Source organism: Ambystoma mexicanum, chromosome 1q, assembly GCF_040938575.1.
Source record: "Ambystoma mexicanum isolate Mex_15411 chromosome 1q, UKY_AmexF1_1, whole genome shotgun sequence".
Taxonomy (NCBI): Eukaryota; Metazoa; Chordata; class Amphibia; order Caudata; family Ambystomatidae; genus Ambystoma; species Ambystoma mexicanum.
The window spans coordinates 1,111,208,294-1,111,352,472 of NC_090922.1; the positions used below are offsets into that span (position 1 = coordinate 1,111,208,294).

Sequence of the window (144,179 nt, forward strand, 5' to 3'; positions counted from 1 at the left end):
CCCCTACCCCCCACACCAAAAGCAGGGGGGGCATCTCATTCAGCCCTCCCTGGGGGCAGATAAGAGGGGGGCATCTCATGTAGCCCTCCCTGGAGTCAGATGCCGCTTCCTAGGAGCAGATATCTGCCCCCAGAGAGGGCTACAAGGGGTGCCCCCATTTTCCCTTGGGGTGAGGGGGAGAGGGCCACCCCCCTTTTCTGTAAGATATATCCCTGGTGGCTAGTGGCCCCCTCACTCCCACCCAAAATTCGCTTTTGTTTTTTTTCATTTTGCCCCCTTCCCTGGGGGCAGATGATCAGCCATCTGCCCCCAGGGGGGCCCCTAACCTGCAGGCCCCATCCTTTGGGGGGCCTGCACACTTATTCCTGGTGGCCCTCCCCTCCACCCCCCCCCAATTGGATGGGGGGCCACCTCATGTACTCCTGCCTGGGGGCATACATCTGCCCCCGGGGAGGGCTACAAGGGTTGGCCCCACTTTCCACTTGGTGTGGGAGGGGGAGGGCCACCACCATTTCAGGGGGCAAGAAAATCCCAGGCCCCCCCGCCCCCACCCCCACCCCCACCCCCACCCCCGTCCCTTTCTGTTTTTTTATTTTTATTTTTGCCCCCTTCCCTGGGGGCAGATGATCAGTCATCTGCCCCCAGGGCTGTACACATATGTGCCCCCATGCTTTGGGGGCCGGGGGGGCGAGGGCTGCTTGCTGTAAGCAGCCCCCACACCTCCCCCCACATTCAAAGACATCCTTGGTGTCTAGTGGGCATTGCTGCCCGCGCATCGAGCGTCCTGCACCCGATCCACGGACAGCAATGCTGTCACAAAGGGTTTCATTGGAAAGGGGAGAATCTCCCCTTTCCAATGACACCATTTCCGAAACAATCCTTGGTGGCAAGGGCCCCCAAACCCTCTCCCCCCTTCCCATCACGTATTTTTATTTTGTCATTTTTATTTTTTATGCCCCCACCCCTGGGGGCAGATGGTCACCTGTCTGCCCCCAGGGGTCTTTATATATGTGCCCCATGCTTTGGGGCTGGGGGAGGGCTGCTTACTGTAAGCAGACCCCCTCCCCACCACGTCACAAACGTTTCCCTGGTGTCTAGTGGGCATTGCTGCCCACGCATCGAGCGCCCTGCACCCGATCCGTGGGCAGCAATGCTGTCACACAGGGTGTCGTTGGAAAGCGGAGAATCTCCCCTTTCCAACGACACCTCCCTCGATTTCCGGCTTGAAATACAGCCGGAGATCAAGGGGGAGAAAGGTGAACACTTACCTTTTATTTTCACCGCAGCAGCCCGAAATGGCTGCTGCGGTGAAAATTACTTTCACTTTCATGTCGGCGTGCTTTACGAACACGGACGTGAAACTGAAGGTAATCCAGTCCCCTAGCAGTGAGGGGGGACATCCCCCTCACATAGCCCGGGGGTTGGATTACTGTTTTCAATGATCCCTGCTTTGCAGGGATCGCTCAAAACAAGGTGCCAAAAAGGACGAGCTATCTCGTCCTTGGCACTATGGAGGTAATGTAAAGGACGAGATATCCCGTCCTTGGCACTTAAGGGGTTAATGTTGTTTCGTACTGAACTGTTGTGGACATATCAGCCAAACTGGACATACTATAGTTGAGATCTTTGTCTAGTTCGTTGGTCAATTGTGTTGATGCTTCAGTCTCTGTCATTTCAACATCTGTTACTTGATTGTGAATAGGAGAAAACATCAATGTCGACTGCTTTTTGGTTGGCACTTTTTTGACGGGCGTCGATTGTGTCAAGTGGTCTGCAACTAATTCAAAAGTATCTTCAATACATTCAGTTTCTTCTTCATCTGGTGGAGCAGTCGTATTGTAGCAATGGTCCAAAAACAATTTGCTGGATTTGCCGGTCACATTAAATTCATTTTCTGGCCATTGGACAAAGGCATCTCGAGTCTGAACACGCTGCACCTCAATTAATAGTTCCTCCATGGTGAAAACAGTTTGGCAAGCAGCATCTCTCATTTGTGTCGCGGTCTGTGTCTGCATAGTCCATACACCATCGAGCAACTACAGGACAGATTGGAAAAAGGATGTTCAATGTAAATCCACCATACATTATCAGACAATTTACATTAAAAAAGCATATTATAAAGGCCTCAGCACAAAACAATTGCTAAAAATAGAAACTGTTTATTAATAACCTTATCTTTCTTTCTTTTTGTTGAAACCTTCTTTACTCTAACATCACCAACAGCGAGCTGGTGCACCGACTCGGATCCACGTGCCTCCCGTTCAATATACGGATCTTGTATACATCCCTAGAAAAGAGTATCCATTTAAAATAAGTCATTTGTATTACAAATAAAATTAGACCGACTCTCTTTCATTAAAGGGTACTGTCAGTACGCATACTTCTGGCTCCGGATCGACTACAAGGGATGATGTAATTGTAGAGGACGTTCCAGCAACTCCCTGAAACATAGTACTTGCATTAGTATGGATGAAAATATTGGAAATTGAACACACACTTTGGGATGACGACAAAGGTACATATAAATAGCAAACCACGAATGAAACATTGTGTAAACGAATGACACGATATGTAAATGTGATCAGATTATCTCATTCGATGGAACTGTCAGTACCCATACATCTGGATCAACTACAAGGGATATTGTAATTTTAGAGGACGCTCCAGCATCTCCCTAAAACACAGTGCTTGCATTAGTATGGATGAAAATATTGGAAATTGAACACACACTTTGGGATGACGACAAAGGTACATATAAATAGCAAACCACGAATTAAACATTGTGTAAAAGAATGACACGATATGTAAATATGATCAGATTATCGCATTCAACGGAACTGTCAGTACGCATACCTCTGGCTCTGGATCAACTACAAGGGATGATGTAATTGTAGTGGACGCTTCAGCATCTCCCTGAAACACAGTACTTGCACTAATAAGGATGAAAATATTGGAAATTGAACACACACATTGGGACGCGGACAAAGGTACATATCAATAGCAAACCATGAATGAACCATTGTGTAAAGGAATGACACGATACGTAAATATGATCACATTATCTCAAATTCCATGTATAAAACAAGTCTGGAACAGAATAGCTAAGTAAGATTACCTGATACGCACTCGAAGTGGATGATGACTCCAGGCAAGACATGGATGTTGAATCTTGTTTCTTCATATTTGGTGCATAGTCATGGAGTTGTAAAGGGAAAGTATTATTTGATTTAGAAATGCTAATATTAAAAATTGGCATGTAAGGAGACTGAATACGAGAACATTATCCTTATTTAAATGCATAATATAGCATAGTTATCTGTGCCCATAAATCAATTTTCTATGAGGGTTGGACTGATGTTTAGCAAAATGGTCATTATTTAAAAAGCTATACAATCATATAAATATTGAATGTATTATAAGTGACATTTACACCTAAAATACCAATCAATCCATTTGGTTACCTGCTCACTACCCAAAGGCCTAAAGCTAAATCCGGAACCGTGACTCACCTGTGGCGGCATGTGAACGAATAGAGTCGGAATAGCGTTTGGGAGCAATTTGCGAGTCGTTCTCAGTTGATTCTTCTTTGTGTACAAGGATGTGTCGTACATATTCGGGGTAAAGTGCAGTCTGCAGATGCGGTATCGATCACCCCTCTTGTCCTCCAAGACTTTTTTGACTCTACTTTCAAGCTCTGCCGGTGCATATCCGCAATATCTGACCCATTCTCTAATCCGATCTACAGTCTTTGGGAATACATGCATTGTAGTGCCTTCAGATTTCTCATGGGTCTTAGAAGGGCAACCGAAAATCGAACATGCAGGCATTGTTGTAAATTATGCACAAAAAAGGTCAACATTATTCAAAAAATACTTTGCATAAAAACATGAGAAGGAAGGAATTATACCATACATTCTTCAATGCAAGCTTTGTTTTGGTCACCACAGCAAAACCAGTGCAGCGTGGGCGGCTGTATCATACGATAACTTTCATAAACAGTTCTTTGATGTGACGAAAAACATTTCTTGTTACTCGTCCCTTGAATGTGCTATCATGCATCAAAACGAAATATGCTTATATTATAGACACGGTCCACTAAGGCTGCAATTCGACGCCAATTGACACGAATGAAAATTGATATATCGATAACATAACAAATGAAACTCAAATCAATGGCAATGAGACGAATGAACATAACACTACTGAGTACTTTAGTTCGAAATAGATAGAAATTTACAGATGAAGAAGATATGATTAGGATACATGCCCTTACCTTGACCAACAAACAGTTGGATTCAGCAAGCAGAGTAGTTAGTGGCAGGAGAAAAGGGAGATGTTCACAGGGAACAAAGTGACGAGCTGACTCGCAGCGGTCACAGAAGTTCACAGATAGCACAACGACGAGCAGATTAGCATTGGCCACCGGGGTTCTCATTTAGCACGTTCACGAGTTGACTTGCAGTGCTCAAAGATGTTCTCATGATAAATATCAAGTGGTTTATAAAGAATTACAAAAAGGGGTGTGTAGGTGAATGAATGACGTGTATATGTCGTGGTATTATGTGGATTTCAGGGACGCGGCCTGCTTCAAGGGGTGTCTGCCTGGAGACACAGGGTCTGAGGAGGGCATGTGAACAATGACCCCTGCGCGTAAGATATCTTTGAAGTGTACATGGTGTTTGGCACCTTGGCTGTTCGCGTCCCTGACAGCACCCCTTGGCAGCGAACATCCACTGGTGCCAACTGCCTTTGATAATGGAGGGGGGATGGATGGGCCTGGGGCGTGCAGACAAGGCACCAGAACACTGCTGAATGGAGACACACTTATGTGGATTGCAGGGGCACGGCCCGCTTCAAGGGGAGCCTGCCTGGAGACACAGGGTCTGAGGAGGACATGTGAACAATGACCCCTGCGCGTAAGATACCTTTGAAGTGTACATGGTGTTTGGCACCTTGGCCGTTCGCGCCCCGGACAGCACTCCTTGGCAGCGCACATCCACTGGTGCCAACTGCCTTTGATAATGGAGGGGGGATGGATGGCCTGGGGCGTGCAGACAAGGCACCGGAACACTGCTGAATGGAGAAACACTTGATTCAATGAAAAACTGAAACAACCATTGATAAAAAATATGTTGTGTTTTATTTTGTTTCTTAATTTGATGGCACAAAACTACTACACATTGTAAAGTTCCAGTAGCAGCACAGTGAGGGGAAAATCCCCTCTACTGACCGCTGTCACTGGGGAAAGTTTCTCTAATGGCACCAACGACACAGGAGAGTATTACTCGTCGAACGCGGTGTCCAAGCCTCCCATGAAGCCACCATGTAAAAGAACGATAGGCCACCAGCCTGTACCACCTGTGAAAGAGAAAGATACAAACTGTTTTTAAATGACCAAGATAAGTGTATTAAACCTTAGTTGTCAATGACAATTCTTGTATCCAATGGCATTTTTTCCAGGACAAATGCTTCCTAGACACAGCACAATATTGAACGACTTTTACACGACTATTACTAGAGAATTGCAAGACTAAATTGGTATGACAATGATATATTGAAGTTACGATAATATAGGAGACACTCATGAAATAGTAGTGGCCTAACTGACATCACAACCAGAGTATCCTTACTCGTTACTCGGATTGCGAAGGGGAACTGTTGCGCGAAGTTCGTACATAAGCACCATCAAAATCCTCAACACGGACCATGTGAGTCAGGCTGCCCTGAAGTCTGGCAGCTCGGTAACGCATTGCGGCCGTGGCTCACCTTGCGATATGTAGGACAAGCATCCAGAGTTTTCTCGGCAGCCGCAGTTCTCCACCTTGGTTGGCATTAACGTGCACCGATTGCTGGTACACCACGTGGAGATGCCGTCCATGCGACTAGGCTCAGGCTCTTGATCTGTTGAATCGCCCTCCCAACTGTCGTCCGAGGCCCCATCGTTTCCGCATCTTTCTCTTTCCAGTAATTCCGCCTCGGAATCCTCAGGCTGGTATTGGTAGGGCATTATTGTTGCCATTGTGTGGTAAACAAACGAAAATAATTTATAGCAATGGTACTGGTATCTGTTTGCACGGGCTACAAGCAACGAAGGTAGCTGACCAGAGCACAGAAACGAGTCACAGAATACTCAAAGGAATACAGTGAGAGGAATGGAATAGAAAATCTGATGTTGTGTGTTGTGAAATGGTCTGTTTATACTTATTGAGGAAAGAGGCGTCCTGCCATTTCCATGGCGACACGTCATTAGCTGAAGAGCAGAGAATGTTGACACGAGACATGCTTTGGTGTTGTGAAATGGGCGGTACGCGTCTAGTGATGTCAGGCTCAGGGGCGGGGGATATGATTTAGTGCCGCAAAGGCAGTTCACCCAGGGAGATGCGTCAACTGATAAGATTATCACAAGATGGCCACGCCCTGCTGCCTGATTTTGCTTGTGTACAAAAGATGAAAACTCCAGTAAGGTGCATAGGAAATGTTTGTACGATCGATCAACATATGGTTAAAAACACATGGCCGAACCATAGGGACAATAATATTTCTGACCGCACCATTTCTTTAAAAACTTTCCAGAATTCCCTGCGGGGGTCCCCCTCTTCTACCCAGGGGCGCTGAGTACGCGGGGGCTCTGGGGCCCAGGCACCCGCCGGCAGAATGAAGTCTTGGCTGACCCCCCCCCCGGGCTGCAGAAAAGAGAAGCAGTATGGATGGCCCTTTGTTCCATCCATTCTGTGTCTCCCTCTGGCGGCCCGGGTGAAAGCTGGGTAAAAAATGATGTTTAAAAATTGAAGGACGGGTGCAAAGCAAGAGGCTTTTGTTTTGCATCTGTCCCTCAATTTCTAAAAATCGTTTTATTTATTTATTTATTTATTTATTTATTTATTTGTAATGTGCCGGTAACTCACAAGTTTCGGGGCGCAGAAACATGGACACGAAGACCAACAGAGATGGGACAAGACAGTTCCTAGAAATCAAAGGTTAGTGGGTCAAGGGTGGCGAGGTCAAATAAAGAGATATGTTTTCACTAACTTACGAAAGCGTATGTAGTTGGGTTCTTTTCTTATGTGGGCTGACAGATTGTTCCAGATACCTGCTGTAATGACTGGGAAAGATTTTCCCAGTCCAGACTTAGGTTTATGAGGCATTACTGCGATCCTACTTTGATCCGAGGATCTTAAGGCGCGGCTTGGGGCATAAGGACGTACTTTCGATTTTAGATAGCCTGGTGCCTTCCCGTGGATGCATCTGTGGGCTATTGTAAGAGCCTTCAAGTGGGTTCTGCTCTCAACTTTGAGCCAGTGTAATTCCTTTCTGGATGTACTGATGTGGTCTGATTTAGATTTGCCTTTGATTATCCTGACTGCGATGGGTTGGTTTGGGTATACTTCTACATCTGTGAACTCGGGTGCATGGATGTAGAGGTACACCCAACCCAAAGCAATTTTTAGAAATGGAGACACAGATGCAAAGCAAGTTTGTCCCTCAATTTCTAGAATTTTTTTTTGGGTTGGATGCATTTGTACATCTGAAAACCCTCTTGGCAACAGGGCTTCTATAACTGTAATACTATGCTTTTGTTGAGGCAATGCTAGTTCATCTTAGTGGGGCTGTTATGCTTTTGTTGAGGCAATGCAAGTTCATCTTAGTGGGGCTGCTATACTTTTGATGGGACAACATCAGCACTTCTCAGTTGAGCTGCTACACTCTTATTGACAAGGCCGCAGCAATTCTCAGCAGATTTATTTGAATTTTAATTGGTTATTTATAATGCACGTAATACCCAGAGGTTTCTACGCGTGTACCGAGGGATCGAACCTGTGTTGCGTGGACCGAGGGATCGAACCTGTGTTGCTCCATGTCGTCTTGCTTCCAAGGCGAGCATGTTGCCCCTGAGCTATCCTCCAGAGACTGAAGAGCTGAAGTACATTTAATGATAAAGAACCAGAACTATTGAGCAAGTCTGATATCATCTTCATCATCAGAATAACTCAACACTGTCGTGGTTATACAAGAGTTAATATATTTAAAGGGATGGAATTACTCAGAATGTAGCAGCACCCAAAGTGCTTAAGCATAGTTAATGTGAAAATACTACACTTCTCACTGTTGGGACAGTACTGGCACTTCTCACAGAAGTTTCTACACCTTTTATGGGGCAGCACTGATCCAGCCTACTGGATAGCTTCACTTTTAATGGCACTTCTCAATAGGACTGCTATGCTTCAATAGGAAATGACCAACACTACCTCGCAGGGAATTGCATACTCTTGCCACCGAAGCAGCACTTCCACCCACCACAGTTGCTTTATTTTTAATGGCACAGTGCGTGTACTTCTCAGCCAATCTGCTTTACATTTAAACAGACCAAATTGTCATTTGTCAGCAGGACTGCAACACTATACCATTGTGGTCTGTATGTTAAGTGCTTCTTCACCACCAATGTAGGTTCATGGCACTCTCCCAGTGTCTAAATAGTAGATATACATAGATCTGGCTACATTCAATTGGCACACAGGCAGGTCCCGAGCTGCCTGCTGTACATAAGCTGCCCTCAGAATGTTGAAAGCCGTGATGGGGCAAGGGATAGAAGGCTCGAGCCTGTAGGATAGCAGAATCAGCAGGGTCTTAAAACCTGCTCACTCATTCTGGAGTGAGGGGCCATGGGGCAAAATGAGCCTGATCCCACATACAGGGGGTTGTTACCCCTTTATCTCTCCTGAATGAAAGAATGAGCTCTCTCAGGCACAAGTTATCACCCCTGCACACACAATGAATGAATATGGTATGGATCGATAGATCGGGAAAACTGGAGTGAGAATTCAGAGTGTTTTTACAGAAATATAATTGTCATCCCAGATGGGAGACTGACTCCATTAATATACATGGGGTCACTGAGATGACCAAGAGTGAAACTGTACGTTCAGTTGTGAGATTACCAGCAACGGGTATACTATGCTCCAAGGAGTAAGGTGCCCACTCAATATATCACACTGTTTAAAGGTGTGAGACCCATCCTGAATGCTTGCCCAAAGAGCCTTGGCCAGAGTTTCACACTGAAGAAGTGAGCATGTGATCTGGGGTCTGCAGCCCACACACACACGCATGGGATTCCCATGCACCCACTTGCGAGATTTGCACCACATTAGTGAGATTGTGCTCCAGGGTAGGAGGCACACGCACAATCTTTGCTCTGAGGTTTGACACACTCACAGGATGGGATGGAATTTCGTTCTCCCATCCTAGTTGTGTTGCTCTGCCTTTTGAGGGCTACTACAACCTGGATGATTATAGAGGGATAGAGTAGGGGCAGTGTTGGCCTACTGGAATGCAACTGGAAGGTTTAAACCTCCTTCTTACTTGACTTTAGTATATGCAGTACATGCTAGCCAATGTTTCCCCCCTGCAGCGTCCCCCCTCCACCCCCCTCGCACCAAGTTGGCGACTACGTGCAAATGCGGTCAAATAACTGCTGGTGATGTCACTTCCTATATTTGGGCACCCCCAGCCGGAAATTCATAAGTCGGCTCCCCTGCTTCCACCCTACCCCCTTCGTTCACTGCACCCCTTTTTACAGCCTCACAGCTTCACCTTTCCAGCAAAATTACTGCTCTGGCCCCTTATTTGATTTGACAGAATTTGCCCCGTCGGAGAAGTGGTAGGTGAACCCGGTGCACAAAAACTTCAGGAGACCCGAATATTGTCTGACATTCCCATCAATCAAAGCATGCAGAACATTCTGGCTTCCTGATTGGGCCATATTCTTGTGCATCGCTCGGAGTGTATTTGGGCATGCGGATGGTCAGCACTTCCGTAGAATGATGGGCGGAAACGGAAGAGCGTGAAATCTGCCTCCCTTTTCATAAAAGTGACGACGGAAGGACGAAGGAAATGGAGGAGGCACCCCAATAACCTGTGTGAGGTCCTCCTCCTCCCTCCCCCACCCTCTCCCTGGGTAAGGGGGAGGGTGCGCGGCAAAACAGGCAAAAGCCCGTGAAGGGCAAACAAAGGAAAGGGGCGGAGGATGCCCCATATAACGGGCGGGCGCCCGGCAGCAGGCAGTTTCCAGCCCCTGCCAATGGACGCCCGCCGGAGACAAAGGAAGGATTTCGTTTTCGTTTGCAGCTGAAGGACGCCGACCTGCCCCTCATCACGGAAGAGTTTCCTGCTCCTGAGTCGGGTTGCTGAGCCCAGGCGCGGAAGTGCCAGGTTCCAGTTGAGGTCGTCCTCACTTTGGCCAGGCGAGGAGTTTCCAGTTCTCGTGGCATTTCGTAGGAGGTTTGCGGTCCCATGTGGAAGGTGCGTCGGGTCGCGGAAAGGGAGTGAGAAGGTATGGCTAGAGGGAAAGTAACTAATCCGGCATTGGTGGGACTGGGGAGTGGTGTCACAGGGCGCTGGGCCTTGTTTAAGTTCAGGAGTCCAGGGTCTCAGGCGGGGCTCGCGCTGGCGGTCAATGCAGGACAATATAATAAAGTTGCGCTGCAGGAGAAGAATCAAGCCTTGAAGGGAGTATAAGGTGCAACACCGGCTAGTTGTGATTGCAAACAGGAAGCGGGCCAAGGGCCCCTAGGCTGGCAGCAGGTCAGGCACATGTCCGTTATCTGCTGGCTGGACCATCCCGCCCCAGAAATGTTGGAAATCATGTGGCCAAGGTTCTTCGGCAACAGGGGTAATTTACATGTGTTTCCCAGATGTGTTGGAACGGGAGTGAAAACGTTGCACATTGGTTGCTGTGCTTTCAAGCAAGTCAACAGCGGCGCTGCTTTGTCTTAAAGCTAGAAATGCCAATCGGCAAGTGAGATAGCTCAGCACGTTATTGTGCCTGCAGGATAGCGTCAGCGTTTTGGGCAAAAGCGCCACGGCCCATGAGAACATGACCCAGGTTAAAAGGAATTATTGAATGTAGCAGTTGCCCTCTGTTGGATAGATTGGTGTTGTGGAAGAAAGGAAGGGTTTATCGGGCGCATGTAACTTCCACCCTCAGCACTGGTTTTAAGATTGTGTCGGGCACCGGGGTTGTCTGGTTGGTACGGATGGCACACAAGTGTTGGCAGGGGTTGCTCTTCAAGGAGGATTATGCATTGGGAGGCATGTATGCCATAGTTATGTTTTTATTGGTACTAGCACAATGAGTGGAATTAACATTATGCGTATTGTTGGTTTTGCGGAATGTTGGATGACAGATTTAAAGAGGAACGAAGGTAGGGGTGAAAGTATGGACCCCGGCACCCGCGAATCCTTGCATTGGGAGTAGGCCTCTGCTAGGGAGTGTAATAGTGGTCTAACGTTGGGGGTAAATGCACGTGGAAGGACAGTCAACGATGGGGGCAGGCCTGGCACTGGGAAGAGTGTTTTGCGATAATAAATTTTAATGTGCGTTCCACAAAGTTAATATGCGCCGAGCCGGTGGTATTTCTTTACTGGTGACCGGCGGGCCGGAAGGGAGTGCGCATGCTTTTCTCAGGGCTGCTTTAACCCGGGAGTGCAAACCGGTGTGACTTGCGCAGAATATGGTAATTGTCGAGCCATATTGCATAGGGTTTACGGAATGAAAAGCACTGTTTTCAAAATATTTTTGCACATGAGGAAGATTAATGTGGCAGTTCACGCGGCGGAGATGCTTGGTTTTGAACTGTATTGGATGGTGAATTTAGTGGAAACTTTAGCTTGGCGGGCTGCTCTTCATTACGGCACAATGTGGCTAGCAGGCAGGAGGTGTGTGTGCCAGAAATGCACGACGGAGATGCCTGTGGGAATTGGCTGTTGAGATACGGGCCCGGGGATAGTAGAGACACACTAGCGCATAGCTCTCAACCATTTGTGTCGCAAAGGCAGGTGAATACACCCGATTTTAATTTTGGCGGGTGAGAGGCCCATTGAAACAAATGGGCGTGCAGGAGGCTTGGTGGGTGAGTCAGCTTGTTATGAGGCAGGTGACACCTGCCAAAAACGTGTGACTTGAGAGCTATGCTAGCGGAATTACGGGAGGGGAAGTTAACAAAGTTAGTCCATGTTCCATCCCACGGACTTCAAACACCATAATGCAGTGGGAAAAACGGATCCAACCTATTGGACTGACAATAACAGTGGATTCATGGTCATTCACTGGTAGATGGGGGTGCAACACGAGCATAAATAAATGGTTGGAACTTTAAAGGGATAAGAGTATTGGCGGATTGTATGCATCATGGTAGGAATAATCAAGCAGCCTTGTGTCCAGGTAAACTGCACTAGAGCAAGAACAGGGGTAATAGCCGCTTCGGATAAATGCAACCTGGGATGATGCAGACATGCAGCACACAGCGTGCTGTGGCGGATTAGCAATGCAACACACAGTCAGACTAAAACCAAAGCAGTGTGGGCATCGGGGGCAAAGCGGCCTACACGGAAGGAAGTTCTATCGAACGGGGAGTGTTGGGAACCAGTTTTGGAATAGTGACAAGGGGTGAGTTGTTGGGATAATGTGATACGAATTGTGGCCAAGGTGAAGCTGGGGAGAGGAGTTGGAGGGCAGCCTCCAGCACTACTTGGTGTGGGGGGAAAGCGAGTTGCCCAGGCTTGCAAAGGGCTAGTCATTTCACTCTTGTGAACCCGTGAATATTAATGAAGGGAGAGTTTTGCATATAACGGGACGCAAATTGTGGTTTAGGTGAGGCAGGGGTGAGAAGTTGGAGGGCAGCTCCCTGCACTATGGGATGTAGGGACAAGGAAAGTTGGCCAGGTGTGGTACAGTCATCAGGGAGCAGGCTACTGACGATTTCAATGGAGATGTAACTTGCAGATTTATTGCCGGGCATCCATTTGCACCTTTAGGCTCTTGGGGCGTGCCTGCATATGGGCACATATGGTGCCCAGCTTCCTTCATCGCAAATCTGAGTGGGGCCATGGGAGCCTTTATATTCCCTCCCAGTTTAACCCAGGTGAAGACAGGAGTCACAAACGTGTGCAGGATCTCCCCCCCCTGGGGGGCACGAATGACACTGGCGGGCTGCATTACAAACTCTCATCCCATACACCCACCTGCCAGTATGCAGGTCAGGGGGTTAGCGGTACAGCACTCTCTCAAGCTACCGTTCTTAATCGCCTAATTCACAAGAGTGTAAGTTCCCCAAAGTGATGGTGGTGAATGATGGCAGGGCTTGCGATGCCCGGGGCGATAAGCTTTCTGCATTACAATTGCAGTGCAGGGTCGGGTGCTTTCACGGGATGCCGGTACCTATATAGAACTGCAGTACAGGAGTGAGCGCTCGCTTTGACACCTGTGCAGAACCAGTTGACACAGGTTCGGATCCCGGCAGGGCCAAACTCAGCCGTTCAGTAATAATAAGCAGCGCTCAGATACCTGATGGTTAGTAGCACTATACAAGTGCTGAATTACATCTCGCCTGGTGTGCAAGACGACACGAAGCAGACCAGGGTCGAGCATCGGGTCCGCTCAGAGAAACTGCAGGGTATTAAACATGTTATAAATAACTCATCATTTTATATACCAAGGGTATTTATTTAATGGGGGCAGTGTGTCGGCTTTCAGGGACCCCCCCTGGGTTTATCTGATTTGGCCGCGGGGTAAAGGTTCATGAGGTGCCCAGGTCAGTTACTGATCTGTCGAGGTGGATCTGCAAGAGGGGATCCCCCACAAGGCAGTTTGGCCAGGTTTGAGACATGGTGGGGTACCGCATCACTGCAAGGTCTGGTAGTTGTAAGGGCCTTGAAGCAGGGGAGCTGCAGAAGGGAACAGGAAGGATATGAATACATGCTCAACTTGTTAGAGATTGGGCACTGGGGCCGATCAGTTACAAACCCCAGGGGCGCCAGGCGTATTAACATAGCGCATGGGTACAAATGAGAGGGAGGAGATGTTTAGAGATGTATGGGGGCTTGGGCTGGAGCAGCTTAGCAGGAAAGAAAGGAAAGACGGAGCTAGAAAGGCACAGAAGCTCGCAATATGCTGGGAAAAGTGGTCTGCAAGGTGGCCATCTGGTGATGTCACAGGTTAGCGACATCATCCACTGGGTGTTGGTCATTACCCGGCGGCCTCCAACCCTGTGTATTTATTACAGAAGAGGTGCGGAAGCTAAAAGGATAGGATGGAAGGACTCTACCAGTTTGAAGAGGACCAATGTTTTTTGAGCAGAGGACTGCACCTAGTGCACTGGGGTGAATTATCGAAGGTGTTCACGGTTTGTAGGCATAAATACTGGCCGGAACGGCTATTCGGAAGCAGAGATATACACAGTGGTAAGCGCATTCTGCATGGGTTGCTAGGCCCGGGGGGAAAAAACCTTACCGCATTACAATTGCAGTACTGGGTTACAGGTTTTCGCAGGATGCTGGTTTCCATGTAGAACTGCTTAATTGGAGTGAGCGCTCGCTTTTGACATCTGTGCAGAACCTGCACACAGGTTCACATCCTAGCAGGGCCAAACGCAGCCTTTCGAGAATAATGAGCAATACCCAGAGGCAGGAGGGTTCCTCTGGGTATTAAGCAGGTGATAAGTAACCCAGCACATCATATACCAGGGTAGTCAATTACCCTGCAGTAGATTCGGGTAGGGAGAGGGGCCGTACATGATAAGTAAACTGGAAAGGGGGAGCCTCTCTTTTTAAAATCCAGAAGGTGGTGCTTACATGACAAGTAAAAATTCAGCGGACAAGGGGGCAATTATGCAGAGGTAAAATGCGAACAAAGGACCAAAAAACCGGCTTCGCCCGTCAAGAACAGCGCTCCCCCAGTCGGTAACTCCTGCAAGGGCAGGCAGAGCAAGGTTAAGTTGGTGGGGGAGCATTACTCGAATGAATGGGAGAAGAATTTCTATGGGTGGAGTATGTCGGGAAAAGTTACCACAGAGGGGGTAAACTAGGAGCCGGTGGTTTGAGTTCATGCAAGGAAAAGTGGTAGGGGCTGAAGGTTCCCCAGGCCAGGTACAACGTTGTCGTAAGTGAAGCACCTGGTTGAATATGCAAAAGAGCAGGTGCATTGTTGTGCACTAAGCTCCTGGAGAGGTGGTTCGCAGAGCATACAGGGGCTAAGGTAGGGGCTGAAGGTTCCCCAGAAGAGGCACAACATGGTCAAAGTGAAGCCCTTGGTTGAAGTTACAAAAGAGTGAATGCACCGGCCAACAGGGGGCATGGTAAAGTTTACAAAAATGGGGCACAAAGTGCACTAAGCTCCTGGAGAGTTGTTTCACAGAGCGGGCTTAGACTGATTAACACAAATTCCCCAGAGTACGAACATGGGGAAGGCAGACAGTTGTCAGCAAAGGGTTTGGAGCTCCTTGGTTGGAAGTCAGTACAAAACTCTTGGAAAGGTAAAATGAGGAAAGGGGGGAGCCACGGTGGACGGTAATCCACCTGTGGCGTGGCGGTGTTTGGGCGACCAAGCACAAGAGACAGACTCCGAATGAGCCAGGAGAAAGCCGGAAGGGTCCTCGCTCTTTTCGGACCAGCGCCTCTTGGGAGCCTAAACGGCAGGGGCATCTGGTGGTAACAATAAGGGCTCAGCTTCCCCCAATGAAATGGCGCTCTCCCCACCCAAGAACACCTGCAAGAGCAGGCTTAGGCACAGACACGAAGGGTTGGGAGAGTTGTGCCTACAGAGGACATTTTGGAAAGAAAGGGGGAAGCAGGTTGTTGAACACGGAGCAGTCGCCGCATCTTCAGAACTATTTTCACTAATGTGTACAGTGTTTTTTATGATGATGTGAAAATAAATCTGCGGTCTTTTTATGCCAAAAAAAAGACAAGTCTCATCCTGCACATTTCTTGGGGGATAAAGAATGGGCATGTACAATGTTATTGGTGCAAAATGGACAGATACACGGGTTATTTCCAGCGCAGACATTTCACTATCTCAAATACCGGAGTAAACAGTAGCAGGACACAAGTATGGCAGACTGCAAAGGCCTTGAATGAGGGTGACAAGTGTATGTTGCCTCCATCATTGAGCGTCATTCTCTTGGGTTGAAAGAGCTATCCATACTTTAGCAGAAACAGACACTTTTCTCGAGAAACAAAAGCATGGCTTTGAGCTAATTTGTATACCTCCAAAGCATTTGAACTGGAGGTGAGCTTCCAGGGATGGCCACTGGGTGGCGCAGTGGCACGACTGACTTCCATTATCCAAGACATCAGAAATACTATTTTTCTTTTCAATTCACGGGCGTCTAATTAGATTCTCACATTCAACTGACAAATGATATACCAGAATTCCCTAAAAACACATTTTGAAAAACAAACTATACAGAAAATGCCACGTAATTAATATGGAGAGTATCGCTTGAGGTTTTTGACAGCGCTTTCAGGCGGAGCAGTTGTCCTAACATATTGCCCTTTGTTCGGAACAAAACGGCTCGTCCTCTGAGAGGAGAAAGTGCTTAGCGGGGCTGACAGATATGTGTGGGCTTGAAATATCTTTGCCAGTATCTGCTGCTGGTGTTCTGCCAGACCGCCTGTAAATTAAAAAGAAGAGGCCGGAGCGTCGTGGAGGTCAACCGCCTCCTTCATTAGTTTAATTGCTTTCTGGCCGCTCCTGTTTGCATTGGGCTTGACCTTCGAAGTGAAATGTGTGAAGAGATCAGTCGTTAGTAAGTACGCTTCACTCTTCACTCCCTGACAGACACGCCTGGACGCATCAACGTGTTTTTTTTTGTTTTAAAACACACTACAGTAAATGTACTACTCAATACAAATGATGAAAGAACCAGGAACAGCCGTTGCTACAGAGCACACATTTCACCAGGCTCGCCTTTCTCTTCCTTTCTTGGCAAAGAATATTTTTTTCTAATTTGTAACTGCACAAATGACGTTAGTTTGCATGTTTCCTAGTTCTACATGCCACCATTTTAGAGGGCCCAGGAGGGGGATTTAGTGATGAAAAGTGGGAGAATTGAAGGGATATTTTGGGCGACAGCATGCAATCGGACATGTTTCTGCCAGTTGTATGGAAAAGGCTACTAACATTTGACTATCTACTCACATCCCACTTTCCAACGCCACAGCCAGGCTGAAATCCATTTCCCAACTCAGTTCCATCCAAAGTCCATAGCTCCACCCCTTTTTATTCTTGAGGTTACTCTGTCCATCCAAACAGAACTATCCAATCTCTGCCTAACTTTATCTCGACATATTTCCTAAAACCAAAACTGCTTTGAGCCCCATGGACCCAATCCTTGCACCGTCCAGCCCCTTAACTCCCGATCTCTCTCCAGCTTTGGCGCCATTGCCTAAGAGATGAACACCGGTCTTACCTGTCCACCAGCGACAAACATTTCAATCATCTTTTTTGTTTTTTTGTTTTTAAAGAAAGCAATACCATTAACAGTGACAGTGTGTGGATTGAGGACAGACTGTTGATTATTCGGGACTCTGTCTGGGGCTGGGCTGATTAATGCAACCCCACCCTAATCCCCCCCGCCCCTGTCCCTCTGTGCCAGTCCTGCTCTTTGTCCTATTCTGCCCTGAGAGGGTTGGAGCTGCTGAATTGGTAACACCATTATCTTCGTTTCTGTGGCCCCCTTTTGGCTTTCTGTATGTTCATGAAACTGCTGCACTGCCAGCAAGACTTCAGTTTGATTCGTTCATTCCCAAGCCATGAGTGCCCCTTTGATCCCATCTGCATTATTGGGGTGCAGTCCCTCTAGGAATGCAGGCACAACATCTTGTTGTGTTGCTTGATTTGCATGCATTATCCCAGAGTACTGATCAAAGCAGGGCATGAACCTATCGTAGTATTCCACTGGATTTGTGCTCTTTTACTGCTTGCAGGCATTGATCATCGTCCTGTCAGTTTGCTTTCCTGGGGCTTAGATCTATAACTGGGCAGAGAAGTCTGCCAGTAAACTCTTTCAAGTTTCCTTCTGGAGGTTCTTGTGAGGGGCAGTTGCATTTTGGCAGTCAGTTAACAGTGTCTAGGGGACTAGTAGCTGGAAGCAACAGGTGTACTTCTGAACAGATTATTTTATAAGTCTGATATCACCTGGAGTTATTCTTTGAACTTGACTTGATCATCTCACATTTTAGGAAAACCATTGGACAATGTGAAACAGATCTGTGAAGCTCAGTGTGTTTAGGATCTCCCCAGGTGATTCACAGTGTTCTCTTCTTATTCCCTTCCAGACTTGGTAATCTTCTCCTATAACCCTCCTGCTCTCAGGTTTTCAGGATTCCTGAATTGTCTTGCCTATATTCTGGGTTGCTCGATTCTCACAAGTGCCCGTAATAGAACGTGTGATTCTCATTACGCCCAATGGGTCCTTCCTAGATTTTGGGTTCTCTCCGGATTCACAAGAAGTCATGGCTAGTCCTTGGCTTCTCTGAGGATTCACAGCAGGTCTCACCTAGACCTTGTTTTCTCTCAGGAGTTACACTGGTCCCTCCTGGACTTTGGGTTCCCTCAGGATTCCCAGAGCAGCCATCTTGGAGCGTGGATTCTCTCTGTGTTCACAGCAGGTCCCTCCTTGATCCTGGGTTCTCACACGAATCCCAAATGGTTGCTGGTGGAAAGCCTTAGTGCATGGCTTACCAATTCCCCCCAAGGTTTTGGGAGGCGTTTGGTTATACCTCTGGCAAGCCTGTTATTTCTGGGATTCCAGTGACTTGCATTCCTCTAAACCTCTAGGGTTTGGGGTGCCCTATTCCAGACACTGGTATTTTTGAGGTTTCTCCACAACTCTGCTTTTAAGTAGACAATTGCCTTTTCTGTCTTCGTCTATTCCATATTCTCTCCCTTTATCATGGGTGCTGCATCCAGCATGTCAGCTCTTTCTGGGTTCTTCCTCTCTCTGACTGATTTATCTTAACCACAGTTTTACATCCTTGGTTTATGATGTTGCTCTAAGCTTTCATTGATCAGTTATTCCTCTTTTTTTAAAAATTCTGTTTGGTGAGTGATGGTAATCCCTTGAAGATTCCTAATTCCATTAATTATGTGATTATTAGCCAATTCCTGGTGTTGGTTACCTAAATGAAGGTACATCTGATAGATGACATGGGGCTGCCGTGTTTAAAAAGTGTCTGCAGTGTTTAGGGGCATCTTCAATTCACTTCTACCGTAGGGAATGGTTCCTGGGAACAGCTCCACAGCCTCTCCCATCCATGGTCTGCAGAATGGATGCATGTGCAAATGCGCATGGGTTTTTGGACCATTCTTTGGTGCCACTCTCTTCGCATGCATCTGGCCTGAGGCATCCAGGAAGGCGGAGACAGTAAAGAAGAACAACTACATTGTAATCAACACAATGCGGAGACCGTTTGCGTAGTATCATGCCAGATCGAGGGCTACAAAGTGGCATCTACAGGAGACAAATCTTATCACTAAGCAGCAGTGAAAGTGCAGAGGGGCGAGAACAGCTCAGACAGCACGACCCACACCAAGGATGCAAGGATTAAACACGGGTGGCACCGGAAATAAACAAAAAACAGGGAAGCCTGTTGGAAGGACACAACGCGGGAGGAGTGGACAGCAGCTGCAGGCACAATGCGCTGGCACTAACAAAGTGAAGGAATAAGCAGCGCCCACGGGACACCCAAAGCGGGGAACCGGCAGCAGAGGCAGGACAGAGAATGACAGACTGCAACAGGAGCCCACTGCACTATCAACCCCGCAGCCATAGGAACAAAGCCATTAGCTCCAACCCCCTGGAACTTTAAACTACAGCAGCTAGGTGAACTAAGCAGTGCCTGACCGCACCACGGTACGGATACAAGGTGGATGGGCGAGTCCACATGAAGGAGCTAGGGAAGCTGATATTGACCCACTGAGGAGCCGCGCCTGCATGTGACACCCAAGGCAAAGTGAGACCATGCTACAAAAGCGACAGAGACAAAGGCGTGATTGAAGTAAACAGACAGAGCTGAGGTACGCAGGGAACCACACTGAGGAGTGGAACGTGGAGCCAAACAAAAGGTGGTGCGGCCCAGTCTGGATCACAAGAACCAGCCTCTAACCAAAACTCCCGAGTGGAATCACGGCGACGGGAAGATTGCCGTCGGCACAGAAGGGAGGACACAAAAGGGGATGCAAAGATAGGACCCCGCACAAGGACAGTGCAAAATAATGCCCCCCCCCACAGGGCACGGCAGAAGTGCATGTGCCGCACCGGATGCCAGGCACACTAATGAACCTGAGGGGCAGGACATTAACAATGTCAGCTAAAGCGAACAAAGAGAAAGCAAAGCAGGCATCATTGGACACGTTCACCAGACCTACGCAGGCGATGGAGGGAGCAAAGGCACAACCACAAGAGCCGTCAGACAGAGCCACACCAAACAGAATGGACAAACAAATATTGGTGGCCATAGCAGAATTGAAAACATCCTTGGAATCTAAAATAGATGCCATGCAGATGGACATGAACCTACTGCGGCAAGACGTCAGAGCATTGTCAGAGCGCACAGGGGCGCTGGAAAAAGAGGTGCAGGCCAACACCAGCAGCTGCAAGGACAACGATACAGAGATCTCATGCCTGAAGCAACAAGTTCAGAACCTGGAAAACAGGGTGGAGGAGGCAGAAGGCCGGGCCAGGCGTAACAACGTTTGGATCATCGGGCTAGCAGAAAGCGAAGAGGGACTGGACCCGACCAATCGTATAGAGGACATGCTACTACAAGAAATTGGAGTAGACACGCTCTCCAAAGGATTCACGGTGGAGAGAGCGCACAGGGCACTGATGCGTCGACCACAACCAGGTGCCCCGCCGAGACCTATAATAGCCAAAATACTAAATTATAGGGACAGGGAGAAGGTACTGGAACATTTCTGGAAAGGCAGCACTATAAACAGAGCAATCGGCGTCCATCACAGCTTATCCTTACTACACCTTTCTAGTACAAAAGCAAAGGATGGACTACAGGGTGGTGAAAAGAAGATTGCGCGCGGCCCAACTTAAGTTCATGCTCTTGTATCCCGCCAAGATGAAGGTGCGGTACAAAGACCAAGCCTGGTTTTTTGAGACCCCGGAAGAGCTGGCTGGATTCCCAGAATATGCCGTCAGAGAAGCGAGATCGTGATGGCGAGGAAAGTGATAAATGATGTGCAGAGGGGACACTTGATGTATAACAATGGAGGGAGGGGGAGGTGTTGCATAAGCTAGTGACAGAGACACTTGGACTATAAATAAGCTAAGCCACAAGGCCTATGACTAATAACAAATATGCAGGAGTTACCCGGGAATCGCTCTTACCCCCAGTAGGTTAGTTAGTTGGGATACTGGTAGCACAGTATCCATCTGTCGCGCTCCAAGTAGCGGCCTAGGGCCGGGAAAGGAGGGAGAAACAGGGATGTCTGAGATTCAGTTTTGGGGCTCGGCAATTGTTGGGGTTGAGTGGGCTGGGCGGGGTGGGGAGAGGAGTTGGGGAAGTTGGGGACATTGCAAGGGGGAAAGCCTACAGACTGGCATCAGGAAGAGAAGGAAGAGATGCGGGTGGAGTGACGGGAGAGCTGCATAATGGATAATACGGGGGAGCTAAAAATAATTACCTGGAACGTGCGCTGGCTGAACAACTATATTAAATGAAACAGGGCTATAATGTATCTGACAAGGCAGAAAATAGATATAGCATGCCACAAGAGACCCACTTGATTAAAGATAAACAAGATGTAATGATAATAAAATGTAAAAGGACAACCCTAGGGGCTACTTACTCAGCGTAAACCAGAGGGGTCATAACATGGATAGCACCTCATGTCCCGTTCAGGATGTTACAGTCCACCGTTGACAAAGAGGGGAGGATGGTATTGTTAAGGGGGATGGTGGAGAACAAAGAAATGAGCATAATAAATGTTTATGCCCCAAAGCAGGACACCGCGGCATACTTCAGGACCCTGTATACAATGGTCAGCCCGTATATTGATGGAATGGTGATCTGGGGGGGGACTTTAACTGCACCCTAAACCCATTAACAGACAGGTCAGATGAAAAGGTACTGCACCTGGCCCCTGCAGCCAAGGCCCTCAATACCCTCTTGCAAGCTTTCGAATTGGTAGACGCATGGAGGGAATAGCACCCAAACGACAGGGAGTACTCACGCTACTCTGCACCACAAAACCTTTACACAAGGCTGGACTACATTTTCATCAGTGCAGCGGTGGCCTGGGAAGTGTCGACAGCAGAATATAAAGCAATGGTCCAGTCAGACCATGCACCGTTGGTGTTGACATGGCGGATCAGGCCATCCAGAGCCAAGATCCCTACATGGAGACTCAGGGCTGAATCATTGGAAGACAGTGTTTATGGAAGATCTAAGGGGGAGGTAGAGGAGTACTTTAACCATAGTACGGGGAGCGTGGGCTCGGCAGGGACAGTATGGGAGGCATTTAAGGTGGCAATCAGGGGAGCAGCAATGGCTAAATCTAAAGGGTTTAAATTAATGGGTAATCCCTATTTTCTGTTGACGGGGGGTCAAAACAGAGGGAAGGGACCATCTGTAAAGGAATATTTATGAAAGACTGATTGACTACCCCTCTCTTTTAGTCGTGTATGGAAGCTCAGGTATGGGTAAAGGGCAACCTATATTTATAATTAGTTAGGTTATCGCCTCGTTGAGAAAAGTAGCGCTGACACTGCTGCTTATTACAAAATATCTATCTCTTTAATGATTATAAAAAAATATCTTAAAAAACATTTCAAACTTGATTTTCAATCATAACATTCATCATTTATCTCATCTAACAGGGGAGTTCTAAAACTGGAAAAAAACTCTTAGTGCATAACATTTCATCATACGTAACTGAATTCAGTGTATTAGCCATTTTATGTATAACCTTTTCTTGCATTTGTTTTCTTGCCAAATCGTATAACGTGGCTGTGAGCTTTTATTAACTCTCGCGTGTTCTACAATTGTTAACGTCTAGGCCTAATTACTTCTGGGATACCGAAACGTGTGCGCAGCCTGGCGTTTTTTTTGGCAGGAGCATTTAACCTTTTACAAAATGCAACGGCTGTTTCGTGCTTTTGCATCTTAGAGTCTTATCTGTATGCCGGCCCGAATTTGGCAAGAAAACAAATGCAAGAAAAGGTTATACATAACATGGCTAATACACTGAATTCAGCTACGTATGACTAGGTGTCTTAGACCGAGAATGTATACATCTAAACGTTTTTTCTGCTTTGTTATCTTAGGAAACAAATCGTTTTTCGAACACCTGCCCAAATAACCTTCTGAAAGGAACCAGGCCATATTCAACGTGAAACCATACATACAACAGCTGTTATCATGCACCAAGTTGATATCAATAGAGTTACCATATTTAAGTAGTGACGTTTCAATTATTTGTAGGCATGCACACCAGGGAGTTTCATTGATTCTACTCTCTTGAATACGATCAAGTACAATAATAAAGAGCCAGCTACAGCTCAATCAAGATGGAATTCTAGAAACACAAATAAAAGACGTGAATAAGTAAGTTCCTTCTTGGCATTTCTAATCAATTGCGGAAATCAGTACAAATATAAAATTAATTCGGTTGTAATTCTTTTTTGATCAATACAAAAATATCAGACAAGGGTTTTCTAAGAAATTCAAAGATACCTTCAAGTCCGATTATTCTCAATAGTCTAAATTACAGTTTATGGACCAGGAGTGTTAAGTGGGGGTCTAGTACTATACATAAAACACTAGCCATCGCTCTTAAAATTAGTTGAGTTGAAATATACAATCTCTTAGTCTCTCTTTTTTCTTAAACTAATGTTTTCACACTATTTTAATATATGTTTACTTATGTATTTCTTGTAGATGTGTTTGTGTACTAATGGGGAACAAGATTGATCTACCATAAAGTAATTGTTGTCCTGAAGATGGCCATGCATTGATTTCTGTGTCCACCGCTGACAACAGTGGTACACGATATTGGGCCGAAACATATGTCAACCGTTCAAAGGAAAATCTAACGTTTTTTTCCTTGTCATGAATGCATATTTGATGAAATGTTATGCAGTAAGTGTTTTTTCCAGTTTTAGAACTCCCCTGTTAGATGAGATAAATGATGAATGTTATGATTGAAAATCAAGTTTGAAATGTTTTTTAAGATATATTTTTTATAATCATTAAAGAGATAGATATTTTGTAATAAGCAGCAGTGTCAGCGCTATTTTTCTCAACAAGGCGATAACCTAACTAATTATAAGTATAGGTTGCCCTTTACCCTTACCTGAGCTTCCATACACGACTAAAAGAGAGGGGTAGTCAATCAGTCTTTCATAAATATTCCTAAATCTAAAGGGTTACAAAATGTAATAACACAAGAACTACAAAATGCTGAACGGAAACTGGAAGGGATGATGAGGAGGGCACTAGAGCCCCAGAAGAAGCTGAGATTATGTCCCAATTACAGCAGGAATGCAAAAATCACTGGGAGAGACTGGGCAATTTAAGTTACAAGAAATAGGTGGAGAAACAGCATGCAGAAGGGGATAAACCAGGCAGGTTGTTAGCCTGGCTGTACAAGAGCGAGAACCCTAAGCAAGCAATTAGAGCTGTACAAGGACTAGATGGGCAGTTACGACAGACCCAAGAAGGAGTCAATTAATGTTTAGTTGAATATTACAAGCGACTTTATGCAGACTCCAGTGTAGAGGAAGAGATAGATATGCAGGAAGCGTTGACAGAGATCATACTCCCCAAACTAGAGGAGGCAGAGAGAGAAAGCCTAGAAATCCAAGTAATGGCGGAAGAGATAGAGCAAGTCGTCAAGCTACTGCCCTCTATCAAAGGCCCCAGGGGCAGACGGACTCTGTGCCGAATTTTACAAAACGTATAAATTGGCATTTCTCCCCCCGCTGCTAGAGATGTTTAACGAGGCGCTCAGCAAAGCCAAGTTGCCCGAGACCCTACGAGAGGCGATTATTGTCCCGCTACTGAAAACCAAAAAACTAGACCTCTCTCTTTACTCAATCAAGATAGTAAGATCCTGACAGCAGTGATGGCCAACAGGTTAAAACCAATCATAGGTAAACTGATACACCCAGACTAGACAGGATATGTCCCACATAGGAATATAACGAATAACTTGCGGAGACTCCACCACATTATAGATCACAACACAGGGAACATAAATGAAGCAGCAATAGCCTCACTTTACGCTGTAAAAGCATTTAACTTGGTGAAATGGCCTTAGTTGATGGCGGTTCTAGAGCAATATGGGATAGGGCCCATGTATATGAGATGGGTGAGATTATTATATAGAGAACCATTAGCACGAGTCAAAACGGGCTCTAATATATCATAACAATGGCAACTAAGTAAAGGCACTAGGCAGGGATGCCCCTGGTCCCCGATGCTATTCATTCTAGCGTTAGAACTCCTAGCAGCGTACCTGAGCCAAGAATATGGGGAGGTAGGACTCAGCACAGGGAGTGGGAAGCATTTAATATCACTATACGCAAATGATATGCTACTGTACCTGCCCGACCCAGAAGAAAACCTACAATGCATGTTAGAGGTAATGGAACAATACGCAAGACTGTCTGGCATAATGGTCAACCCCCTAAAGTCCAGTATGTCCCCCCTAGGGAGATCTGAGAGCAAGCCTATACAGGAGCTGCCAGTACTACAGATTGCTTGGGCAACTGTCAAGTTCCGATACCTGGGTATAGAGATGTACCACAATCCTGCTGAAGAACATAAACATAACACTGAAAAGGTAGTGATTAATATAGAAACGAGCATGGCATTTTGGGTCAAATTACCATTGGCCGTGGTAGGGAGAGCGGCTCTACTGAAGATGGTGGTGCTGCCCAGGCTGTTACACTTTTTTGCAAACATTCCATACGCAATACTCAAACGATTTTTCTAGAAATTACAGAGCATATGTAGAGGGTTCCTCTGGCATAATTCTAGGAATAGAATAGCGTTGTGGAAGCTGAAAAACACATACAAGCAGGGAGGCATCAGAGTACCAAATTCCGAGGTGTACTACCTAGCTAGCCAACTGCAATACGTAGCAAGATGGTTATCGGAAGAAAGAACATCAGAATCTGAACTGTTGGGTGTTGAATGTACTCCTTATTTTTTTAATGAAAGGATGTGGTTGCCGAAACAACGAAGGGTAGGCGAAGGCAGGCTGCTAGATCTAGGAAGTGAGATGTGGAGGAGAGCGTGTAAACTCATAGGACATCCAACATCGTTCTCCCCGCGGGTACCACTAGTGGTGCTGGAAGGTGTACACGAACAACTCAGACTGAACATGAGAAGTAAGTGGGAACCAGTCGGCGTAGCTTGGGTGGGAGATGTATGTACAGAAGAGAAACCCACGGAGTTTGAGGAATTGGTGGAGGACACAGGGTTGCACCGGGGGCAGCACATCACGTATCTGAGGCTGGCCAGCATAATGAAGAAGTGGAAGGATGAAGGCCTAGCGAGACAACCAGAGCCAGCGATAGAAACTTTCTATGATGTGTCGGAAGGAGGCCACAAAGTCTCACGCATATATGAGTTGCTGATTTCTAGGATCGGGAAAGAAAGTGTGAGAACGAGGGCATACTGGGAGGAGGAGGTGGGCGATGCAATGGATGATGTGCTATGCACTAGAGCGCAGGGATACCATAAAAAGGTATCGAGAAACGCTCAACTACAACAGATCCAGCTATATATAACACACAGAGCGTACATGACTCTGAAAGAAATAGCGAAGTTCACACACAACCATACAGACAGGCCCAAAATGTGGGGAAATAGAAGCAGGAATGGTACATGTGTATTGCCCCAAAATTGGGAGATCCTGGAGGGAGGTGGCCCGACTCCTGATAGATGTAGACATTAACTTGGATGTGAGTACCCCCTGGGCATGCCTACTAGGGGGGTCCCCTAAACCGCACAGAGATAAACACATAAGTACATTGAAATACCTGGCATACATTTTAGCTACGCGCAGAATTGCAATGATCTGTAAAGCGCGTGCAAGACCGTCGGCCTTCGCCTGGTGGCAAGACTTAAAGAAATGGGCGAATGCAGCGACAACGGTGTGGCAAGAGGCGTTGAAAAGGGATGGGGGAGGAGGTGCAGTGACATTAGCTGCTTGGAGTCAATTAGTAGGGGCACTATACATGCCACATCCGGACGACCTGGAAGGCAATAGGCCGGCGAGGAGGATTAATGGCGCAGAACGGGGGTGAGAGCGATGCGGGAAGTAGGCTGGGGGCGAGGGGTTGAGTGGGAAGTTGGGGGGAAGAAACAGTAAATGAACGTTTGACTGTAAGAGCAACACAAACTGTGTGAGAATGTAAAAATGATGCAATGTCAAACAAATAAAAATGTTTATTAAAAAAAAAAGTCTATTTATGTATAACTTTGCGGGTAAGACAGCACAGCGAGTAGAGCGCTCGCTTTGACATCTGTGCAGATCCTGCTGATGCAGGTCCGAATCCCGGCGGGGCCAAACCCAGCCTTTCATGCTTCCGAGGTCGATAAATGAGAACCACACACCAGCGCTCAAGGGCTCGTAGCGCTATACAAGTGCAAAATTATTATTAAAATAAGCTTTCTAGTACTGTGGATTTGACCACACCATTTAGCCAGTGTCGACGGTTATGGTTCTGCCCATTTTATGACTAGATTTACTTCAGCTATCAAAACGGCGCACTTCTTAGGTTCTTTTGTAGCTGAACCTTCCATAAATCCTGCGCTTTTGTTTTACATCAAGTGTAAGTGCGTGAAGGATCATGTGTGAATGTGACGTTACAGTCGGGGCCGTCTTGGTATAGCCTGATACGCCATTTCCTATCCATATTGCCTGATATATTGTTCTCTCAATGGTCTGGGCTGATGGGACTTGTGCAAACTACGCAGAGCAAACCTGGGCCTCCTTGCAGCCGGTCATTTGTGCTTCGCTGTCCCTGGGTAAGGGTTAATGTCTTGTCTAGCAGCCGCCGGAGATCCCGGGAGTAAACTCTGCTTGGCACACACTTGAAACGGCAAGGAGCCACGCTGCCCAGGAGCTCTTTGCCGGCAGTGTGGTGCCATCTAAATGTGAACATATGACAGAGTAGCCCGTTAAGCACCCACAGCACGGGTATGTATAGTCTTGCGTAGTAAGAGGGCCTTTCTTCTGGCTGACATAAAGCTCATAAGGTAGTCCATTGCACGAGGCCCATGCTGCAGAGAACTCTACTTATCCTCCAATCACATTTTTCATTTGCAGGTAGGACCTACTCCAGCTGCTCCTCTGAAGTTGATAAATTGAGTGATATTGCATAACAATTCGGCAAGAAGTGCTGCACAAAAATGTTGTATCATTATGACATGATGGCTACTCATCGCTTTGTTTTTGTGTATGACGTGTGGCCAGTCTTTTTACATAGCTACGGAAAAGCATGCATTAAATCAGACTTGGGAGCGGGAGAGTCTGTCTTCTAAACTGAGATGCAATCCGCCCGTAGACCTTCAAGGCACACATTGCCCGGCTGCAGCGCTGCATGCATATTTCATGACATGCTGCAGATACGGGACAGCTGCGATTTCTCTCCTGGCCTTGTCTTAATCGCGGAGTTAAAGCCGAGTACGTCCTTAATTAGTAGCACAGTGCTTGATCAGGCGGGAGGCTGCTGGTGCAGTTATCCGCTCCGAAGGTTTGTGTACTGGTGCCTCATCCCAGTCCCTCAGAAAGGTCAGGTTCACGTGTCGCGTTGGCAGCATGGCTGCAGTGACGTGAACGTCTCGGCCTGGCTACCCACTACATCTGAAAATGAATGTGTGCTCCAGACGGACCACTGCCTACAAACCGTCGTCACTTGCCTTTCCCTCGCCCGTAGTCGCCCTGGACATCTTGAGCACGTGACTGGAATATCCAGCGATGAAAGAATGCAGCATTTCCTTTTTGATCCCAGATTGGCGCATGGGCAGTGATGATAAATGACAGCTGCATTGATACTGAGATTTTTGCATATGTGTACAGACGTTTCTGAACTGCTAAAGCTGGACTATTGCGTGGGTAGATGGTTAATCTGCAGAGGATTGGTTGACTAACCCGGCCTTTGCACGCAGAAAATAGGCCTACTTGTTCAGCACTCTTTGGGCCTGGTTTACAAAGAGTTTTTTAATGGGATTCTCCATTGTAAAACGCTTTAGACCCTTTGTTTCTAGAGCCAGAGATGTTACCAAGAGCCTAGCACTGTAACATTACTATATATTTCCGAGAGATCTCTTGTACCCGTTGCAATGTCAGGCAAGTGTCGGGTGTTGGAACGCAAGCAATGTGCATGTTCCAAAACTTCATAAATAAATATGTTGTGCCGTGCGCATTATAACATTGCGCTTCATTTGCTTGATTCTTCTACCCTGCTCCGCCTCCATACTCTCCAGCCTACTTCTGCAGGAGTCTGTCCTAATTCATTCTGATTTCACCATCACAGTCCTGTGGCCAATGCTGGATTTGACTTGACTGACGGTGTGTCAACCCTTTTTCTCATGGTGGCCCTGAATCATGCTGTTCCCATCTTCATCTTGTATCCTGGCTTGCAACATTATGTGTTACTACTGACTTCTGAAATTGTATTCGCTCTCTCCTCTTGCTTCTCCACTCTTTTTGAGCGCTAACTCTCTGTTCTCTCCTCCTCTCCCTTTCTCCCTTTTCCTATCTCCTCCCCTCACTTTCTTCTATGCACTTACTATGAATTGTCCCTGGACCTAGTATGATAGCAACCTAGTCTGTCTCCTCCCCCCACCCCTTACTTTCCCCCTGCGCCCCCCCCAGGGCACAATCTGTAATGTCGCCAGGCCTAGTACAATAGTTGTTTGTTTTGTTCCTCCCCTCCCTTTCTTCACCCCTCTCCCTCACCTTTTGTTTTCTCTGGCTCTACCGGAAATGTCAGGCCTAGTACAGAAGTCGCCTGTCTGTTTCCATTTCCTTCCCACTCTCCCCCTCCCTTCCATATCTATGTCTTAAGCTCTTGCACTATCTGAAATGTCGTCAGGCTGATTACGATAGTTAATTTCACATCCATACTGTTCATGGCCTGTAAGAATGTCATTGTATTTTCCCTTGTTCCCTCCCTTGCCTTCAAGCACTTTGAAACACATTGTGTATAGGCGCTATATAAATAAACTATCATATCTTATCATGTGTCTTTAGTATAAAAAGGAACTTTGAAGTAAAGCAGTGAAACTCATGTGCCTGAAGAGAGCAAAACCAAAGCTGATTTTCAATTACTTGCAGCAGCTGAACCACACACAGGAAAGCAGACAAATTACACGGCAAATTAAGTGAGTAAAGTTGATCAACAGAATGGCATATATGTTGAAATCCTCTTTCGTCCCGATCCTGTGCATGTTGATATTTTTGGTTGGAAAGATTACTGTTATTTCCCTCCCTGCCCACACCACCTTCTCGTGCTCACTTTATTCAAACCTTACCATCAAACGTTGCCCTCAAGTGCCTGTCAGTGTTTTTTCAAAGCAGCCGCAAACCCGCTACTGGTGTAATAAAAATTATGTAACCCCTGCCTTCAACCACTCGATTTATAAGCACTATGTGTGTCATTCACTGAAGTCCTGTTAAAAACAAGCATTGGCAAAGCCAACAGTTTAAAGGCATGGTCTAGTAAAAAATGTCATTTAAAAAATAGGCAACATAAAAAAAAATACTAGCATTCTCTTTTTTAAAACTTCCTATGTAAAATTTTGAGCGATTCAAGCTCAAAATTCGCAAAAGCAAGCACATGGGCGCATCCATTTTGTGAAATGTATGCCCTCCTGTGCTGGCTTTTGCTTTTGCGGCACTAATGAAGGAAAAGCCAACCAGCTGTAGTAAACAAAAGCTACCGCTGGGTGGCTTTCCCTTTATTAGTGCTGTACGTGGAGGACGGGGACCGGAGACCAGAGCAGGAAAGCTGCAGCTGAATCTCGGTAAGTGCTATTTATTTTAAAAAAAAATAAGCACTAGCTGCGTTTTTTTTTCTAAGTTTTCTGGGCTGGAGGAGCCCGGAAAACTAAGAAATAAAACCGCAGCTTTAAAAACGTATTTATGTTTGCGGTCGCTTTTGAAGCGACCGCAAACATAAATACAACGTTATTGTGTTGGAAAACGCTGCGGTTTTTCTTTCCAAGTTTCTCAGGCTCCTCCGAGCCGGAGGAGCCTGAGAAACTTGGAAAGAAAAACTGCAGCGTTTTCCAACCAACGTGGTTGTGTTTACATGTCGCGTAGTGTTTCTGCCTACAGCTGATTTCCCATTTGGGGCTCTCGGGCTCCCCGTTGGGAGCCTGAGAGCCCCAAATGGGAAATGCTAAATGCTGCGTTGTTTCTGCCTAAATCTGCTTTCCCTTTTGGGGCTCTCGGGCTCTCCGCGGGGAGCCCGAGAGCCCCAAATGGGAAAGCAGATTCAGGCAGAAACAACGCAGTTGTTTTCCGCAATGCTGCGTTATTTCTGCCTGAATCTGCTTTACCATTTGGGACTCTCGGGCTCTCCGCGGGGAGCCCGAGAGCCCCAAATGGGAAAGCAGATTCAGGCAGAAACAACGCGGTTGTTTTCCGCAATGCTGCGTTGTTTCTGCCTGAATCTGCTTTCCCATTTGAGACTCTCGGGCTCTCTGCGGGGAGCCCGAGAGCCCCAAATGGGAAAGCAGATTCAGGCAGAAACACAACGCGGTTGTGTTGGAAAACGCTGCGGTTTTTCTTTCCGAGTTTCTCAGGCTCCTCAGGAGCCTGAGAAACTCGGAAAGAAAAACCGCAGCGTTTTCCAACACAACCGTGTTGTGTTTCTGCCTGCTGTGGCTATCACTTTGGGTCTCCGGTGCTCCCCGAGAGCCCCAAATGGGAAAGCAGATTCAGGCAGAAACACAACGCGGTTGTGTTGGAAAACGCTGCAGTTTTTCTTTCCGAGTTTCTCAGGCTCCTCCAAGCCGGAGGAGCCTGAGAAACTTGGAAAGAAAAACGCAGCGTTTTCCAACACAATAATGTTGTATTTATGTTTGCAGTCGCTTCAAAAGCGACCGCAAACATAAATACAACGTTTTTAAAGCTGCGGTTTTATTTCTAAGTTTTCCGGGCTTCTCCAGCCTGGAAAACTTAGAAAAAAACCCCTAGCTAGTGCTTATTTTTTTAAAAAAATAAATAGCACTTACCGAGATTCAGCTGCAGCTTTCCTGCTCTGGTCTCCGGTCCCCGTCCTCCGCGTACAGCACTAATGAAGGGAAAGCCACCCAGCGGTAGCTTTTGTTTACTACAGCTGGCTGGCTTTTCCTTCATTAGTGCCACAAAAGCCAGCACAGGAGGGCATCCATTTCACAAAATGGATGCGCCCATGTGCTTGCTTTTGCGAATTTTGAGCTTGAATAGCTCAAAATTTTACATAGGAAGTTTTAAGAAAGAGAATGCTAGTATTTTCTTTTTGTTGCCTATCTATTTTTTAAATACAATTTTTTACTAGACCATGCCTTTAAGCTTGTGTATCATTATTAGACATTCACCAAGCAGTGCTATTATATGCCCATAATGCCCAGGTACTCTTTCAACTTACAGCTGCCAGCTGCTACAATCCAGTTAATACCACTATGGCAGCGCCTGGAAAATACCTTTCCCATGCGTACACAAAAGCCAAAGCTGTTGGCATTGCCAATGCCCATTTAAGAAAGCCTTTTATCTGTGTGCCCTGCTGCCCTTCCCTCAAACAAGTGGTCATATTGGATAGGTACACTGTTCACAACAAATACTTTTAATAAATGTTAACATTGAAGCTATTCTGGAAACATTTGAAGAAATCGCAGCTTCCAAGAATAATGGTGACGTGCCTGCTCATGCCTGTGGCCTATTGAAACAATTTCAAGAGGGAGTAACTTTCTTATGTCTGCAGATTGTTCTCCAAGTCATGCAGCTCCTTGAATGCTTGAATATTGCCATTTCAGAATTGGCAGACCTCTTTCGACGGATGCTTCCAAGACAAAAGAGCTTTCTTTGCACAGGCGGAGAAGCTACTCCGGATTCTCCTAACTGTCCCAGTATCTTCCTGTGAGGCTGAGAGAAGCTTAAGTGCTTTGCAGTGACTGAATGTGTGGCTGCATGAATGCGTGAAGCATTAGCACTTTAAACAAGTAACTGATATATTTGAATCAATATTGTTTAGACTTATGATATCGGAGGTTCCACACTCTGCTGTACCATTCCTGGCGCATGAGAGATAGATCTGCTTGGTAGCCGCACATAAAACTATAATCCCCTTTTGTGTAAGGCTTTGAGAAAATAAAATAAATTAAAAGGCTGACATTCTCTGAAAAGGTTCGTCACATGACACTAGAATCGCTAACATTGCTGCTGCTCTGCTTTTATTCTTCCTCTCTATCACTTTGGATGGGATTTTCATGTTTAATCAATTTTATTTTAAAAATCACTGCACTAGCACTTTGTAATTGTAATGTAGACAACAACTACCAGAATTCAACTGGTGCTCCACATTGCCACGACAGGTTATTCTCTTTCAGTGGAACTCCATCATGTGGTGAAACAGGGGTACTACATATATTTGAGTAGCCTCTGCATGACGAGTATTTAAGTGATAACATGAAACTGGAACTGCTTGTGAGGCTTTCTAAAGCGCTCGATTTTCCTTCCTGTGGAAAGCTGCGCTTAATGGTACACGACTATTTGCAGTTTGGTACCGTTGAGCATAATGAATTTGGCGCACTGGCACATTTACAAACACGTTAATGAAATACAACCAGTTATTGTTATTTGTAAAAAGGTAAACCATTTAAGGTAAACTCAACCCTCATCATGATTAAACAAATGCTTTATGCATGGGGTGATTTGAGCAGTATTAGAGAAGAGGGATTTGCCCTTCTAATCATATGGCAGTATGTCATTCCAATATGGAGGCACTTTTCCTAGAGCAGGAATTCACTGCATTACCTTATGATCACATGATCATTGATCATGTGGATGGGAGGAGGAGTCTACCACGTTTGGTGTTTCCTTTGGCTTTAAATATGGGTGTTTGGTAGCAAAATGTGAATCATTAAGCCTGACTAAGCTCGAAACGAGAGCGGAACGCGTGGCGAAGTTCACCCTGGAGGGTGAGTGACTTTTTTACTTGTCTGTCATGTAGAGAAGCGCACAATGTTGTGCTTTTCCTTAATATGTGTGTTGCATTAAGATGCTAAAATAAAGACATTTTCTTTTTTAGCAGTAAAGTCTTGTGTGCTTGGGTGATTTTTTTGCACATATCTGTGGGGTTTTTGGAGTGTCACAACCCGCAACAGTGCGTGTTTTTGTTACTATTTTACTATTTAAGGAAACAGGCCAGTTTTCCTACCCTTAAGCACCATTTACGAGATTGCCGTGCACTTACTGGCTATCCATGTTGTTTTGAGATATATATATATATATATATAAGTTCTTACCTGTTGGGAAATTGACCAGTGTAAGTTGATTTGCTGTTGATTTTGTATGATGATTTCCACGTTGCATGCATTTACTCAGTAAAGTGGTACACATTGTGAAGGGACCCCTGAGGGACCCTCGGATGTGGAAACAAGGCACAATCACCACACACGAATGGATACGCCAGACACAAGGTTCTGTTTCCAAAATCTAGGGTTTATTGCAATACAAAATAGTCCCAGTTGGCCAAATGGTCCCATGCACCGCGATGTGTGTCTAACAGACCTCGGGGGACGCAAGAGAGTGAGAGACCTACATCAGTTACATATATACAAAAGGAGCATCTTACAATCAGCAATGACACAGTATGACACATTCAATGCCGCCCCCAATTCATTTCCCTTTGAATTAGAGGTGATGATTGACCATTGTGACAAATATGACACCTTAGACCACCATATTTAGTAACGGTTTGCAATCTCCAATTTTACAGACACCATTCTTTATTTGCGAGAACAGAGCGTTTCTGTTTTCATGGGCAAGCTGCGCGTAAGAGACTGGCACATACCAGGCCTCACTATCTCTTAGTTTCGATTCTCGCTCTAGAGGTCAGCCTGCTTTCCAGGGCCTCTCTGTGCTCAGAAAGGGGGGCCGTAAAGAAGAACATAATTCAACTCTTTAAATGCTAGTTTCATACATTGCTATTCTTTCAGGAGACTCGCTGGCATTCGTGTACTGATTAAAATGCCTTGCTCCCTGCCTTCAAGGATATGTGAGGGAGGGAATCGGGCATTTCTGTCTGGCTTTCCAGTGTAATGTTTCAACATGTTTCTTAGCCTTAGATCATTGAAGCGAAATAATATCTACAGCAAAGCAGTTTTACATGAGGCAAAGTGGCAACGTTAGAGAGAGCAAAGAGAAAACAAAATGGCGATTCTGGTCATCTTAAAATGACCTCACTTTAGTTGAACTGATAGCTACGTAATACCTAATGAGTATATTTTCTTAACACTGTAAATGAGGCGATTGGTCCTCAGCCAACCAATTAATCATGCATTTCCTTTCGCCCAAGGGGTGTTTAGTATTTCTGGACTGACAAACCCTCCTCTTGGCCATATGCCAAATGCCTCATCCATACATTGCATCCTCCTCCGACCAAGTATTCGGATCAGATTCGGAATCTGATTCAAATTCTGACTCATATACACAATTGTCTCCTCCTTATTATTATCAATGTCGATTGCCATGAATTCTTTAATGGTTTCAGATTCATTACTATTGTGAGTGCTTGATTTAGTAATGTTTTTTCGTTCCATCATTTATACACATTCTTCACTAATTTCAGTACATACTATAGGGAGACAATGTATGCAACAACAACATGTCACGAATATTACTAGGATTGCTACTAGGATTGCAAATAGCTTCCATCCCCAGGATCGTAACACTTCCCAAAACCAGGAGCTTATGTTCAATTCCCAGCCTCCTTCAGGGGGGTGGAGATCCGAGCTTAATACACGCAATTTTCTTATCGCCTCAAAAATCGTGGGGGAGGAGTCACTTACAAATACGCAACACGCTGATCCCACGATTTTGCAAACACCGCCACGATCAACTAAGATTATATCAAGGGCCGTTCTATTTTGCAGTGACATCAATCTAATTCCTTTCTCTTCAAGAGTCATATTATATAATATATCAGTGGTTCCATTTATTGTTTCTTCCAATATCCTAGACAGTCGTCTTATGTTATAAGGGTTCATTGCCTGGCCCCAAAATGGTATGAATGATTTTGCTATGTCCCCTACAATCAACCCGTCTTCAATTTTCCGGCGAGGTCGTGACCTGGTCAATATGGTTTTAAAAGAAACACCCAAGGAAATAGAAATCCCAAATAACACGTGCCTCCCCAGTTCCTTGGTAACCAAGGATATGCTTTTTCTCCAAGTATGAAATACACAGGATCTCCCACATATATTGGTTAAACTTCTTTATCAAGGAATGATATGTTCCTGCATCTGGTAAATGTTCCTACCTGGAAAGAACCCTTTTTCTTTAAACAGAATGGGACAGAATGAGGGTTATAATTCACTCTGTGGGTTCATGTGGAACGTGATCACAGAAGTTTTATAAGGTACAGACAATCTATCCTGTGGCATTATTGCTGGTGTAATTAATCGTCTTTTATGGAATATGGAGCAACCCACCGGTTTCATAATCACTTCCTCAAATTCATTCATGTTTGTTTTATCTAGTTGACCAGTTTCACTTTCAGTTTCACTTTCGTTCCATTTCCCATAGTATAAGGCACTTAGAGAAGCATAACATGCAGAAGTTGAGGGCAGGGACTATACATACCATCCTATTCCCTGACCACCATGCTGCGGCAGGTGGGCACAAACCCAACAATTGTTTTTTCTTAGGATTGAGTAGGATTGAGTAGGTCATATTCATTATTAATAGCAATGTGTTGTTCCCATATCCTTCCCTATGTCTCTCTTCCATTGGGGACAAGGTATAGGAAATCACACGGACTGGGCTTTCCGTGGTGGAAACGTTCACAATAGGCAAAAGTACTTCAAGAGGGTGCATTTCTTCTAGGTACTATAATACTGATATGGTCAATATTGGGGCTTATATACTCATTATACACATTATTATGGTTAGACCCAACATACAATTCTTTCGACCATGTCCTTTTTTCACCTTACTATGTACTGCGTTTAACTCGCTATCAGCATTGGTGCAGGAGGGGTCATTTGCTGGTTCCGACATTCTTCTCTCGTCCTTCTTCTTCTGCTGTGCTTGTCGTGAATATCTTTTGTTCATGTGCTTCTAAGGATGTTGAAAGAGTTCAATCAATGTCTACAGTCTTTCTATGCCAGTTTGCTATCTGCCTGGATTGCTTATTCATTTGGCAAGGCGTCCATGCATTTTGCACATTTCTCTAGAATTTCAGAGCAGCTGCCTTTGTACCACGTGCGCCACGCTTGTTCGCTCGGGTTCCTGACACATGGATTTAGCACCCAGGAGTTGCGTTTGGTGAGCTGTCTGACTTGCACAACTCTTACGCCACCCTCCTCTAGGCCTCCGGTTCCCACTTCATCCGAAAATAGGAAACAGAGGCAAGAAAATCACAAAGAGATGAAAATTTGATCATTCGTTTCTTCTGCTCCGCAGGTTGTAACGATTTGCTCCTGGTATCATGTGATCGACAAATAGTGCGGATGCACTTCCGGTCTCGAGCTTGGAGTCAGCCTGGGGCACAATGGCAGATGATGATGGGCACCCAGGTGACAATGCAGGCTGTGACGCAACAGAAGATGGTGGGTGCCACAGAGGTATGCGCTTGATGTCCGCCAGCAGGGGTGCAGCATCTGCTGGACAACATTGAGGCACTCTTTGCCCTTCCGCTTTTATGGCAATCTCATCAGGCTTTGTTTCAGGATCAGGCAGTTTATGTGGCAAGGGACTGGCAATGGCATTTTTCATTTCTGGAACCGCTGCTGTCTCTTTCTGGTCTCTGTCCCGATCAGTTGGCGTGCGTGGCATAAATCCACGTCTTCCGTCCATCCACAAGTATCACTGTCTGCGTGGTCAGGAGTATTTGTATGGCCCACGCCACCTGGGTGCCAGCAATGTTTTCCATTCGTAGTTTCTGACAGTACCCAGGTTCCTGGCTCCAATGCATGTCCTGGGCCAGTATACCGCACCGGTAATGCCTCCTGCACCTGCTGATAAATCAAACACTTTTTTTTTACTAACAGATCACAATAAATGCTGAGTACAGGGTATTCTACCTCTCTCATTCTCTTTGGCTGAGGTACGCACCACACATTCGCCGGTCTCCCCATTATGATTTCATATGGAGAGAGCCCAGTTCTGGCTTGCACTGATGTTCGCATACACAGTAACGCTATTGGTAATGCATCTACCCAACTTAATTTGCTGCCTGCACAAATCTTACTGATTTTGGACTTCAAGATTCCGTTGTGGCGTTCAGTGAGACCGGCCGACATCGGATGTCTCGAACAATGGAATCGTTTATCGATCTGTAATCCTGCACAAATCTGCAGTATCACTGCACCTACAAAATGCGGACCATTGTCCAACCATATGACACGGGGCAGACCAAAGCGAGAGAAAAACTCTTTTAGCATTACTTTTGCCGTGCTCATGGCTGTGCAGTCTTTCAATGGATATGCTTCCACCCATTTGCTGAATGCACATATGATCACCAAAACATATTTCAGATTTTGGCATCTCTCCATTTCTATGAAGTCAAAGTGAATTACTTCGAATGGCATAGAGGGAGGTCCAAAACTTCCTGCTGGAGTCACCGTTCCCTTTCCCACATTGTGCTATAGGCATGTAATGCAGTTTTGTACCAGCCTCTCTGCATTCTTTTTTATGAGTGGATTTTCCCAGACTGTGGCTAAATGTTGGACTATTTTCTTCACACAGATGTGTATGGGGGTGTGAGCCATTGTAACCATTGCGTTTACATAAGCATTTGGCAGCATCCAATTCCCGCTTTTCTTGTCCACCTAACAACGCTCCAAGTCCAGTTCTGCAGATCCCTTGGCCCATCCCTGTATTTCGTCGGCGGTAGCTTGTGCCTGCATCTCTTTAACCATTACAATTCCATTCTCTATCAAGCAGGGCACTTCCTCCGATTGTACTGTCAACATTTATGTATTCAAATCAGTGGCAGTCTGTTTCGCAATTTTGTCTGTAAATGCGTTTCCTTCTCCCACTTTACATGTTACCTTTTTAAGCGCTTCGTATTTCACTATTGCCGGGTGCTTTGGACACGTAAGTGCAGACAGTAATCGTACAATCCGAGGGCCATGTTGAATTCTAGCCCCATGGGATGTTAAGAAACCTCTCTCGGCCCATAATCAACTAAAATTATGAACTACGCCAAAGGCGTACTGGCTATCAGTATAGATATTCACGCTCAAGTTCTCTGAAATTTTACAAGCTCTTGTTAAAGCAATTATCTCTGCTGCTTGAGCAGAGTTATAAGGAATTATTTTACTCTCCACAACACTTTTTAATGTCGTAACAGCGTATGCGGCAGTTGATGTGCCGTCAGGTAATTTAAAACAGGAGCCGTCACAAAACAGTTCCCCTTCTGGTTCTTTTAGGGGTATATCACTCAGATCAATTCTCCCTTTTGTTTCTTCATCAGTAACCATTAAGCAATCATGGGGAGGCAATTCAGTCCCACCAATGTTTTCCCCTGTCGTTGGCATAAATTCTGCTGGATTCAAAGCGCTACACCTCATAATTTGGATGTGGGGCACGAAAAATACAATTTCATATCTAGTCAATCTAGCAGAAGTGAGGTGTTGCGTCTGCGTTCTATTGAGTAGAACATCTATGGCATGTGGCATCATTAAAATTACAGTGTGCCCCAATACCATCCCTTCTGTTTGTTTCACTGACGCAGCAGCCGCTGTGACAGCTCGCAAACATCGTGGTAGTGCGCGTTCTACAGGGTCCAGCGCAGAAGAAATATAACCGCACAGCCTATTTCTTCCACCTTGTTCCTGTGTTAAAACAGATAACGCACATCCTTCGTTCTCATGCACAAATAGCCTAAAAACCTTTTCATAATTCGGTGTGCCCAAAACTGGAGCAGAACACAAAATGGTTTTTAGCAAATCAAATGCTTTCTGACATTCTTCATTCAACTGCAAAGGCATCACAGCATCCCTTTTTGTCAATTCCACCATTGGTTTCACAATCAAAGCGAAGTTTATAATCCATTGATGGCAATATGAAGCCATACCTATTATCGCTCTCACTCCTTTCTGTGTCGTTGGAATAGGCATACCAGAAATGCTCTCTATCCTCTCTGGTGTTAATCTTCTCCCTTCCTTTGAAAGTAGGTAACCCAAATAAGCTACTTCCTTCTGACAGTACTGGAATTTCTTTAGGCTTGCTTTATGTCCATGCGTAGCCAGATGAGTCAATAATAGAACCAGTACCTTTTTTACATATCCCTTCCTTGTCAGCAGCGATTAGTAAATCGTCAATGTATTGTAACAACACATAGTCTGCTGGTAATTCTAGCATGTCCAGCTGTTCTTTCAATGCCCTACTGTATATGCTTGGACTTTCAGTATAGCCTTGTGGAATGCGTGTAAATGTGAATGATCGTCCTCCTAGAGTGAAAGCAAATAAATACCTGCTTTTTTTATGTACTGGAATGCTGAAGAAAGCATTCTTCAAATCGATAACACTAAAGTATTCTGCCGAAGTAGGTATCATTGTCAAAATCGTGTGACGTCTGGCACTAACAGGAATTGGGGATCTACTACTTTGTTCAGTGCACGGAGATCAATTATGAAACGGTACAGTACCTCATTACCCCCTTTCTTGTACACTGGAAGAATGGGGCTGTTAAATACACTACCTGTAATTTCTTCAATCACTCCCAATTTTACCAAATCAGAAACAATATTTTTCAATCCTTTTTCTCCTTCTGCTGAAATTTTATACTGCGCAATACGCGGTAGCGTTACTCCTTCTTTTAACGCAATTTGTACTGGCTCTATTTTCAAGCATCCCACATCATTGTCATTCACGGCCCAAATGCAAGTTGGTACCTCACTCAATTCCCCTGTTAAAGGTTTCATCACAAATTCAGAAGTCGGCCTAGTCTGGGGAGAAATAGTCAAAAATACCCCATCTGGTGTACAATGGATAACTGCGCTTAGTTTTTTCAATAGATTTAATCCTAAAAGATTTTCCCCACAATGCTCTGTTAAAAGAAATGGACAATTTTCAGTAAAAGGCCCTATTGTCACTGCTACTGATTTGGACTCGGGGTTTATTACTGGGGTACCTGCGAACCCTACTGAGATATTCTGTCGCCCTGACAGAGGTATATCTGGAACCAAGTGATGATCTATCGAGCACTTTTGTGCCCCCGTGTCTACGAGGAATCTATGCTCTTCATTCCCGATTTTCATCTCTACGTAGGGTCCTTTCTGATTCACGGGAATTGACACTGGTTCCGACCCCTGTCCTGGGCTGTCCTATTGGGGTAACAACACATCTTCTGATGTGTAATCACCACTGTTATTATAGTATGCACCTGTCTGAGTATCAAAAATGTTCCCCCCTCTTCCTCTATTTCCAGTTTGTATACCCTGCTGATTTTGACTTTGAGTAGGAGTAATTTGATTCGGAGCCTGACCTTGATTCTGTGCACCATTCCCTTGATTACTTTGGTGTTGTGACATCTGATTTCTGTTGTGACCATTTGTTCCCGGGTGCCCTCTGTGAGGCCTTCTCTGACTATATCTGCCTCTATTTTGCAAATGCGGACATTGTGCCCGCCAGTGTCCTTCCTCTCTGCAATATGCACATTGGTTTAATCCCAAAGGTCCTCCATGCATATTTGAATTTCCCCTGCTTTGTGCATTTCCCTTTCCCCTGTTGTGTCCTGCTACCTACTGGAGTAACACCCGTGTTTTTAGATTTGTTCTGTCCTTCGCTTCTCTTTCCTTCTCGGTATTTACCCTGTTCTCATAAAATTGGGCCATATGTAATACTTCTCCTAGCGTTTTTGCTTGCCATGCACTTTCTGATGTCATTATCAAATTTTGAATCGGGAGTATTAATCCCCTCACATTGCTGGTGACGAGAATCACTGCTGTCTACCCCTCTCAATATTTTTTCTCCTGTTCTCCGGTGTGGCGAGTACTTCAGAATATTCTTCATCCAGTTCATTCTTTATTTCAAACAGTCGCTTCACATGTTCTTCTATTTCCTCATCTCTCCCTCTACAACGGACTAATGCATTTAAATCCAACAATCGTTGCAGTGGTAACTTCCCAATTAACTTTTTCCATTGTCCCGACAAATATTCCCCCATGCATTCCAACAATACCTGTCTTTCATTGTTCCTTCTGAAGTCATATAGTGACGCTAGCGTGGATGCCCCATCATTCTCGTCTATATACATTTCCACCTGTTCTTGCAGCTCACGCTTTCTCTCCTTGCTGATCGTGCTGCGAGTCACTCTCATACATTCATTTTGCTCAATTCCACTAATGGGAGGGGCGGTCGGAACAGTGGCACCCTCTTGGTCGGGAAGGGCGGAGGGGGCAGTGAGAGTGGGAGATTTCTGTTGGGGCTGTGGTAATTGCGAAACACTCGGGGCTGGCTGGCTAGTGGGCAGTGCAATTACTGATGTAGCCTGTGGCTGTGCTGGGGTTGGGAGGGGCTGAGCAACGGGAGGGGGTTGAGCGGCAGCTACTGACGTAGTCTTTTTTGTCTCACTCCTCGGGCCCTGTTTTGTTTCAGTTAAAATTTTGTTTATTAATTCGTCTGATGAGTGTAGCTCTCTTTGTGGATATATTTTTTCTATGTTTAATTCATCGCGCCGCCTTGTCTTTCTCAAACTATTACTCCACTCCTTCTCCTCCTTCTCCTCAGCTTTCTCTGTTTTTGACTTATGCCTGCGCGCATGTTTCTCTCTACTTCTGAATCGGAGCATTGCTTCCCTCCTCCAGTCCCTAAGGATATCAAGTGCCCCAGGGCATGATCTCTTACTTATCAAAACCTTTTCCAGGTTATCTATCCGGTCCATCTCAAAACTCCCATTCCTCTGCCACTGAAGGTCTGTCTGCTTTCTGGTTTGCTTATGCCAAGGTTCACAAAACATTATCGTTTCCATACCATACTTTATATACATATCATAAGCCGGCGTTCCCCCCGGAGGCGCTACCTGGCCAGTTTCCAAAGATTGTTCGTCGCAGCAGAAAAATCCTGCTAAGGTGGAAAATACCCCAGGCATGTTTTAACCTTACCCTTGGCTAATCAAACTTACTCTGGGTGTTTGATTTTGCAAAATCAGCTCTCAACCAATATCAGGATTACTTACGAATCGGGCACCACTCACCTGATTAGTCAATTTGTCTTTTTAAGACACAATTCGTCCGTATACTGACGCAACCAATGACGTTGTGTCTGCGTATCTCGGCTCTGCCTCGTTTCGGGACCCTCGCCCTCATGTTCGCTAGCCAGGGACGTCGATCAGGGATCAGCTGTGTGCAGATCTGCAAAGGAGTCTCTCATCGCTTTCGCAGGGGCGCCCCAAACACCTCTTGATCCCGGCTCGATCGCTCCCGTCCTCGTCGTTCTTTCCGCCTTCCTTATTTTGCAACATACACGATGGAACAAGTGGGGGAGGGTCCCTATTTGGGCGCCATCTTGAGGGGGCCCCTGAGGGACCCTCGGATGTGGAAACAAGGCACAATCACTCACCACACACGAATGGATACGCCAGACACAAGGTTCTGTTCCCAAAATCTAGGGTTTATTGCAATACAAAATAGTCCCAGTTGGCCAAATGGTCCTACGCCCCACGACGTGGCCTAACAGACCTCGGGGGATGCAAGAGAGTGAGAGATGTACATCAGTAACATATATACGAAAGGAGCATCTTACAATCAACAATGACACAGTATGACACATTCGATGCCGCCCCCAATTCATTTCCCTTTGAATTAGAGGTGATGATTGACCATTGTGACAAATATGACACCTTAGACCACCATATTTAGTAACGGTTTGCAATCTCCAATTTTACAGACACCATTCTTTATTTGCGGGAACAGAGCGTTTCTGATTTCATGGGCATGCTGCTCATAGGAGACTGGCACATACCAGGCCTCACTATCTCTTAGTTTCGATTCTCTCTCTAGAGGTCAGCCCGCTCTCCGGGGCCTCACTGTGCTCAGAAAGGGGGGCCGTAGAGAAGAACATAATTCAACTCTTTAAATGCTAGTTTCATACATTGATATTCTTTCAGGAGACTCACTGGCATTCGTGTACTGATTAAAATGCCTTGCTCCCTGCCTTCAAGGATATGTGAGGGAGGGAATCGGGCATTTCTGTCTGGCTTTCCAGTGTAATGTTTCAACATGTTTCTTAGCCTTAGATCATTGAAGCGAAATAATATGTACAGCAAAGCAGTTTTACATGAGGCAAAGTGGCAACGTTAGAGAGAGCAGAGAGAAAACAAAATGGCGATTCTGGTCATCTTAAAATGGTCTCACTCTAGTTGAACTGATAGCTACGTAATAACTAATGAGTATGTTTGTTTGTTTATTTGTTTATTTATTTTGTATAGCGCTCCTGACCCAGAGGTATATGGGCGCTTAAACATCAGGTTACAGGCATAGGTAAGAACATTTGTACAGTTGTGCAGCATAGGTATAGTTACAAAATCAGTTATGAAAGCAGTTATAGTAGAATTAATGACATACATACATACAGTGCTAGTTAATTGTTAAGTAACCAGGTGATGATCTTAGTTCTGAAAGGTTGAAATGTAGGGGTAGATTTGATGTCCAGTGGAATGGTGTTCCATAATTGTGAGGCTAGAACTGGGAAGCTGGATCCACCGGCTCTTTTGAGGGAGTATTTGGGCACTGTCAGTTGTAGTGTATTAGAGGATCTGGTGGTTCTAATATTCTGTCTTAAGATGAATTTATCGGTTAGATAAGGTGGGGCCAGGTGGTTAAGAGCTTTGTAGGTGAGGCAGATAGTTTTTAGGTCTATTTTTTGTTGGATGGAGAGCCATTTGCACGTGATTCTTGTGGCTGAGATATGTTCTCTTCTTAACACTGTAAATGAGGCGATTGGTCTTCGGCCAACCAATTAATCATGCATTTCCTTCCGGCCAAGGGACCACAGCTTCAGCAGAGTCAGTGATCTTTTCTGTTTGTGGAACAACGTGGGGTTCGATTTGTTTGGTGTTTTAAGAGTGTGTTGCCCGATGCTGGATCTATGGGGACCTTTTGTGTTTCCATGCTTTCAAAAGGCGTGCATGTGATTTGATGGCTGGTTGTATTGTTCTGAAACTGTGAAAATGAAAGGATGATGCAATGCTGTGTTTGTTAACTGCCTGCTGTGCGCGTGGTTTTTTATTTACAACCATATTTAAAATCGGTTGCAACAGAGTAATCGTACAGTATCAGAGCATGGTAGCAGCAATACTTAACAATAGAAAGATAACAAACCCATCGCCCTCTCTCCGAAATTCTACAGTTTCATGGGGCCCCATCATCGGACATTAGTGTACGAGGAAGAGGGAGGGGTGAGAGAAAGGGAGAGCTGTTTTGAACACATTACTAGGGTCATAGGAAATGTTTTGCCAGGCGCGGTTGGAAGGTTAGCGCTGGGAAGGCTTGGTCATACTCCAGGATTGGGGCCCAACTGTCAGTGAAACGGTGAAGTGTTCCTTCTTTGGCCGCAGTGACCGTTTTCCGATACCAAGATAACCCAGACCTTGATCCACCATAGTGGCAACTGGGGGCCCTCCTGTGCTTTCCACCTGCGGTCAAGAGTGATTTTCGCAGCCAGGAGGAGTTGAGTGAGTAGATGGCAGATGGACCAGTCTTAGGGTAGCACTCCGGCTGTTGAGTCCCCAGTAGAGTGACCTCTGGTTCCATTGGCAACCTAATGTGAGTGATGGCCTCAATTGTTTTGAGCACTCCCTTCCAGAAAAATTGCACCACCAGGCACTACCACCACATGTGGAAATATGTCCCACAAGCTCCACATTGTCTCCAACGTTTGGGATTAAGAGAATTCTTGAAATGATGTAAGCATACTGGGGGATAATACCAACGATATAATAGTTTAAGAACGCATTCTTTATTGGTAACACATTTAGTGGCTGTATTGTTCCTGGGTCAGATATTGACCCACGATTGGTCGTCTAGAGGGTGCCCCAGGTTCCCCTCCCACATGTATGTGGGACGTGTAGTCAGCATTTCGTCTTGCAGTAATTTATTTGGTCTCGTGATGTGCCCTCATTAAGGGCCATCCTGGAGCCTAAGTTCTAAAGAGTTGAGCTCCCTTGTGGCCCCTTGTTTGATGGGTGGCTGGGTGATCCAATGTCTGATTTGGGTCTAAGAAAATCTGTCAGATTCTGACACATTGAAAGAGTCTTTACATATTTAAAAAAACTGAGAGAGTGCCTGCAACCCTCCCCAACACCAATTCTTGAAGATAGCCAGTTCTAGGGCCGTGGCAAAGTCAGGGTTCTGAAAAACTGGCGAGCGTGGGCCCAGCCCCTTGGGGGGTACCTTTTCTTTGTAGTGCCCAATCCCAGGTTTTCAGGGTGGTTTTGGTTGAGGGAGAATGGTCGCCCGATATTTGCGTGCCGTCGCCCAGATGTGTATCGGGGAGAAAAGAGGGAGAGGGCATCTGGCTTGTTCAATGAGTACCCATTTCGGGTGGTTCGTGGAGGTTAGGAGCACCCATCCCACCCCATTTAGCAGCACCTGTCAGTACTTTCTATGGGATACGCACCTTTATCCCTCCCCCCCTTCCATATGAACCGGGAAACCTGTTTTTGCAGCTGAAGGAGAGGTTTTAGAGAGATTTCCACTGGGAGGGCTGAGCATAGGTATAGAAATCTGGGCAATAGGTTAATTTTCCATGCTGTAACTCTTCCCATAAGCGAGATCTCCTGTGCTGCCCACCTCTTGAGGTCAGCCTCCAGGTCCCTGAATAGGCGGGGGCAGTTGGCTGCTTATAAGCCGTTAGGGTTTGTAACAATATATTCCAAAAAATATATTATCGTATTTGGGATCCACTTCAGTGGGCAAGCAGGTTGGAGGAGGTTTATTGTGTCGCTAGTCATCCCAACCCCCAAAGCTCCCGAATTAGCATAGTTAATGGCAAAGCCTGCGACTTTTTCAAAGGAGTCAAGTTCTGCCAATGCCTGCGGTAAGGAAGATCGGCTGTTCGTAAGAGAGAGCATTACATTATACGCATATATAGATACCTTATATTGATCGCCTTTTATTTCCACTCCTTCAATGGAGATGTTGTTACGGATTATTTGGGCAAAAGGCTCCATAATTAGAGCAAAAAGTAATGGGGAGAACGGACATCCTTGTCTCGGCCCGCATGAGAGTGGGCTGTGGGCTGAAAGTTTCTGGTTTACCTTCAGGACTGTCCTCTGGGACCTGTAGTTCGCCAATAGCATTTTGCGGAAAAGGAGCCAAATTGGAATGCTTCAAGAGCCAATCACATAAATATCCAATCAACCCTGTCAAATGCTTTGGTTGCATCTAGTGTAAGTAAAGCCAGTTCACAGTGTTCAGTTGTTGCCACTTCTATTATGTTAAGAGACCACCAAATGTTGTCGCTTGTGCTTCTTCCTAAAATAAACCCTGTTTGATTGGCATTACCGGTTTTGGGGAGGACCTTCGCTAGTCTATTAGCCAACACTTTGGAGTAAATGTTTGCATCTCTATTCAGAAGCGAGATGGGCTTATATTAGGCACGTTCTCTTGGGTGTTTTCCTGGCTTTAACAGCAGGATGGTGGTGGATTCTTGCATGGAGGGGGTTGTGATGCCTGTCTCCCACAATGAATTCAGGAGCTCTATCAGGAGACCTGTGAGGGAAGTCCTGAAGAGTGTGTAGAATTTGGAAGAGAAACCATTGGGTCCCATGGCCCTAGCTTTCAAGGATTGTAATACTGACTCAACTTTCTCTGTGGTAACTGGTAGTTGCAGGGCTTCTCTATCTGCCTCCCACAGGTATGGAAAGGCGGCCTCCGCAATATATTGCTCCTGCTGAGATAAAGTACGTGGAGATGCGGACATAGGGTCAATCAAGTGTGATGTTGCCAGTTGTAGCTTGGCTTCTTCTGAATATTGAGTCGAGCACATTGAGTCTTTTAGGGCTCTAACAGATTCTGTGTTCGCACTTTCACTAGTTTCCTGACCAGGAATTTGTTGGTTTTATTGCCATTGGCATAGTAGCATTGTTTAGTTCGTACAGGGTTTGGGCTGTTTCTTCTGTGCAGTGGGCTTCTAGTTTTACTGTGGGCGATTCGGAGGGCTCGAGCTGCTTTAGAAGACCAGCATTTCTTGTGGTTCAGTTCGGCTGCCGCTATTTTGTTTCCAATAGCTCTTTAGTTTTTGATCAGCACTTCCTGTAGGCCGCCGCCTGGGCTATCAGTTCCCCCTGATAACCGCTTTCATTGCCTCCCACCGGGGTTTTCTCTAAAGTAGTTATGAATGGCTTTGGTCAGTGCATCTCTTGAGTGCCATGTCGTTCAGCATTGGGTCATAGAGGGACCACTGGGGTCCGGATTGTGAATACGAGCTGTAAGGATTACTGGAGTGTGATCTGAAAATACCTTTGTTCCTATCAGTACCTCATCAGTGTAGGGCAGGAGTTAGGGGCTAGTCACCAGAAGGTCGATGGAGGAGTATGTGCACAAAAAATTAAGTATTTTGTTTACGGGTGAAGACCCTCCATGAGTCCACCACTCCCAGAGATTTAAAGAAATTAATTAATATATATAGAGCAACTAAGAGGCCTGGATATAGAATCTAATGTAGATGAAAGAACAGGACTGAATAAAATATGAACATACTCAATTACTGGTGTCACTAGATATACACAAAGCACATCACAAACCGGGAGGTGAAAGAATTAAATTCACATCCTATACATAATAGAAAATAGATTTATTAATTAGATAAAATGTACCACAAAGATTGTAAAATCTCACAATGTATCAAAATATTATGACATGTTTGGAATGATAAAATACAATTAAAAAAAACTAATATATAAATACCAAATATCATTCACTCAAAACAGTGTGCAACACAACCGGACCCACTCACATCACCAATCACTCCATCCATACTAAACTCATACAAATCTAAAGTGCATACTTCAAATACAATAGTAATCTCAAAAATACACTGAAAGTGCATAAACATCAGCAAAACCACTTGCACAAAATATTATAGCACCATAAATTCTGGTCAGAGACGAGTGCTCTACTGCTCGAAAATGTAGTGTCCAGAAAATAAGGACCTTAATCTGTCATATTAATTGGCAGTAAAATCAAAACAGAAATAGACCAATCAAAGAACCGACATGTTTCTTTCCATCTTCATGATTGAATAAATTGCGTGGAAATTCATCAGGGTTAACATGAGGTCTGAAGTCTTCAGTGGTAAATGGCACTAGGCAGTTGCACAACTTTATATAACAGTCTTGGCCAGTCACCTAAAAAAAAGAGTAGAAATTACTGATCACATATCAATCAATTCAATGGGTTTAGTAAATGCTTAAGTAACGCTCTATCAATGGCCGTTAAAGCAAGGTCCGATGACCTAATGCAGAAAAAATTCACCTATGCACTGTCAGAAACAAAAGATGAGTTGACCTGCAGGGCATAGAAACTGAATCAATGAAGTTCCAGCCCAATGTATATTGTAAGAGAGCGGAAACCAATTTAAAATATCCCATAGATGGTCTGGAAAATAACGGTGTAAAATCAAAGTTACAGCCACCAAAAATCAGTCGGATCTGATTAAACCACATCACATAAGATGGAATAGGATTGCTTCAATTGCATTCTCAATTATACAATCTAAGAGCAAGCAGCATATAGGGGATCAACATCGATCTACTAATATGGCGAACCCTGTGGGCATAAATAAGATAAGAAGAATTCTCAAGAGGCTTGTATAAATAGAAAATGAACAGGCATGAACAGACTGAAATGGTGCTGGAACTGTGTACCGCACTCACAGTAGAGCGAAAGTACCATCAAATTACACTTACTCTGCTGTGAGCCAATTTCAAATGTGCAAAATCATGGGTCAGTCAAAAAATGTCAAACTGAACCCTGCAGAACCGAGCGGAACTCATGGAAATGCTCCCCTGCGAGGGAAAAGCACAGAAACAAACAGAAGATGCAAGCGTTGAGTGTTTATGAAGTCCAAGTGAAATACTAGAACTGTGGCTAAACATCGTGTTAGCAACAACAGACGGTAACACTCAAACATCACTGGTAACAAACTGGACAAATGCAAAAATAATGAAGTGATGATGAAGTCCGAAGAAACTTACTGGCCAAATCAGTATCGGCAGAGGCGTGGTTTAAAGTTGAACCATAATGTGTCGAATCCCATAGTTAAAGGGAAGTTCACAAGAGAGGACGAGGCCGCTGCAGACGTATTTCAAGTCCGGCTATTCGTAATGCCTAATACAGAAATAGAGAGATTCAGCTGCCATCAGATGCCATGGTCTTTGCCCATCTCCAAAGCAACCAGGTTTTCAACTTTTTTAAATAACCATTTGTGTTCATGTTTTGAATTATTCTGCATCATTTGTGTTGTGTTGGAATGTGCATGTACAGTGTAAACATGTTTGTTTGCTTTGTATGACAAGGGTTGTAGTTTGTAATGATGTGTGTTCTCTGCTGTATGGTGATGTACTTTTCAAGAATTCATTTTGCTTCCATGTTGTGGATATATTGTTGCATTTGGTACCTGTCTTTCTAATGATATCCACGGCCAGTAAATGGTCACTTTACCGTTCCAAGTCTTGATGAGCAACAGCTGGTAGATGTTCAGAGGCAGCCGAAGTATTCAGAGTTAGTATTATTCCACAGCTTGTAGCGCAACTACAATGGTTAACGGCATCCGTAGTTCTCTGCGCAAGTTCCTGTATGCCAATTGTGTCTTGGTAAAGTTACTGCTGCCGTATCTTGAAAACGGTCATCTCCAATGTTCCTTGATAACAAAATCCCTTTCTTGATAAGTGTTCTCAATGTCTCCCAGTAACTGGTTCTCAAAATCATTGCCACCTGATGACTTGTTTGCTTATTTTGCACGGTGAGAAAAGTACAGAAATCCCCTTCCCCATGGAAGTCCTGTATCCACAAAGGGGGCGGGGCCTTGGCAACAAGTGCAATTATCCTTGCGCTAACCTGGTTTGTTTATTTCTTTTCTTACATGCACCACTCATGTGGCAACAGAATGAGACGCCCGGTGGAAGAGCTGCAGAGCAGGTTTCAGTTAAGTGAAGTCCTTGGTCTTCTCTGCTCAGATTGGTTTCTTTCTCTGATGTCTTCTTTCTTCCATCCTTGGTCTTCTGGGTGGGAACGGTGATCAGTGGATGACACGTGATCCTTCCAGGTAGGTTTCCTGGAACGTCTGGCACGTATTGCCTTAAATAGGCTTTTCGAAGGAAATCCTGCGAGTCCTCCATAGTCTCATGAGATTTCTGCTTGAAATCTCATATGTCCCATGTCTCCTTTGTCCTTTTGTTTGCCTGACCTCTGCCTCCACAGCCTAACCCTGCCATGTGCTATGCCTTGGCCCAGTGCATATGTTGATAGCCGTGTTTGGGGTGGCCTGCCCCACAGCTTCCATGACCATATGTTCTAGGAGCTTGTGTTATATGAGTGTTTGTTATAGGAGCATGTGTCAAAACAGTGTGTGATAAGATTTTGTCATTAGATCCTGTGTTGTAGGAGCATGTGTATCAAAATTGTGTATCATTGGAGGGTTTGTAATAGGAGTATACGTCATAGAAGTGGGTGTCTTAAGAGCGTGTGTTGTTAGACTCTGGGTTCCTAGTCATTCCATCGACAGCCAAACCATCGATAACCATACCATTGACAAAAAAGCAGTGGAAAAAAACCATCAAATGCATTTTTTTAACAACTTTATTTACCTTAAAAACCCATTTTTACTAAACTAAACCCTTTACCATTTAAAAAAATGCATTAGATGGGTTTTTTTCGATGCATTATTTTAATGGTATGGTCTGTTGATGCTTTGGATTCGAAGGAATGACCGGATACCTAGACTCTGTTGTGTAAGGCATGTGATTGCTCGATGTATAGGAATTTGGCATGTGGTGTATGGCATATAAGTAGTGCATGGTATAAACTCATAAAATACAACCATTTACATTTAAATCAGGTTTTACTTTCATGTGATGTTTTTATATGCAAAAGAGGTGTGAGAAACCTGAGGGCGTCCTCACATTTTCTTGAATCCCTTACTCAAGGGGCAAGGGAAGGGCCATCGTCTGTGGATCTTGATCCGTACAAACACGCAAGGGAGGAACACCTGAGTAGAAGGTCCCTGGAGAGGGGGAAGAGGATGTCTGAAGGTAAGACACAGTATCCCCCTTTCACAATTTATCCATCATCCTACTCTCCCTTAGCCTTTACGGGATATTACCATTTCTGTCCCATTTCCCACTTCCCATATTCAACACATACTGAGACGAGGAAGAGGCGACCGAGAGTTGGAAAGATTACCTATGTGAAAAGTACTGTGAGGAGGAAGATGAATGGAGAGGCCTACTACACTACTAGGTAGTTAGGCACTTGACAGCAATTATCCACACCTGCAACACAACTCTAGGAATGACAAGGAGAAGAGGAAACCTAAGGGTCGGGCATGCCCCATTCATTGGCCTAATAAGAGTCAGGCAAGGGAGGCCAATGACTCACACCTTAAACCCCTTGACAGGAGTCAGATCTATAAAAGGTGGGGCACTCAGCAGTGCAGAGAGCAGCAACCGGGAGAGCAGAAGGGGGGCTGTGCAGCTGAGTCCAGCAAGGGACCCCTTCTCAGTTCCAGACCAATTTTGCCAGAAAAGCAGAGTGAACTGTGGGTGCTGGATGGACTGTGGGGACTGAAGAACAGGAGGCTGCAGCGGGAGGAGCCGGGAGGAGCCTGAAGGATCCAGTGGAGGACGGGACTCTTGAGACGCTAACCTGGTGTGTCAGAGGGGTTGCAGCGTGGCGTGGGAGCCGTGTCTCCAGGGAGCCGGATCAGGCAGTGCTGTATCCTGTTGGCCATGTCCATGCTAGTGCTCGTGCTCATTCCCCTGCGAGGTGTACAGGCCCCATGGGAGTCTGAGAGGCAGGTGCTGAGACCCGGACCACAACGCTAAAGCCTAACGAGTCTACCCGCCAGTGTTGCGCTACCCGGGGAGTTTCAATGGAAGGGAGTTTTCAATAGCATGTGGTAGGCTGGAGCGAGAGCCTTAGAAGAGCAAAGTACAAACGGCATGACATTGATGGAGCAAGACAGAAAAAGAAATAAAGGTGCCTGAGTAGCGTGAAAGAATAGAAAAAGGAAACCGTGTGAATTGTAAAGAAAAGGAAGAAACAAGAGGGTGCATGCAACCTGGAAAGAAAGTTAAGAGAAAGTTTTAAAGGTGAAAGCGGGATGAAATAAAAAGGGAAAAGAATGAAAAGCGTGCAAGCAGCACGAGGAGCGAAAGACATGTAGCAGTGTGCAAGTGGCACGGAAAGACAGAAGGTGCCAAAGAAAAGTGTCCAAGTAGCAAGGAAAGGCAGAAGGTGCCAAAGGAAAGTGTGAAAGTGGAACAGAAAGGCAGAAGGTGCCGAAGGAAAGTGTGCAAGTGGCACGGAAAGGCAGAAGGTGCCAGAAGAAAACAAGATAAAGAGTCCAAGGAAAGGGGGCTATGTATCAGAGTGGTCGCACATACATGTAGTAAAAGCCCTGAGTTCTCAAAAGTACCTGATATTGCCCCAGTCTTAAAAATAGGTGGTGTACAGCGCCACTTGAGAGAAGGTGGAAAAAGGGGGAGCAAAATCCCCAAAGTGAACGAAAGGCTGTTAAAACTCCACAGGAAGGATCTGTGCTTTGAGCGGTGCATCCTGACAAGATGAACATTTGTGTTTTGTGTTTGTGGATCTTGAAGTGAACCTTTTGAGACCAGAGGGACCTAGGCTTTGGGAAGGAACCCTGAGAGGTCTGAAAATAACTTGAATTGAACTGTTGGAACTATAGGGGCCTAAGCTCTGGGAAGGGAACCCTGAGAGGCCCATAAGAACTGAAAACTTTAAAAAGCTTGGGAAAAGGAATCCAAGCAACCATAGGAACCTTTGGTTGAACTGTGGAATAAAAGGGTGCTTACGCTTGGGGACAGAAACTCTGAGAGGCCCAAACAAATTGTAAACGTTAAGAAACTTGGGGAAGGGAGTCCCACGAGATATTCTGTGAACTGTTTTGTTTTGTTGCAAGAGCACTGCCTGGAAGATCCCAAAGGCACCCTTTTTGAGTTGAACTATTTTTGAACTGGCATAACTAATCCTGACGATAAGGCCACTTGAATCCAGCCTTATTTTACATTTCTTTTTTAACCATCATTTTTCTTTTAAGAAGACCCAACACCCCATTTGTTTCAGATGTGAGGGCAGCCATAGGTTTGACACAGACAGATTATATTTTGGGATTTATGGACCTCGACTCTCCTTCGAAACATCATTTGAGGGAAACACCCCAAGTTAGGCATTCCACCAACCCTACTACGCTTAATAATTAAGGTTTTCAAACTGTTATCTCTGTGTCAGTGTTTCTCTTGATATCATGCCTGTCTCACAGAGGCATATCTCACTTTTGCAGTTCATACCTATATGAAATGTACAACTCCTAACAACTGACGTCAGAGTTAGTTCTGAATGTTATGTGAAGTATTTAGAGGTATGTTGGTGTACATTTCTCATACGTACATGTAGAATTTGTATATAAAATGTAAATATCTTCTAATGCACTGTATGCTTCCTTCTGTGCATGAAAGCTCAGATAAGGTAAACTTTAAATTTAATGTGCATTTTTAATATGTATGCGAGGCGTATGTCTACTCCAATTAGTACTTGTATGTAATTTATAGGTACTGAAAACTTACATCAAAATGGCCCAGACTTACCAAAAGATGTAAATTGCATAATATCCAAACTGTGAATCGGTACAGTTTGTATTAAAAATGCACATTTATTATATCCCTGAAAACACCTGTCAAAATCAACTCGTACACAATTATCCCTGACTTTGATGTGAATTTTCAGATTTCAACTGTATAATGTATGAACTGTAAAATTCATACATCTCTTGGCACAGTTTGTATGAAAAGTGTACATGTATTACATCTCCTTAAAACTGACATTAAATCTAGCCCTTATTTGCCTTTGATGTGAGTTTTCAAGAGTTGTGATTTTGTAATATAGGAACTGTAAAACACATATGCTCTGCGAATGTTGTAGGTGCGCACGTGATAGGAATAAGTGTTGTAAGAGTTTGTGTCGTAGTACCATGTGTTGTAGGAACTGTAAGGAAGGCATGGCATCAACAGTAAGACAGACACAAGTGACCTCAGTTCAACGTTGTTTATTGAACTTCAACAAAGGGTTTGATAAACGCCTATCTAAGCCTAAGTCTACTGATGGGAGCAAGCTACGACCAAAAAATAATAATAACACAATCCTAGTGGTGTCTTGTCAAAATAAAAGGACCTATACTAAGAAAAACCTATTGCCAATCCTTACCTCTAAATATAAATAGTATGGCAAACAATGTTATAAAAAGAAAGAAGTGTTTAAAATGATATGTCAGGTTGTTCAGGCCATTGGCCTTCCATTCCCACATTTTCAGCACGGGACAAGGTGGTTCACCCGGGTGTCGCACAATCTCTGACAGCTTTAGCACGAGGATACAGTTAAACAACAATAAGTTCTTCTCCTCCTTCGATTTACACAAGTATTCACTTGGAGTAACTCACCATTCACCCCGGATCCCACTCATTCGGTTTCAGATCCCTTTGGCAAAATGTTCATAGTATATTCTCTTTCTCGGGCAACTCGCAGTTCACCCCGGATCCCCCTCAGCCAGGCTCAGATCCCTTTTCATACAATTAGTCTCCCGCAGTCAGGCTCGGACCAATGTCACTTTTACATCAAATATCAAAGACTTTTGAATATTTGATGTTTGGCTTGACCCGCTGCAGGACTACTTTGATTTCACGCTTCCTCTTGTTTTAACCATTGTCACCTTTTCGTTGGATACCTAACCGAGACTTTCGAATGAGCACCCACGCGGTGTCGGACCACTCCGTCTATGTTTATCATATCTTAGCTTCAAACTTCCATCACGCATCTGCTGTTTTAATTACATTTGTGGCGCTCACCACATACGGTTCATGCACTGTTCTCTTCTATGTTCTTTACACAATGTTGCAGCTTGCAACCTTGGTTTCCACACAGACCAGTTTGGTATCAGTCTCCCCAACTCACCGGCTGTGCTAGCTTCAATGGTGCTGCTTTGTTGTAGGAGCCAAGGACAGTACCACATCGGCAATCGATTTTCCCCACCTTGACTGTCGAAGTGGGAGAGCCCCGGGTACCTCCGACACACAATACAGGATACTTCAGCTTTGATTCCAGGTCTTATGTTTCTTGTTCTCGAAGGCTCAGGAAAGATACAGGCTTCCAGGGTAAAGATCAAGGGCACTTCCCTCCTTGCAGTCCTCTTCGATCTTGCCATCTTCTGCCTTGTATTAAACTGCCATTTTGGAACTGCTGCTTCCTTGTGTGCTTTGCTTTGCTTTGCTCAGAGTGTGCTTTCGTGCTCCGCCTTTTATCTGTGTGGGGAAGTGTGATGGAAGTTAGGTGTGTGAAATGATCAGTAATTGCCTGACCCTGCCTGACCGTCGTAGTGGGACACGTCCGTTATACGGTTCGGGTGTTGTCAGTTTTCTTTCACAGTGAGCTGTCCGTGGGAAAGTGTTTGTGTTGGAAAAGTGGAAGGGTTGAATTCCTAACTATCCTACCAGGTAGGATGGGGGTAAAGGTGTTACAGGGATTGGGATACCACACCTCACCATCTGGTGTCTCACATCCACTCCCCGAAGACCCCCCCATCCAGGTGATGCTCACGCACTGGTCCACCCCCAAGAACTGGATCCAAAAGCATTGGCTGTGTCCTGGCCACATGGATGACTGAACCCGGGGACTAGCAAGTGAGACACCTTCAGGATTCTCACAGAGTGCATGTTGTAGGAGCATGCGCTGTAGGAGGGTCTGTGTGTGTGTGTGTGTGTGTGTGTGTGTGTGGTAATAGCACGTGTAGTAGCTACACGTACCATAGAAGCATATGTTGGAGGAGTGTGCATCATAAGAGTGTGTCATAACAGTGTGTGTGGTTGGAGCATGTGTCTCAGGAGCACATGTCATATGTCCAGATGTAATGGATAGTAGGAACATGTTTAGTAGGTCCATCTATCATAGGAACATGTAATGCAGGAGTATGTGTCATAGGAGCATGTGTCAAAGCAGTGTATGTCATAGGAATATGTGTCATAGGAGTGTGTGTTATTAGACTGTGTCGGAAAAGTGTGTGTGGTAGGGGCATGTATCATAGGAGCATGTGCCATAGGTGCATGTGTCGTAGGTGCACTGGTCATAAGAGCGTGTGTCATAAAAGTATGTGTTGTAAGAATGTGAGTCATAGCAGCATGTGTTTTAGGTTTCCATGTGGTAAAGGTAGGTTTTGTAAGAGTGTGTGTTGTAGGAGCGCATGTCATAGGAGCACATGGGACCATGTGTCATAGGTTCATGTGTTTTAGGGATGCAGGTTGTAGGAGCGCATGTCGTAGGCGCATGCATCGTAGGAGAATGTTTTGTAAGAGTGTGTCTCACAGGAGCACATGTTGCAGGAGCATATGTTGTAGGAGCATGTGTGGTAGGAGCATGTATGTGTGTAGTAGGAGCATGTGTAGTAGCGGCACGTGTTGAAGGAGCACTTGTTGTAGGAGTGTGTGTCATAAGAGTGTTTGGTAAGTGTGCACTGTAAGAGTGTTGTTATTTTGTGTGTGGTTGGAGCATGTGTTGTATGTCCACATGTTATGTATTGTAGCCAAATGTGTAATAGGTGTTTCTCATAGGAACATGTATTGTAAGAGCGGGTGCCGTCGGAGTGTGTGTCATAGCAGCATGCGTCATAGGAGTTTGTGTGGTAAGAGCATGTGTCATAGGAGCACGTGTCCTAGGTGCACGTGTTGTAGATGCACCTCTCGTAGGTGCATGTGTCGTGTCGTAGGCGCATGTATTGTAAGTGCACGTGTCATAAGAGCATGTGTCATATAAATGTGTGTCACAAGAGAGTGATTCATACCAGTGTATGTTGCAGGCGCCTGTATGGCAGGAGTATGTGTCATTAAAGTATGTGTTGTAAGAGTGTGAGTCATAGCAGCAGATGTTTTAGGTGTCCATGTGGTAGAAGTAGGTTTTGTAAGAGTGTGTGTTGTAGGAGCACATGTCGTAGGAGCTCATGGGACCATGTCATAGGTTCATGTGTTTTAGGAATGCATGTTGTAGGAGCGCATTTCGTGGGAGCATGCATTGTTGGAGAATGTTTTGTAAGAGTGTCTCGTAGGGGCACATGTTGCAGGAGCATATGTTGTAGGAGCATGTGTTGTAGAAGCATATGTGTGTAGTGGGAGCATGTGTAGTAGCTGCACGTGTTGAAGGAGGATGTGTTGTAGGAATGTGTGTCATAAGAGTTTTTGGTAAGTGTGCATTGTAAGAGTGTTGTTATTTTGTGTGTGGTTGGAGCATGTGTCGTAGGAGCATGTGTTGTATGTCCACATGTTATGTATTGTAGCCACATGTGTAATAGGTGTTTCTCATAGGAACATGTATTGTAGGAACGTGTGCCGTCGGAGTGTGTGTTATAGCAGCATGTGTCATAGGAGTTTCTGTGGTAAGAGCATGTGTCATAGGAGCACATGTCCTAGGTGCACGTGTTGTAGGTGCACCTGTCGTAGGCGCATGTATTGTAGGTGCACGTGTCATAAGAACATGTGTCATATAAATGTGTGTCGCAAGGGAGTGATTCATAGCAGTGGATGTTGCAGGCGCCTGTATGGCAGGAGTATGTGTTGTAAAAGTGTGTGTCGCTTGAGCATGTCGCATGTGTGTGTAGTAAGAACAGGTGTAGTAGGTGTACATTTTGTAAAGGTGCTGAAGGAGGAGACTGACACACAGGTGGCATAGTGATTGCTATACATTTGTATTGTTCCAGAAAATAAAGAGAAAGCCTAATTTTCCCTTTCTCGAAGAGGAGTTTCCCTGCCTCAACTAAAATACCAAGGGTGTAGTCAGAATGTCAGTATAAAGCAATAGTCCACCATCCTGTGTCAAAACCCTACTTCTGTCCCTTACACTTAGAACTAAACTAGAGATAAAGTAGACTTTCCTAGTCCAGGAAAATGATTCCTTTCTTCTGGACTGGGGATAAAAGTTCACTTCTAGGTTTTGGTTTCTTCTTAGGGAAATGGCTTCCTTCCCCGGGTCAGAACTGTTCTCCAACACGAAAGGCAAAGTTCAAATACTTCCCTTTGGCAGACACGCTGCTTATTTCTTTAACACTCGATCAGCAGAAAGTATTTGTAACTGTTGGTTACCAGGAGAATGACCAGGAGAAGCACCTTGGCTTCAGAGTTCCATACAACCAGGGGGAATGACTCACTTCCTTTGGCCTTTCTTTACTTTAGTATCACAGTTCAACAATACCAGGGGGAATTACTCCCCTCCCCTGGCTTTTCTTTCAATTGGGTACCACGGTTCACCAACACCAGGGGGAATGGCTCCCTTCTCCTGGCTCCTCTTGTGCTGTTAGGGTTCTCAGCAATAAAGTTCATACACTGGTAGGGTCCCCAACCCAGGCTTCGCCACGGTGGCCCATTTTGTTCACTATCCTGACAAGTACTGCCAGTGGGTTTATCCATATTACTGTAATGAGTGACTCTCCCTCTCAGGATTACATAATAGTGGTTGGGGTCCCTGACACTTCCCTGGTAGCCATTGGGTTTGACCCGACCACTTTGATGAGGGGCTGTCCCTTTGTGATTCTCTTGCTGCTGGTAAGGGCCATTGACCCTTGCCTGGTGGCTAGTGGGTTTGATCTCACCACTGTGACGAGGGACTGTCCATCCATGATTCTCTTGCTGCTGGTAGGGGTCCTCCACCCTTCCCTGGTGGGCAGTGGGACGAGGAGGGTTATAGGCTGTCCGTCCCATGGCTGACACCCTCGTGACTGGACTACATAGAATTACAAGGAGAGCAACCTGTGCCAGTTTAAGGGGCCCTTCCGCATCTCCCAACCCACCCCTTACCTTCTCTGGGTTTCTGCTGCATGGGCGGGAAAGCGTTCCTCACTGTAGCCTGCGTCTATTCGCCTCTCCACCGACCCTCTGCGCAGGTCTGCTCCTGCAAACCCTCCAATACCAACGCATGGCCGTCTGCCAGCGTCTTCTTCGCTCCTCTCCTTCTGGTCATGAACGCGAGTTTGAAACTTTCGCGTTTAGTGCACCACACATCTGCAGTCACTTGCGGCTGCTTCTTCTCTGATCGATAGTCCATTATTGGTTTTTATACATTGTTGCTAGCCGCATCTGGTCTGGCTGTGCAAGTCCTTTGTCTGTTTCCTCTGTTCTTCTTCCAGGACTCGGTGGGGGCAGCTCGTTCCAGCAGTTGAGTGGTTAAAACACCCTCTACTCTTCCTCGTCCCAGTACCTCCTAGACTCTGTGGGAGCAGTACTCTTCCTCATCCCAGTACCTCCTACTTGGTAAATCATATATAGACGTGGAATAAGGAGAGAAGTGAGAGGGGAAAGAAGGGGATGGAGATGGCAGAGATGTAATGGGGCATACATGGTAGGGGGGAAAGAGGTGTTGGGCTGGGGTGGTCATACCGCATGCTCCCTGATCGCCAGAGGGGGTGTCTCTCCCCATGAGATCCTCCTGCTGAGTACCATCCCCAGGGGGACTATCGGGTAGCTGCCTCCCCTTCCTGGCCTCATGGAAAGGGGCTCTCTCGGTATTTCTCTGTGTGTCATAGGAGCTTATGTTGTAGGAGTGTGTGTCATAAGAGTGTGTATCGTAAATGTTTGTAGTAAGTGTGCATCAGAAGATTCTGTGTCGTAAGACTGTGTATGATTGGAGCATGTGCCATAGGAGCACATGTTGTACCTCCACACGTTGTAGGTGCAGCTGTCATATGTGCACATGTCATATGTACATGAGTTCTAGGCGCGTATATGATTGCAATAATTCATAATTGTATATAATGTATAACTCCTGAAATATTACAACAAAGTAAGCATTGACTTTCCTGTCAGTTTTCAAAAGATGTAAATTGTGTAATCTACATACTGTGAAAATCATGTATCCCTTAGTATGAAAAATGGACATCTATTCCATCCCATGAACACTAACATCAAAATCAACCCTGACTTTGATATGAGTTTTCAGTTCTACACTGCGAAATGTACAAACTAAGGCATATATGACTTCTACAGTTCGTACTTGTATGCAATTTACAGTTCCTGAAAATTTACATCAAAGTAAGCCCTGACTCTGACTTAAATTTGTTTTCAAAAGATGTCAATTGCATAGTCTGGAAATTGAAACTAATACTACTCTTGGTACAGTTCATATAAAACATGTAAATTCATCACATCCCCTGAAAACTAATATCAAAATAAGTCCTGACTTTGATGTGAGTTTTCATTTTACAATATACTGTGAGGAACCTGAAGGTGTCTCCCTGACTAGTCCCCAAGGATGTGTCATCCAGGTGGCCAGGACGCGCCCGTCGCTATTGGATCCAGTTCCTGGGGATGGACCAGTGAGGGAGGATCACCTGGATGAGGGGTACTCGGTGGGTGGGGGTGTGGAAGCGGGACACCGACGGGTGAGACACGGCATCCCCCTTCTTATACCTTTTCCCGATCCTACCCGTAGAATACTCAAACACTCTACCCCCCCTTTTCCGACATAAACATTTTCACACATCACGAAAGATGACAGACAAACACCAAAGCCATTTACCTAACATGTCCCAACACCAGGGTCAGGCAAAGTCAGGCAATTGACCATAATCACACACACACCTGACAGTCCTTTCCCTTCCCCACAGTGATAAAAAGTGGAGCATGAGAGCATGATACAAGCATGGCAGACCGCACGACGAGAGAGCTAACTCAGCACGGCAGTTCAAGAGAAGGGGAAAGACGGCGCAAACTGAGAGGGTGACAAGAAGAGAAGCAACCTTGCCTTTTTGCTGCCGGCCCATGAAACCTCCACAGAAAGAATCCTAAGACCGCGAACAGCGTATGTTGCAGATGTCACCGGTACATGGGGTCCTCCTCCACTGAAAACCAAGCCGGGGGGAGACACTTGCCACCGTGGTACCGGCCTTGACTCCAGAGACAAGGAAAAGAAGGGGTTCATCACAGCCGGTGAGTTCAGGGGAGAGCCGATAAGAAACCGAACTGTGTTTGAACAAAAGTAGCAGTACAGCTAATTGAAGAAAGTGTAAAGAACTGTTTGTTAAATATGAGAGGAGAAAACCAGCTACATAGGGGTCAAACACCACGTGGGTGTTCACTTGAGAAACTCTGGGCTATTACCCTGAGGTTAAAACTACCGTACCAGAAGGCCTTGGGAACGGCATGAAAAGAGGGTGAAAGTGGTCATACGGGGTCTAGTAAAATCCACCATACAGTCGAAAGTCTTTGACCGCCAACGAAAGTAAAGCTGGGGGAAGTGAATCCTGCATCATAAGAACTGTGTGAATTACAAAAGTTGGCAAGAGGGAACCCAACGGAGGGATGCCGATGAACGGGGGGCAAAGTCTGAAGTCCCAATGTACAGTGTGTTGAAAAGAGTGAACCCGGCAGAGGGTTGTCCACAGTGAACTGTTTAAAAAGACATTAAGATTTGTGAATGACAACAGAGATTGCGTTGAAAGCCGTATTGAACCCGACGGAGGGAGGCTGACATTCGAGAGGGATCTGAACCCAGAAAAGGGGGATTCAGAGGTGCAAAGGCATCACTCAACCTGCAAGCAGAAATTAACTTTTGTATTAATTATTTTGGAACACATCAGATCCTCGGAGGCAAGAGACTTTTTTTTAGAAAAAGAGACTTAACCACCGAAGGCTCTGATAGTTGAGAGCGGAACTGTTAGCTCGTGCTGAGAAAGCTCGAGCGTGTACTGTGCTCTGGAGTCCTACATTGTCCCATGCTCAAATCGTGGGGAAGGGAGACCCCGACTACCGCATCCTGATTTATTATTTGCTAACACTTCTTTTTTTCCTGTGAACCCTATCCCACACTCTTTGTATTTAGCGTAAGGATTGGCAATAGGCTTTTCTTAGTATAGGCCTTTTATTTCACAAGATGCCACTAGGACTGCCTTCTATATCATTTGATGGTCATAGCTTGCTCCCATCTTAGATTTAGGTTTAGATTAGGCATTTTTCCAACATGCATATACAGTTTAATAAACACCCTTGAGCTGTAATCACTTATGTCTGTCTTTATTGTTGGCACCATGGGTTCCTTACAATACAAACTGCAAAACGCATACGCTCTGCATGTGCCATTGCAGGCACCCATGTTGGTAGGAGTATGTGTTGTGTGTGTCGTAGGATCATGTGCTGCAGGAGCGCATGTTTTAGGAGCATGTGTGTATGTGTGTGTGTGTTGGGAGCTTGCGTAGTAGCTGCGCATGTCATGAGAGCAGGTGTTGTAGGATTGTGTGTCAAAAAAGTGTGTGTGGTTGGAGCATGTGTTGTAGGAGCATGTGTCATATGTCCATGGGTAGCAGGTACGCATGTTATAGGAACATGTATTCTAGGAGTCTGTGTTTTAGGAGCATGTGTCATAATGGCTGTGATGAATCCCATGATGTTATCACTACTTCCATGGGAAAGCCCCTTCCCATGAGACCAGGGAGGTGAGGCTGCCACCCGATAGTCCCCCTGGGGTTGGTACTCAGCAGGGAGATCTCATGGGGGAGGGAAACCCTCTATGGAATTATGGGGTGGCACCTTGGGAGATGCACGGTATAATTCCCCTACATCACAACCTCCCTCACCCTGTTATCCTGCACAAGACATAATAACCCCACACACTGCCATGTATATCTGCACGATAAACAGTGTCACTTACCCAAGAAACACTGAGACGATGACTATGATACTGGGACGAGGAAGAGCAACAACAACCTAATAAGGAGTAAAGACCTCATTACTCAGATGAGGAAGAGGCACGGATCCATGTGGCAGATTCTGCAGAACCAAGGTGTGTGGACTAGGTGCCTTAGAATGGCCAATACCATTCATGTCATAAAAAGGGAAGAAGGACTGTGAAGATAGAGAGAGGCTCCCCCACAGGAGGAAGTGTGGGCTTCGAATCCCGGCAGCAGTGGAGGAGGCGGGACGCAAACAGTATCGAGAACGGATGTCTACCCGCTGGTAGAGGCGTTCCCAAAAGCTCCATCGCAGACGAACACCCGATAGAAGCTGAAGCCTGAGCTCCCTTCCAGACAGGAAGCTTAGAGCGCGTGGAGAAGCCGAGATGTGCAGCTCAGAGGCCGCCAGTTAACACAGAGCTGTTGAAATCCTTGGAAGCAGAGAAGGGAAGCCATGAAGGCCAAAGCACCCGCGAACAACTGAGAATCACTGGTAAGCTCTCCAGAGAGGTCGGGTAGATTGGGATGGTTGACAGGACGGCTAAGAGAAGGGAGGATCACAAATGCAAGTCTGGGAACCTAACCCACAAACCTAATCAAGGCCACCAAACCAATCCTCATAGTCACAGTACCTCGCAGGATAGTATACCATGGTGACTATGACCAACAAAGTAGTAGTAGTTGTTAGCTAAGAAATGATGCAGTCACACTGTGTGAGACTACACAACACTTATCTGCTTGGTATTATGTAACCCACTTTTTGGTATAGGTCTGTACTACACAAGTTGGTAGTGTGGCTCAGCAGCCAGACTTATCTCAACTGGGTTAAATGTGAGCTGTAGAGCTGTAGAAAATAAGTATTATTTAAAAAGGTAATTCATGTAACAATGTAAATATACTTTCAAATTATTTTTCAGGATCAGCACAAGTTAGTGGATAATCTTTGGATATGCATTTTACACAATTCCTATACTTTGCAGAGTCTGAGGTTGCAGAAAAGAAAGGTTTAAGGAAGGAAAAGGTTAAACAGGTTCTCAGTATATGTTAGGAGACCTGAATCTTCCAATGAAACCTTGACAAGCTTTTCCCAGCAATAACAGTCTAAAACAAGTTACCACCTATGAGGGACAGCAATATCAAGGTCAATGGGCTGAGTCCATTTGAAACGGTCTATGGAGCTGAGGCACTTATTAGAATCAAAGTCTTGCACAAAGTTTAGAGAGTTTGTTAAATAAAATCACTTGTAGGGTCACAAGCTGTCAGCCTGTCGAAGGAGAGTTGGAATCAACTCTAAAGGTAAGCCAATGCAATTGCCAACTGAAAATCACAGCTAAAAAGATAATTAATAAGTACCCCAAGTCTAAAATAGTACCTCGGTTTTGAAGAAGAGTGGTCCAGCTGGATTCTGTCCTGCTACATCGGTACAGACCCCGTGTTCCTGAGCCTCAGTTGTGGGGACAAGAGGGAGGGTGTCTGGAGGGCTCCTGTGGCGGTAGTTGGGGGGTCATCATCAGCAGCTGGCTCTTTTCCGTTCAGCGGCACTTCGCGGTTTCAGCGCTTAGTAAACACTGTTGCGGATCGCGGATGCCCATTGGGCTTCCTTCACTCTTTGGGTCCTGCACTCTGGTGAGGGGACTCAAGCTCTGGTCATCCTGCTTCTGGAGGGTCCTTAGGAGACTCCTGGAGCTTCTAGCCGGATTTCAGACATTGCACCCGACTATGGATTTCTCAACCCCTTGCAGCAGTGAAGAAGTACAGCCAGTCGGGGAAGATGGTCCAGTGGAGCTCATCTCGGGGTTAGTTGGTCCCACTAACCAAAGGGAAGAAGTCGTCCCTTCCGGAGCTTCTCTGTCAAATCAAAAGAGGAGTTTCAGCACAGTAGCAGGGCTTTATCAGGCAATTCAAAGGTCCAGGAGGAGGCAGCCAACTTTGTTCATGGTTTCTTCGTCAGGTATTTCTCCTGGTGGTTGACTCTTCCTCTAGTCCCAAAACCCTTGCCTTTTAAGCAGGTTTCTCCCATTCATGCATACCCTAGACTGTCAATCACACAGCAGGGCGGCTGTCCTTAAAGGACAGCCTGCCAATCAGGCATTCCTAGAGACAAAGGACATGGGCATTTCGGGAACCCCCCCTCACATCCTGCCTTTCCAGACACACTGGAGCCAGAGGTGGGCTTCAGGACTGACGCCTGCCAAAGGCAAAATGAACAAAGGTCTCAAACCTGAGCCAGGTTGACTGTGAAATATAATGGGAAGAAACTAGGAAAGGCAAGCTTCCTCCCTAGTCATTTGTACAGACCATATCAAGGACATTTTTGGAACACTAAAGGAAGAAAAGAGCTTAATTGGACATTGAGTGGGCACGACAACCTGGGAGGAAAGTTGTCCTTCCTTTTGAAGTTTATTTGTTGCATCATTTTGGAACTTTGTTTTGCGAGTTGGAACGGGACTTTGAGACTAAAGAAGATCCCCTTTTCACATTAGTTTTAGTTCTTAGTGTGAGGTATGGAAAAAGGATTTTTGACACGACAGTGAATTATTTCTTAGCACTATCCGGACAGACTCCATAGAATATTATTTTGAAGCAGGGAAACCTCTCTTAGTATTAGGGCCAGGAATGTATTTCTTCAACCCTCAATTTGTTTAATAAGTCTCTGCCAACATTCATGTCACCTGTGTGTTAATCTTCTCCTTCCACACCCTTACATAGAGAGGCCGGCCAGAGAGCTGCAGGGAAGGAGGGAAGGACGGAGTGGGTGTGCCGATGAGTAGGATCTCAGTCTTACTGGCATTAAGGCAGAGGTCGTTGGCGGCACACCATTCCTGGATTGCAGAAAGACAGTCAGAGATGAGAGAAGGAAAAGAGGAGGCCGAGGTTAGCCTGAAAATGAGCTGGGTATCATCCGCATAGCACTGAAAGTTGGGGCACAGAGCGGCGATGCAGTGGGCGAGAAGTTCCAGATACTGGTTGAAAAGCCAGGGAGAGAGGTTAGATCCCTAGGGGACACCACAGGTAGAGAAAAAGATGTCAGAGAGGAAAGACCCCAGTTGGACCTGGGAGGGTCGATTGGAGAGGAAAGAGGTCAGCCACGCCAGCGCCTGACCAGTGATACCCAGGTTATCACGGAGACGGTTGAGCAGGATGGTATGGTTGACAGTATCAAAGGCAGAAGAGAGCTCAAGCAAAATGAGAACACAAGGAATGTTAGAGTCAAGGTGCGAGAGCAGGTCCTCACGGATGTTCAGGAGAGCAGTTTCCGTGCTTCTGGCAGCTCTGAAGCCAGACTGATGGTCATGAAGACTACCAACAGATTCAGCATTGAGATTAAGCTGGGAGATGGCCAGTTTCTCCAGGAGTTTGCCCAGGAAGGGAGTGATAGAGATTGGGCGATAGTTAGCTGGGCAGGAGGGATCGGAAGAGGGTTTCTTAAGAAGGGGGTGCACAAGGGAGTGCTTGAGTGGGGATGGGAAGACTCCAGAGGCAAAGGAGTGATTGCATAAGTCATCAAGGGCAGGAGCCAAGGAGTCGATGTGGTCCTTGATAGTTTTGGAGGAACAGGGGTGGACCTGTTTTGACGAGACTTTCATAGATCGGACTTGTCTCGAAACCTCGTCAGCAGAAAAAAGGGGAAAGGCAGAGAAGGAGAGAGGAGGGGAGGCTGCAGAAGGGCCAGAGGAATAGCAGGGAATAGAGGGGGGGAGGTGATAGGAGGAAAGTGAGGACAGGATGTCCTGAGTTTTTGAAATGAAGTGAGAGGCCAGTGCTGTGCAGAGGGCCTGGGAGGGGACAGGAGAGGTAGAGACTGCAGCAAGGTTGGCCAGATCCTTGCAGATTTTAAAGAGTTCGGCCGAATTGTTAGATGCCGCAGGGATGCGGGCTTGGATGAGGGCTCTCTTCTTGGTGAGAACGGAGAGCCGGTATTGCCTTTGGAGCAGGCGACAGGCCAGTTTGTCAGAGGATGAACATGAAGTACGCCATTTCCTCTCTGCCACCCTGCACTTGCGTTTAAGGGTGACTAGATCCGAGTCATACCAGGAGTTACATTTGGCTTTGGGCTTCAGGCAGATTATCATGACAGGGGCAAAGATATCAAGAGTATCAGATATAGCAGAGTGGAGAGTGGAGAGGGCTGTGTCATGGTGGGAGTCAGCCGAAGGGGGAGGAGGGGGCGAGAAGGTGGCAGCGAAAACCTCAACTGACACGCGCTTCATGGGTCGGATGACCGAGAAGGAAGGTGGCACTGATGAGGGTGGCTTTGCCTGAGGGGTAGGGAGGGTGAGGTGGGAGGATAGGAGAAAGTGATCATTCCAGGAGAGAGGAGTGGAGAGAGGGACAGAGAGGGGAAGGTCAGAAGAGATCAGAGCATCAAGAGTGTGCCCTGCAGAATGAGTCGGCCCAGATGGGAGAATAGAGAGTGAAAGAGAGTCGCAGAGGTCGCGAAAGAGTCCAGAGGGGGGACAGGAGGCATCCAGGTGGATGTTGAAGTCTCCAAGAAGGAGGAGTTGAGTGGTCGAGGACAGGAGTGAGGGGGAGAGATCAGCCCACTCGGAGAGGAAGGAGGAATTTTGACCAGGTGGCCGGTAGATAGTAGCCACGGTAAGGGAATGGCTTGGAGAGAGAGAGAGTCGGCAGACAAGACATTCAAAAGAGGAGTAGGTCTGCGTGGGAGTAACAGTGGCAGGAATCCAATCAGGGAAGATAAGGGCCACACACCCCCAGCACGGTTGGGCCTGGGCACGGAGAGGATTTTGTAACCGTCAGGAAAGAGTGTGTCAAAGCTGGTGACAGAGCTGGCCGTGAACCATGTCTCAGTGAGACCGAGTATGTCAAGGTCCAGTTCTTCAAGAAGGCGGCAGATATCAGAGGAATGTTTGACGGCAGAGCGAGAGTTAAGAGTGGCAATGTGGAGAAGGTTGCCATCGTTGAAGGAATTCCGGGGAGGGGTATAGGTCAGAGGTACGCCCTGCGGAGGTGAAGAAGGAGAACGAGATGGGGCAGGGAGGGAGGGGGGAAGCAAGGTAGCCGAGGACAGAGGAGGGGGGACAGCAGGAGAAGAAAGGAAGTTGATGAGGCGCGAGAAACGTCTATCAAAGAGGTGAAGGTTGGCCTGAGGGCCTTGGACCAAGACGGGCCCATTAGCATAGACATTAATGATGGCCTTAGAGGAGTGGAAGGAGGCCAAGAGGACATCCCAATGGGTGCCACCATTAATGGGAGAAGAGGAGACAGAAGAGAGCACAGAGACCATACGAAGGGTCCATAGGTCAGGTGAAGGCATGAAAAAGAGGATGTCAGTGAGAGTTTCCTTGGAGGAGGCACTAGTGTAGGTGTCAGCGATAGGGAGGCCAGGGTTGGAGACCAGGATGTCCTTTTTAAACTTTTTCCTACCAGATTTAGTGAGAAGAGCAGGATAGTCAATGGAGAAGCTGTTAGAAAAGATAGGTGAAATAGAGAGCACCATGGAATAGGAGGGAGTGGGGGGGAGACAGGAGGAGCGCAAGCGGACAGGAAGAGAGCAGCAAACCCTAGTTTACCACAATTTAAGAACACAGTGAACACAGTAATGCGTTTCAGGTACCCAGTGGAGAGGCCACCTAAGTTTGAAAATACTGCGAAGGGAGAAAAACCCTAGTTTATCACAATTTAAGAACACAGTGAACACAGTAATGCGTTTCAGGTACCCAGTGGAGAGGCCACCTTAGTTTGAAAATCCTGCGAAGGGAGAAAACCCTAGTTTACCACAATTTAAGAACACAGTGAACACAGTAATGCGTTTCAGGTACCCAGTGGAGAGGCCACCTAAGTTTGAAAATCCTGCGAAGGGAGAAAAACCCTAGTTTACCACAATTTAAGAACACAGTGAACACGGTAATGCGTTTGAGGTACCCAGTGGAGAGGCAACTTAAACTAGAAGGTTGCGTTAATGTTCTTGGTCCAGGAGAATGACTCGCTTCTCCTAAACTGGTTGGCGCAGTTTCGGTTGCAAGTTCTTAACCATGCGGAATTACTCCCTTCTCCTGATCCCAATACTTCACAAACAAAGGACTGTCAATCCCCCCTTTCACTAGATCACTTGTTCTCAACACAATACTTGTCTTACCAGGGGGAATGATTCCCTTCCCCTGGCCTCAAGTTTCTGTATTCAGTTCTCTTAATTGTCAAGAGAATGACTCCCTTCTCCTGACTGGGGCTTTTCTTCAACCTGAGGCAATGACTACCTTCACCAGGCATCACGGCTTTTTCCCTGGGGATGTAGCACTGCAAGGCAAATGACCCCCCTTCTCCTGGTATTGTTGTTTCACAGTCGCTTCACCCTCAGCAATACTTGGGGGGCCATGGGGGAGTGGTTGGGGATGACTCCCTTTCCCTGATGATCCCTTTTTCACAGTTTTTCTTCTTTCTCAACAGTTCATGTACAAGTATGATCCTTGACCCAGGTTTCAGCAGTGTAGCACACTTGGTCTACTGGCTTGCCAAATACAGCCATGAGGGAGAGGGTTGCCTCCTCTTGCCTTTTTAGATCGTGGGTCCCAGACCCGTTTTTCTCTTTTTAGTTCGTTGAACAGGTTTGGTTCAGTAACCTGCAAGTACTGTGACGAAAAGGATGATTTACAAAGTCCTTCAGACTTTCTCTTTAATGTTGTGGGGAGGCTATGCACTGTCCCCTCTTTGGGAGTTCCTCCCCTTTTCGCTTCACAATATTTTTCTCATTATATTTGGTGTACTTAATGTTCGTCTTTACCCCAGGGGATCCCTTCTTGCCCCTCTTCAGTGGGTCTTGACTTTCTGTCTCTGCCTTTTGAGTCTTCCCCGACTCTGCTGTGCCCCCACCAGACATTCTGGCAACCTACATACCTTTAGTGTCTCTGCTGGCATGCTTTGGTCATTCTGGGGCTCTTCCTTCTGTGATTTCTCTCTTTCCATAGCTTCCCTCGCCTTCTGGTGTATGGCTGCGACTCTGCAGCCTCTGGTCCCTAACACATCTGTGCTCAACGTGCATGAATCCATGCTGGCCTCTGCTCCGCCAGCTTCTGGGTTGGTCCTTCAGCATCAGACCAGTTAGAGACGCCTGCCTCCTTCCGGCGGTGTCCCGGTTTTCAGCATTCACTTCATCCCATGCTGGACCGCAGTTGGCTCCTTGGCTCCTCCCGGGATGGCTTGACAATGTGCTTAGTCCATTGTTGCTTTTTATCTTGGTTTCTTCAATGGGCTTTCGTGGACAACTAGAATGCATGGGCTGGTCCCCAGTAGCATTCTTCATAGTTCTGCAGTGCCTCCTCGCTTCCGTCCTTATTACATCAGTGTCTCTTGGGTAGTCTGGACTCTTTCTCATCCTGGTAGGTGTTAGATTGATGGCCCTACACAAATACATTGGGAAATTAGATATTGTGTTTTGGGTTGTACAGCATGTGGGGTTGTGAGTGGTGATGGTGTGAGATGATTACACTGCGTTCTCCACAGATGTCTGTACCTATCCGCAGAGGGGAAGTCTCTCCCCATGAGATCCTCCTGCTGTCCACCACCCCTAGGAGGACTGTTGGGTAGCAGCCACACCTCCCTGGCCTCATGGGAAGGGACTCCCTCTTGGGGAGAAGTGACGACAGCCACAGATTAGTCACAACATGTTTTAAGAGCATGTGTCATCGAAGTGGGTCATAAGAGTGTGAGTCATAGCAACGCATGTTGTAGGCACCTGTGTGGTAGGAGTATGTTTTGTAAGAGTGTGTTATAGAAGTGCATGTTGTAGGAGTACATGTGTGTATAGTAGGAGCACATATAGTAGCTGCAAGTGTCGCAAGAGCACGTGTTGTAGAAGTGTGTGCCATAAGAGTGTGTCGTAAAAATGTGTAACAAGTGTGCATGGTAAGAGTGTGTGTGATTGGAGCATGTGTTGTAAATCCACATGTTTTGGTGCATGTTTTATGGGTGCAGATGTGATATGTGCACGTGTCGTAAGTGCATGTGCAAATTTGACTTCCCAAATTCGTACTTGTGTGTAATTTATAGCTCCTGAAAACGTACATCAAAGTAAGCCCTGACTATCCTGTCAGTTTTCAAAAGATGTAAATTGCGTAATCTACAAACTGTGAAAATCATAAGCCCCTTGGTACAGTTTGTATTCAGAATTTACATTTATTTCCTTTGAAAACTAACATCAAAATCAGCACCAACTCTGATGTGAGTTTTAAGATGTAAACTGGGAATTGTATAAACTGCAATGTATCTGACTTCTACAGTTCGTACTTGTATGCAATTTACAGCTCCTGAAAACTTACATCAAAGTAAGCCCTGAGTGTCATGTGTTTTTAAAAGATGTAAATTGTGTAATCTACAAACTGTAAAACTCATACAACCTTTGGCACAATTTGTATGATAAATGTACATTCATTACGTCCCCTGAAAACTAACATCAAAATTAGCCCTAACTTTGATGTACTTTCAGAGGTAAAATGCATAATATACGAACTGTGAAACTCATACTCCTGTTGGTACAGTTCGTGTGAAAAGTGTACATTTATTGTATCACCTTAAAATTAACATCAAAATCAGCTGTGACTTGCCTTTGATGTGAGTTTTTAGGAGATGGTAATTGTGTAATTTACAAGTGTAAAACTCATAACCTACGCATACAGTTCGTATGAAAGATGAGCATTGATTCTGCGCGTACGTAATACATAGATGAATATTAAATCTTTAATATTGCAAAATTGGCCAAATTGATTTTACATTTTTTCCCCAGTGTATCCAGGCCCATGCAAAAAATTGTGAAAATCGAAGTTACCAATTTTGAGATATTTGAGGCAAATAAATATTTGTATTTCCTATGGGAAACCCCCATGTTAAAAGCTGTTCAAAACGTTATCAAAATAAACATTTGTTATGCTATGAACCAGTTAATGTACAATTTTGCATGCAGAAGTGGCTACCTCGAAATATTACTGTGGAAAATTTTCAGTTTTTTTCATGCAATGTTTCAGAAGATACGGTTTAGAGTTATTTTCTGAAACTCCATAGAGCAGACTTGTCCAACCTTTTTGAATGTGGGGTCGGTGCATTAACTTTTTGTCACAAAGTGGGCTGGCGAGCCAAAAGTCAACAATATTGCCCAAAGCAGTATATTAAAAACCAATATTGTGTGACCTTTGATACAATAGCATCACAGGCAGTGATAGCCATGCAGTCTCAAAGATTGCTTGTGGTGTTAGGGGCAGTGATCAAAGGTTAGTTTGCTTGTAATTTCTTTCAGTGTCTATATGTTAATATTTTTCTGAAATAGTGGGGGCGACCAAGCGTAGCGAGGGAGCTACAAGGATCTAGGGAAGATTTGAGGGGGTTCCCCCTCCAAGAATTTTTTTTTTCAAATATGGGGTTGAAATGGTGCATTTTACAGCAGAAAGGGTGACCGAAAAGCTATAAGTTTACAATCAGTTCTAAAGGGGAACCTGAACATTCCATGTCACCAACAGCAGAAAAGAACATTTTACAACACAACACGTTTTAATGATCAATGTGTCCACAGTGAAAGACAGCACTGTCACTAATGTAACACATTGTCATGCTGGTTTTACCCAAAATATGGCTTTGTAGCAACATGTCTATGCTGGCTGTTCCCAATTTAGACCAGCATTGTCCTGTACAAAGCATGATTTATGCAGCCTAAGCTTGTGCAGTCGGCCCAATACATATGGCAGCTCATCCCTGTAAAACACATTACTTCTGTGGTAATGAAAGAAGCATAATTCAATTCAACAGATAAAATGTGGAAAAGCGATCACCCAAAGGTGAACTTAATTGAAGAAACGCAATGTGAGCACATTCTTAAAGTATGCAACCTAGCAGGCCTATTGCACACTTTACCTTTTTTTCTTTCACCAATAAATCAGAGGAGAGTGCGAACACAGTCCCCCACTACCAGAAATAATGAAGTTGAGTATCCCGCATTTGGGGACATAGCGGGGTCAGCAAATCCGACGTGCAATGGGTGAGCCTCAACCTGGGAGAGCTGCCCTTGTGATCACAGATTCTCCCCTGCCAGCTAAGTATGAGTTGCAAGCAAGAGGGCAGGGGTTGGGCCCGTTCTGGAAGCCCCGCTAAGCGAGGGTGAGAAGGCAGGCCCTGACCCAGCCCCCCCGGAAGCTCTGAGAATCTGCAGAGCTGCCTGTCCTGCATGTGGGGGGAAGCTCCAGCAGGCAGAGCACAGCAGAAAAGCAGATTGTAGCACAGTTCCTTTCTCCCATCAGGCCCTGCTCAGCGTGAGATTTGTATACATTTGGGCCTGGCTGCCAGCCAGCAGGCCCAGTCAGATAGCAGGATGGCGCAAGCAGGCCTGTTGCAGTCTGCCCACTGGCCTGTCAGCCCCACAAGGGCCCATCAACCTCCTGAGCGGAGCTGCTCAGCGCTGGCCCCATTTACACCATCATAATCATCCTGGACCTCAACGCTCCACCACCCCTGAATCTCAGAGTTCTGCTCAAGGACAATGCTGAAGCTTTGACATCTTCGCATCTGAAATCCATGAGTATTCTAGTGTCCATAACTCGACACTGCCAGTTTCTTCATATTCAAAGACGATGCTGCTGCAGTAACCATATGCTGTGTTGTGTCAGCCGAGCCCGCACACCGCCAAAGGCAAATCTTCCCTTGTCCGGCCCAGAGGTCACTGAGTCTTCCAGTGACATCCACTTGGCACGGCCTACTGTTCCCAGCATTTTCTACCCGCAAATCATCACCACTGCCAAACAGAACTGCATCATTGGGGCCCATCGCTGCTGCTTTTCGACTTGTCCCCAGCCCAGCGCAAAGGCACCCATGCTCCTTGCTGGGATGCGAAAGACAAGAACTAAGGTATTTTGGAAACATAGTACTATTGTTGTTTGTTTTGCAACTGTATCAGCTCAGACCTCTCCTGAAGGGTATAGGCTGCCCTCAGACTACGCTACCAAAAGAGTGAAAATAAGTTATACCTGTTGAGCTTGCCTGTTTCACCTTTATATTTGGGATCAATGCTGCTTTAGTAGTAGTGTTTTGTTGAGTAGGTGGTTTAGCCACTACTCTTCCCAGTACTTCTGCAGAGCAATAGTCATTTACATATAAATGTAATCCCGCTGTCCCGGGAGGATAGCTCAGCGGCAACATGCTCACCTTGGAAGCAAGACGACACGAAGCAACACAGGTTTGATCCCCGGGTCCGCGCCTAGAAACCTCTAGGTTTAAGCACGTTATAAATAACCAATCATATCATACACCACAGCAAGGTGTAGGACTGAATTGGCAAACGGAATGGGGGCTCCCATCTGCGATATGTCAAGCTCCCACCCCCCCCATGTGGATCTGAATAAAATATTTGTAACCTTCATAAGCAACTTACAGAAACATTGGCAGGTGGTCCACTGAGGCCCATTGCAGGTTGCATTGTGTTAGTGGGGTACTACTGGGGTAACATATTGTGCTGTGCATGTGTTATTTGCCATGCCTTGATACCCCACTGGCCACATCTATAATGTGCAATGTACTTGATATAATGCATTGACATTTTCATCAATCCGCACTGTGCTTAGAGGTAAACGTAACTGAGCATGCGTTCTTCTTGTCTCGAGACGAGGACAAAAAGCGCTGTAAAGGTTATGTTTCCCAGCTGATAAAGGTTCACCTTCGGTGACATTCTCAATTCAAATGAATGATTTTTGGGGCAGACAGGCTGTCTCGCCGCAACCCCTGCTGAACATATGTCCAGCGATGACGAACCTTGAAAGTAACTCAGCACAATCGCCCTCTGAGCAGCGGCCCACGGCTAATCAGGGGTTCAGGAATCCGGTGTGCTGCCCATGCCGAGAGGGGCTCCTGCACAGCACCTGTCCACATAATCCTTTGCCCGGGCCAGCGGTCTCTTTTCCTCACCTCGCCACCTCCTCCCTTCATCTCGGCTCGCCTTTTGCCCCTCAGAGCAATAACATGACCCAGGTCATCGGTTACAGAGGAGAGGCATGTACCTCGGCTTCTGCACTTCCTCCTCCAGTCCTGGAACACATAGCTGCGGGCATGTCTGGGCCGGATCTCATTCCTCTCTTGCATGGTGGGTCCTAGGTGCCTGAAATGGGATATTTAAATGCAAAGTAATTGCTATTATATTAATCCCATTGTTCATAGTTTGTGGGAGTACTGGGCAATTGTATGGACCCGCGCTCACTGACAATGAACAGTATACCTGAGGTAACCCTCACTGTGCCGTGATACAAATTAATCTCTCCTTTTTCCATCATCAAGAGCCAAGATCTTCTTGACAAAGTTATTTATTTCTGCAATGTTTGTCGGATATCCGACAAACATTGCATAAATAAATAAATTAACCGAATCGTAGCTGAGGACTGTAAATACCTCTGGTGACCCCATGCATGGATGGAGTCACCCGGGGAAGTTACAGTTTGCGCGCGGGCACATTCTTTTTTCTTTACTCCTGAGGGTTGTCCAACATACGGCCCGCGGGCCACATGAAATGGTTTGGAGGTCCGCATTGTGGCCCGTGGGCCATATGTTGGACAACCGTGCCATCGAGAAGTTGTCGCAACCTTAACTATTCCTTGCACTACAGTCAAGGCATAATATATGTATATATATATATATAAATATATTTGTACCAAAACTACTGAGACGCTCCACGTCTCTGGTCACACACTCACAGGATTCCTCTTGGTGTCACTTATTCACCAAAGAAATACACGGCAAATGCATCGATTTTATTGTTGCTCTTTTATTGTCATTTCATGACAGCGTTCAAAAATCAAACCACTAACGTGTGTCACCAAGCGGCTTCCTCAGAGCTGTGTGAGTAACTGTGATGCTTTCTTTTTATATTCAACAAATGCATCTGGGGAATCAGTCTTTCTGCCATTGCCATTATTCTCACATATTCAATGCCATGGATTGTTCCAATGTTGCTCATGTGAGCGCCATCTTAGAATGGTGTGAGGTTCTAAGGCAACAAACTGTTACTCTGGTCAATATTCCAACTGAGCAACACTGCATGGGGCTCTAATGCAGTCCAAGTGTTCAGGAAATCGTTTTCAAGTAAAGTGCATAGTGCATGCGACAATACAGACATAAATTCATAAAATGCAAATAAAGTGCCAATGCTGTAAAAAATCTACATTATAGCTTAATTCACCTGATGTGCAATGCGTGATGACAAAAATGCATTGTGCACATCTGTTCGTTTCTATGTCTAGAATTATCACATTCTGAATTCATTTTCCTGTACAGTGTCGCTCCAGAAGCATCATCCTGTGATGGTAAAATGTATTGATTAAAACAGCTATCTGCTAAAATGGTTATGATTAACCGAGGTCTTCATGAACATTGTGGCTTTGTGCATATTATACACTGGGCACCCTTATCAGTGAAATGCGTGGTACATGAGACAGTACTGCCATATGCTCCTTGTGGCATGAGATATATATCACAAATAAAGTGCATGGTGCTAATTACAGTACAGGTTAACATGTTAAATATCACACGTGAGTCAAAGTGCACAGTGCTGAATGAGATCTACATACTGACATTATGATATTCAAGTCAATGGACCTCATTATGACATCGGCGGTAGCCGTGCCTGTTTTACAGAGCTTGCGAAACGGGCAATTATCGGGTCATTCGGCCCAGCGGAACCGGTAATTGCCTATTTGGGGGCGCCGAGAAAAAAGATGCTCCCTATTCCCATTCGGCCCCATAGGGCTGAATGGGAATGGGGAGATCGGATGCACCGGCACCATTTATAACGGTGCCGGTGCATCCGACATGCGGTGCTCGCGGGTGCCTTTCTGCCCGCCAGGTCTGACCTGGCGGGCAGAAAGGCACCCGCGAGCACAACTCACAGGTTGCCGGTCTGGGAACTATGGTACCGGCAAGTTTACTGGTACCGTAGTTCCCGGACCGGCAAACTTATAATGAGGCCCAATGCCATATATGGTAATGTTGTATTCTGTTCCACACACCCACTTCCTAAATCCAACTCCAGACATTCTTTGAAGTCCCTAGGCTGTATTCCCACCCGGTCCTGTGTGTCAGTTGCTAAGACTCCCACGCATTTCCCTGCACTTTGTAACGTGATTTTGAGTTGATTGTGGAGGAATTGATAGACTGTGGTAATGGGAATACCTCTACGTGGTGCCACGGAGATCTATATATACATTTTACAGCTCCTGAAAACTTGCATCAAAGTAAGCCCTGACTGTCATGTGTTTTCAAAAGATGTAAATTGTCCCCTGAAAACTAACATCAAAATGTGCACAGTGTTGTGCTTAATCGCCCATCTTGATGAAATGCTGCTTTTGCATGACATTTATTCGAGCATTAGCAACAATTAATCATTTGGCTATGCACTTGCATTATATGCTTCTGGCTATTTTTAGTTTCCTTTTATCTGTTAGCTATACAATACATCCTATTCTGGGAAAAGTTGCTTTATGCTGCATTTCATTTTCCTAGGTGCACTTTGTGATACACATGATATGGTGCTGTGCATTAGTTTCTTAACATCTTGAAGATCTTCCAACATGGCTGCCTGCATAGTGGGCTTTACTATTCACTTTCATCCTGCAGTTACAGGACCTTTGAATGAGAGGCAATCTGGTTAACAGTTATGTGTTCGGAAGCGAGCAAATATGTTTACTGAATTCGAACCTGAAGAAGCTCACGTCATGAGCGGAACGCGTGGCGTTTTTTTTTACCCTGTTGGTTGAGTGTTGCTCCCCTGGTCTGTGAAGATTGACGTGTTGCCATATCTTTTTTTACTGTGTTATAATGCTATTGATATAATAAAGTAACTTATCAAGTACATGCTACGAGTGCTCAGGCTCATGTTTGTTTCTCTTTGTGGCTTGTGAGGCTATTGACTGCACTTGTGTGTGAGACTGTGTGTGTTTTTTACATAGAGAGTTTTGCCAACTCAGCCCTAAAGCACCAGCTATGTAATGAGGCATAGCGCTACATACTAGGCCAACGTTATTTGTCCGTATAGATATATATGGTGTAAAAAGTTGACTAATTTATTTAAATATTTAAAGTTTGGTATTGCACAGAGTTTTGTATATATATTGGAGCATGCAGTGAATTAGCGAATTTTGTCTTGTGACCTTGAATTAGCAGATGTTTGTATTACATTCATCAATGATTCTGATTAAGTCCTTTACCCCCACCTTACAGTTGTGCGACGAAGGTTCACACAGCCCGCTCAACATCCTCCCTAATGATGTGGAACAGAACATCATTGCTGTACTTCTCCAACAATTATAGGACTACAGAATTGACAATAAGCTCTGAATCTCTCCAAAATAGAAATTCTCTGTTTCGGCACCACCCTATGTCTCAAATTACCCTCATCCTTGGGCCTGCCTCCTCTTGTCTCAATTAGGACATTTTTTGTTTGACAACTACATCACCGGCACTCCTCAGAACAATCAGGTTGACCAAGAATCGCAATTAAAATTGAACATGATGAGGAAAACCATTACCTTACCTGTAAATGCCTCAGAAGATTGAAAAAGTCAGTCTTGATTCTCGTAAAGACCTTTACCTTATCAACAACCTTCAGCTTCTAGAAAACAATCTGCTAGGCTTATTTTTGACTGCAAACCCTACGATTCCATCTTCGGTGCAGTGGAAGTGGGAGTCAGGCCAAAATGCGGGTGGCCGTGTGGGATACCCCCCAGGCAGGGCCACAGATTGGGACCTGGGAGTCAACAGACCAGGCAGGGTGCGTTATGTATGCAGACGGGCTGGGTCCCCCCTCTGGCAATAATAGGCAGGCTACATTTAAAAGTGGGAACACAATGAAAGCACCAAAGTCTTTGTAGAACCCAGGAACAAATTTATTAAAGGAAGAGGAGTAAACTCATTTCCAGCTGCTAAATTAGACACACTGGACACAGGTGATTGCCTGTACTGGTCTGCGGGAACAAGGCGGGGCATTCATAGAAGGCACACTAGCTAGGCACACCCACTGGCATGGAACCCGTGGGCCCAGGAAGTACCCTTGGATGCACGGGGGAGCAGGGACCCAAAGGGAAGGGTTGGAGAGGAAGAGGGAGGAGGGGGTTGGTAGAGACAGAGGGCCGAGAGAGGGAGGACAAAAGGAGAAAAGAAGCGAGAGAGAGAGAGGTGGCACCCAGTGAGAGAGCACACACAGCGGCCGTGTGAGAGAGAGAGATAGAGAGAGAGACTGACAGACACACACAGACACACACAGAGACAGACAGCGAGAGATGCACACACAGCAAGAGTCACACAGTGAGAGATACACTCAGTGAGACACAGCGAGACACACACAAACACGCAGAGAGAGACACACAGTGGGGCAAGGCAGATGGGCCAAAAGCCCTACTGGTGGAAAACAAGGGTACCTGTGGAAGGTGCCTCCTGAGCTCTGCTGCCACCCCCTGTCAGCACACCACCCCCAGCAACCAAAAAGAGAGAGAGAGATTGTGAGTCCCCAGTCCTTTTTCCATAGGCTTATATAAGGATGTTGCTCCACCCACTGCAGGCCCAGCCCTGCACCCAGGCAAATGTGTGTTTGGTTGTTGCCAGGACAAGTTGTGTTTGGTTTCTAGGGGAGATGGGGTGCAGGGCTGGACACACATTGTCAGGTAATTACAAGGTGGAGTATCTTTAGAGCCCACCCCACCCATTCCCACAATAAGGGAAGCTAGATTCTGTGTGAGAGTGCAGGGCAGTTTGGCACCACGGTGAGATTAATTGCAGGACTGGAGAATGGAGGAAGTTCACGGAAAAGGATAATGACATGGGATAAGTGACTTTCCAGAGCTCACCCCCCACCTATGATGGTCACAACAAGTGAACTGACAGGGTGTTAAAGGGAAGGCCAACTGTCACTGGGTAGTGCAGGAGGGTCTTGTGGAAGGGGAGAAAAGATTCAGCCCTAGGTGGCAGTTTCTGGCTCAAGGAGGCTGCTGACCAGGTTTTCCAACAGGGGAGTTGCCATGTCTTTTGTAGGAATGTGATCCCTTTGTTACGGGCTATGAGTGGAGTCTCCGGGTGAGAAATGTGTAGTGTGTCACAAATAAGATTATGAAGGTACACAATATGGTGATCAGGCAATGTTAGAACCAAGCACAATGATGCCTTGTTAATGCAATAGTTAAATACAGGACAAAATACACACACAAACATGCAAGCACTTAACAGAAATAAACAGCATAAACAGTGCAGTGAATATACAGTCACATGCAGTGCAAGGTGGAAAATACATTTGGGAAACATTCAAGTCACACACAGCCATTTCCACAACGCTCTTAAAGGAAAGCATGGAAATGGCTATCCATTAAAAAGAATCTTTCTTAAGACCCTGTCTAGGAGTGGACCTTTAATCACCTTAACCCAAGAAAGGCCCACCAAGTAAGAAGCGAGTGCACAGTGGTACATAAAGCAAGTTTATTGTACAAAAGCTCCAGGGACTCCTTAGTTGGTGTTGCTGGACCAAACAAACCCAAGTCTCAACAATACAACATCAGTTGGCAGTTTATATACTTTTTAAAAAGATTTAAACCACTCCCAGATACTTTTATTAACGCCCACCCCCCAAATATGATTGGACAAAACTTCTCCAAGGAAATCCCATCTTTCTCCAACTCTTCCATTTTCATTGGTCTTCATTATTATCTTCCGATCATATTCAAAACACACCTCTTCTTGGGATTCGTTGTAGTAGGTCCTGACGTCAGTACACGGTTGAGCATTAATATTGAAAACATAATTCATTGCTAGCATAACTGGTCTAAGACCTTTAACTTTAAGTATGATTGCACATGGTATTCGTATGGACATTTCCTGCAATATGAGGAGGCTGGGTGAATAATTTCCCTTCATTCATGATGCTATCGTGTTTTACTACTGACCAGAATCTTTTTTTTTGTTTTTTCTATTAGTTCATGGTTTAAAAAACCTTTACAAAAAAGAAAATCCTCAATGTTAGAATAAAAACATTACATAAGCAAATTATTTACATTTAAAACACTCCGTACATCGAAACTTTAAAATATTACAATAAGAATAGTTCATCAATGTATTAATATTAAACAATTGTCTTATAAACATTAATCACTTTCACATTTCTTCAGTTGTTCTTACATCAAATCATATGCTTCCAGGTCAGCTTCAATTACTTTAAAAAATCTAACCAGTACAAAGATCAGAGGGTTATATGTACCCAACATCCATCTATTCCACAAAAAGTCAAGTGCATCAACAAAGTCAATATTTACAAATTTAATTAGGAATTTTTTTCTAGCAACCTTAAAATGCTTTCATTTGAGTACCAAATACTTAAGTGTTTCATTCGATTCGATGCACCCCAATGTTTGCCACGCTCTCTAGTGCGAAATTGGTTCAATCTGAAACGCATATACTGCATGCGGGCAAGGTTGCAGGGGAACATTGCTATATAAGTGCCTCAAAGATCTCTCTTCTCTTCTGTGTAAACATTGCGTACTCAGTGTATGTAGAGTAACTCTTCATTCCATCTAATGTACGGTTTCAATCAAGTTCAAACTATTTTTTCTTAACATACACGGGTCTAGAACATAAGTCTTCAGTTTCTCTGCCTTTTGGCTAAGATTAAGTGTAGAATAAATAACACAATTCTTTTGGTCATGCTCTTAAACAGAAGGAGATTATATCTACTATCTACGAGACTTATCACATTTACCTACCTTCTTCCACATGAAAACCCGTTTTAGCAGTCAAAATGCATTTTGCAAGAAAGCCCTAACCACTGAGTTCTGATTCCTTGTAAATAGCCACTTATATTGAGATTCATGAATTGCACATGTATTTATACTAATGTGCAAACATGTTTTCACATTTGGTGGATTTAATCCCTTATCTTTCTGTGCGTGTTCAAGCTAATGTGCATCAGCTCTGAACAAAAGTAGCACTCGTGCTCAGTTTGCTGCACCCCCAGTCATCAACATGGCGCACACAACATGAATCCCTCGTAATGATGGGTACCCTCCTTGACCACCCTGACATCTGTGTGCTGTTCAAAAAATCTCTAGACCCTCTTACTTCACGTCCTACATTATGAAACACATCTCTACCAGGGACCTGAAGTCTGTCCCCATGCAACAGCTGAGTTCTTGCGAAGCAAGCATGCACGATGCACACTATCTTCCTTTAATGCCAATCACAGGAACACATTCCCCATGGACTTGAGCTCTGAAGCATCCTTTTGAAGATGCACAAACAAGCGCACATTTTGTCTTTTCTTGCAAACGTGACCCAAATTATTGTAGCCCTGATCCTCACCACCGAGAGTCGAGAGTCTGTCCTCATGTGTGCTGACATTTATTATCCGAAGCAGCCAGTGCTCTACTAACAGAGCTTATCTACAGGCAGCTGAAACTGCATCACAAAAACAAAACAACAATGCAACCCGCTCAAAAAGTGAGGCTAAAACATCTAGATAGAATTGCAACGCAGGACTGACAGGGTATGATGTTAGGTGCACGTACTTGGTGGAAGAGACAAGTTGGGAAAGTAGGACAAATGGGGCATGATGTTAGAAAGGCAGTCTTGGTGGTAGAGATGTGAGGAAAGTAGGACTGATGGAGCATGATGTTAGGCGGCTTGGTGGAAGAGATGTTATGATGAAAATCAATGGATACCAGAATACAGACCTTAACATGTTTATCTGTGTGTCTAATATGAGTTAGAAAATAGCTTCAGTGGGTCTAAAAGCCTGTGATCTCACACCAAAACTCAAGAGCCTAGGTTTTAGTATTGTATATGTTTTCAATTTAAATAGCACTGCCAGGTTACTAACAACGCCATCTCTTTTTTCAAGTGTTGGTGAACAATGGCTACAGCCCTGACCGGCAAAAGATTCCTGCTGAGTAAGGCTAAACGTGCACACATGAAGTACGTTGATTAGGCTCAAGGGTTCGCAGAAGGGCTGGCTAAAGCGGATGGCCTCAAATGAATATCATGGAAAAAAGATGAGGGGCATCTCTGAGGTTCAGGGACACACACATTGGGTCCAATTCACAAAAGAAAAGAGGCCCTTGCAGTCACTTCCTGTACGCCAACTACCAGAAAAACTCTTTCGCCAAGGACAGCGTCAGGGCCTTTCAGCTTTCTCAGTTGAAAGGGGCTCTGAGCCTCAGTGGGCGATGCAATAACTGCACACATGTTGTCAGTCAAAGTCAACTTATTTATGATGCAGCAATGTAAACATGTTATTCAGGAGTTTAAATGTTCACTTTGCAGCATGTACATTGCAAGCCGCATTTGCTGGAGCCCTTCAGGGCGTCACTGCCCTTGGGCCTTGGCTGTACCTTTTTATTCTGGTTACTCTACATTAGCGCCTTGGTGACAAAAAAGAAAGAATAGCTTTCCAGTGGACGTTAGTGTTTTAGCTCCCTGTTGCCTGGGATCCCATGTTAATCAGCGGCTATTAATCACCTAGCTGTATTTTTTGTTGTCTCCATTGTAATGTATGCACCCGCGTATGCCTCAGTTTGTTGTTCTCCACTCTAAGCAAGGGGAAAGGGTGGAGGGGGGCAACAGTCATGCTGAAATGGGCACCCTCGAAGCGAAACATACCTTCAACTGGTCCTGCCTATTGCATATGCACCGCAATGATACAGGCAATGATAACATGCTGTATGCTCGAACAGCCAATTTAATAGCACCCTCTGATCTGCTCCCACAAACCCACCCCTAACCCTCACGTTTTACTTGCAGGACCCGAAACTCCACGTTGGCATGGGAATTACCTAAGCTGTACTATAGCGAGACCAAGTCACATAACTCTTCAGATATGTCATTTACACATCTTTGAAATATACGGACGAACAAAATAAATGTAATAGCAAATTACGTGAACGGTAAACAGTCGATTCACACAGGTTCAGGGAAATGTGATTCGTTTTTACTTTGTGGAGCACCTTTCGTTAAACAGCAAGGGCAAAAGAAAGAGCCTCGGGGAGCCCCACACAAGAAGGGTATATGTACAGTGGCCAACCCTCCTTGACCTGCTGAGCACAAGGCACCAATAAGATATCAAAACCAAGTTCGGAGAATGTTTTTGGTAGATGCCGCAAAGGGTCTACACTAATACAATGGCCAATAGTGGTTGGGGTCAGGACAGGTCTGGTGGCATGGTAAATGTTGTAATGTGCTTACTAGCTGAGTGGATGACATCACTGCTGAATGGAATGTAGTGATGTCAGTGTGAGTGGAGTGTTGGTGTGTGAGGGTTCTAAGCTTGGCAGTTGGAGTTATGCTGACTTGGAAGGACATGCCAATGTTTTGTTCCTGGGATTGAACTACAATAAATCTACTTAATAACTTACCTGCTGGCTCGGGTGTTCATCAGCTTCCAAGTTATTACACTGGCGACGAGGATGGGATTTGTCGTGGAGGGGACAACCAAGAACCAGGAAATATTGCCCTCCAATGATCCATGTCCATAAAGAAGTTCAGCAAGTTTGGGAACCCAGAGTTGTTTTGACTGGGTGGGGTATCCCTTTCAGCAGGCCGGGTGGTGCTGAATTGAGGACTCTAGTCGGCACACAGGTCGGTGTGCAGTTGAGATTGGCACAGCTGGTCTTGTGGTGGGTTTCCAGTCCCAGTTACCGGGTGGTGCTGCGGGCGGTATTGTGTTCGGCACACAAGTCAGTGTGCAGCGCTTTGGAGAGCGTCTGCCTCCAGGATCAAGCTGGCCGGGTGGAGCTTATGACTGGCAAATCAACAGCACTGCTGAATGGAATGTAGTGATGTCAGTGTGAGTGGAGTGTTGGTGTGTGAGGGTTCTAAGCTTGGCAGTTGGAGTTATGCTGACTTGGAAGGACATGCCAATGTTTTGTTCCTGGGATTGAACTACAGTAAATCTACTTAATAACTTACCTGCTGGCTCGGGTGTTCATCAGCTTCCAAGTTAATACAGTAAAAAGGCACCCTTTCTCAAGGCACAGAATTAACATGTCTACTGAAGCCAGTTAGAGCGCTGAATGAGCAGGGTGGGACTGGCCTACGGGGAACCCTGAGGATTTCCCAGTGGGCCGCGGCATCATAGGGCCTCCTTTGTGTGGTTTCCTATAGGCTATTTAATTTCCAAATTATTCTTATGGGAAAGACAGGGGTTGGGCTTGCTCACGCGGTGCGTTATGGGGCCACTTTGAAAAGCATTTCCAGGGCCTCTTTTGGTTCCCAGCGCACCCCTGTCATTGAGTTAAATGCTACTTCTGAAACCTGCCGGTCCAGGTTCGAGTGCCGGCCACGTCCGCCTCAGCCATTCTAGCCTTAAGCGAGCGCCTGCGAGTTGAGTAAAAGAAACTACGCAGCAGAACATGTAGCAGCAAACAGTATAAAAAAAAGTGATCTCTAGAGAAAATATAGGCGATATTTCACAACTACTGTATGTTAGAGAAACGGCTGCCTGTGTCCTTGCAGTATTTCGGATTGGACTGAAACGTCGAGCCTTCTTTCCTCAAGGCCAAGCCGCGAGCTCTTCCCAGATCGAGATGAATGGACTATGAATGACCCCTGGCCAGCGTTCAGATGCTACCTTACCCCGAGTGCCCTGACCAGACACCGGGAGGGATTGACCCCATCCCACAGAAGCGTTGCTGCCGGGGTCAAGGGACGGGGAGGAGCTGTGGGCTGGGCATTAGGTTAATAACATGATACCTCCTCCTGCCCGGAAGCGCTCTGTGACAGGCGACTCTATGTGTGTGGCTAAACATGAAAGAGTGCAATAGACGTGTAACGTTCATTGGCAGAAATACAACAATGGCAGCTGTTATCCCAACAGACCGAACATAACACTGATGGCCTTCACATTTGTAGCGTGTCATATGGGTCCCACAGAAATAAAGACACGTCCTTGTAGTAGACACATACTCTGATTTGCATGGTCACATCTCATTTATCCCATTGTGTACCTGGTGCGGCATGCAGCAGTGACGCACCTCTCTGCGCGCCTGGGCGGGAGAGTAATGAACACCAAGCGCTTTCGGGGTGGGGTCAAATGGCATCACTTCCTGTGATGTCATCGGAGGTCAAGGGTCATGTGATGTCACTTCCGCTACCCCAGGCCTTTGGTGAAATGACATCCCAGTTGCACACACATTTGAAAAACATGGGCTCTCAGTTAGGCTTCCCCATTTGACCAATGCATGTGATATTAGACCTGGGCAAATCACCAGTGGTGGCTGGTGAACTTTTTAATTGGAGGGGTGTAAACATTTCCCATGGATGTGTGCAAAAGTGCACAGTGAGTGAGCCCTGACTGTGGCGCTGCCCGATGACAGGGCGCGCACGCGGCGGTGTGATGTTGCACGCCGCCGCGTGCAGCATAAATAAACGGGGCGTTTCCCGGCCGGGCAGAGCGACCGGGAAGCCCGAACCACAAGGACGTGTGAGGCTGAGTCCTTGGGGATCCGGGGCTTGCGGACAGCGCTGGGGGGGCGCCAGTAACCCCCAACAGTGGCGACGAGTGGGGGAGACGATGCCCGGGCCCGGCGGTGATTATTTATATAATTTTTTTTTTACCGAAACGAGGTCGGATTAAGACTTCGTTTCAGGCCGCGGGTAGAGCGTCACCCACGCGGCTGGCGGCCATTTTGTCTATCAGGCCCTGGAACTTCACGAAGCTCCGGGGTTTGAGCTCTGAAGTGAATCCAGACCTAATTTTTGAAATTTCTGTCAGCAGGCAGTTATACCTGCACACACATGTGCCCAATTTGTGATTTTTTTTCATTTTCTTGGGTTTCCTACGTCGAGTGCAAGCAAGGAGGAGGGCTAACATGGCTGGGCCTGCATAGCCCGTTATTCTTCTTGCCTCAATTTTTGGAACAGTCGAGGGCTGGAGCCTTCTTCATCCTCTTCATCATCACAGAGGTGTGCTGCAGTGACTTTAATATTTCTTCATCAGGCTGGAACCATCTTCATCCTCTCCATCATCACAGAGGTGTGCTACAGTGACTTTTCAGTGTGGCTGCCCTACTGTTTTTTCATCCTCTTCATCATCACAGAGGTGTGTTGCAGTGACTGTTTTCCTCCCTGGAGGGGGTTTGAGTCTGAGTTGCGGCCCCTATCTCCCACACTGGGGGTGCCTGTGCGCTCAAGCTCATGAGTGACACTGAGGATCAAGACGGTGCACCAGCAGCAGCAGCAGGACAGCAGGTGCAGCAGCATCTAGGTGGGCAGGCAGGTCTTCCAGGTCCGCTACCTCCTGTGCAGCCGGCGGTGGTACCGGTTCTCCAACAGATTCCTCCAGCTATGGCCCAGCCTCGTGCACAGGCCGCCCTGCAGCCAATTCCAGAGTTTGATGTTTCGGGCCCACCTTCCAGCTTGGGGCCCAGATGGAAGAGGTGGGTCGACCGCCTGGACATGTACTTTCAAGCCGCTCAAGTGGCTGATGATGACTCCAGACTGGCGACCATGTTATTTTCAGCAGGGCCCTCAGTTCAGGAAATCTTTGAATCACTTCCGCCGGGGATGGGTCCTACGGTCAGGCGAAGGCCGCCCTTCAAGCTCATTTTCTACCTCTAGCCAACGCGGATTATGAGCGCTTCGTGATGCTATCCGCCAAACAGAAAGAGGACGAGACTCTGGACACTTTCTATGGACGCCTGAGGCACCTGTCGTTGGCTTGCGCGTGTGGTGATGCTGAAGATATGATCAGGACCATGCTCATACAGGCGTGTTCTTCAAGAAAGCTCAGGCGACAAGTGCTAAGGGAGCCCGGAATCACACTCCCACGCATCCTTGAACTGGGGTATTGCCATGAGGTGTCCGAGGCGAGGGCAGCGAGAATGGAGGCTGGGTCGCGCTCCATCAAAACCGAGGAGGTGTGTGCGATGTGGCGCGGTGGCAGGGGCACCAGAAGACCTGGCGGGGGCCCCCGAGACAGAGCTGGAAGGGCAGGTGAGTCTTGCCAGAAGTGTGGCTACGACCTGCCCCACCCAACGGAATGCCTTGCGGCCGGAAAGATTTGTGGATGGTGTGGGCTACCAGACCATTTCTCAAGAGTGTGCAAGGCGGTGATGCCTGTGCTGGTGCCGCGAGGCCCCGCCCGGCCCATCTTCATTCGCCAGGGTCGACCGCCCAATGTCGCTCAAGTGGAGCAGGACGAAGAGGATGTCCAGGCAGAGGAGGCTGACGAAGAGGAGGAAGAGAACATTTTCTTTGTCTCAAGTGTGGAGGTCCTGAAAGGAAAGAACAGGAGACAGCCAAGATGTGTGGTGGTGGTAAACCATTCTCCAGTCCCGGTAGACACGGGGGCGTCTGTCAATGTGATGGCCTGTGGACACTATGACGCCATGAACCGGCCTCCCAAATTGGTCGCACCCAAGGCCTGCATCTTCGCGTTTGGTGGCATAGACCCTATCCCATTAGACGGCGTCTTCGTGGCGAAGGTGGAGCATGATGGATCCCAAATCACTGCACGGTTCTACGTGACACCAGTGAGCAACAATACCTTGCTGAGCTGTGCAGCGGCGAAGGCCCTTGGCATTGTCAGCTTTGCGTACTCCGTCTATCTAGAAGACATCAATGACTTGCTGGAGAAATATGCCACACTATTCAAGGGGATTGGACAGATGGCTGGCGATCCAGTGAGGTTACACATTGACGAATCCGTGCAGCCCATCGCCCTGAAACATCGCAGGGTACCGTTTCACCTTCGTGAACATGTCGACAAGGAGCTGGACAACTTGGTCAATCTCGACATCATAGAGAAGGTGGAGGGTCCGACTCCCTGGGTATCCCCAATCGTGGTGGCACGAAAACCCAAACAACCTGATGCCGTCCGGATCTGTGTGGACATGAGGTTGCCGAACAAAGCAATCAAAAGAGAAAGACACCTCACCCCGACGATAGATGACATCATTGCCGAGGTACAAGGCGCTCACTTTTTCTCAAAGCTGGACCTCCGAGCGGGTTATCACCAGGTCGTCCTCCGCCCTGAGTCGAGGTATATTACTACCTTTACCACCCACCGAGGTCTGTACCGTTACAAGAGACTGAGTTTCGGGGTGTCCTCGGCAGCAGAGGTGTTTCAAAACATCATCAAGGGTGCCCTAGCAGAACTGGAGGGCGTCCTGAATATCAGCGATGACATCCTGGTGTTTGCCAGAACGGAGATAGACCACCTGAGACGCCTGGCAAAGACATTTGAGAGATTGCAGTCCCTGGGCCTCACCCTCCACAAGGAGAAGTGTGAATTTCTGCGACCATCAATAGAATTCTTTGGCTTCGTGTTTAAGGAGGGGGGGTATCACCTGATCCTAAGAAGGTCCAGGACATCAGAAAGGCGCAGCCTCCAGAATCTGTGTCGGATGTGCAGAGTTTCCTGGGCATGGTTACTTACTGTGGACGATTCATTCAGAATCTTGCCTCCAGGTCAGAACCGCTCAGGGCGCTGACAAGAAAAGACACCACCTGGAACTGGGGCCTGCTTGAACAAGCGGCATTTGACGACATCAGGGGTGCCCTGGCAGCAGAGGACACCATGGCCTTTTTTGATCCTGTGTTACCATCGGAGATCATTGTTGACTCCAGTTCATTTGGTTTGGGCGCCGTGCTGACACAGATCGACCATGATGGGGGTTTCGCCCGGTGCCCTACGCCAGCAAGGCGCTATCGGAAGTGGAGCAATGATACTCGCAGATTGAGCGTGAGGCGCTGGCCGTACTCTGGGGCTGCAGGCACTTCCAGCTCTATGTTCTTGGACGCCCGGTGACGGTAGTGACGGACCACAAACCGTTGTTTCCCATCCTGGCGGGGTCATCCTCCAAGCCGCCAGCACGAATTGAGAGATGGATGCTTGCCCTCTTGGAATATGGAGTCACCCTGATGTATCGGCCGGGGGCGAACAATGCGGCAGACTATTTTCTAGGCACCCGGGGGCCCCTGGGGCGGAGGACTATGACACCTGTGCGGAGGAGGCCGAAGAGCATGTCCGGGTGGTGGTGGAGGCAGCCAGCCCGAATGCCATGCCCTTAAAGGAACTTGAGACAGCTGCAGCAGATGACGAGTGTTTCTGGATACTAAGGCAATCCATTCAGCAGGGATCCTGGAAGTCGGTGCTGGAGGCCCTAGCGGGGCGCACCCAGGAGGCCAGAACTGGACTGGAGCAGCTATGGAAGGTCCGGGAGGAGCTGTCATTCTCAACATTCGGCCTTCTACTCCGGGGAGATCGCATTGTGGTGCCCCAGTCAAAGGTGGGGGATGTGATTGCCCTTGCACACCGTGGTCACCAGGGCGCTGCCAAGACCAAAGCACGCTTAAGGCTGAAAGTGTGGTTCCCGGAATTGGAGCGGAAGGTGGACGATTTTGTGGCAGCCTGTATTTGGTGTCAGGCGGCGTCACCCCTGCAGCGTGAACCTGCCATAGAGGCGATGCCTCGAGGGACGCACCCGTGGGAAGTCGTTCATGCAGACTTTGGCTCCACCCCGATGGGCACCCACTTCCTCGTGCTGGTTGACGAATACTCGAGGTACCCCGAGGTGGAGTTCGTAGAGTCAGTGGTGTTTGAGCATGTCGTGATGGCCGTGGAAAAGGTGTTTGCGGCCCATGGTTTCCCACATACGGTGTGCTCAGAAAACGGGGCACTGTTCCAGAGTGAACGTTTCGCCGAACTGATGGAGAGCTATGGGGTGGTGCACAGGAAGATATCGCCTCTCTGGCCAAGGGCAAATGGTGAAGCAGAACGGATGATGAGAACCTTAAATAAGACATTTCGGATCGCCCAGGGCCAAGGACAGTCCCTCCAAAGAGCCCTTTATCAGTTCTTGAGGGTGTCCCGTACCACACTGCATGCATCCACTGGCGTGGCCTCGGCAGAGGCGTTGTTCAAGCGGTGTCCTCGGGGGCTGTTACCTGAGGTGGGAGAGAAAGAACCGGGGGTGATTGACAATCAACAGGTCGAGGCTGACCGGCGAATAAGGATTGAACAAGAGAACCTTCGGAGGGGGCTTCGCCCACAGTGGCTGCAGCCGGGTGATGAGGTCCTCATTCGAAATAGACATCCCCATGGGAAGCTTTCCCTACCATACGAGCCGGAGCCGTTGGACGTTGTTGCGGTCAAGGGATCCATGGTGACGGCATCGGATGGCCGGTCTGAGGTAACTCGCAACGTGAGTCTCTTTAAGAAGTTGCAGGACCCCAGGACTGATCCACCCCCTGATCCGGACTTGTAGGTCGTCCCTGAGGACGAAGGAGAATCACCATGTCTGCCCGAGTCCCCGGTCCGGGAAATGCCTGTGGACCGATCACCTGTGCCGGATGGTGAGTAGGAGGTACCCTCAGAGGACTGGGCGAGGGAAACCTGCTCATCTCAGCGACTACGTTCTGGGAAAGGTGTCTGATCACCCTGACAATGGGAACGGTTAAGTAAGGGGACCCGGGTGGATGTTAATGAAGGGGTTTTCAGAACGGGACATGTGAAGTGTTATAGACATATAGGGCCTCATTACGAGTTGCCTGGTAAAATTGGGTTCATTACCGGCATGCCGGAATGAGCGGGTCCGTGCTCCTATGAACCCACTAATATCAGGTGATTACGAGTGCGCGAGCACGCGCGTTCCCCCATGCCGGTAGTGGCAAAACCACCATGCCGCTAAAGGGCCTCCAACTCCCCTATATCGGCATCGCGGGACACGCCCATAGGGGCACCGCCTCATACCAACCCCTAAATACTGGCACGGTAATACCGGCACGGTATTACCGTGTTCGCAAAAAACAGACCCAGAAATTACGTCATCGCGCAGGAAGGGGAAATGGGCCGGCGGCCATCTTTAAAAACACAATCCATTGCCATTCTCCATAACCACCACTTCTCTCGTGTTGTTGTGTGCCACAACAGAAGCAGGATGTCAAAGGCCACCAAGAAGTCCTCCCAAAGGATGTTTTTCAGACGCAGAACTCACCATGCTTGCCAACACCCTTGCACAGCATGCAGATACGATCAGGAGCACCGACCTCAAGCATGCGGCCAAACCAAAAAAAAAGAGGTCTGGCAGGAGGTCGCACAGAGGATGTCGGCAGTGGGGAGCACCCCAAGGAGTGTGCGTGACTGCCTGAAGCGGTGGGACGACCTCCGCCTCTGGGTGAGGAAGATCCTGGCGGAGAACAGGAGGGCCGCAATGGCGACAGGCGGGGCCCACACTCCCCTGTGAAGTTGACGGCATGGGAGGAGACCGCACGTTCCTTCATCGACCCAGAATCAATTGAGGGAATTGGAGACCAGGAGGTTGGCGCTGCAACTACCACTTAGGAAGGTGAGTGAACCATTACATCCATGTAGACTAAACCATGATGTGGCACAAGTAATGTGGAAGTGAGACTAGGCAAGGTAATACATGTCCCAAGGCTACATCAACATATCCATTGAAGAATGAGTGCCACACCTTGCACCACACGCATGCTGAGTGCCAATCCCAATACCAACAGAGGTGCAACATGACCCAACCATGCCCATGGAACTTACCACACAGACACCAAACCAATGCCATGCCACCAGCCATGCATTGATTGCCCACATGCCCCCTCAGAACACCAAATGCCACACCCCAGAAATGAAATGATGCCTGAATGTATGAACATATCACACTGCAATACATCATAGCTGCCATTTGACAACATCACTGATGACCTGCATCTCTTCTATCCCCCAGGCACCGATGAGGAAGATGGAACGCAAGACAGGGGTGCAAGTACATCCACTGCACGCAAAGGGACCAGTGCCACCGCCACCCGCAGCCCAAGAAAATGCCTACAGCAACAGCCAGTGTGCCACGCAAGGTAGTAACCCTGCAGGGGACACCTGCAACCACAGAACAGCAGCAGGCACCCACAACAGTGGGAGCCGTTTCCATTGATACTCCGCCAGCCACCACGGATTTTGTGTCTACAGAGGTGGATAATGAGGCAGAGATCATGTCCAGCACACCCACCCCAAACCCCATCACCAGCCTCCCCCCCTACAGAGTCTGAGGACATGGACGATCCGTGCCTCAATGACTCGGACCTAGGGGAATCTGACATTGGCAGCTTTGAGGAGGACAATGCCCTGGACGAGGGCCCCACGCAGGTGCCTTCCACCACCCAGCCAGCCACCACCCTGCCAGCCACCGGTACTCCTGCAGTCGACAACTCTTTCGAGTCTCGCCTGGCAAGGGTTGAGGCCCAACAAGAGTCCATGCTGGAAATCATGCGGCAACAAGTGAACACTGGGAATGAGGCCATGAGGGCCATTGCCATGGCCATTGCAGCCAATACTGCTGCTGTGGAGGCATCGATGTGTGTCTTTAAGGAGTGTATGGGGTCACTCACACAGGCCCTTCTTGCAAATCTCCCACAAATGCAGCAGCCAAACCTTGGGCAAGCCATGGGACTGACCATTGACACCTCCACTGCAACAACCCCTCCACCTCGGCCCAATCGAGCCCTGTGCGGTTAACGCGCAGCAGTGCACGGCGCTTGACCATGGCACCCCCAGACCCAAAAATTGCCAAGAAATAACAGGACAGGCAATGACATTTAGAAAAAGTACATTGGTGAAGGGACCACTGTTTGTTGGACATATGTGGACATTTGGGAACTGTGGGGTGGGTGGGGGAGTTTACTGGGGTATTTTCTGGGGTTTGTGGGGTGGGTGAGAGAGTTTACTGGGGGTTGTGAGGGGATTATGTTCACCATATTACGTCTGCTGAAAATACACCGTTGTGTGCAAGCAAATCATTGGCTGGATATCGTTCTTTTTGTACATGTACATTTATCGTGTGATGGTGTACAGTGGGGCAATTTGAAGAAAAAAAGTGTGCATGTCCAGATTCAGTGTGTCGCGGACACATTACTTACATTGTCCATGCGTTTCAAAAGTATTCATCAATTAGTGCTTGGCGTACAGCATGGCCATCCCGTGCCTCACGTACTGGTAGGGGGGCTCCTTCGCCTCCATCTCCATCCCCTTCATCCTCACCCAGCCCATGCATGTCAATGTCAGGTGGCAGTGGTACATTCCTTCGGACGTACATGTTGTGCAGCATGACACAGGCCATTGTGATCTTTGCCACCTTCTCGGGCCTATATAGGAGTGCCCCACCAGACCTACTTAGGCAGCGGAACCACGCCTTCAGCAGGCCAAAGGTCTGCTCAATCACAACACGGGTACGAGTGTGCACACGATTGTACTCTTCATGGCTGTTCTGCAGGTTCCGCACAGGGGTAAGTAGCCATGGCCTCAAGGGATATCCCCCATCACCTGCAAGCAGATACAAATAGGTGTGTGTCACACAGAACTGCCACCTTCAGGGAGCATAGTCATGGCAGCAGCTACTTGGTGTGGGCATGCACATGTCCCTGTACGTGTACAAAGTAGTCACCTAGATGCAATGTATACTGTAATGAGGTGTGGTACACTGGATGGGGTTCAATAGATGATGCTGGGTGTAATCATGCATGCACTGGCAGATGTGCTTTGGGAGTGCAAAAATGTTTGGCCTCCAAATCATGCTGTATATTCGTTAATATGCGTGGTCACACTCGCCGCATTGCCACAGTTGCCATCCTATTCATTCATGCATTGCTTGCAATAACGATGGTTGTGCTTCTTACTTGTTGTCATCCATCTGCAATATTTGTGATAAGTGGCCCAGTGATGTGTTGTGTTCTGTTTTGCTGGTTTAGTGGAGGAGTGTTTAGCTCTGCATGCATTCTCCACTCACTGGCTAGTGCAACCCAGGTGCACTATTCCCCCCCTTTCCCACCCAGGTGCACTATTCCCCCCCCTTTCCCACCCAGGTGCAGTAGCCCCCCCCCTTCTGCATCCGCACACATCAGTACCCCACAGCATGGCCATGGGCCTGTTGTGCAACTCACCGAGCAGCCAGGCACGTGGTCCAGCATGTCGCTCCATGTGACGGGGTAGCGTTGAGTTGCGCAGTACCATGGCATTCCACACGGGTGCAGTCGATGGACCAACACAATTGGGCATGCCTGCCAGTGCATGGAAGCCTACTTTGGTTTCGGCTATCTCCTGGGCAGTCCGTGGTAGGGATATATGGGTGCTTGCGTGCTTCAGGAGGGCATCCAGCACTTGGTTCAGCATGCGTGAGAATATTGGTTGTGAAATGCCATGCAGCTGTCTCACTGTGTGTTGGTAGGTGCCTGTGGTCAGGAAGTGTAGCACAGACACTACCTTTAGTAGTGGGGGGATGGCAGTGCGTATTTCTATTTGGCTGGCAATGTCGTTCTGTATCATGTCCACTATGGTGGTGATGATGTCACGATCCAACCGGTACAGGGTGTGGATCTGCTCAGGGGTTAGGTTGAATGGGCTGGGTCTGGTGCGAGGGATTGGTGGCTGCCTACGAGGCACAGTTGCCTGCGCTGGTGGTAATTGCTGGGCCTGTCTCACCCTCCTTCTCCTGCGTCTCCTCTGTGCTGCCTGTTCTTGATGCTGTAGTTGTTGTTGTTGTTGCTGTAGTTGTAGCAGTATAGGCATGTCCTCCAGCGCCATGATTGCAACTGCTAGTGGTAGCATTTGGTGTAGGAAGGGGTGTGGTGTGTAGGTGTGCTCCTTTTGTACTGTGCCACTCTGAATTGCATACACCTGTGGGGGGGGGGGGGTTTGTGGTGTGTGGGTGTGCTCAGTTTATACTGACACAGCATCCATTGGCTCCACCTGTGGGATTGTGTGCACCTGTGGCAGCTGCCTTGTATCCTGCTTGCTGTTTGCGGGTGGTCCGCGATGCCTGTATGGCCGGCATCGTGCAGCCTGTGATTACCGGCTTCGCGATGCCGTTATTTGCATGTATGCGTGGGTTGGAATTACCCCCTATTACCGGCATGCCGGTATTTGCTCCCTGAAGGGGCACGTGTACACGCCTATGCCGCTATTAGCGGCACCGTTGTTCAGTATGTCGCTAATACCGGGTTTCCAGGTCGGAATGCTACGGAACGGTAAACGATGCCGGTATTACCATACCGGCATCGTTTTTCCCTTACAGGCATACCTCGTAATGAGGGCCATAGTGTTTTGATTTGCAGTGTATAGTTTTTCAATGTTTATTGTTTGTCCTCCCAAAAAAGGAGGAGTGTGGCGCTGTCCGATGATGGGGCGCGCACGCGGCGGCATGACATTGCACGCCGCCGCGTGCAGCATAAATAAACGGGGCGTTTCCCGGCCGGGCAGAGCGACCGGGAAGCCCGAACCACAATGACGTGTGAGGCTGAGTCCTTGGGGGATCCAGGGCTTGCGGACAGCGCTGGGGGGGCGCCAGTAACCCCCAACACTGACCAGTCATGGAGGTTTGGCTGGGATCCCTTCCGCGGGACATTAAACAAAAAAAATAGTTTAACAATGGTGCATTTACAGCACACGTTCTGTGAAAATGGGGGAAAAGCCATAGTTTACAATCAGTGTTGTAGGGTAACACATGATGAACAGATACAATATATGCATGGTCACCAACAGAGCACAGGAGCACAGGAGCATTTTCTTACGCATTTTAAAAAAACATTTTCATGCTGTCTGCACCCAAACATGTTCACGCAGGCTGCACCAATTTATGCCAACATTGCCACGTAAGAACATGCTCATGTTTGCTTCGCCTATAACGCCAGTAAGGATGCTATAAGAAAACGGGTTCATGGCAACTTCAACACTGTAGGTCAGTATCCCCAAGTAAGAACACTCATATTGGCTTTGCCCATGATGCCAGTAAAAATGTCATGCAGTAATACATGCCCATGCTGGCTGTGCTAATGTAGGCCAGTAAACCCATATACGAGAACTCATGTTGGCCTTGGCCATAATACCAGAAACATATTAAACTTTCAGTTTGGGATCTAGCGAGCCACCCCAAGGACTTGCACCCCAGTCAGTGGCTCACCTTCCCAGCTCGCACGCACACACATTCATACACATTTACATGCGCATGCATATGGTGCAACTACACTTTGCTCCACACATAACCCCATACGCTACAACAAACACATTGTGCTCTAATTCACACACACACACAGATTCACACACGCATTTACACAGATGCAACCGCATGTATACATATACAAACACAAAGCAAACACAAAGGTATTTTTCCCTCACCTACCCCCGCCTCACATTCTGCTTAAGATAGCCCTCTGGCTCCTGCACACCCCACAGACAGGAATCGGGAAGAAGAGAGGAGGTGTCAGCCAAATACCTTCCTTGTTTCATGAGCAGTGCTGCAGAGCCACAGCGCCTTGAAACAGAAAGCGCCTGGGCCTCTGAATGCGCATGAAAGGCACAGGAGCACCCCCTACTGACCTTTGGGCCTGGAGTCTCCCATCCTGCATGCCCAATGGGCCCTGCAACGCTGGGGAAGCACAATGCCCCAGGCCTTGCATGGATCATTGGGCATGCAGAGGTGGGGGACTGTAAGCCAACGGAAACCAATGTTCCTTAACCAAGCCAACCCAGGAGCACATTCTAAGCCACATGCTGCATCTGAGGGAGGTTCAGAGTTTTTACTGGGCTGCTGCAGCCGCTCTGTAATGGGTGGTGAGTTGGTGCTCCATCACTCATTGTGGTTGAGGAGGCCACTGCAAATCACTCTACCTAAATGGATCTAATTTTCTTTTAACTGCCAAATTTGGGATCACCTAGAAGTGATTTGGGGAAAAGCAAACTATGCAAAAAGCCTCACTCATACACCTTTAATAGTGTACTGTATTAGATCCGTGTATTATAACAATAATGATATATATATATATAATGTATATAGTGCACACCACATGCTGCATCATCGCCCCTTAGTTTGATCATTACTAAAGACACCATCACCTTTGAGCCATGGTTCCCCATAACAGAAAAGTGAAATAATGAAGTCCTACAATATTTGATTGGCGAGGATGCTTGCCTAGGCGCTGCCTGTGCCTTGCCTGTTTAAGGAGACCCGAACCCTCCGATTTTACCCTTAGCACCCCCCATCAGTCTAGGGGCGGTGGCCACAGGGTTTACTTCTGTAACCCCGTTTGTGAGTAGAGTGGTGGAGGAGAAGAAACTCTTTCTAGGCATGGGGGTTTCTTGAGGTTTGCTTCCTTCCACACCCTGCTTTAGTCTTCATCCCCTCTTCCCACACACCCAGGGCATGCCGCTGCAACTGTTGCCTGATGGGGGGCTGAGGTAAGCTCCGCTATGGCTTAAACCCACTAGCAGCTTTGGTTCCTGTTTGCCCACCCCTCCCCAGACAGCAGGGCACGAGTCAACTCAATGTTATTGATTGCCTCAGAAGGATTACATGATTTGCTGGCACGTTCAGGATAGCAACCTGTGACCTGTAGTTTGTACATAGATTGCTCCTGCAGGTGCATCAACCAAATGAGGTACTTTACAAGGTATATTCCAATTATATTTTCTGTGGGTTTACCGTCTGGAAGATAGATACAGACTTAGGCTTGATGATATGTGAGAAATACAATTCTACTAAAACCTTTTATCCATCACTTTTTAGAAGTTTAAGTATGATGCACGCTGCCATGTAAAAAAAGAAGGCCTGGCCAGTGCGCTCCCCGCAGGCACGTGCCTACGATGTCACTTCCCATGACATGACTTGAGTCTCTGGTTGCAGCAAAGGGTCAGCCCAACTCTCCATCCGTCATACTTAAATGTGGCCATCCCTGCCTGCAAGTGTATGGCTACCTCAATTTCAGTGACAGAGGAGGAGACAACGACCGAGGCCTGTTTGCTGACACGGGTTATGTGTGGGTCTAGTTCTTTTTGTCAGAGAGCGTCATTACCTCATCATGACGCCTCTGTAATAAAAGGGGCTCTGCTGGCACTCACAGGGCAGTGCAGCAGAGACACAGGAAGCGGCAACTCGTGTCTGTGTGATTATTGTTGTGACTGGTGGGCGCGTGACTGGGTGCTCCCAGTGCAAGCGCCACCGTTGCTGGGGTGCCCACCAGCCTGGGACTCCATACCCCGGTGATCTGGGTGCTGCTGGGTGGCCCCGGCCTCTACTACACTGCGAGGACGCAGTGTTCCATTGCTGAGTTGGGTGCTCCCGACACGGCCTGTTGCCCGCCCCGGTGACCGGAGGCGGGCCACTAACACGGGTGGGCAGATTGTACCTGCTGTGCGAAGGTCATTTACATGCAGGCAAGAAAGGCGAACGTTGTCAAAGGGTCCATCCACCGATACAATGAGCCGCATCCTGAGGTATCCGAACTTCACCCAGGAAGAGCCTGCCTTCCGGGTTGGCCTTATGTTGGTTCAATTGGTAGCCGTGGGGCGTGTCTCAGCCATTCAGAAAGCTTATAAAATGCGCTATAGGCGCCAATATCATGCACCATTCCAAACTTCCTGGCATCCAAGAAATCCCACCCACCCAGAAAAGAACAGGGAGGAGAAAGGAGATAACAGGACATCAAACGGGGTCCACAAAGGCGTGGGAAGAAGTTGGCGGCATGGGCCAATAGATGCTCCCCTGGTTACCGTGCTCAAAAGATAACAGTGTTTATCATTGTGTGTTTTGGATAAATACATTTACCAAAATGTGTTCCAGGATATCATTTGTGCAATAAAAACCACTGCCTTTTATTGCCAACCACAAGACAATGCCTTGGGTCGTCATTGTACAACACTAACCAGGATAATATGTCAGCCGGCTCTGGCTCCAGCTCCCAGGATTATTACTAGAGCTTTCCTCTGCACTTTCCCTTTGGGCGCGTGTCCCTCATCCCATATGTCTAGCAGGAGCCCCAGCAGTGTGCTCGCTCCATCTTTGTAAAATACTGTCGCCACCCCCAGAAGCACTATCATTTTGGCCAGCTCAACCATATGTGCAGTCACATACCCCTCTGCCCACATTCTCACCAGCAATTGCGTGTCTTGTGGAAAAATGATTCTAAGCCTCTCTGGGGTATAGTGCCAATAGACCATCAGTTTATACCACATTTCTCTGATCTGGATTTTTTTCGTCAATTTCAGGATATCTCTCCATAAAGCCTCCCACCGTTCCCTCGAGATCTCCCTCTCTATGGTTTTCTCCAACATGGATATACATGCCCAATCTATCAGTGCTCCTGTAGTGGTGAATATTCTTAATATGGCTGTTATCACCCCCCTACACCTTTCTTGAGTAACAAAGACATTTCGAAGGAAGAGAGGGGGTTTTATAGCAGCAAGCTTGTTTTCCCGGTGGGACACCCAGTGTCTCAGCTGGAAGTAGAATAGACGGTCCCCCTCAGTTAGTGAGAAGGAGTTTTTACAGTCAATGAATGATTTAATTTCTGTGACCACATTTAGGTCTCATAACCTGAGGCATCCACCTCGCTGCCAACTTTGGAACGTCCTTACTTCAAGCCCTGGGGAGAATTGTGGGTTGCCAAATACGTAATGCTATATTTTGTGGTAAAAGCATCCCAGATCCTATCAAGTTAGTAATCTGGTTTAGGTGCATATTTTTTGGCCTATCTTTTTTTGGTAGGACCTCTTGTAACTGATGTCTCACTACTGCTCTATCCATCTTTAACCACTTGTAACACGTTCTACTGGCGATAGGTCTTAACCCATCTCTTCTCGTATCTCCCTTAAACCATTCCTTAATAATTCTGATTTCGGGAGCGGAATAGTGTAGACTGCTTTTTGCCCGGCTCCGCTCAGGCAAGCTGTTGATGGGGCCATGCTGAACCCCTGACTGCAAACTACTGTGGCTCGGCGCGGGGAGCAGTATGGGAACTACGGGGTGGTAGCTGACCACCAGCAAGATAATGGCAACTGAAGCCCCGGTGTGTAATCCCAGCCACGCAACCAGCGGCTGTGGTGAGGACCTTGGTGGCCATGATTAGCGACCAAAGAGGAGAGCGGCTGCACCGGCTGTCTCGGGGGAGGAGGAGGAGGATGGAGCCTGTTCCCGGGGGGTGTCCTGATTGGCGGGCCACCCGGGTGCATCAGAGATCTGGGTGCGACAGGAAGGAGTGGTGGGTTCCCGCCGACAAATAATGAAGAAGACCGGCTTGGGATATCAGGGAGTTGCACGAAAGGCAGACCGACAGCAAAGGTAGGCGGCCCGACCTACCAGGGACCTCACACAAGCAGCAGGGGGACAAGGGAGAAGCCCAGCTCCACAGTAGTGCTGGGAAGTGCCGAATGGGCCCCCATCACAGACCAGCAGGCCCAATAAAGGCAGAAGGCAGAGGGCAGAGAGAAGCTGGGTGAATACCAGAGAAGGGGGGAGGGCAGGAGGTGGCTGGAGAAGGCACCCCACCCCCGTGGGGCAAACAGAATCAACTAGCAAGAGCTGTTATCCCGACTTATGTTCCAGAACACTCTTTGTCTAATTACAGGCCGCCAACACAAGCTGCATTCAGGAAAACAGACAGAACAGGTGGCCCCTGCATCTAATTCTACTGAGAGCCCGCAATGACCCATGTGATCCAGATTCCAGCCCCGGCCGATGTTATGAACAACTTGTAACACAATCTACCGGCGAGAGGTCTTAAACAGGGAAAGCAACGTATAACAGATGGGCACCGCCCGCACCATGCCCACCCAGGGGTGAAAGAAGAAGGCCCCCCCGGACAGCAGTTGACTGGGTTTCACCATTGGGGAAGCCCTGACCAGCACACACACAGCGTAACCAGGAACCCACCACTGCAAGTAAGACAGGCAGGGGCAGAGGAGGAATAGAGCAGACACTGACAGGGAGCGGGGAGCAAATTACAGAAGCCCGAGAGCCATACAGCCAGAACAACACTTGCGGATAGGGAACGTCAGCCGACATGGCTAAAGTAAAGGTCAGGAAGTCCAACCTGCAGGCCAAATTGGACGCCTATAGGTCACTGCCATGGGAGCAGTGACAGATGGGGGAAAAGCAAGGTGGCCATGCAGGAGGAAGGACAATCGTCCCCCTCATCCCAGGACATCCTCTGGGCAATCCAGGTGTCTAAAGTGGTACTGGAGCTGAAGATGGAGAGTATCTGGGAAGAGGTCACTATCCTGATGCAAGATCTACGCAGCATGGCAGTGAGAGTGGAAGACGCCGAGCAAAGAATATCTGAAGTGGAAGACACAATGGACACGGTCCAAAAGGATATGGCAGAGCTCAAGAGTAGAATGGCGAACTTGGAGTCGAGGCTGGAGGAGGCCGAAGGGTGGGCCCAGCGCAACAATATTCGTATAGTTGGCTGCCTCAAGAGAAGTGGAACTGTACCTGGAAGACTGGCTGAAGGGCTGAATGGAGCTGCAAGGGTTGTCGCACTTCTTCTCGGTCGAGAGGGCCTGCCCGGAGCGCAACCGAGACAAGTTATTACCAGGCTCTTTAACTACAGGGACCGGGACGCCATTTTCAAGGCAGCTCGGAAGTATGGCCCCATCCAGGTAAACGGGGCAAAAGGTTTGGTGTTCCCTGACTTTACAAGGGCTGTCAGAAGGTGAGACATTCATTTGAAGCGGTAAAGAGAGGACTGCATCTCGTGGACTATAAATATGCCATGCTCTTCCCGGCTACTCTGAGAACAGTGGGTCATGAGGGGATGCAGTTCTTCACTGACCCGACAGAGGCATGGGACTGGTTAGACAAAGAAGGTTGGGCTGCCTGAGGTCCAAGGTGCAGAAAATCTCCACCTCAGAATAAGACTGCCCGAGCAGCACTCAGAGGAATGAAACAGTAGTGAACCGGGGAAATTTGCCCTGGCAGAAGAAACCACAAGCATAGGTTCCTGCTGGAGCGGGCCGCAGGTCTTGCAAAGCCCCTCTCCTTGACGTGCATCCAGTTTTTTTTTTGCACGTGAAGTTCAGTTAAGAGTTTGGTTTAAGGGGGCCTGACAGATGCTTCAGGTTGGAGGGAAGCGTAGGATGGAGGGAGGGGAGGGAAGCAAAGGGTTCAGTTCAGAGGTAGTTAGTTGGGGATTTAACTTACAGCCAGAGGCAGATAAATGTAAGTGCTGCGACGGCAGGGGGGTTCCGGGGGGGATCACCATCCAGAATAGCCAGCGTATGGGGGACTTAACACGGGGATCGGGGGGCAGAGGCTCTTCAGCTGACTTGCATGTCATGGAACGTCAATGGGCTATTAGACAAAGTCAAGCCAGGGTTTGACTCCAGCTTCCTTACCGCTCATCGAGCAGACATAGTGTTCATGCAAGAAACACATTTACTTGGGTCGAACTATGCTTTTCTGGGACGGTCCAAGTTTGCAGTGGTGGAACATATGGGATTCACGCGAGGGTCCACTGGGGTAGCTATACTGGTGAGAAAGTCCCTCCCCATGGTGGTAGAAAAGGTGGTGCGGGATGAGGGTGGGAGGTACCTGATGGTGACTGGGTCACTGCTGGGAGAGTCGGTCTGCTTAGTATCTGTATATGCCCCCCTCCCTACAGGCCAACACATATAACTGCGTGCAATCCCTGCTGGCAATCCATGCGGGGGACCTTACAATACTGGGAGGCAACTTCAACAATACGATCTCACCCGAGTGGGACAGGTCACTACACATGGGGGGCTGGGTAGACCCCACACAAGGCTTTACTCCTTCATAGAAACACCGGGAATACGGGACGCTTGGCAGGATCTACATCCGGCAAAGAGGGGGTTCTCGTACTATTTTAATGCACATGCCTCTTTCTCGAGAATCAATTACGTCTTAGTACCAACCACCTTTCTGCCAATGCGCATCTCAGACCATTCCCCTCTGATGGTCACAGTGGAGGGAGGGGGAAACCCAATCCCAGGGGAGTTGGAGACTAAATGCATATCTCTTACGTTACCCAGAAATCGCAGAGCGGATTGCTCAGGTGTCAGGAATATTATACACACAATGAGGGATTGATTGATAGCCTCCTGGTTCTCTGGGAGGGGCCTATAATGTGGTGATGCGAGGGGGGATCTCTTCAGTGGCGGGGCACCATAAGCGGCTCAGGAGGCTCCAGATAGAGGCAGGGGAGGAAGAGGTGGCTGTGGCCAAGACAGCCCATGTGGCGCACCCCACAGAGGAGAGTAGGAGGGCCATGCTCAGGAGCACCCTTCGACTCTGTACATTGGTGGGGATGAAGCTAGGGTGGCCTACTGGGACAGGAAAGCCAGAATGTACGAGATGGGGGATACATGTGGAAGGCTGCTAGCCTGGTTGGAGAGGAGGGATGAAGGGAATCGATGGGTCAGAGAAATACAGGACGACGCAGGGAACACTCTTAACACAAGCGGTGGACATAGCTCAGACTTTTTCAAGGTATTACTAGACCCTATATGGGGAACTCGGTGGGAAAGGGGAGGAGGAAATGGTGGCCTACCTAGAGGCCATCAGCCTGCCTCGGTGGGGGACTCAGAGAGGGCAGCCCTGGAGTTAGAAGCGACCAATGAGGAGAGACAGCTCGCTACTGTGCAGCTGCAAATGGCAAGACCCCAGGACCAAACAGTTTTCCTATAGAATTCTGGAAGGAAGCGAGTCAGAAAGTCAGTAGGTCCATGTTTGAGATGTTCCGTTGTAGCCGAGAGATGGGGCAGCTGCCAGAGGACCTGCGCCGTGCCACTATAGCAGTAATACACAAGAGAGGGAAACCCCCAGAGAGCTGTGAGGCCTACAGACCCATCCCCCTACTTAACGCAGAATCCAAAATCCTGGCTAAAGTGCTGGTCAATAGACTCCTGGGAGTCTACAGCAAACTGATCCAAAGTGACCAATGCAGCTTCCTAACAGGAAGGGCCATGAGGATGAAACTTTGCAGAATGCCTTGGGAATGATAATTAGGCTGGAAGGGCGGCACGCCATTATGGCCTTAGATTCTGAAAAAGCCTTCGACTCCAACCAATGGGGTTTCTGTGGGCAGTACTATACACAATGGGCTTTGGCCCTAATTTCCGGTGCTGGGTGAAACTATTGTATGCGGAACGCATGGCCAGAGTCAGGGTGAACAGAGTGATGTCCTGGGAATTGCCACTACATCGGGCCACTAGGCAGGGGTGCCCGCTCTCCCCCCTTACTGTTCCTCATGGCAGTGGAGCCCCTGGTGGCCAAGATACAGGGAGACCCTGGGATCAGGGGATTCCGATGGTCGGCAGACAGAGAGGACCGGATTTCCCTCTATGCCAATGGCATTCTGTCTATTTGGGGGAGCCCAGGGTATCGGGCCCAGCAGTAGTGGAACTAATACTGGAATTCAGGGACTTCAGAGGCCTACGGGTGAACTGGGATAAATCAGAATTGCTGCTGGTAAGGGTACGTGCCAGAGGTGGTACCACACGACTGTCCACTGACAGTGGCTCAGGGAATTATCAAATACCTGGGGATCCACCTTCCTCCGGAACAATCTGGACCTGGTACTGGCCAGAGCCAAGACAGATGTCCTGCACTGTAACACCCCCCCTACCCCCAGTGTAAATGCTGGGGTGAGCAAATTTATTCAAGATGCTGACTCTCCCGAGCCTTCTATACACCCTCCAGAATACTCCTGTAAAGATCCCGGCCAAAACATTTTGAACCATTGAGGGGATTCAGAGAGAGGTTATATGGGGCAATAAAAAGCCAAAAGTGGCACTGTCCACCCTAGTCAGGTTGGTCTGGGAGGGGGATAGGGCTATCGGACATCAGGAAATACTACTGGGCTTCATAGCAGGTGACAGTGAATGAATGAGTATATGATGACGGGGACTTCACATATCCAGGTGGAGAAACATACTATGGGCAACTGCCTAACCAGTTCTTCATCTTTATAGGCACTGGCAGAGGGCCTTACTGTCGCTGCATGGCATCCGCACAACAGAGGCGTGGACTGCAGCCCTAGGGGCCATGAGATGGGGGGTGATGGGGTTAGGGGAGTGGTGACAAGGAAAGCGTATATTTGGGGAAACAAAGACCTCCCCCGAAATGAGGAAATTAGGCTATTTACCCAGTTGGGCTGCAGCTGGGGTGCAACAAATGAAGCACATCATTGAAAATAAATGCTTGGTCCCCTTCTACCATTTACAGGCTTCTCATGCGCTAAGGGCTAACGAGCAATTCACCTACACACAGCTACACCATGCTTTAAGTCACAAGGGTAGGGGGGAGTGGGACCTCCCCCCGAGTGGTCCGCGCTGTAGGCTAATCTGTTACATGGTAAACTCCCGGGGAACGTGATCACCACAATATATCAGACGATCAACAACTGCACCGCCACTCCCATGAGCAAGCTGAAGGAACACTGGTAAAGGGATTTTGGTGCAATTGAGGAAGAGGACTGGGTGGGGGTGTTGAGCTCAGCAAGGGAATCTGGGATCTCTAGTAAATTGAGGCTGGTTCAATTTAAGGTCACACATATGGTATATTTTACCAGGGTCAGACTTCACAAGATGGGGAGGGTGACGGACCCCAATTGCCTAAGGTGCAGGGAGGAAGCAAGCACTTTCTCCATACTATATGGACGTGTCGTAGACTACAGCGGTTTTGGGAGAGGGTGCAGAATTCGGTGGGGGAGGCGGTGGGGAAACGGATACCAACCTGTCCAAGAATGTGTGTGCTGCACATATGGGGCGAGACTGACTTCACCAGCAAGGAACTAGGCTTGATAAGGGCCACATTGGTGGTGGCAAAGAGGGACATTGCCACAAATTGGGGAAGTTGGACAGCCCCAAGGTTTTCATCCTGGCTGGAGGGAATTGACTATTGTAGTAACATGGAGCAACGGGTGTATAAAGAAAGAGGCTGCCCTCGCAAACCCAAGCAAATCTGGGGGAAAAGGCAGGAGATAAGCATATGAGGGGGGTGGACGGCACTTCACACGGGTGGTGAGGGGGAGATGGGGATTGCTCTGGAAGTTGTTCTGCACCTATTTTCTTTGATAACTCAATAAAAAAGGTTTTGAAAACATTATTCTGATTTTTACAGCTTCATAATACAGCCTGAAATCCGGGAAGTCAAGGCCTCTCCTTCCTTTGGCTGCAACCATCACTGCCTGGGAGATAAGTGGTCTCTTTCCATTCCATACGAAGGACTAGGATAGGCAATTCAATGTGTCAAAAAAGGCTTCGGGATTGGAATCGGGAGGGCCTGAAATAAGAAGAGCACCCACAGGAGAATATTTCTCTTAGTTGCCCCAATGTGGCCCATCCAGGCAACATTGAGGGGGTTCCGTTTGTGAAGTTCTCCCTTAACTCTATCCAGCAGCCCTGGTAAGTTGGCAGCATATATTTTATCTAGTGTGCAGCAAGATCCTTACATTGAGCCTGGCAAACAGACTCTGCATGGTAATCCATGTACTGATTAACCTGGATCAGACTTGATATGTACCGGGGCTAAATATCGCAGAGAACCTTAGGAGGCTACACCACGTGATTTACAGTGTGGAAGATCATGTCACAGAATGTGCTGTAGCGTCATTGTCATTGGACGCGACCAAGGCATTCGACTTAGTACACCGGAACTGGTTGTATGCCACAATGACAAGGATGGGGATTGGGCTGCAGTACATGAACTGGGTTCAGCTGATATATACCAAGCCGATGGCCAGAGTCTCTATGGGGAGCACATACTGAGACAAATGGCAATTGTATAGGGGCACAAGGCAGGGCTGCCCGCAGTCCCCAATGCTATACATCATAGCGGCGGAACCGATAGCGGCGTACTTGAGACAAGAATATCGGGGTGCGAATATAGACATAGATGGGGTGAAACATGTAGTGTCTATGTATGCTGACGATATGTTGCTATATCTAAAAAACCCGGAGATACATCTGCCATATATTCTGGAGGTACTGGATAATACCAGTCCATTGACAGGAATTAGAATAAATAAGAGAAAGTCATGTCTGTTCCCATTGGCCGCGACAGCGAAGGTGGCGGAGGAGGAATTACCTGTTCTCCCCCTGCCTTGGAGTAAGAACTCCTTCAGATACCTACGAGTAAACATATATCACAACCTGAAACGAGAACACAAATGCAATACTGTACAGGCCAGAAATGGGTTGGAGAAATCTATGCAGTTCTGGAGCAAATGACCTCTATCGGTGATGGGCAAAGCGATGCTACTGAAAATGGTGTCACTGCCGAGACTAATGTATAGCTTCGGGAATATCCCTTACAATATCCCAAAGCTATTTTTTCGAGACTTGGAGAAACTTTGTAGGGGCTTCCTGTGGCAAGAGGGGAGGAACAGGGTGGCTCTGAACATAATGCAAAGGCCATATGAACACGGGGTATGAAGCTACCAAATTTTGAGCTGTACTTTCTGGCGTGCCAAATACAGTATGTTGTAAAATGGATGGCTGACAATCCCACGACAGAAATGGCGCTTCTGCAACTAGCAATGAAAAAGAGGTACCTAAGGGACCAATTGTGGATTCCTGCCTGGGAGCAGAGGAGGTGCCCTTAACTGGTAGAATTGGGCATCAGGGTGTGGAGGAGGGCCTGCAGGGACATGGGGCTAGTGTTACGCTCACCTGGTTCCACGGGGGCGCCATCCAGCAGTTGGGGTTCAGATGTCCCTCCTTGCGATGCACAGATGCGACCAGCGGAAGAGTTCTTCCTGGAATCCATGTAAGCTATGTTCAGGACTGGGCAACTGAGGTAAACAGCCTCCCACCTCCCCGTAGGTCTGCGACCCTTCTGGACTTCTCCTCACCTTGTTTTAGATGTTGGCACGTTCTCCGTCCTGCTGTCTTGGCAGGGGCGCGTTGAGCTTGGTGGGCAATGGCGATCGAGTTGCTTCACTGATGCCAGCCCATCTTCAGTCTTTCAGGTAGGTCTTATTGCTGTGAATATTGCTGGTCTTGCATGCCTTTTAAACAATGTCTTTTTCTTCCTAGGTACGCAGAAGTTCAATATGTGGCAAGGCGGAATCTGTGTTTCACCGGTAAGTATGGGCATTTTTTGGAGTGTCTTGATGCGGTGAGTAGGCGCTATGCGCTGCGCTTAAAATGCCTTGCCTTTGCTAACCTGTTATCTTTTCCTCTCCACAGGTCGGGGTACTCGGCCGGAGTATGGAATTTCCGTTGTGATGCTGATTGAGGAGCGGCCGGCGAGGTAAGCCTTTCGGCACAGTTCGTTAATTGTACAATGTCTAATGCCTTGTTTCTTCTCTTTTTCAGGTCCGTCGATCCGGAGGAGCGCTGGTTCCAGGATGATGGTCGGAAGAGCTGCGGACCGCTGGCGATGAAGTTCAGGTAAGCTGCTGCCTTTTTCTCACGATGTCTTCTCCTTTCCTTTGCAGGTGCTGTCCTTACGAGGTTCGTGGCTGAAGCTGAACACAGTGAGCATTACATTGCAGAAATGCAAACTAACGCGAAGCGTGTCAGTCTATTCGGGTGTGGTTTAAATAGCTTCAAGAAAGAAGTCCAGGTAAAATAGTTCCCATGGACCACACCCAAAAACACTACACTGCAAGCCTGGTTTCAAGGAGCCAGGTTATGAGGATGCCTCCACATGACTGGCATTAATGAAAAGTAGTTCCCAAGCACAAGTCCATATTCAAACATGAGCCAGGCACCAAAGGCGCCAGGACTGGCCCCAAGAAGGCCTATGCTGCAATTTCTTGGGTTTAGTGGGGGCTGGAATCAAGACTCTCCCTGGCCCATAGGTTGGCCAGGGGGTCTTCAGAGTGTGGGTCGTGACAGCACTCCCCCCCAAGGCCCCTCTCAAGGTGTTCCTTCTGTCCGGCCCAGGCTTAGTTGGGAAGTTTCGATGGTAGCTTTTGATCAGACGCGGTGCATGAACATTTTCACAGGGTTCCCAGGATCTGTCTTGGGGTCCAAAACCTTTCCAATCTATTAGGTAGTATAGTCTCCCCCTTGAGTACTTAGAATCCAGTATGCCTTTCACTTCAAATTCAAGTTCTCCGTCGACAAGAATGGGTTTCGGAGCTGCTTCAATCCGTGTACCAGGTTGCATTGGTTTTAAAAGGGACACATGAAATACCGGATGGATGCGTAGATTGGATGGTAAATCTAACTTGACGGCCGCTGGACTGATAATCGTCTTGATGGTGTAGGGTCCCAAATACCTGGGTTGAAAGGTCCGGGTTCCTTTGATGGGTATAAACTTGGTGGCTAGCCAAACCTTGTCTCCTACTTGATAATCGGGGGCCTTCGTCCTGTGTTGGTCGGCAAATTGTTTTTGCTTGGCTTTGGCGTGAGTCAGATGTTCTCTGGCCTTTTTGAAAGCTTGAGTGATGCTGGTGTGAAGGGTTTTAACCCCAGGCATTTCCAATTTGGTTGGGAGATCCAATTCTGAGGTACGCGGGTGTCTACCATATAAGGTATAAAAAGGTGTTTTCCTAGTACTGGAATGTAAGGAGTTGTTATATGCGTACTCAGCTATCCATAGTAAGTCCTTCCAGTGTCTCAGCTCGTGATGCAACATACACCGTAAGTATTGCCCAAGGGTCTGGTTGGTCCTTTCGGTCTGACCGCCCGTTTGGGGCTGGTGGCTAGTGGATAACCGGGCGTCAATTTGCGCCATTGCACAACACTTTCTCGAACAGTTGGAAATTAACTGACTACCTCGATCAGAGATCAGGACTGATGGGAATCTATGTAATTTAACAATATTGTCCAGAAATACCTTGGCTAGAGTGGATGCATCTGGAAGGCCTTTGAGTGGAATAAAGTGGGCCATCTTCGAGAATAGGTCTACGACTACAAGAATGGTGTTAAACCCTTAACTGGTAGGCAGATCTGTGATCAAGTCGAGGGAAAGGGTGTGCCATGGCGCTGGAGGAATGTCCAAAGGTCTCAAAAGACCAGATGGTTTATGTTTTTGCGATTTGTTTTGTGCGCAGACTCCACAAGATTGAACGTATTGGATTATATCTCTCCGCCAGGTAGGCCACCAAAAGTTCTGTTTAACCTTGGCTAAGGTCTTGGTGATTCCAGGGTGCCCTTCGATTAGGGAATCGTGGTAACCTGAAATGACTTGCTGTTGTAGGTCCTTGGTGGGTATGTATAGGCGGCCCTTAGAAAGGGGTAAGCGGTCTTGGGTGGAATATTGTTCTCCTTGCGCTTGCCATGCAAGGAGAGCATCCGGATTCATGATTTGTTGAATTTCCTTTTTCAGCTCCATGTGTGTTAAGGCTGTAGTCAGACCTAAAAGTTTGTCTTCAGGTATGATGGGGACTGAATCTGGGGCTGTAAAAACCAAGTCATCAGTTCCTGTACGAGAAAGGTCATCAGCCTTTCCATTCTTGACGCCTGGTCGAAAAGTTATGACAAAATCGTATTCAGTGAAGAAGAGAGCCATCACAGCTGGCGTGAAGATTGGGCCTTTGCTGTTTTAAGATACTGCAGGTTTCGGGTGGTCAGTAATAACTGTAATGGTGTGTCTGGCTCCCAGAAGGTAGTGTCACCAGGCTTTGAAGCCGGATTTGATTGCCAAGAGTTCTTTGTCGGTGATGGCGTAGTTAATTTCTAGAGGTGAAAACGTCTTTGACCAGAAGGCCACTGGATGTAGCTGGCCAGTTTCAGGATCTCTTTGTGAGAGGACAGCTCCCATTGCTATACTGGAAGCGTCCGTCTCTACGATACATGGGAGGTCAGGACGTGGATGTCGTAAGATCGGTGCTGAGGTGAATCTTTTCTTTAGTTCCTGAAAGGCTTTTTCTGCGTCTTCGGTCCAGGTGAATTTCTTGTTATTTTTTTCGTAACAACACAGTGATTGGGTGTACGATTTGGGAGAAGTCTGGTATGAACCGACGATAAAAGTTAGCAAAGCCTAACATACTTTGTACTCCCTTTATTGACGTCGGTGATGGCCATTTCAGAACGGCGTCGACCTTGTGCAGGTCCATCCTGATGCCTCCGGGAGTAAGGATGAAGCCTAGGAACTCCACTTCGGTTACATGAAAAAAGCACTTTTCCAGCTTGGCAAATAAAAGATGTTCGCGGAGCTTGTCGAGGACTGAACGGACGTGCTTGATATGGTCTTGTTTGGAAGTTGAGTATACCAGGATATCATCTATGTACACTAGGGCACAGACATCAATTAACTCTCTCAAGGCGTCATTCATGAAGTATTGGAATGCTGCCGGTGCGTTGCATAACCCAAAGGGTATGACTTGATATTCGAATAACCCATATTTAGTACGGAAAGCGGTTTTTCATTTGTCACCGCTTCTGACCCGAACCAGGTGATACACTCCCCGAAGATCCAATTTGGTGTAAATTTGAGCATCCTTGACCTGGTCCAGCATTTCCGGAATAAGTGGCGAAGGGTAACGGTTCTTCACCGTGATCTGGTTTAATGCGCGGTAATCAATACAGGTCCTTAAGTCCCCTTCTTTTTTCGGCATGAAGAACAAAGGACTGGCTGCCGGGGACTTAGATGGACGGATAAATCCGTTTGCGAGGTACTGGTCTAGATAGGACTTCAGGTGAAGATTTTCAGGTTCAGTCAGAGCATAGATCCTCCCACAGTGGACTTGGGCACCAGGAACAAGGTCAATTTGACAGTTGTACGGCCTGTGGGGCAGCAGGGTATTGGCTTGGTCCTTCTGGAATACATCCTGGAAATCACGGTATTCCTCAGGTAAGGTACTGGTTACACCTAAAATAGATGTCGTGTTTCCGGGAGTCGTAGAGTTACTGAAAGCAGTCTTCTGTTCTTGATAGTAACAGGCTGGAGGGCAATCACTGGGGAAGGTTAATTTCCTGGCTCGCCAGTTAATCGAAGGATTATGAGCGACTAACCATGGCATCCCTAGTATAAGCCGAAATTGAGGTGCCTTGATGAGGTCGAACAAAAATGAGTTCCCTATGCCCGTCCTGGCACAGCATTGTTATCTCAGCTGTGCAATGGGTTAAGGGTCCGGAAGCGATTTCAGTCCCATCCACTGTAGTCACCTTATCTGTAATCGGCTTGGAACATAAGGGAAGTCCCATCTCTGCAGCCAGATCACAATCAATATAATTTCCGACTGCCCCACTGTCAATGTAAGCTTCTATGGCATGCATTCTGGACAACCGTTGGTTATTAATCAAGATCACTGGTATTGCAAAGAGTGAGGTCGGTGGCTCCTTTCCCTCACTCGACAAACTGACCGCTACGTTTGCCGAGCTGGGTAGTTTTCCGATTGATGTTCTTTCTCTTGGTCTTTTTCCGTGGCCCTAATGACCTTCCTAGGGGGTTTCACCGGGCAGTCCTTCAAGAAGTGCCCAGATTTTCCACAATACAGGCACAGTTGTTGTTGCCTTCTTTTATCTCGCTCTTGTTTTGTTAATGGGGGTCACAATCCTCCAAGTTGCATGGGCTCAGCAGGGTTTTCTTGTGCATGAGTTACATTGTCTTTAGACCGATCATACACCGCCCGTGGATCCATTTTGGAGCGATCTGCTTTTCGGTCTTGCAGCCGGTGGTCTAATTGTACAACCAAATTTAAAATAAAACTCCGAACAGTCTCGAGGAGGGTCCACTACTTGAGCTAGAACATCTTTTAATTAGCCTCATAAACCCAGATGAAACAACGTGGTTCTTTTGTTTTCAGGCCACCTAGCTTCAGCGACCAATCTGTTGAAAGTAGCAATGTACGTTAACAGGTCCTGATTTCCCTGTCGGAGGGAAAGGGGTTCATTGTCCACTGCTTGTTCTCGGGTATAATCCCCCAAAGTCATGTAGCAGAGGATCATCATGTGTCACCAATGGAACTGACCAATCTGCTGTGCTACCGCTCACGTATGACAAGACAAAGGCCACCCGAGCCTGGTCGTTTGGAAATGCTCCAGGCCTGCAAAGAAAGTGAAGGCAGCATTGATTCATGAATGTGGCGTATTTCCGTGGATCACCCGTAAATCGCTCCGGTGGGGCCAAAGGAACTGTTCCTGGTCTGGTAGCACGACTTGCACCGGAGTAGAAGAAGTGGATGGCAGGGTAGGATTCTGCATCGTTGGGTTGTTTCCCAGTAGGGGGGTCTGGCCCGCTTGTGATTGCAAGTATTGTCTGCTAATGTCTTCAGTGCGCTCCTTAGTCACTATTGAATCTCTTCTGAGAGGATTAGTCTCCTGACGGGCAGAACAAACCTCGGCACGCAGTTCTCCTATTAGTTGGGCCAATTGGTCTAATTCTGAGGTCTCCATGGAGCCCAGGTGGATTTAGTTTTGGAGGCTTCACGTTCTGTTACGCTCACCTGGTTCCACGGGGGTACCACCCAGCAGTTGGGGTTCAGATGTCCCTCCTTGTGATGCCCAGATGCGACCAGCGGAAGAGTTCTGCCTGGAATACTGTAAGCTATGTTCAGGATTGGGCAACTGGGGTAAACATCCTCCCACCTCCCTGTAGGTCTGCGACCCTTCTGGACTTCTCCTCACCTTGTTTTAGATGTTGGCGGGTTCTCCGTCCTGCTGTCTTGGCAGGGGCGCGTTGAGCTTGGTGAGCAATGGCGATCGAGTTGCTTCACTGATGCCAGCCCGTCTTGAGTCTTTCAGGTAGGTCTTATTGCTGTGAATATTGCTGGTCTTGCATGCCTTTTAAACAATGTCTTTTTCTTCCTAGGTACGCGGAAGTTCAATATGTGGCAAGGCGGAATCTGTGTTTCGCCGGGAAGTATGGGCGTTTTGTGGAGCGCCTTGATGCGGTGAGTAGGCGCTATACGCTGCGCTTAAGAACCTTGCCTTTGCTACCCTGTTATCTTTTCCTCTCCACAGGTCGCAGTACTCGGCCGGAGTATGGAATTTCCGTTGTGATGCTGATTGAGGAGTGGCCGGCGAGGTAAGCCTTTCGGCACAGTTCGTTAATTGTACAATGTCTAATGCCTTGTTTCTTTTCTTTTTCAGGTCCGTCGATCCGGAGAAGAGTTGGCTCCAGGATGATGGTCGGAAGAGCTGCGGACCGCTGGCGATGAAGTTCAGGTAAGCTGCTGCCTTTTTCTCACAATGTCTTCTCCTTTCCTTTGCAGGTGCTGTCCTTATGAGGTTTGTGGCTGAAGCTGAACACGGTGAGCGTTATGTTGCAGAAATGCAAACTAATGCAAAGCGTGTCGGTCTATTTGGGTGTGGTTTAAATAGCTTCAAGAAAGAAGTCCAGGTAAAATAGTCCCCATGGTACCACACCCAAAAACACTACACTGCAAGCCTGGTTTCAAGGAGCCAAGTTATGAGGATGCCTCCACATGACTGGCATTAATGAAAAGTAGTTCCCAAGCACAAGTCCATATTCAAACATGAGCCTGGCCCCAAGAAGGCCTTTGCTGCAATTTCTTAGGTTTAGTGGGGGCTGGAATCAAGACTCTCCCTGGCCCATAGCTTGGCCAGGGGGTCTTCAGAGTGTGGGTCGTGACAGCTAGAGGATACGCTCTCACCACAGACCCCTATGGCGGCAATCTTAGAAGGTAAGCCAAGAAGCAGGACAATGGTGCGGTCCAGATGGGAAGACTGTGGTATTGCCACGGTAGGGGACCTATGGAACGAAACGGGGCCAATAACGTTTGTCGAGCTACAAGAGACCACGGGTATACAAAAGGACAGTTTCTGTTACATGGGACGGTGCTAAGGGTACTGAAAGATAGGTGGCCAAAGAGCAATGAAGAGACCATAGAGAGCGAGGAAATAGAATCATGGCTTACAGTGGCAGAGGGTGGACATGCCATCTCAAGGATTTATGAGGTGCTAATAGAATGAGCCTCGAGAGTTGAACTGAAGTGTAAGGAGAGGTGGGAGAGGGACCTGGGCAGGCATGTTGAATATAGAGAATGGAAGGAAGTAAAGCTGTACCATAAGAAATTATCTAGGAATGCCAGACTGCAACTAATACAAGTGTATATTACACAAAGGGCATACCTCACACCTGCCTTCATTGCAACATTCAAAGGAGCGGGCAAACAGAAATGTCCCAGGTGTAGAGAAGAAGATGCTGGTTTTATACACATGTTCTGGGATGCCCGGTAGTGCAGAGGTTCTGGAGGGAGGTGGCACAAAAAGCAACCCGAGGTGTTATAGAACTGGATATTCAGACCCTAGAGGCTTGCATGGTAGACCGATATAAGAGAAGCACGAAAGATAAATTGCTGCATAAAATCAAAGATTTGATATATATAATGGCCAAACGCAGCATAGCCATGAGATGGAAAGATGCCAGGGAACTGAGTATAGCAAGGTGGTGGAGGGATCTGGAAAAGTGGGTGACAGCAGAAATGGTGGGTGGGAGAAAGCACTGGGAGAACAAGGAGACGACTTGGGGATGGACATCCAGCGATGGGTAGCGCTAACTGTGACCTTGTTTACATGCAACAGCGGTGAGCTTGCTCCACAGGCTAGTTTGATGGAGGAGACTGCAGTGTGATTATGAATATACTTCGAAACAGCATGCACAGGCTGAGTTGGGGGGGGGGGGCGGTGGGGATAGGGTTAGGGTAATTGAGTAGTGGATATGATAATATAATGCAATTGTTATTGTGTGGTTTGTGTGTGTTGTTTGAAAAATGCAATAAAAATATTTGCACAAAAATTATTTTATCTAGTGTTCTTGTCAATATCGCCTATAGATACTTGATCCCCTTCTTTGCCCATGTAAAGGGGATGCTGGCCATCGCCCCTCAAAATGTCTCCCTACGCAGTGACAAATGGAGGATCTCTGATTTTGCAACATTGACTTTAAGCCCTGCTATTCCGCCAAACTCTTCTAATTCTTGCATGGTATATTGTAGATTGTAGACTGGCTTCCTCAATTCCGGGAGAAACCTTGTATTTTTCCTTAAATTGCGAGCTTGTGTTGCCTCCCCCCAAGCTGGATCCCAATAATGTCATTGTATGCTTACCCCCTCTGCACCAGTGTTTCAAAATTCACCACAAACAGCAGTGGGGAAGGAGGGCTGCCCTGTTTGGTTCTCCTACGTAGCTCTACTTTGGAAGAAAGTGTTTCATTTATAGGTAGTCTCGCCATCGGAGTGGCATAATTTGCCCGTATCATGTCTATGATCTGCTCCCCAAAACCCACCTTTTCTGTGACCGCAAAAAGAAATGACCATTCCACTTGGTTGAAAGCTTTTTTAACGTCCATCGAGAGCAGCACCGCTGGGATATTCTTTTTCTCTACCTTTTCTATCAGATGTACCACCCTTCTTATGTTGTCAAACGCTTGTCGGCCTTTAATAAAACCTGATTGGTCAGCCTGAATCAGTGTGGGCAGAAGAGGGTCCAATATACTCACCAGGACTTCGGTATAGATTTTCTCATCAACATTAATCAACGCTATTAGTCTATGAGACCAACAGTTAGATGGATCTTTGTTCGATTTTGGGAGCAATATCATTTTAGATTCCTCCATTGATGGGGGGATTTGCCTCGTCTTCCGAAAGGAGTTGAAAAGAGTTGAAAACCTTCTGGAGCGTGGGGCCTAAACGTTTTTATAAACTCTGGCCATATAGCCACCCAGCCCTGGTGATTTATTCACCAGGAGGTTCTTTATGACCAATGCGACGTCTTTGTCTGTAAAATCTGCCTCAGGCTCTTCCCATTTTGGGTCCTCGATCTGCTGTAGCTGCAGCCGCTGCAGGTACGCAGCTCGAGGCCCCATCAATGGGTTCTGGGAAGAGTAAAGAGTTCCGGCAAATGGGTTCCCACAAAACGTGGAGAATTCCATTGCTATGTCCTTCGTCTTAGTTTTCATGTTATCCCTGTCGTCCTCGGTAACAGTTGGGATTTATTTTAAAGCACAAAATGAAAACGTTTTTGATGCATTTTATTGAACTAGTTAAACAATTTTTTCTGCAACACGATAGAAGCTGCGTATTAGCTTTTTTGAGCCCAACGAGCTTCTACATTGATTTTATGGATCAGAAAATGGAAGCTATCTTGCATTAGATTAATCAAGAGGCGAGATATTAAAGGCGATTACCATATGTAGCCATGTATTATAAAGAATAAAATACCCCCTTATGTACATAAAGAGTATATTGGATGTCACTTCAGAGTTCTGTGACCTTATCAAGGAACTTTGCGTTTGGCCTTCTTTCCCTATTCGGCCATGGAACTCCTCGCTGAATTGTAATTTCCTTAGAACGTGTAGTAGGGGGGTACTGCAGCTCATATATAACCATGCTTGCTAATTCTACTGTGCCTCAACCCAAAGGAATGGATGCTGTTTGGCAACCTGCCTTTGCCTATCTGGAGACACTGATTAGCACCTCATCTCATAGAAAGAGCTGCCATTTGCATTGTGTTGCTGCTAGTGGCAATTGCACGAAGTACAGCCAGGCGTGTAGTTCACCAGAATGCACTTTATTACGGTCATGCAATAGTTTCATACACACTTTGATAGAAAACAAGCATGAGACGACATTTTGCAATTATAAACACCTCTCCAAAAGAAGAGCAAACATTTCTGAATGCAGGGTGGGTTTTGCAAGTGCAAATCTTCCATCTGTACTAATAGAATCAATGTGGTCCGGCAAGGTCTCACTTTCAAATACATTCTGTTCATTTGAAATTAATCCCTCAATGTAATATATTAAAGACATATCTAGCACTTCTAATGTGTCTAGACGTAATAAATATACTAGGCTTGTAGTATCGACACAATGCTGTGATTGCCAGTGCCTTGTGCCACTACCTCCCCTCCTAGGTGGGCATCTGGGCTGAGCCTCATCTGGGGGTTATATGCAGTCGTCACTTGGAGCTAGGCCTCTACCCTGCTGTGATATTATTATTAGTATTTAATTTTCTATTGAATGCCACATGCCCGTATGCCTCAGGGCACACAAAAAGACAAAAGTACGTGTACAAAACAATCACACGTCAATGCCAGGAAAGATAAATGATGCAGAGGAATTAATTTTTAACATGGGTTACGATCAAATAAGTGGTGTTTAACACATTATTTTAAAAGACTGATCAAGCCTGCAGATCTGTTGGCCGTTGGAAGGGCATTCCAGGCTGGAGGAGCCTGGACATCAAAGATTGTGCATCCAAACCTGACAAGCTCGTACCTTGATTGGAACGTTTTAAGGTTATCCTGAGAGTGCAGGAGGTGGCCCGGCTTGTTTACCGTCGTCCGATCCTTCAAATATTGTGGTGCCGTGTCTGTCCAACATTTACAGGAAAGTGTCAGGATCTTGCGGGTGATCCTATGCCTTATTGGAAGCCAATGAAGTTCCCTTCTGTCATCAGATACATGGTTTCGATATGAGAGACCGTGTATGGCACAAACTGCACCATTTTGAGAGTCTTGATGGAAGGCAAGATTGGCTTGCGTGGTGCCAGCCAGCAGACTTACAATAATCCAGCCTTCAATTCACTAAGGCAGTGGCTAAGAGAGAACAGTTGCTGGCGTATATGGTGTAGATGCTTTGTTGTGAAGGCGCATGAGGAGTGGGTGTGAGAGACATGGGATTTAATGGTAAATTTAGCTACACTGATGTAATTGCCAGCGATGTTGAAGCTACCATATGCTGGATTGAGTTTCTTCAGCCTTGGGGATGAGGCCACAATCAAGAGCTCCATTTTGTGTTTATTGAGGGCGAGTGAGTCATCAGTCATCCATGTCTGTACTGCTGACTACACTTTATTGATGTTACTGGAATCTTGTGCGTAATCCCCAGTAAGCTCCAGGACGATCTGGATGTCGTCGGCATAGTTGGTGTAATCAATATCCAGGTGGTCCAGGAGACTGAGGAGAGGCCTGCTATATATGTTAAAGAGTGTGGGGCCGATACACGAGCCTGGTGGGGCAACACAAGTTTGGACAGTGGGTGTGGCGCTTACATCACCGACTGCAACTCTAGAAGTATCAGGCCCAAGGAAGGATGAGATCCATTGAGCCGCCAGATCCGAACAGCATGCCTGATCCCTTAATCTGGTCACCAAGAGGGAGTGGTTAACCAGATCAAAGGCCGCACAGAGGTCTAACAGCATCAGCAGGAAGAGGTGTCCTCTAGCGACTATGCCGGCCAGGGTGGATTTAAGGTCTAGCATAGCAGTTTCTGTCCCATGATTGGATATGTAACCTGACTGGCGTACCCCCAGATGGCGTGTTCTTCAATGAAGCCACAAAGCTGTAAATGGGCTACCTTATCCATGATTTTAAGAAAAAAGGGTAGGTTAGTAGTAGGTTGATAGGTTACTTTTCTTGAGCAGTGGTGTGATACAGGCCTCTTTCAGGGACACTGGGACCAGGCCTTCACTACAGGAGAAGTCGGTCTGTGGGGTTTTGTCCTCGGGAAGGGGAGGGGGAGTCACTCTAAGCCCGGTAACACAGTAATGAACGAAAATATCATATCTAAAATGCTGAATGCATGTTTAGTTTGCATTCGGCATAGTAGATTAGATCATTTGCACTTAATACTGAGCGGGGGTTGCGGGTTTGTCCCCTGCTCACTCAGATCAGTTTTATGGGCTGCAGAGGTTGCGGGAGTCCCCCCCCCACAGACATTAAAGTGCGTTTTTTTAATGTACATCCCGGTAGAACACTCTTGTAAGTCATTGATCGTCTATAGGTGAGCCAGAATTTTAGAGGAAAATTCTTCATGGATTGCCTGACACCATGCAGAGTCTTTAGTATTATCTTGATTAGTAGTTGATCCATCTTCAAATTCGTTGAGGATTTTAAAAAGTTTGCTAGAACTTGAGCGAGCATTTGTGATTCTATAGTTGAGGTAGGCTGATTTAACCTCTGTAATGTCATTTTTGCAGTCTTTCACTGCCTTTTTATAGGTGCCTTTTTATAGGTGCCCAAGGACTGAGGACTGGGTTTTTTACGCTATTCTCTGTCGAGAGATCTTTTGGTTTGTCTGAGTAAGATAATGTCATTGTACCATGTATTTTTATGTGTCTGGGCTTTCATCCTTTTTTACTTTCATGGGGGCGAGAGTTTCAGTGGCAGAGCTGATAGTGGCCGTGATGTGGGCTACCAAATCAGAGGAGTTCATAAAATTATCAATAGGCTGTAGCCTGGCCACAGGCAGTGCAGGTAGTTTAGCAGGAGTAACGTTCTTGAAATTCCTAGATTTCTTTTCGATTCTGGGCAAAGAGTCAATTCTAGGAGGTGATGCTGGGAGCTGGACGTGTGTGATAGCAGTCTTCGAGGGTGCGTGAGTGTACCAATGTGTTGCAGGGTAGATGTTTGCAGAAATCCATTGAACTGTTGTGCATCATTATAGGTTTATCGCATTAATGACCGTTACAGATACATATTTTTAGAAATAGTCCATTCTGATAACCTGCATGGATTTAAAAAAATCTTTTAAAATCTTTTTTTCCCATTCAAACCTAAACGTGAGAAATGGATCACATTTTCTAATGGCTCACAGAGCTACTGTACAATTTTAAATAAAGCAGAGGAAAGCCACGTTTCACCCTTCTCGTCATTAGATTGCATATGGGATGCGAAAGGGGGCACACGAAAGCCCCACTTTCTCCACCCCGTTTGTTTCGCCCAATGGAGAAGGTGTTTTCCTCCACTGAAGGAAAGCACGTGCGCCTCCCTTCACTACAAAAAGGGTTTTAAACTTGAAGGGCGGTTTTTGTGTATTTTATCTGCACCTGCGAGGAAGCAGAAGCAATCCTCAACTTAATAAGGGAAACCAATATAACTACTCCTAAAGGGGATCCAACTAATAAAATAAAACAATTGGAATACTTCATCTGCATGCAGATTAACAGAAAACGTCATGCCATCATCCTAGGCACATACTCTAGGCCACAGAGTACACCAAGAGGGTTACGCATGCCACTACGTCCTACTTTATGGAAGGAAAGTAGGCAATTTGTCACAAAATACGAGCAGATACTCAACGAATGGTCCCTTGACCTCATCATGTTGAGTCTACAAGAACTAGCAAGAAATATGGTATGAAAGGTATACAAACAGAATGAGAGGGACTGATTGGGAAAGAGGAACTAGAGTCAACCCTTCAATCTAGCAACCATACATCAGAAGAATATAAGGCAGAATTGCAGTTAAAGAAAATTAGAACATTTAAAAGGGACACATTTGTTTCCTTGAATGGGTAAGTGTATATATGGATGGATACATTGAGAAATAATCCTTCTTCCTAGACAGAGTAAAGAAACCAACAGCCATTCTTCTAATTTATCTCCCACAGACTCATAAGGTGCTATCGAACAGAGGGATAACATAGACATCCAACTTGGGGCAGGAACTTCAAGTAGCCCAAGGCCATTACAGTCTCTTTTTTTAGACCAAAGAGGAAAAGAAAGCGGACAAGAAGGGGAAGAAGAAAACAGACAGGGGCACAGAGTGAAAACCAGACTCCAACACAAGAAAACCTAGTTATCAATTTATCCGATAGGCAATTGACTATGACTGGAATTTCAGTGTTACAGAAAGGTTTAAACTTTTTCCCAACCTGTGTTTCGAGCCTTTTCAACACCAAAATTGATCTTTATGATTTCACACGTAAACTCAATTTTATTTTCTGAATTGGAAATGGCTAATGAGAATAGCATTTATCAGGCAGATAACGACTATGTTGAATTGAAACCTAAGAGTAGGTTCATACCACCCTATCATTGTGCCCTCCATAGATATTTTTCATTAGAACCATTTTCAATGACCTCACACATTTCTTTCAAAAAGTCTGACAAACAGAATCTTAAACAGCATGAACTGGGTGTACTCAAATTGCTTTATAGCGATGAGAACATCACTATCAGAACAGCTGCTAAAGGGGGAGCCCAGTTCTTGTTAACAATAAGGATTATTCTGCTAAATGACTGAGACAACTATCAGATTCCACAACATAAATTAAACCCACCTCTGACCCTACCAATGACATCATGGGTAATCTCAAAGAATTGCTGCTTACAGCAGAACGGTTAGACTGCATGAACAACACCAAACGTTTCCTTTGAAACCGGTATCCCAAAGTAGCCGTTTTTCATTTATTACCTGAGATACATAAGCAATTATCCAACCCACCAGGCAGACCTGTAGTACCAGCCAAAGATTGTTTATTGCAACCATTATGGACATACATCAACTTTTTCTTGAACCTCTGATGCGGAGATCACCCACATATGTCAAGGACTCATCTAATTTCTTGCAGATCCTGAAGACCTGTAAGTTGGAAGACAGTAATATCCTGTTTAGCCTTGTTAATAGCTTCAATGCCTCAATTCTACATGATTTTGGCCTGGAATCTGCTGAATGGGTTTTACTACAAGAAGATCAGATTGGAGCCTCCAAAGAATTCATCATGACACTCCTCACTTTCATTTCTGAAAACACATATTATAGATACGTTAACGAGTTTTACCTTCAGACGTCAGGCACATCAATGGGGGCTTATGGCCTTATCATATGCCAACTGCTTCATGCTCAAATTTGAAACAGATTGTGTACTCACTCACCCAGTCTGTCAGAATTACCTGTTTTACTTGACGACATTTTCGATATCTGGATTGGCCTCAAAACAGACCTTGAGAACTTCTTTTCATATCTGAACATTATAGTCGTATACAGTTCACAGTGGAGGTAGACAAACCGACTATACATTTTCTGGGCATTGAGTTTACCGCAGATTAACATGATCTATTTATCACTATTTTCCGTAAGCCTACAGATAGAAACAAACTTCTCCATCTCTTGAGTTTTATCCGCCATCAAGTATTTACCATTTAGCCAATTGGTGCGGGTAAAACATATAGTCAGCGATAACGATAGATGCTACAAAGAAATAGAACACATGGCTCAAATGTTCAGTGCCAGGAGATATCATGACAAAGAAATTAAGAAAGCCCTAGACAAAATATTACCACCACATGAAACAGTTTTAAGCACTGCTACCTCCCGTAAAAACAACTCCTTGGTGTATGTTTATAAATAAGCTACACAAAGTCAGAAAATTAAGACATGTTAACAGAAAAGATGAGAAATTCTCAAGTGAGATAACAGAGTTAAGGATTCATTTCAAGACACTCCCCTATTTTCATACACACGTGGCCCAATTCTAAGCGACCAACTTCTCAGGAGTGATATAAAACCTTCTAAAAAGTTGATTAACAAACAGGTGGTCACCTTGCCTTCACTGCTCTAATGGCTGCTATGTTACCAAAGGCGACCTGATATACCATCCACGTACTTGGGCCAAAATAATGTTGTTCAACTATGCTACTTGTTATGTTATGTGATACTGCTAATGTCATTTATACCATCAAATGCCCTTGTGGCATCTAATATGTCAGACAAGTAGACCAGTCAAAAATCAGTGGGACGAACACAGATCCAACATCTACACTAATAATAAGAACTCAGCAGTGCCAATTACATTTGTGATGTCATCTTTCAAGTCCTGGGTGTTAGTCTTAGAAGTACATGGTGGTTTGCACAAGTTATGGGTGCTTAGCTTACCATAACTGGCAAATATCTGGGGGTTTTCGGTTTTACTTGCAACCATAACATCCCTTTAACAATGTTTTTGTATTGAATTTCATAGGTTTTTTTTACTACAACTTAACCATAACGTTGCTTTAACAACGTTGTTTCACTGAATTTCACAGGTTTTTATTAGTGCAACTTAACTATAATGTCTCTTTAAGAAAGTTTTTTCAGTGAATTTTATGGGTTTTTACCAGTGCACCCTAATTTCCTACAACTTACTAATATCATACTTACCCTAACATAGCATAAGTATTTTCCAATTTAAAAAGTTTCACCTTAAAACTCTGCCATTCCCTACCTTCTAACATCATTTTTAACACTTCTGTACACTTTTTGCATTTTTCCCCACTGTTTTTGTGTTTGTCGACATTCGCAAATGTCTGAGGTTAACGCGCACTTAACAGAGAGTATTACGTGACCAAACACTTGCCTGGCATGATGACGTGTCCGCGAACGTGTCCACACTTTGCGAACAGGTCTGTGCTTCGCAAACAGTTTGGAACTGCATTTTCAGCTGATTTAGGAACTTTGAAGCTCAAAACCTACCCTTGTCAGCTCCTAAACCTATTCTTACTCATTATATATTAACAATCTAGCACACAGCACATAACTGGAAGAATATTAGCAAAACTGCTGTTTATCTTAGAAATGGCATCAGCTATTGCCATCCCTCCTCCCCAAGAGCCACCACCGCCAGCTGGAGGACCTACACAAAAAAAGAAGCGCAATACTTCAAAAGACAATTAAGAGGACCACGATGATGAAGTAGAGGAAGTACCTACCTCTAGCACCCAGAGAGAATCATGGGTGTTGCAGTTCTTTATTACTGTTGGAAATGTAGGAAAGGCTAAAACTTCCAAAGTGAAATGCACTGAGTGAAACTCTGTCGTGAAAAAAACCCTGGGCTGTACTCCTACGATACCTCCTCCATGCGCCGACACACCAAAGCCAACCACCGCCATGCACTCGAAAAAGGCTGTTCCTTTATTAGGAAGTGGTAGGCTGTCTTCCTCTACCTCTCCTTCCTCAATCAATAATGTTGCCACACAGCCTACTTTTGTGGGACACAAAATCCCACCAGCTACCTTGCAAGCAATAAAAGAGGCTGTTGATCCATATCGTTCGAAGATAACAGCTCTCAGTATATCCTGCAACACACCACTCTGCAGGGTGGAGAATTTTGAAGTGCTTTTGAAGTTGAAATCAAGGAGCATGAGAAACACTGCCCCCTACCTTAGTTGTAACACACGCGCAACCTCTTCCCCTGTCCACCTGCCCTTCCATATTTGTGGTTGGTGCCCCTTCCCTCATTTCCCTCCCCACCATACTTTCCGGCCTATCCGGCAAAAAACATTTAAAAAAAAACTATTATTTAGGAACCACCTTTCGCAGTTAAAAAATGGAACAAAAAAATAAGCTTATTGACTCAATCTACTTTACATTTTTCAGTTAAGTATTTAGATTCAATAAGATTCTCCAACATTCTCATTAGCATTGTCTACTATGCTAAGGGGAATAATGGACAATAGTATTCTAGAGAAAAAGAAAAAAGCCCAGAAACAATTTTCTGTCAGAAATTCTTCTCTTTAATAAACACTATAATCTATTGCCCTTTATGACTCTCCGCAGTCTCTACCTTGTTAAAAAAACTCGGATTGCACATGCACACATCATACAAGACAGCCCTTCTACTCTTGTTACTGTTATGTTTGCAACACTCCCTCATTGCCTGCTTTAAACCATTCACACATATATCCACCAATCACTTAAAAAACTCTACATATAGCCTATCAACATATTAAACTTCCACACACCAACTGCCACTTAACAATGTTCTACAAATTCGTTGCACCTGCATTCCCCATTCATATACCAACAAATGATACATAGTGCTCCTATAAATGCACATATGCATTGTGCAGTAAGAGAACTCCATAAATAAAAGGGGCAGTACGGATGGACAAGTGCTCATGGGAGCCCAAGCGGAAAGTGCCAAGTGATGCCACGGTGGAAGGCCACTAGCTAACTGCTGGGGCACAGGAGTCCCAAGGGTAGGGAACATCTTAACTGTAACGTCTCTTTAACAATGTTTTTTCTGTCAATTGAATAGATTTTTATAAGTGAAAATGTTTCATAATGTTACATCACTAAATAGAAGTTATTAATAATTCCTCTTTTAACATATATGAAAGAACCATAAACCCCCTTTAACAAACATATTTTTATCAACGCATACTTATGTGGATCATTATCAGCAGCGCATGCTGGGGATGCAAGTCATTGTTCAATGGCCTAGGGCATAAGGCTCGACCATGACCGCAGCCCCACCAAACCACCCATGTTATCCACTGCACCTACCCAGCATCCTAGTTCAGTGTCCACTATACCCTCATAATGTAAACAATGGCCAGTGCTCATGGCTTGCGTGGGCAGTCTCCACAATCCATGGGCATAGGCTTCTGCCATGCCGCACACCCCAATAGACAAATTAGAGTAGACATTTGTCCTTGCTGAAGGCCAAGCCCACTGCCCACAGCAGAAAGTTATATCACTATTTTTTGTACTTAGGTTTCAACATTTTCAAAAAAGTAAAACGCAGGACAGAATTGAAAAAACATTCTTTCAGGTCCTTGCTAATGCTCTTCGCACAGGTTTGCTCCAATCCCATTCAGCATTCTGGGCAGCAGCCGCAAGCAGATTTTTTTTTCCCCATTTAAGCCTAGAGCTTCGGCCATGGCGCATGCCCCAATAAGTAAATCAGATTAGGTATTCGTCCTTGCCGAGGGCTAGGCTCATTGTCCATGCACCAAACTTATCTCACTATTTTTTGTGCTTATATTTGGACACTTTGGAAAAATAAAAAACAAAACAGATCTGCAAAAGCATGCTTTCAGGTCCTTGCTGATGCTCCTCGTGCAGGTTTTTTGTAATTTAGTACAGCACTTCACGTTGTAGACGCAAGCAAAATATTTTTTCCCATTCAAACCTAGCGCTGCATGCCCCAATAATCAAATCTAAGTACACGATTATCAAGTAATTGGAGTGCAGTAGAATGGGTAGATCACTGCGCACCTGGTTCGGCGTCCTCTGTAATTATCTGCTGATTAGCATTGTCTTGGAGTGTATGCAGCGGTAGTCACAACGATCATTTGAAGCAATCCTGTGCAGCACTTTAAGCTCAAGCCACGGGTAAAATGTTACCCACAGGCAAAAATAATGTTCCCATTCAAACTTATGCCGATTTTTAAAAAACGTTATCACATAGCCAGTTCTTGGTGGCCATGCCCACTTTAACCCCATTGCCAGTCCCTCTTGGTCATGGCCAGTAGCCAGACTGTCCGAGTCAGGCTGTTGACCATGACTCATGGACACAGTCCATGGACACAAGCTATACCTCAGGCACCAAATGTATATCACTATTTTTTGTACGTGCATTATGACGCCAATGCTCCTTGCATGCTGCAAATCCAACCATGTTTTCTTTTTTGAAAAGTGTCAAACTGTACATACATAAAATAGCCATATAACTTAGCTCCCACTTGACAAAATCCATTCAGACTTTGCACAAACATTCAAGGTTGGGTCTATAATCTTTCTAAAATATTTTGTACACATTGGTGGAACGGCACCACATTTATAAGCCTTTAAAACATTTTGGGACACCTGCCTCTTATTTTGTTCCCTCTTGGCAAAACAGCACCGAACTTTGTAGAACCATTCAAGGTCAGATCTAGAATATCACATCACAATATTTAATGCAATTTCATTCAGTGGTGCCAAACTTATAAGCCAGCCAAAAACTGCTTTTCACCAACCCTGCAATTCAAAATGATGTATGGATGCCCCCGAACATCTGAGATGTCTGCGAACATTGTGGGGCTGTCCCGAACTGTTCGCAAACTTCGGAGGTGGAAAACCACCAGTTTTTTGGCTTTTTATGGATGTATCCAATCCCATCCTCATCAGCCCCCACCTCCCCAGAGATTGTTTCATTAGTTTGACAAGTGCAATGTTATGTTTTTAATATGTTTTTACTGCTATGTCTGCAGACTACTGGTGCTGTTCGCGAATCCAACATGGCGTCTATTTAAAAAAAATCTGATGCACCGCATGTTTTTAATTGACCAAACAGCGTGTGCATACGATGTCTGCGGACACCACGTCGTCCCCTGATTGGGCTACAGGCCTGTCCGCAGAGCGAATAGGAAAGTGAGTCCGTGGACCCGAACCCAGATATCACTAATTTTGTTGTACCTACTTTTTGGCCATTTAAAAAAATTACTACTGGACGGATTTACACCAAATTTACAAAAGCACGCTTTCAGGACCAAGCCGCAAATTTGGTGAAAATCCATCCAGCAGTTTGGGCTGTAGGTGTGAGCAACATTTATTTACCATTGCGTCTATGAAGAATAGCACACATTTTGGGACATCCCTAAAACTTTGCCCCCTTGGAAGAAACTTCACCAAACTTCCCAAAATCAATCAGAGGGCGCCATATATTTTCTTTGCAAAGTTTAGTGATCATTCATCCAGAAGGGGCAAAGTTAAAGGCCGCCCAAAAGGGCTCTTCCTATGAGTTGAGCAACTTAACCATAACTACTCAGCCACTACCGCAGGCCGTGTAATATCTAATATATGGGAGGACGCTTGAGAGTCCGAGCAAGAGGGCCGCTGGGTGATTGAGCGCTGTGTATGACGGGTTTAAGCTGCTAAAAAATGCCAGTGAAACGCTACTAAATTGAAAATCGGATGGCCCCTTGCTGCAGCTGCTTTTGAGGTAGACTGATGGGAGCAATCTGGGATCTCCCAGTGAAGTGATGCACTAGATTAGAGACATACCTTCAGTGGGGCAAGGCCGCTGTATACTGTGCTGTGGCTGGGCGGCATTCCATGTGGGGCAGCGGCAAACGCGGATGACATCTGCGCCCGCACTGAGAGGGCTCTGAGCCATTGTGCACCTCGGGACAGCCGTGGAGGAGATCGGTGCTGTAAGGAAGGCATGGTATCAAACAGTGACGACAGACACAAGTGATCACAGTTCAAGGGTGTTTAATGAACTTTAAATGAGTTGGTTGAATGCCTATCTAAACCTAAATCTAAGGATAGGAGCAAGCTATGACCATCAAACAATAATAACGCAGTCCTAGTGGAGTCTGCCAAAATAAAAGGGCCTATACTAGTAAACCTATTTCCAATCCTTACTTCTAAATACGGAATGGTGTGGGATAACAATGTATGTAAAAGAAAAGTGTTCAAGAAATAATGTCAGGATAGTTTAGCAGTTGGCTTCCCTTCCCCACATTTTCAGCACGAAACAAGGCAGCACGTACCGGTTCCGCACACACTCTGACTCCTTGGCCGCGAGGCAACAGTTCAACACATCGGCATCAGGGCCTTCGGCCAAAGTCTCTCTCGCAATGACAGTCTCTTATTGCAGAGAGTCAGACACAACAAACAAAACACAAACGTTCCTTTCCCTTGTCAGGGTTCTCACATTCATAAGTTCAAGATTGGTCACCCTCCTTTAGCCTCGGACCACAGGTCCCCCTAGTCCGGGTTAAGACCCCTTTTCTACAATGTTCACAATTCACACAATTGGTCTCCCTCCTTCAAGCTCAGACAATGGACCCCCCTCCTCCGGGCTCTGATCTTCTTTTCTACAATGTTCACAATTTGGTCTGCCTCATCTGGGTTCGGACCATGGATCCGCCTCCTCCGGACTCAGATCTTCTTGTTATTCGAATCGAAGACTTTCGAATGTGCGATGGGTTTGGCTTAAACTGTCGCAGGACAACTTTGATTCACTTTACACAATTATATGTTTAAAAAATATATATTTTATTAGGTTTTCTCATAATAAACACAACATCACAACACACCCGGCAGCAACAATATTACTTTTTCAAACTCCATATACGTTCACATATGTTGTCGCTGTCTTCCTGTCCCTCCCCCCTTCAACTTGAGCTTACATTTTTTGCTTCTGCTTTATTCCTCCTGGGGCACCTCTTCTTCTGCGCTCCTAGAGGTGTTACATTCGCTTGAGCTATCGCATGCAGGTTCAGTTAGCGTGGATATTAGCTGTCTCCAGGCCATCAGCGCTCCCACTTCTTCCTCTTCCCCCTTATGAGCCGCATCATACCATGCTTTCGATTCCGCTGTTGCCCATTTCAATAGGTCCTGCCACCATACCTCTAGTCGAGGTCTCTGGTTTGCTTTCCACCCCATGGCTATTCTGCGTAAATCCTCCCACCATGCATGCCCAGACTGATTCTACATTTAGTTTGATACCTTTTTCGGAGAGGCAATGGATTATCTCTCCCCAAAATGTTCAAATCTCTGGGCATGCCCAGAACATGTGCAGCATCCCCACCTGTTCTTCTCCACATTTGATGCACCTTTGTGTGTTTGTACCTTGGAATCGGGCTATCCTTTGGGGGGTCATGTAAGCTCTGTGTGTTACATATAGCTGGATCTGCTGTAGTCTGGCATTCCGTGACACTTACTTATGGTATCCCTGCGCCCTTTCCCATTGCCCATCTTGCATGGGTTCTCATGCGTCCTCCTCCCAATCTCGCCTTAGCTGGGTCACCTCCTTCCCCACTCTGGACATTAATAGTTCATATATCCGGGACACCTCATGCCCGCCCTCTGAGATGTCATACATTGTCTCTACGACCAAGTCTGGTTGGTCTTCTAATACTACTTCTGACCATGTGGCTTTTATCTGCTTCACCAATCTGGTGTGGATAATGTACTGTCCAGGGTCCACCCCAGTTTCCTCTATTAATGTTACAAAATCCACCGCCCTCGCCTCCCGCCATACATCCCCCAGTGTTGCTATGCCCACCGGTTCCCAGTGCATGCGTTGGTCATCTACTCCCCGTAGTGCAACAAGTGGCACTTGGGGGGAGCTCGGTGTCGGGTTCTCTACCCAACTTCACTGGAAACATCACAACATCTGCCCATGCTGATTCTAGATCGGCTAAATATAGATTGACCCGGCATGCTGTATGCCACATTTTCCACCCCAATTCGAGCAGTCTAGATCTCCCTTTTAGCTCGGGCCTTGGCAGCCATATTAGTTCCTTCAGAAAAAAAGGGGTGCATTCAGCCCTCAGTAGTCTGGACTCTGCTGTTGCTTCCTCGGTCAACCACTTCGTTACGTACTGTAGCTGTCCCGCCAAGTGGTATATCTCGAAGTTAGGCAATTTTATACCTCCTCTCTCGTAAGTGTTTTGTAGTTTCCATAAGGCAACTCTATTCCTGGTGTTGTGCCAAATGAACCTCTACATAGACTATGCAGGTTATCAAAGAAGCGTTTAGGAGGCAAATACGGAATGTTCACAAAAAAGTGCAGTGATCTTGGCAAAACAACCATTTTCAATAGCGTTGCCCTACTCATCATGGCTACGGGGAGTTTGGCCCAGAACTTCATGCTATTCTCTATATTAGCTACCGCTGACTCTGTATTATATTTATGTTCTTTTACAACCTCGTGATAAACGTCTATCCCCAGGTATCGGAATCTGCTAATTTCCCAAGGTATTTGTAACACATGTAGTTTGTCTCACGCAATACCCTTATGTATCCTTAAGGGGAATACGCACGACTTCCTGGGGTTTACTGATATGCCAGAATACACTGCAAACCGATTCATCACTTCTAGGATATATTGCAAGTTTTCCTCCGGGTACCTCAAGTACAGCAACATATTGTCTGCGTATAATGATTTACACAATTATGCTTCACATCAATCTTCTACTTTCGTTTCTCTTATCTGGATACCGAACAGAGACCATCGATTGAGCAGATTCTCGGTGACAGACCACTCTGTCAACGGTATTGTATCCTTCCTTCTTAAATTCAAACATTCACCAGCAATTTAGCTTTAGTTGCGTGTCTCATCACACGCATTTAACAATGTTAGTTTGCTTTACAATGTTGCCGCTTGCAAGCTTGGCTTCAACACAAACCGGTCTCCCCAACTCACCAGCTGTGTTGTTCTCTGTCGTTTCTTGGTCCCTGGAGCCAAGGACGATATCAAGGCATCTGTAACTCCAACCCACCTTGATCAGCTATGTGGAAGGGTCCTCGATATCCCCAACACACAATGCAGGATTCTCGAGCCTCGTTTACTGCTCTTACGCGTTTTGCTTTGAAGGTCTCCTGAAAGTAACAGCTTCCTGTCGAAAATGTCAAGAGGTTGCCCTTTTCACGAACCTCTTGTGCCTTGCCATCTACCTCCTCTTGTTCAGCTGTCTACTCAAAGCGGCTGTACCTTTGTGTGCTTTCCTTTGCTCAGAGTGTACTCTCGTGCTCGCATTTTATCTGTGTGGGGAAATGTAATGTAAGTCAGGTGTGAGTGATTGTCGATAATTGCCTGCCTTCATCTGACCATAGTATTGGGACATGTCAGGTACACGGCTCGGGTGTGAGTCTGTTTTCTCTCCGAGCAGGCTGTCCGTGTAAAAGTGTTCGTGCAGGAAACGGGGGGGCACGTTTCTAAATATCCCATCGAGTAGGATGGGGAAAAAGTGTTACAGGGAGAGGGATACCGTGTCTCACCATCCAATGTCTTACTCCCACTCCCTGAAGACCCCTAACCCAGGTGACCCTCCCACACTGGTCCACCACTAGAGTCTGGATCCAAAGATGATGGTCGTGCCCTGGCCACCTGAGAGAGCGATCCACGGGGACCAGCGGGTGAGACACATTCTGGTTTCTCACAGTGCCCAGGCCCGCTCTGCCCTGTCGATGCGGCACCACTGAGGTCTCTGGAAACTGGTCCCTCACACCTTAAAACTGATCATAGAGGGGAATGGTGGCAGGCAGGAGAGCCTGCCTCCCAGAACGAATGGATTGCACATGTTGTTTGGGATTAGATAGTTCACAAACGTGCTGAGGCAGTGGGACAGCACTATACACTACTGAATTAATGAAACGAGGACCAGAGCAATGCCAGTGGTTAAGATTAATTCTAAACCTTCCGGCCATCACCTCTTTGTTTTTGCTTTGTCACCCCGAGTGGGACGGGTATGCCCAGACGTGGATCCCGTGCCTGCTGGGCCTAGAGACCCAAGCTACTCCTCACTGATGAGGCCCAACAAGGCCGAAACATGTTTGGGGATGCTTGTGGTCTTGTGCAGAAGGGATGTGACCTAGCAGTTTGGGCTGGACTGCCCCTTTTGGGGTGGGACCAATCCTGATTTGCATAAGGTCTTTCCCCTTCTGTAATGGCTTGGCAGGCGAAGAACGATGGTCTGGAGGGTTACCCAGAGCAATGCCGGTGGTTAAGATTCATTCTAAACCTTCCATCCATCACCTCTTTGTTTTTGCTTTGTCACCCCGAGTGGGACGGGTATGCCCAGACGTGGGTCCCGTGCCTGCTGGGCTCTCCCCAACTCACCGGCTGTGTTGTTGTCTGTCGTTTCTTGGTCCCTGGAGCCAAGGACGATATCAAGGCATCTATAGTGCCACCCCACCTTGATCAGCTATGTGGGAGGGTCCTCGATATCCCCAACACACAATGCAGGATTCTCGAGCCTCGTTTCCTGCTCTTACGCTTTTTGCTTTGAAGGTCTCCTGAAAGTAACAGCTTCCTGTCGAAAATGTCAAGAGGTTGCCCTTTTCACGAACCTCTTGTGCCTTGCCATCTACCTCCTCTTGTTCAGCTGTCTACTCAAAGCGGCTGTACCTTTGTGTGCTTTCCTTTGCTCAGAGTGTACTCTCGTGCTCGCATTTTATCTGTGTGGGGAAATGTAATGTAAGTCAGGTGTGAGTGATTGTCGATAATTGCCTGACTTCATCTGACCATAGTATTGGGACATGTCAGGTACACGGCTCGGGTGTGAGTCTGTTTTCTCTCCGAGCGGGCTGTCCGTGTAAAAGTGTTCGTGCAGGAAACGGGGGGGTACGTTTCTAAATATACCATCGAGTAGGATGGGGAAAAAGTGTTACAGGGAGAGGGATACCGTGTCTCACCATCCAGTGTCTTACTCCCACTCCCTGAAGACCCCTAACCCAGGTGACCCTCCCACACTAGTCCACCACTAGAGTCTGCATCCAAAGATGATGGTCGTGCCCTGGCCACCTGAGAGAGCGATCCACGGGGACCAGGGGGTGAGACACATTCTGGTTTCTCACAGTGCCCAGGCCCGCTCTGCCCTGTCGATGCGGCACCACTGAGGTCTCTGGAAACTGGTCCCTCACACCTTAAAACTGATCATAGAGGGGAATGGTGGCAGGCAGGAGAGCCTGCCTCCCAGAACGAATGGATTGCACATGTTTTTTGGTATTAGATAGTTCACAAACGTGCTGAGGCAGTGGGACAGCACAATACACTACTGAATTAATGAAACGAGGACCAGAGCAATGCCAGTGGTTAAGATTCATTCTAAACCTTCCGGCCATCACCTCTTTGTTTTTGCTTTGTCACCCCGAGTGGGACGGGTATGCCCAGACGTGGATCCCGTGCCTGCTGGGCCTAGAGACCCAAGCTACTCCTCACTGATGAGGCCCAACAAGGCCGAAACATGTTTGGGGATGCTTGTGGTCTCGTGCAGAAGGGATGTGACCTAGCAGTTTGGGCTGGACTGCCCCTTTTGGGGTGGGACCAAGCCTGATTTGCATATGGTCTGTCCCCTTCTGTAATGGCTTGGCAGGCAAAGAACGATGGTCTGGAGGGTTACCCAGAGCAATGCCGGTGGTTAAGATTCATTCTAAACCTTCCATCCATCACCTCTTTGTTTTTGCTTTGTCACCCCGAGTGGGACGGGTATGCCCAGACGTGGGTCCTGTGCCTGTTGGGCCTAGAGACCCAAGCTACTCCTCACTTATGAGGCCCAACAAGGCCGAAACATGTTTGGGGATGCTTGTGGTCTCGTGCAGAAGGGATGTGACCTAGCAGTTTGGGCTGGACTGCCCCTTTTGGGGTGGGACCAAGCCTGATTTGCATATGGTCTTTCCCCTTCTGTAATGGCTTGGCAGGTGAAGAACGATGGTCTGGAGGGTTGCCCAGAGCAATGCCGGTGGTTAAGATTAATTCTAAACCTTCCCGCCATCACCTCATTGTTTATGCTTTGTCACCCCGAGTGGGACGTGTATGCCCAGACGTGGGTCCCGTGCCTGCTGGGCCTAGAGACCCAAGCTACTCCTCACTGATGAGGCCCAACAAGGCCGAAACATGTTTGGGGATGCTTGTGGTCTCGTGCAGAAGGGATGTGACCTAGCAGTTCGGGCTGGACTGCCCCTTTTGGGGTGGGACCAAGCCTGATTTGCATATGGTCTTTCCCCTTCTGTAATGGCTTGGCAGGCGAAGAACGATGGTCTGGAGGGTTGCTCTGAGCAAGGCCGGTGGTTAAGATTAATTCTAAACCTTCCAACCATCACCTCTTTGTTTTTGCATTGTCACCCCGAGTGGGATGGGTATCACCAGACGTGGGTCCCATGCCTGCTGGACCCAGAGACCCAAGCTACTCCTCACTGATGAGGCCCAACACGGCTGAAACATGTTTGGGGATGCTTGTGGTCTCGTGCAGAAGGGATGTGACCTAGCAGTTCGGGCTGGACTGCCCCTTTTGGGGTGGGACCAAGCCTGATTTGCATATGGTCTTTCCTCTTCTGTAATGGCTTGGCAGGTGAAAGACAATGGTCTGGAGGGCTGCCCAGAGCAATCCCGGTGGTTAAGATTCATTCTAAACCTTCCAGCCATCACCTCTTTGTTTTTGCTTTGTCACCCTGATTGGGACGGGTATGCCCAGACATGGGTCCCGTGCCTGCTGGGCCTAGAGACCCAAGCTACTCCTCACTGATGAGGCCCAACAAGGCCGAAACATGTTTGGGGATGCTTGTGGTCTCGTGCAGAAGGGATGTGACCTAGCAGTTCGGACTGGACTGCCCCTTTTGGGGTGGGACCAAGCCTGATTTGCATATGGTCTTTCCCCTTTTGTAATGGCTTGGCAGGCGAAGAACGATGGTCTCACACAGGAAGAGGGGTGTATCAATTCTTGTACATCAGTGGAGCCGGCCACACTACCGAAGGCCCACAACAAAGGCCCTGTCTACCGCTGTCCACCGCGGTATGCCGGATCGCCGGCCCCTCCGTGTGTGAATGTCTGTGTGCCCCTCCTGTCCCCGTGAGTATCTGTGTGCCCCCCGTGAGTATCTGTGTGCCCCCCCTGCCCCCCATGAGTATCTGTCTGCCCCCCGTGTGTATCTGTGTGCCCCCCCTGCCCCCGTGAGTATCTGTGTGCCCCCCCTCCCCCCGTGAGTGTCTGTTTGCCCCCCGTGAGTATCTGTGTGCCCCCCCTGCCCCCCGTGAGTATCTGTGTGCCCCCCTGCCCCCCGTGAGTATCTGTGTGCCCCCCCTGCCCCCCGTGAGTGTCTGTTTGCCCCCCGTGAGTATCTGTGTGCCCCCCTGCCCCCCGTGAGTATCTGTGTGCCCCCCCTGCCCCCCGTGAGTATCTGTGTGCCCCCCGTGAGTATCTGTGTGCCCCCCCTGCCCCCCGTGAGTATCTGTGTGCCCCCCGTGAGTATCTGTGTGCCCCCCCTGCCCCCCGCGAGTTTCTGTGTGCCCCCCCTGCCCCCCGTGAGTATCTGTGTGCCCCCCCTGCCCCCCGTGAGTGTCTGTTTGCCCCCCGTGAGTATCTGTGTGCCCCCCCCTGCCCCCCTGTGATTATCTGTGTGCCTCCCCTGCCCCCCGTGAGTATCTGTGTGCCCCCCCAGCCCCCCGTGAGTATCTGTGTGCCCCCCCTGCCCCCGTGAGTATCTGTGTGCCCCCCCTGCCCCCCGTGAGTATCTGTGTGCCCCCCTGCCCCCCGTGAGTGTCTGTTTGCCCCCCGTGAGTATCTGTGTGCCCCCCCTGCCCCCCGTGAGTATCTGTGTGCCCCCCTGCCCCCGTGAGTGTCTGTTTGCCCCCCGTGAGTATCTGTGTGCCCCCCTGCCCCCCGTGAGTATCTGTGTGCCCCCCCCTTCCCCCCGTGAGTATCTGTGTGCCCCCCCTTCCCCCGTGAGTGTCTGTTTTCCCCCGTGAGTATCTGTGTGCCCCCTCTGCCCCCCGTGATTATCTGTGTGCCCCCCCTGCCCCCCGTGATTATCTGTGTGCCCCCCCTGCCCCCCGTGAGTGTCTGTTTGCCCCCCGTGAGTATCTGTGTGCCCTCACCCTGCCTGCCCCCCCTCATGCTCTGCGCTCCACCCCCCCTCCTCATTTCCATCCTCTTCAACTTCCCTCCTACTCCCCCCTCCTTTTCTCCCCCCTCTTAGACTTCCGCCTCCTAGCACTTACTCCTATCATCTGTTCCGTGACTCTTGATAGCAGCTTGTCTGTCCCCCCTCCTTTTGTTTTCCCCCTCCCCCCTCCCCTACTTTTCAATTGTCACTGACTTTTGATCAGTAGCGTGTCTTGTTCTCCTTCCCCCCTCCGTCCACTTGCCCCCCCTCCCACCCCGCCTCTTGTTACCACCTGCACTGCGTAAATTGTCGTCAGACTTAGTAATGTTACTGCTTGCTCTGTTTTCCTTCCTTTCCATCACCTCTTGCCTTACTTGTTCTATGCACTTGCACTATCAGAAATGTCGTCAGGCCTATTATGATAGTTATTTCTCACATTCTGTATTGTTTCAAGGACTTTTGCTGAATGTAACTGTATTTTTCCTATGTCCCCTCCCTCCTTGAAGCGCTTTGAAACACATTGTGTATAGGCGCTATATAAATAAACTATCATATCATATCATATCATATCATATATCCCCCTCACAATCCTGCCCACTGAGGCCAACAGAGAAGGTCGGTTTGTCCTCGTACATGGACTCCTGTACCATCACTGTATCACCATCATTAATTTCTATGGCCCCACAACCAATATCCCTGGGTTCTTCAAACACCTATTCGCTGCATGCACTCCATTTATGGGTCGATTAACACTGATGGGGGGGGGTCTAAATATTGCTCTAGAGCCCGATATGGATAGCTTCAAACCTGTGCAACCTCAGATTGGACCGCCCCCGAGGTAGGCATGAGCACTTCAATCCCTAATGATGGACCTTAGATTGGTAGACGTTTGGAGGCAATTACATGAGCACACCAAAGATTGCACTCGAATACCCTGACATGGTGGACCTGATTATACAGAATGTGGGCAGATTGTGGTAGGAAAATTTGGTAGAGGTGTTTCAGGTGCTGGGATCCTTTCAAAGCCTTTCTCAGGGGACAATTTATCTCACGCTGGGCGCATATAAAGAGAACTTGGTCCGAAAGGGAGTCCCAGCTGACATCGGAGCTGCGTGCTGCCGAACACGCACACAAAACCGACAGGGACCCCCAAGTATACGCACGCATAATTAAACTGTGGTCGGAGATTGCACCCATTACCCCAGTCAGGGCCCAGAATGCCTTCTCCAAATGGCCACTCTACCTCTTGGCGGCATGGACAGACCCCTTTGAATACTTGCTCACACCCTCATGGGCAAACAGCAGGACCAACTAATCACTTCAATCAGGGCTACTGGCTGTGGGTTGCTCACGAGGGATCAATCCATAAATGATTGATTCACAGCCTACTATCGGGGTCTCTACGCTGCCCCACCAGACAGAGACATAAACCATGTTATTGCCTTTCTTTGTGCGATACCTCTTCCTACACTCACTACTGTTGTTCACTACTGTTGATCTTGTCCTCTTGAATGCTCCCCTAGAAGATGAGGAGGCCTTACAAGCCATACAGGGATTGAACCAGGTAAGGCGGCAGGCCCAAACAGCCTTCCTATTGATGTCTATAAACAAATGTTCGAAGTGCTTGCACCAAGCCTGGGGCAGTTGTTTCGAGAAACCCTGGAATCTTGCCAACTCCCAACAACTCTACTGAAGGCCAATATAGTTTTATTTCACAAGAAAGGATGATACTCTACACTCTGCTGCTCCTAGTGCCACCAATCCCTTCTAAATGCTGATGCAAAGGTGTTGGCAAAGTGCCTTGCAGACTGGAGAGGCTTGTCTCCAGACTCATCCATCAGGATCAGGCGAGCTTCGCCCTAACAGGCACTCCTCTGATAACCTCTGGCGCTTCCTTCACATCTTAGAGGGGGATGCACAGCCAGATGAAGTAATCCTATCACTTGACACTGAGAAGGCATTCGATAAAGTGCATTGGGATTACATGTTCGAGGTATTGCATACATTTCATTTTTCGGGGGATTTCTTGCACATGGTGCAGTTTCTCTATAAGGCTTGCTGCACCACCGTGATCACAAACGGTATCACACCTGATCCTTTCCCTCTACACAGCGGGGCCCACCAGGGGTGCCCACTATCTCCTCCTCGCTTTGCCCTAGCAATTGAGTCCCTAGCTGCCAAACTGAGATGGGATGGTATCTGGTCAGGTATAGTCGAGGGGCTGGAGAAGCACAAAATTCTGCTGTGTGCCGATGACGAACTATTGTATATTAGTTGTTGTAATAGATCACTATCTCGCATCTCAGATGTATTGAGTGAATTTGGGCATGTAGCCAGCTACAGGGTCACCTGGGACACGTCGGAGGTCATGACGGAGTCCCTGGACATCCCCTGGGACCCAGGAGGGGTAGTCACATTTGAACTTCAATTGCAAGCTATAATGTAATCGGGTGTGGATCAGTCTGGAGCTCCGAACTCTGGCAGACCTGAACTATACACCCGTATTAGCTAAGATTCGACAGGATATGAATGCTTGGGGTTCACTACCTCTCCCACTGGGAGAATTAACACCATCAAGATGAACTCAATGCCCAAATTGATATACCTTGCATGTATGCTGGCAATGCCCCCCTCTAGGTAACAATACGCTGATTTTGACCGACAGGTGATGACATTTATATGGAGGGGCAAGGCCCAATAAGTATGTCCTACAGGCCGCTAAACCAGATGGTGGGCTTGCACTGCCATCATGGCGGTTATATTATATGGTGGCCCAGATAGGGTGGGCCAAAAGGTGGCTCAACAAAGTGGATGCTACAAGTTGGCGTGCTATTCAGTGGCAGGCACTCCTCCCACTCACCCCTGAGAGATTCTGGCGATTCCAGCGATACCCCCACAACGCCTTCCGAGAGCCCTAATGCGGAACCCCATCCTTGGTTCCACGTTAGCACAATGGCATAGGGTGTGTAGATTAGCCGGGGCTGATGTTCAGGTGGCCCCGCAATGGATCTCAGTTTGATCCGTACTATCGTACAGCATCACTGATGGGTTCACACACAACATTAGATCCGATGGGAAGATGTTAGACTGATGGACCTCTTCGAGGATGACACACCCATCCTGTTTCTAGAGTTTAGACCCAGACTGGGGTTGGCTGCAATATAAGACCCTACACTCGGTCATCGCTTCACACACTACCAGGGACTACAGAGTGGCAGAACACTCAATATGCGAAAGCCAGATAATGCGAGACCCCAGAGAATACCTTAGGATCAAGACGATCTACAGCCTTAGCATGCACAACTATAAAAGGAATTTGACCCTGGCAGACATGTGGGGTGAGGACCTGGGGATGGAGATAATGGTGGGGTACATATATAATTTCTTCACTATGTTTAATCATATGTCTTGCAATCAGAAACAAAAGGAGATCCAATTGAAAATTATCCAGAGAGCCTACTTCACCGCATCTAGACTATACAGAATGGGCATTGCCTCGACTACCGAATGGTGGCGAAGGTGCGGCAGAGTTGGGACCATGGTACGCATGTTCTGCCACTGCCCGAAATTGGCACCGTTCTGGACAAAGGTTGCCCAGCAACTCTGGGGTATGCAAGGGATTGCTGTTCAGATGGCTCCGACGTCTGTGTTGTTTGGGATGGGGCTTGAAGATTGGCACGTGGACACATTGGCCAGCAGCCCGCCCTTCCAAAGCCAATGGCGAACACTGCTGTCCAAGATCAGTGCAGCCGAATGAGCCTTTTACTGGAGGACTGCAGGCCCCGAGCGGGCAGATAGGTTTTGGGAACTTGCAGACATGTTTATTTAGGCCGTAAACCCCAGCATGATCAATGACTGTAATGTGGTTGACTCAACAATGGCGCACTCGGCTTGACAGGTGTTTTTTTGTTTTCATTCCCGTCATCTTTTTATCATGTTGAAGGAGAAGGTTGGGGGGGCTGGGCTGTTTGTTGCTGGGGTGGGATAACTTGGTTTATATACAGAAGACATGTACACTGAATAGTACTTATCATCAATGCTCTTGGATGTGATTTGGGCAGGTTAGCCCTATCTGCACTTTGTTTTCGTAAGAGCTGTCTGTTTAAATGCAATACAAAGATTGCATTAAAAACATATATATATATATATATATATATATATATATATATATTTTTTTTTTTTTTCACTAAAAAAACTTTATTAGGGGGACGTTAGGTTAAGTTGCGCTACTAAAAACCTGTGAAATTCCCTAAAAAAAACTTTATAATGATGACATTATGGTTGCCTATGGCCATGCATCCAAGACTCTAGGCCCTGCCCACAACCACTGCAGCATGTCTCGACCATGGTGGCATACTAAGCAATAACACACCCATAGGAAAATGTAATATAATAGGGAAATACACTCAAAGCAATGGTCACCAACGCCACGCGTGTCCTGCAAACATTTTCAAGGAGCCTGTACACAGCACGGACTCAAATATTATCCTTATTAGATTGATTTCTGCACATACAAACATCCTGAAGAAGGCGCCAACGAAGAATATGTAATAGACAACTGCCGCCCAAACAAGTACAGTATTTCATCCGTCTCTTACTCTTTAAACCTCCCCAAGCATTGTAGGAAATCAAAATCATTTCCCAAACACCATTTCCCATGTCGAATACATCATTAACATCTACCGGCCAAACAAGTACAGTATCTAACCCATCTATTACTCTGTGATCCTCTCCACACACTGTAGGAGAGGAAAACAGTTTCCAAAACAGCATTTCGCCTATGGTAGGTAGCGCTGTCTTCGGATCCAAGATGTCGGGCGCATCCACACATTCTGACGTACATCACGGCTCACTGTAGCCAATCGGTGAAGACGTTGCGTGTCCGCGGTGATGACGCCACTCCCCCCTGGCCAATTGGTATCATGTCCGCGGAGCGAACAGGGAAATGTGACCGCAGAGCGGACATAGATATCACTAATTTATTGAGAAATATTTTTTGGTCGTTTTAAAGGAAAGTACTGGACGGATTGTCACCAAATTTACTAAAGTACGCTTTCGGGTCCAAGCCCCTGCCCCACATTTGGTGAAAATCCGTCCAACGATTTGGCCTGTAGCTGTGCGCAAAGTTTTTACCCCGTTCAGTCTATGGGGAAAAAAGACGTTTTGGGACCCCCCTATAACTTTTCCCCCCCTGGACCAAACATCACCAAACTTTTGCGACCTTTGGTGAGGATTTGTCCAAGAGGAGCCGAGTTATAGGCCGCCCAAAAAGTGCTCTTCCTATGGAAACAGCAACTTAACCATAACTACACGGCCACTAATGTGGCCGTGTATTTTATATATATATATTTTTTCTTTCACATACATATTTTTTCTAAGATTTTTTTTTAAATGTTCTCTTTTTTCTCTTTCATTTTTAATTTAATATTTTTCATTTTTTATTCTTTGTTTTTGTCACAATTCTTTTTATTTTGTTTTATTTTCTTGGTATTTGTCTTCGTCTTTTTCATAAACATTTTTGACACTGCTTGACTTCTCATATTTTCTCTTATATTGTTTCTCTTTTATGTCTTAATTTTTATGTTTATTTTTTCTTTTAGTTTTAATTTTATCATAAAATGTATTCTCTCATTATGCCCATCCCTACAGATAATAGGCATGTTAGTTTCTTTTCCACCCATACCTATGGATACACATCCTTTTTTCAAAGATCTATACAAACTCTGAGTCACGTTGCTCTGGGTATGGTGCCTCTA

General features: G+C 46.9%; 1 non-coding gene across 1 annotated transcript; it reads right to left on the reverse strand.

Annotated features, from left to right (window-relative positions):
- Positions 1-73,839: 73,839 nt before the first annotated feature.
- On the reverse strand, positions 73,840-74,002 carry LOC138565547 (U1 spliceosomal RNA). Its single transcript, XR_011301390.1, has one exon. It is a non-coding gene; the product is annotated as a U1 spliceosomal RNA (small nuclear RNA).
- Between the last annotated feature and the right edge of the window lie 70,177 nt (positions 74,003-144,179).